The sequence below is a fragment of the Notolabrus celidotus genome, chromosome 11 (assembly GCF_009762535.1).
Source record: "Notolabrus celidotus isolate fNotCel1 chromosome 11, fNotCel1.pri, whole genome shotgun sequence".
NCBI classification, from domain to species: domain Eukaryota; kingdom Metazoa; phylum Chordata; class Actinopteri; order Labriformes; family Labridae; genus Notolabrus; species Notolabrus celidotus.
In genome coordinates this window covers 17208583-17333341 of record NC_048282.1, presented here as the reverse complement: position 1 = coordinate 17333341, position 124759 = coordinate 17208583, and the positions used below count along the sequence as shown (strand labels likewise).

Sequence of the window (124759 nt, the reverse complement as noted above, 5' to 3'; positions counted from 1 at the left end):
TGTCTCATTACTGCACAGATGTCTCAGTTTAAGCTACATCCAGTATTTGAAGGCCTTGAAAAGCAAAGAGACCAACTACTTCTCAAATTCTTGACCTGTGGTTATTAAGCTTTGGTAATTCAGAGAAGTATTGACATTAGAGATAGTTCTGTGGATAACAGTGATGACTGTGAACACCTTTCCCACAATGGTTCCCTTCCATTTTCCCTTCCTGTACAGACTTTGTCTATGAATTTGATTAGGTCTGTTTATGAGTACCGACCGAGCGGGGAAAACCTTGTCATTTTTTACTCAACTGAATCCTCCCACATGCTGCGTTTTGAGATTTTTTTTCGGGTTTTCCTCAATTCACAGATCTACTGCAGTGAGCTCGGCTTTGGCAGCACTGCTGTGAGAGGCTTCATTGCCAATAAGCTGCTAAACCAGTGTAGCCTCCTACTCAAAATGCCTCCAGACATCATTTAATAAACAGAGATTATAGCAACAGGGGAAGCAGGATCATTGAAATGTCACACAAATTATCACCTCATTATAGAATAATGTATGAATGGGTTCAAGCCTTTACAGAGAAATAACATATAAGGTTATCAGTCAAAATATAAACTTGGAGTAATTTTTAATTGAAACTCTTTCATTTGGTTGATCTGATATATTTAAACTTATTTGACAAAAGTGGAATTATGCATGGGCACAAAATGAAGACTCCACAGGATACTTATGCCCTTTGCCGCTTACAATAATTGTCACCTCCGATTGAATTTAGCAGACATTAGGGTCAAGATTTTCTCTGTCTTGGTGTAGGATTTTGTCCTACCTATGACAGACAGCATGGCAAAATAAGTTTGATTTCAGAGACTCTGTTGGAGATGGCTTTGCCTTAAAAAGATGTGCCTTGGCAGGTTAAACACACAGATTGGAGGCAGGCTGAGCTTCAGGCAGGCATCCCGCATGATTTGCTTCAAATAAATTCAGCGCCAAATAAATTCCACATATCCAAGATAAATCACCTGAAACTGGTGAAACAAGATCAAAAAGAGTGCTTGGACTGTAAACTGCCTCAAAAAGCTGGACAAAAATGACCTTCTATGATGTTAACTCATGTATTCCACTAGATATACCTACGAGGACTGTCTCGTTCTCACATGTATGCAGTTACGTATAGGTGAGAAATACAGGCAGCAAGCAGAGTGAGTGAACGCAGTGTGAAAACCTCTGTCTGACTGCAGCACTGTAGCACTGTGACTCCTGTGAGATGGAGCTGAAAGTGATTAATGTGCTGTTCAACTCCACTTCCTGCTGCGATAGGGATAGTGTTGCCTGGCAACTGCCTGCGGCCTTTGGTTGACTGTTTTGGCTCAGTGGCAAATCTGAGGTGGCCTTGCCTCCTCGTGTTTGTCTCTGTGTACCTGTTCAGATGGGATTCCTGGCACACAACCAAGTCTGCATCTCTGCAGAATAAAAAAAGAAATTCAAAGTCTTCTCATGAACACAGACAGACTTCAGTCACCAAATGTACTCCATTATTCAGCAGTTTATATTAAAATATTTAAAATTGTGCAAGTCTGTGTTTCTCTGCAGAGCTATCATTGGAGGCAGACTGAACCTCTGACTCCACCACTTATTAATCATTAAGTGGAGGCAGCATTGTTAGGTGACTACAGCTCTTGTAACCAGCACTTTAGCATACAGGCAGCCATGTCTTTGCCTGAGATGACCTGATCATATGTTACAAAAGATAACACATACTCAGTCTGCGAAACAACATTGAACTCATTCTGTGGAGGATTATCAGTCAATTGCTCTAGTTTTTGAAGCATAATCACATGTGCTATAAATTATGTTTACATACAGCTGCCTCACTCTGTGCTCCATCTGCTCCTCTGCTGACACAGTAAACACACATTAGTGTTTCCCAGCTTACTGGTTTACACAACATACACATTGAATGTAACTAGACTCTACAGTATGTTGGCTGCTCATGTGAGACCTGCAGCTGGGTCTACAACATGGAACACAATTCAAAGGTTTATTATTATTATTATTATTATTATTATTTTTCTTTTTGCCTTTATTTGATAGGACAACTGAAGAGAGACAGGAAATGTGGGGAGTAGAGAATGGGGGAAGTCATGCAGGAAATGGTTGACCGGCCAGGAATGGAACCGGCGACCCCTGCAACGGAGACTGTTGCCTCTGTATATGGGGTGCTTAAACCGCTAGGCTACCAGCGCCCCAAAGGTTTATTTTTGACCATAGTAACTACTATGGTAATACTTCATGGCTACTTGCTAGCAAAAAGATGCTTTATTACACATCAAGCAGTCATTTGTTAGGAGCAATGAGTGAGGCAAGATGGGGGCTGTGCTGTAAAATCCAGAGTATATGATTTAAAGTAACTTCTATCTAAAAGGTAGGCTGCATGTCATTTACCAGTGCAACCAATATACCAGTATAACACACAAAGAGAGGTGTTGTATGGTTTTCCAGTAATTTACTCTAGGAACTATCTAAAGCTTCCTGACAGACTTGCCACGTCAAGACCACCTGAGTAGCCGCCATTCTCACAAGTATCAACGTTTCTGAATGCTGAGCTCAACAGGATTGTAAACTCAACATTGCAAAAACAGATGGAACAAAAACAAAGATGCACGGAAAATACACATAGTGGACTTTGCTGACAGTGGAAAGATACATTATTTAACATATTCAATACAGCAGCTCCAAAGGTGTCTAATAGTAAAATATGAATGGTTCTTAATTACACACAGTCATGAATCTGTAACTGTCTGTTACATTAAAAACTGCTTTGAGACTTCATGGTTCATTTTCTCACATAAAGGTGTTAATGAACTGAAGTGTAATTTCTTCTAATATTTGTTGTTGATCAGGCAGGTAAACAGCTTGTATGAAGACATTGTTAATCGTGTATCAATTCAAACTAAATGAGTCAAACCGCAGCGTGTCTGACGCAGGTAAATGAGGTGGCTGCTCATCTTGTAGGATCACCTTCCTCTGGCAGTCGAAACAGAGACACACAGCAGGGACGGTCTCCTGGGGAAAGAGCAAAAGAAATATCACTGTAATCTTTGTTTAACCTGTGTCTGGACTGCTCCTGGTTTCCATAGCAACACTCTTGGTTTAATACTTGATCAGAAGTATACCGGTGGAGAAAACAAGGTCACCCAACTATCATATCTCAGAGAGGAAGCCCACATGGACAGCACATGCTCCGATAAAAGCGAAGCTGTTTGTAATCTTGGCACATCTTCTTCTCCAATCGCTTAGCAACAGGCCGTGCTTTTAGCCATGTGAGACCACTACTCTCAATGACGGAGGAAGTGGCTGCAGGTGTCAGCCCACACTGAGGAACTGGGGGCTTTAACAATGGATGTAATCAGGAGGCTGGGCACTCATTGTTTTCACTCAACAATTAAAGCTGCCTCTAATACAATTACAAGCTGTGCTGTGATAACAGAGCACAATTATGCCTGTCAGGTGAAGCTGTCAGGCCGAGGACCCTGCTGCGGATCTATTTAAAAGTTGTATCCGAAGAATATAGAAGCTGCAATGAAGTGTATAAAGGCAGACAAAACAAAGAATGTTAATTGATGCTATGAAAAGAGATAATATGTCATGACTGACAGTAGGGACACGATACACCCAGCTCAGCTATGATATGATTCACGATGTTTGGTCCACAACAGGATTTTTTCACTTTCTTCAAGCGTGCAAGTAATCCATTCTATGTTCAAGATTTAAAGAAAAGATAGGCTCATGAATGTATTTTTTGTGATGCTTGACTGCTGCCTTTACTTTGTTCCTGTTTTGATTAGGGATGCACCGATCTGATCCTGGTATCGGATATCGGCTAGATCGGATTCAAAAAGCTAGATCGGATATAGGTGACAAAGGGCCGATATATAGTGCCGATCAATATGGCAGATCTATTCATCTCAGTTCTATTCTTTTCTGTGTTTAAAACAGCCATGTGCGTCTCCTACATAACCAGTGCCGGCCGGTCTGTGCATTTTTGCCCGGTGGAGCAGTTTGGTGTATGTCACGCTTCTTTTGCCAACAACTCCGCCGGAACCTTGCAACATGTCCAGCGGTAATGTTTCGATGGAAAAATAGTTGCGCTGAACAATATAATGGGAGCCCAAAGGAAGAGGTTTACATCAGCTGTAGCCTACTGCAAAGAATAATGCAAACAATAAACCTTCTATTAATGGATTCAAAGAGTGAAAAAAACGGATAGGTTATTGGATTACATTCTTCCGGATCCTTGAAATTAAGGGATTCCAGCCTCTGGTTTAGTACTTGGAACCCAGGTACAGTTCACCATCAAGTCAGAAAAGCCTAAAGTTGTCAAAACATGATTCTATCCTCACATTAAGGAATAGAGATTATTAAATCAATACCAGGAACGAAACGGCTAGTATTGGCAGATACCAAAGCCCAGGTATCGATATCGGTATCGAGACCTAAAAAGTAGGATCGGTGCATCCCTAGTTTTGATAAGAAATGTGTAGCTTTATTGTATGGAGAGGTTCCTTCAGCTTGCATATTTACAGTAGTAAATGCAAACAGCTTAAAGGATCAGCTAAAAAAGCACTCCTGGAAAAAGGCATGAGTTCTTATGTTGTTCTAAACTTGTCTGTTCAGTCTCTCTATCTCTCTGTTACCCTCTCTCACCACATATGTGGAGTATAAGAGCAACACATGGCCCACTATATGGCAATCTTACATGAATAAAATATGACGCTAAATTGGTCAGTGAATATACTTCTGGCTGGTAAGAGACAGAGAGGCTACATCTCTGAGTGGGAAGCACTGACAGCCCAATCTCAACTGCAAAATCTTCACCTAGTGTCACCATGTCGCCTCAAATCAGCAACACATAAGAAACTTAAAGATGTCAAAAAAGAGAAGCCAAATTCAAATAGCAACCTCTGCTGGAAACAAAAAGGTTTTCATTCCATCAAATTTGAATCATCTCGATATTTATGTGTCTCACAAGGTACTGTTACATCCGTGGTTGACAGCTCTACTGATCCGGCGCGTTATGCACCAGATTGGCAGAGTACAGGAGATAGCAGAAGCCAATGTTATTTATATTTTCATAAGAGTCTGGTTATTTTACATAACCAGAGTGTCATCTCAGACCTGATATAGAAAGCTGAGGGATCTTTGCTGTTGTATTGATAAGTTAAATGGTTAGTGGAAAGCTCTTGATGCCAATGCTGCAACTTCACAAGCCAGATCAATACAGCATAGACTCTGGTTCTAAGATGTCAGTGTGATATGACAGGAATTTTGCATACTGGGCTTCCCTTCTCCCCTTCTGTTTGCATTCTGGGCTATAAGCCCCAGACTAAAACTAGCCCTGCTGTCACACGCCTGTGGGCCCTTGGGTGCCTTTCGGTTAAAAGGTTGATTCTTCTTAACTGGAAGGAGCGAAAGCCAGCATGCTTCATGAAGGACTCTTGGCTGGAAGATTACCTTGACCTGCTAAATATGGAGAGAGCTGCTGGTCTCTTAAAAGACTTTGACCGAGGTCTGAGTGGGCTCAGGACATTGTCAGGAGAGGTCTGGGTTAAGAGCTCTGTACTGTATTTATCTGTGTCCATGGTCCTCTGCAAGGAAACTCTTCCGTGTTGTCGTCTACCTGCTGCTGTTATATCGGCTATTCAGCCTGCTAGATGTTTCGTTGTGTACCTGAACTCGCCCATCATGAATTGGTTATGAATTATCATGTACCCCCACCCCCCCAAGTGTCATGTCCAGTGTTGTAGTGTCTCCTATTATATTGTATCTTTTCTTTCCTATGTATGTTATTATTTTGTCTTATGTCTCTGTGTACTTGCATTTTTGAAAAATCTAAAAAAAAAAAAAAAAAAAAAAAAAAAGAGATGTCAGTGTGGGTATTTTGACTTTACTTTTGTTCAAGCTGGAGCCGGACAACTATCTTTCTATTCAATGGTCTTGATCTTTAATACCTTTTAATTCCACCCTTAGGACAAAAATAAAGGAGTCAATGCAAGCTTGATTTCACCCAAAGAAACTGAAGATTATACTCAGCCATGAGGGAAAATGACTGTAAATCTTGGTCTTTCAATCAGCTGATAAGATGACGTTGTTTGGCGACAGAAATAAGACCTCAGATGTGGCTGCTGAAAAAGATGTTTATGCCGCTGGTTAGAGATGACCGCAGTGCTTTTATCTTACAGGACACCCTGTATCCAGCACTTAGCCTCATGTGCTTTGGTGTTTTCCTCCTCATGTTCAGTTTTTCACACAGGGTCCTTTATAACACCATGCTCTGGGGCCATTTTGGGAGCGTGTCAGAGAAGTCACAGCAGCAGCAGTCAACACTAAACCCATTACCCAGCAGCAAGGACTAACTGTCCCTCACAAGTGACTGTGTGCTGTGCTCATCCTGCAGTCTCTCTCGTTATCTTTGCTAAGAACCCATCAGGCCGGAGTGGATGGGTTAAAACGCTGACCTGCAGGGCTTGTTTTCTGAGCACTTGGCTTTTTTCTTAAATTCTTTCAGTTTCCAACCCTGTATCTGTGGCCACTGGCGGCACATTGAGCCGGGATGAAGAGGTCTCCTACACAGTTCTCCAGTCAAATGGCAATAATTGTGCTTGGGGGAAGAAAGATAATTGCATCTGCGTTTTAGAAGAGAGTGCTGTAATGAGGCTGAGAAAAAAAGAATGCATGGGAGTAGCAGGGGGAGATTCAGCCCTGAACATCTTATTATTCTGTGTTGAAACACACTTTGTTGGTGTCAATACAAAAAGGAAAGCAAGTATGAAAGCAAAAATGAAAGCAGTGATACAGTTTGATTGTTAATACACTGGAGTATGGATGTTTTTTACTACTGTGTGTGTAGAGATTCAGACTTAATGGCTGATGCTTTTCCAAAACCTCCTCCGGCTAAATATGGAAATATTACATTATAATAGGCTGAGTGCTATGTGATACAGGAAGAATGTGTAATAGAGAGGCTGAGAGGCTCTTACTCTGGAGTCATCATAACCCAGCAGAGATTAAGGAGCCTGGACACAAATGAGCCACACCTTTAAGATGAAATGCTGATAAAATGTCCTCCACACCATATAGCAGAAGACCGGATCAAGAGCCGGATGTGGGCAGGCCGTGATAGAGCAGGGCTGGATAGATGGAGAGAATAGACAGAGGAGATCTTTGATAGGAGCTGAGGGAGGCCTGGCAGAGTGATGACGTGCTGGCTTAATATTTGTTGGCTTAATTAAAGTGTCCTGTTGCATTATCAGATAAGAGGTGTTTATTTACTGTGTGCCTTTATTTATTCATCTCTGGGCTGTGAATAATGGAGGACACAGTAAGGAGACACAGCCAGCTGAGGGGAACCGATCCTACACTGTGTGGTGAGGAAGAGATATTTCCCTCAAAGCTCCTGTGAGGAATTTTTGGATGGTTGTGAGACAGATAAATTAATACTGATTTCTCAGTATGACCTACAAAGGCTTCCTCACAGAGGCTTTAAGTTACCTTTTCAACCTGCATCAAGGACTTGGCTACATGTCTATCATTTTTTTGTTAACCTTTTTATTTTCACAGTGTGTACAAGAGCCAGCACCATTAGATTAACATAGTGGGACTTTATTTCTCCAGGAGAATATTTTCATCTCTGACATAGTGACCGATACCTAATACTGGAAAGAAACAAAAAAGTAAAAGAAAACAAACATTAACAATACACTAACCCTCCAAAGTTGGGGCTTAAAGCTGGGGTTGGTAATCAGATTTAGATACACTTTTTGTTATACTGGTTAAAATGATCTTTATGTCTTGATGGCATTCAATACATAATGTGTTCTTAAAAAAGAGCAAAAAAAGCTGCTATCTACAGCCGTAGTAAACCTGGGAAAACACCAACCAATCCCCGCCTTTAGGGTCCAATTTATTAAACCAATCAAATCCCGTCCTGCCGTTCTGCCCGCCTCATGTGCTTACATTTCCCCGGCGATGTGACTGCCCCTCTCGCTCCACCTCGGGCCTGTCCCCTCTGACCCGATGAGGTGCTTTGATCAGGACTGTAGTCCAGATCAGAGTCTAAAAAGCTCTCACCACGGGGGCTCTGACAAACAAAAAATTAATAACATCTAGTAAGTCCTACAGAAATTTATATACTGTAGCATCCGTCCGGACGCTGTAGGGATGACGAGCCGATTCGTGAACACGTTGAGCTTTAATAACCGGTCACTGTCGGCCGTGATCACGCCAATCAACAAAGCAACAATCAATGTTTGAATGAATGAAGAACTTCTCTCCTCTTGTCTCTCCTTTCTCCAGCTCACACACTCTACACCTCTCCTGATGCCTTCACTGACTGTCAACACTGTAGGAATTAAGAACATCGCCACTGAACACGTTTAACAAACAGTAGAGCTGTTACAGTTTTATATGTGTTATAACTTTTCTCCTGATATCGTGTCACCAGTACAACTGGATAATGCTAGCATGACAGTTGTGAGTACTAACAGCAGCCATGTTTGTTTGTGTTTTTAACTTTCATTATGATAATGTTTTGGTGAGGACCGGTTTTGATTCAGTCACGATCATATGGTCGCGAGGACGTTGTTTTTGAGGAGCTCCGAGGGGAGGGGGGAGGGGTTATACGGAGTCCTGAGGAAATGCTACATTCAAACTAATGCTAGTTTTCTGTGACTACCAACCCTAGCTTTAATGAGCAGCACCTTACTTATTCATAAGAGGCCAGTGAAAAGCCCCAACGGAGTAAAAGATAGAAATTGAATTTGTCTTGTAGCCCTGACAACTCAGAGCTTCTAACCCTAGTGCTCCAGATTAATAGACAAACATATTCATAGTTTTTCTTTCCCCCCAATAAAGACCTTATCTAGTTGTAAACTAAGGCCTTGTCCATAATGTTGTATCCAGTAAGTAATCAGAGGATCATACCACAGTTTTCACACACACAAAAGCTTACCATTACCCTGCCTATGAAATAACACACCCCTTAACCCTCCATCAATATCTAGTTCACTGCACTTTGGGAGGGGAAGTCACTTCAACTTAATCTAAAAGAGAGAAAAAAATCCCAGCTTCTCATGAGTCTTTACTGACATGTCAATCAGACATTCTGTGAAAAAACAGCTGTTTATTCAACAAAATAGCAAAAGCAGCGGGTTGTTAGCGCTAGCAATATTAAATGCTGATGTTTGGACACATTTGGATTTAGATGTAAACCAGGAACAGAGTAAGTTGATAGATGTTTTGTCTTGTGTCAGCTCAACTCAACTCCTCATGTATTCTTTTCCATGATTTCATCACCTGTTCTGATTTTTATGTGGTTTATTTTTTTCTAGTCAAAGGAACTCCACCTGATGGATGACAGAAGTTGACATTGTAATAGTACTAAAACCTCAAAATTGTGCACCAATATAAAAAAGAGTGTTTGTACCATCACAGCAGCTCTGATTTTTCTCTTATGTATGTGTGTGTGTGTGTGTGTGTGTGTGTGTCTGCATGCCAGACACTTCCCTTGTTTGCTTCTGTAATAGAGTCCACACCTCTTCGATTAACAAACACGTCAATGCTCCCTGCTACTTCTAAATTTAGAAATCCTTCTCAGTTCCTAAAACGCACCTTCTCAGTTGTCATCATTAGCTGGTTGGCTATCGAATACTAGGATGAGGTAATTTCCCAATGCGTTCATGCTTCTTATTCCTGCTGACCTCTAGCCTTTCACAGCCCCAGCCAAAACAAAACTGTCTTGATTGTATAAGGCTCACATATGAGCCGCACAGCACTGCAAGATGAGTAAGAGGCTTTTGTCCAGAGGTTTGCCCTAAAATTGACCTTTATTTTTAAGTCTTTATCCGGTCAGTGAGTCATTTGATAATAATCACATAATGCACAAGTTGGAGGACAGTCCAAAGAATCAAATACAGCAGCTCAGACAGAGGCAGCAGATGGAAAGACGGAAGGACTGACCCACAGACAGATGGACAGGTGTTCGTCTCGAAATGGTCTTTGCGGCTCTTATGTAACAGCTGCTGATGCACAGGACAGTGTATGATGAGGGAGTGAATGAGTCAGTGATTTAGGTGCTCAGGGATGTAATCTATTATTCAGGTGCAGGTTTGCCTGTGTGCATATCATCAAGCCAAGACAGAACACTTTCTTCTTAGCAGAGGTGAAAGGACTCAGAGCTGCGGTGAATCAATCCTGCATGTGAAGAAGTCTGTTTCAAGAGGCAGAAATTTGATCTTTAACAGAAAAAAAATAATAAAATTAAAGATTTTAAGCATCAAAATGTTGTAGAAAATATATTGATGAAAGCCTTTTTCCACAGCCAACATAGTAGTGTTAATGAGGGCTACATTGAATTGAAGTGACTTTTACTGAGCTCCAGTATTCCTTTTATCAGGACCCTGAAACTAAATGATAGAACTCTACCATCATAAGTCTTTTTATTTAAACATGTTTTATATGTTATATAGCTTTTCCAACAATGATGCAACAAAATGTTTCTCACCTAGATATTCATTTAAACAACTTTAGAGGCTCTACATAAAGTTCAGCAGTTATAGTATAAGAAATTAAAATGAAAGACTTTCATATCCAAAGACCCATTTTAACAAATTTACTATTTCTCCAGTTGAAATTAAAATACTTTTATGCATCCATTAGTTTTTTTCTTCCTGGTTATGGAAGTGTGAACGGTGAAAACCAATCTTCCCAAACAATTAGCATCAATGACTAACAGCAGAAACAAGCTATAGACACTTTAGTGACATTTTTACCTATTTTTATGATGTTCTAGCGAACACAGTTACCTTCATATCTTGTAATTATGGTGAAATTTTGTCATCCGACTAAAATCATATTTGAAAGCCAGACTGATTAAAATTTGACGCTTCTTTCGGCTGTTTTGGTCTCAACCCACCTCCTGACAGAAATAACCTGCTTGAGGCATTAAATGCTCTGATTTACAAAAGCTTGTTAGCTTTGTGTATGTGTCGTAGTGCTTTAGATACAGTGTACTTGGTTTCTTTTAGTCTCATTGAGTAAACATGTGAGCAAGTGCAGTCAGTTTATTTTGGCGAAAATAATTTTCCTTCCGAGTCATCAGGAGACTAATTTGGGAACCTTCAATGCCACTCCAACTCCTGTATCATCAGATTTCTTTGTCCTGTCATCAGTGTTATGGTAATGCATTTCCAGGGTTCAGGGGCAACCAACACACGGACACCAAAACACCCACAATGAAGAGAAAAGACTCAGGGATCACAAGAGGGAAAAGCAACTGTGAATAAAACAGATTATTTTCTACTCAGATAATCTCCTTCTTTGAAAATAGCCTTGTGGTGAGCTTTAAAGGATTTAAAAGGCACTGCTGCTGATGCCTCCAGTACTGTCAGTATAGTGTGGGACATTTTCTTGGAAACAGGGCTCAAACGCAGAGTCATGATTACAACTCTATCCCGTTTCCCCCTTCATCATCACTGAGCTCTTCCTCTCACACACACAAACTAGAAAATACGATTCTTAGAAGACACACTTAATTTCTCTTGAGCGCTCATTTCTCCTATCATATTATATTTATTTTTACATGTATCATATTTGATTTATCTAAGACCATTTAGATTACTTATGTGTTCAGAAATAGAGATCCTGTAGTTTTCAACTTGTTCTCTTTTGTACCACCTAACATCCTCTTATGAACACAAAAATCTGAATAAAGATAATGTTTATTTTCCAGTTCCTGAATGTGACAGCCTCTTGCATTGCCTGTGTTTGTAATCTTTGCCCTTCATTTACATTTTTCTGGGTTACATTCATACTGAGTTTAATACAGATGGTGTCACCTATGGACAATATTGGCTCACTACATTGATTTATAAAGCATTTTTCAACAACAATTCACAGAAGTAAAAAATAAGTATTTAGCAAGATACTGCTGCAGTTTCAACCAGTTTACACTATATTGGATAGAGAAGAGATAATGTCATTTTAAATTACAGAGCCAAAATCTAACGCTTTTTCATGAGTGATTCACATAACCACAAAATACAGCATATGGAAAGCTATCATAAATATTTTTATCAATGTCTACTACCTGAGAGTTCAACTTTTTGGGGAAAATGGCAGCTTGCAGTCGACTTCTGACTAATCTAATGTCTATCTATACAAATATGTCAATCTCAGAAGCTAGCTTAGCTTAGCTTTGTTTAGCTTAGCGTTGGGATATAATTAGCTTCTCTCTATCCATTGGCAACAACACTACAGTAAAAGTTATCTGTTTCTTATGTCTTTCATTCCAGCAAAAAAAAAAACTTTTCTCAGAGTCACAAGCTGTGTCCAAACCATAGACTGTATAAAATATGGACGTAGTATCCGTGACGTCACCCATCTGTTTCTGAAGCGCTGTTTTGAGGCCAATCATTGGCGGCAGCCATATTGCTGCTATCGAGCTAGTGTGAGGTAAAGAGGTGGGCTTTGAGCCTCCTAGCCAACAGCTACAGTGTTCCCACCTAGGGATGACCCCAAATAGTCGAATATTCGACGATTCGTTCTAACGAGCCTTAGTCGACTGCGAATCTCATAGTCGAATATTTGCATATGAAACGTGGATCATTCCATTCAAACCATGGGGGTGCTCAGTGTCTAATTTTACATTATTTTCCAGTTTCCCTTAAAAATAGTGTCTCATTTAGCCTATTTTTATATGAATATAAACTTATTTAATGTAATTCTGAGAACAGCTCTTGAAGTGTTAAATCTCCTTAAAGTGGTAATTAAATCTCCCCTGGTAATTAAAGGTGGACTCTCCCATTTAGCGGGGACCTGGAGCAGACGTACCTCAGCTGGCCTTTAAATCTTTCTAAGTTCATGGTAGCTCAAAATGTCAGGAAATAAAACTTCAGTTGATTCTAAAAAATAGTGATGAAGATGAGGAGCAGCTTCATGAAGAGGGCTGTGAGATCATGGATTAATGGACCACACAAAAACTGTACAGGGCCAAAAGAACGAGGAGGGATACCCAAAGCTGCGCAAAGCCTCAAAAACAATCCACAGCATCCCATCCACCTCCACACCATCAGAGAGGATATTCTCAAAGACAGGATTTACAGTCAACAAAGCAAGGAGCGCACTTCTGCCCGTAAACACGATGGTTTTCCTCACGTACAATTTGAAAAGACTCAAGCGGACAAAGACGCGATGAAAGACTGTTTTAAAAGGTACTGTTAAGGTATTTAAAAACCCTTTAGCTGGTTCAGGTTTGATTTTGAACATTATACAAATGTTTGGCCTTAAGTTGGACAAACTACCCTCCGCAGTGCTGCTCTCAGCTGTGTGAACACTGTTTAAATATCTCCTGATTCCTTATTCTATAGTGGCGCGTTGTTCCATGTTTAATGGATGGTGGTCTTATTTGAGTTTTCTCTCCTTCATCACCTCGTTGTTTTTGCAATATAGATTTAAAAAATCTAAGTTTTATAATTATAATATTCTGTTGTCCCTTTTACTTTAAGCTACGAGTCTCTTAATTGTAAAGGGTTATGCGTAATATTGTCATGCGGTCACCATCATGCAGACTTTGGGTCAGTAAGGAAAAACAACAAACACTCGACTATTCGTCGACTATGGGCAAAATCTGATGAATCAGATTCGACTAAGCAAATCCTTAGTCGGGCTCACCCCTATTCCCACCTGCCAATCAAGTCAGCTGTGCCTCTCATTGGAAGACTTAATATCTTAATATCTTCGAAATTGCCGTGTTAGAAAAAAATTCACCCCACTACAGTGTGTGCTGATCGAGAAATGAGCTATCCAGACTACACTCGTCTTTTGTACCCGGCTGTAAACATGTTTATTTCTGCTGTAAAGATCGGCTTTTTTGAATGTGTGTATGTGGTTTCCAGTACTTCCTGAGCCAGCCTCAAGTGGATCCTTGATGAACTGCAGTTTTTAGCACTTCTGCATTGGACTCGTATTTTTAGACCGGAGGTTACCGCTTGGTCCAAACTCAGGGGCTGCACCCTCCGAATGGAGCATTTGAAGGCTGTGCCATTTTGAAGGCTCCTTCAAATGCAGTACACAATTGCATCCTGTGCCGTGAAGGATGCAAAACACAGCCAAGTATATTTTGTGATTCTTTGTGAGCCAATTTAAATGAGATTGCAGACTCAGAAACTGCTGAGTATGTTAAATGAATGTTACATTTTAGAATTAGGTTTCAACTTCATGGAATAGAGAGCGATACAAATGTTGTAAAAAGGCAGATGCCTTTAAGTTTAAACTGTCTTTAAAATGATGGTGATGGTGGTTAGGCTACCCGATACTCACTTTTTGTTGGCTAGCTATTCAACTACTTGTTGCGAGGGACGGCACTATGTGATGCAGGTCTAAGGGCCGGCACAGCTGGTGATGTCGACGGGAAACTGCCAGTGACCAAACACAATTCAGCCTGGGTGGTCTACAGAGGGATACGGCTGGATCCTACTTTTGAATTGGGACACAAATACTTTTTTTTTTTACAAGGGTTAGCTGACAAGTTGAACTAACAAACTGAGTTAACAAACTGAGTTAACAAGCTGAGCTAACAAGCTGAGCTAACAAGCTGAGCTAATAAGTGAAGCAGAGCTTACATGGTGCTTGCTGTAGCCTTTTAGGTAATGCACGGATATAGAGCGTTATGTTTTCTAATATTCTGATCTGATTTGACACACAAAAGTAAATAAATATCTTTCCCTCTTGAAGTTATTTTGTTTTTCATGTTTTAGTATTTATTTTAAGTCAGCAGCTTGAAACAAGTTCTCCCCTGTCTGTGTGTCTGAGTCAATATCAGATACTATAAACACTTTCATTATCTACTTTGACAGACTAAGCTAAAATTTGTTCTGGGTGACTGAACCAGTATGTCTGAGTGCCACACAAGCTGGACGACTGCCTGGCTGATTTCTTGTTTCTCACCCTTCTGAAAGCTGACAGCTGGTCTGCGTTCTTAACTGTACAGCATCTGTCTAGATTTTACAATATCAACACTCCCCTCCTCCTCCTTTTCCCCCTTGACCCTCCTGCAGTCATTTGCTCTTTATGGCTCTAATGAGGTCAGAAGACATAAACAAGACTAATTTTCAAAACTGTAAGGGCTTAGGGAGAAACAAAGCTGTTCTTCTGTACATACTGCACCGTTTTCTGTCTACATTCTTTACTTTTCTGGGATGTTTTTCAAGTCACATGTATCTCAGTAAGTGCATTAAATAGACAAAAAAGACCACAAATGTGATGTCCTCACCGGAGATAAAACTGCATTGGAATTATTTTGACTGAAAAGCTCACTAACTCTACCAAAGGAATGCCAAGTTGCTGTGTCAATGTTTCACTTATGCAGACCTCTGGCGTTCGTAATGTTCTCATAAATATGTATGTCATGACCATTTCTGTCACCTAATGTTCGTTCGGACATTTCGAGTGAGTAATACTTTTTCATCAGCTGTCAAACCAGAGAGAAAAAGTACCATGCAGTGTTAGCCAGTCTTCATCAGCACACAATTACATTTATTTTACTGTGTGGCCTGTGCAAAAAAATACTTATATCATTGAACAGCCTTGCACGGATTCCTCCCTTTGAAGTAAAATTGTGGTAATTCCACTTCATGAAGGGGTGATCATTGTAAAAGTAACATTTTGTATTGTTTAATTTAAGAAATTACTTTTTCATTACAATCTAAGGAACAACCACTTATAACAAATGACTTACAGACAAATATAGAAGTACTATAATGTGTGACCTTTGACCTTAAGTTTGAGCCCTGTTAGATGCCTTACTTTACTTATCTTTGTTGTTTTCTTTTGGCCACATTATCTAACATTTTGCACATTACTGTATTATTTTTAGTGTCTGGAATGATTGCTCTTAAAGTATGTGTGTCCCTCATCTGACAAAACCCTACTCTGTTGATTTGTTAGTACACTGCTTGTGTTTTTTGCGTTAGCAGCATTTGTTGTTGCTGCACTCACAGTGCCCTAAGATGAAAATAGTTCAACTTAGGTGGGGAGGGGTGAGTGGTTTTGAGTTTTCTTTTTCCTCTATGTTGTTTTTTTTGTTCTTTTAGTGTTACTCACTACATCTGTTGACTTGTATGTTTGTTTGTAATTTCCGTTTTTCTTAGTTTAATCGAAAAGGATGAAAATATCTGTAACATTGAATGTTTTATGATTGCTTCCTCAATAAAAAACATTTAAACAAAGAAAATAGTTCAAATTTTAGAACACACATCAATATGAATTCCAAAGAACCAACCAACCAACAGCAAGACAGACCCCTGATATAAACTTTGTCATCAACAATAGCGGAGGTCTGTATGGCAGAAAAACTAACCAGACTTGTTTTTCAAGGGTAAAATTTCCAGTTGTAAAGCTACTGCTAATGGTACGACACAGTTTTATTGCCAATTCTTATTTTGAGTCATTTGTAAAAAAAAAAAAAAAAAATCCTTGATGAAAAGCAAATATAAAGCAGACAGAGTATTTTAAAATAAACTACCAAGAGATGGAAGTGATCTGAAATTCAGCTTTTGGCCGCTTCCAGAAGAAAGAATGCCATTAGTGGACACAGGTCCTTAAATCTATCTCTACCACAAGCTTCAAATTTGTCGCTTGTTGTAGGAATCTCAACAGAGATTGTTGGGTAATTTTGTATAAACAATTGTGATTCCCCCAGGGTGAACTGCTTTAACTTTTCTGATCACACTGATGTCAAACATTTGAGCTGCACTCAAATAACAGACATAAGAGACAAACGCTGCAGTAATGCAACAGCATCTGCTAGTCTACCAAGCATTTCGTAATTCCTACCTCCACCTCTGCATCCACCTGTGTGAACCCCCATATTCATCACCTTCTGATCTCTGTGGGCTGAGCCTTGATGTTTGCCTGCAGGGAGAGAAACAAGATAAGAGACCCGCAAACATCAACTCTCTGCATATTCTGTTTTCACATGGGTAGTACTTCTGTGAGTTGGCAAACTGAAAGGGATTAGATCATTTGTTGGATAAAGATGTTTTAAAATAATACTGGATTTCACATGTTTACACAACAGGAAATGATTAAATAGTCAAATAAAGGAAAAAGAATGCGACTTTTTTTTATATAACTGCACTTTTTCTCTTAAGAGGTTGAGAGAAATAATCCTCTTTTGTCAAATAAAATGTACAGATTACACCCACTCCAACATCAAAATGGATAGAACAAAAGTGAAAGAACTGCTTCAAAACATCCGGACTCAACAGTGCTGCCATTTAGAGCAGATGCTCGCTAAAAGGAAATGCACTTCCGTCAAGAGGCTCAGATTTATGGAGGATATTGATGTCCCAGCTAATACTGCTGAGTTCAAGCTTCCTGATGTGAGTGATGCAGGGTTAGATGGTCCAGAATAAAGATGCAAAGTTAACATCCATCAGCAGTGGCTTGCAATTTATGAAGGGTGACCTACAGAGAAGAGCGGTGTGATGGACACAGCTTTGGGTTTAATTGATGGCTCAGTCATTAATCAGCTGACTGTCTGCGCTAATTTAAAATTACACTGCAGTTGGGAGACATCATTAAGCTTGCTGTTTGTGTTTTGTGCAAAACAACAGGTCATCAGTTTTAATACCAAAATCAGATTACAGGATGTTAGTCACTCAGAAAATGTAGAGTAGGGTTGAATGTGTCTCTAACTTAAACTGTAAAATGTCTGTAAAAATATTGAGTTTGAAAATAATATTAATAATATTAATAATCTCTAATGAGCTGCTTAGGCATGACAGAAAGAAGGCTGTGATCAACTATGTTTTGGCTCAAAAACATTGAACATGGCTCAAGGGTAGAATTGTGCACCCCATGTATAGAGGCAAACCAGGCGGCCCATGTTTGGTTCTAACCCACGGCTCTATCCACTGTCCTATCCTCTCAACAAAGGAAACTTTAATGAGGATCCTTTAAAATAAAGTTCAACATTTTTGCTTTTATTTGACAACTAAGTGTTAAGGACAGATGGCTTCACCTACGTGGATACAGTGATAACACAGCTAGCCTCTCACCCTTCAAAAATAAAGAATTAGACAACCTGCTAAGCTTACTTAACGCAACTGCTGGTTGCAGATCCATTTTTTTCTGCACAGAAAATAGATTAGCATTTTCCCCAAATGTCAAACTTTGTTAACCCCACTGAAGCCAAAATTTTGGAGCTCCTCATGGTGACTGGCTGCAGTACGGGTCTTAAAGCCTGCCTTATAAATAAAGAGATTGGTCAAACTAGAAGATCAAAATACATGTCAAAAAAGTTTTCTAAGCATGCAGAGGACTTAGTTAAGTCACACTGGTTCATTTTTCAGAGAAGTTTGGTTTTAGTTAGCTACTTAAGCTGAAATGAGGGGGAGTGACATCATGATTGACAGCTCTGTGAACAAATGTGGGCTTCTGTAGAGTTCTTTAAAGCATTTGCAGAGTAGAGTAGATGAGAAACCATGAGAGAAAAGCTAGGGAATATTGAATTTGCAATTGAACTTTGCAAGGCCATGAATGTCTGCTTCAAACCAACACAAGAATTAGTTCTGCTGTAGTCTGTACTGACCTGAGGGATGTTTGACATTTTATTGGTAAGTTAAATGTATAATTTGGTTATCAGAAGGGGTAAGACGTCAATCCCGTGGCTCCACTAGCCAAATGTTTCTGCACATGTCTTGACCCCATCAGCGCAATATGTCAGTACCCATCAAGGAGGAATTTGAGCTTCAAATCACACAAAAGAAGGATTGGACACAGTGTCTACAATTATATACAATTATATACTGCACAGTCAATGGTTAACCCCTTTAAAATCATACATAGTGATATCTATATCTTGCCTAAGGGAACTGTGCAATGAATGTCCAATGTAGATTTTATGTGTGGGTTTGTCTGTCTTGTGGGTTTCTGTGTTTTTAGCACTTTTTAAAAAAAAATATTATCTATTTGCACTGAAATAAGATTGCACTTAATTTTGTTGGACTTGTGACAATGACATTAAAGTTATTCTATTCTATTCTATTCTATTCTAGTAGTTTCTGTGCAGATGTGTAGCTCTTTCTAGTACCATCCATCATCACCACTCTGCCAGCTACTTACATGGTAGTTGAGCTCAACCTGCAGTAGCATATAGATAATTGTGAGGTACTGAGGGATCTAATACCTTTGACCAATTCACAGAAACTCCTGAGACCCCCTTCTGCTGGTCTTAAATTGAAGGTTATTTTCACTCAAACCAGCACTTAACGCGATAATTTACTTGCCAGTATAACTCCCATTTCTTTACCTGTATGTTTATGACCTAAAAAGGGAAAAAATTATTAAAAGTGGCTCTGCAAGACTAGTCCGGCTATATCCTGCATACTTTGCACAGTTAAGTGGTCGTCTGCTTCTTTGAGCACCACCTTCTGGGTAAAATACTGTAACACAATAACACCTCTCTCTGCATTTAAAACTGGTATATTGGTTGCATCAGTAGATAGGAAGCAGCTTGCCTTAGAGATGACAAAGAAGCAGTCAAAAGTACGTCTTACACACCAAATTCTACGATATTGTGTCACTTCTGGTCAATGGGTTTGTGTTGTGATGTGGAAGTTTAAATGTCATTGTGTTTCTGGTCCAGCAGATACTTGTATGTTTCTGAACACTGTGTCCTTACACAGGAAGGTTGTGTCCTGCTGCAGTGGTTCACAGCAAAGCCTCTGTCGTCCATTCGTCACTCAAGCAACGACATCTCACCTCGCTGCACCAGCAGCCACATCCTGACTGAATGTTTTTATTCATGGATGCTGTCGTTCTCTGGAAAAAGGACAAAGGTAGTAGTTTTGATTTCTGTTTTAGATCAAATCAGGAAGCCATACTGCTTTTATGTAGACCAAAAAGTCATTGAAGTTTTCTGGAAAGACACACTTAAACGTTAATCAGAAATAAACAAATTGGTCTTACGACATAAAATTACTCATCGTGGGTAAGTAAATAAAAATCAGTGAGTTGGAGGGGAATCATGATGTTCTCACAATGAAAGTGTGACTCTGAAAAGAGTCACTGAGCATGTGCGGCGGTGCTTTGTATTTTTATAGGCTGTAAATAAGTAAGGAAATCAGACTCAAAATTAGGTGAAATAACTAAAATCTAAAACACCTGAAGGAGAAAAGGTGGAATTCAAACTGAATGTAGATTTAAAACAATTGAAACAGTAGATTCAGTGGGAGGAACCATATCATCTTCAGTTTTTGTTTACATCACAATCTTGGCTCCTGTCATGGTTCAGTGTTTTAATTTGTCCCCAGACAGACAGCAGCCCAGCTCAGCGGCACTCACCAGTGACTCAGTGTGTGCAGAGGATGACAGTGCCAACCTGGAGCCAACAGAGAGAGCTCATTGTGTCTGCTTGGACTCAAGTGAAGGAGTCTGGGACATCAAGCTGCATAAACCAGTTACCTTCACTGGTTAGTGTATTCTCAGGCTGCCAAGTGTCCCAAGGCTCCCAATGAGCTGTCAAAAACTTTGCAAATGCTCTTTATTTTTGATGTCAGATTGTGGTGAATCATCACGGCTGTTCCCTCAGTGCAGCTGAATAAATGTTTCAAACCAGACAGGATTATGATCTTATAAGTCTGTGAATTTAACAGAAGGTGAGAGTCTTGACACATCCTGAGTAGGGTTTTATTTTTGGCTCTGCAATCCTAGCATCTGCACTTATTTGATTAAAGTAGCATAATCTGTGATGAGCAACATAGCTGAACTATCTGAGGCTACACAGTCTTGCTTGGAGCTCAGAAAGGTGTGTGCATCCTCCTCCGTCTGGTGAGGTGCATGATGGGTTGTTTGTAATCAGTTTGATGATGTGACCTTTTTGCTGGATGTAGTTCTCGAGGGGATTGTGGGAGGATAAAACTGGAGCAAAGCTAATTTAACTCTAATGAGATACAGGGTACCTACATGTATTATAAATGTTGTGGCTACAAGGCATCACAGGGGAGGATGTCTAAAAACTGCTGTGTTTAAATATGAAAAACTAAACTAAATGTTAAAAAATGTGGCATTATGCAATTATGTCATCCATTTGCCTTGTAATAACTTGCACACTTTATTGCAGGTTTGATGACACTGAGAAGTCAATCGTGGGGGTAAAAAATGTGAAACAGCTAACACTGAAATACTGCAGAAGGAGAAATGCAGTTTAAGTTATTCCTGAGGATTGACGTCAGACCAAAAATGATGTTTTCTTCAACACTGACTTTGTGTGCCTGCATGAGTGTGTGCACTGCTTCACTGCATCCTACGTCAAACTGCTGAACTGAAATGTGCTGACAAGTTAATCCAAATGCAGTTTCCCTCTGTCCTCCATATTGCTCTTCTTCTACCTTTTTCCTCCAACATATTCCACCAGAAGAAAAAAAAAACAATCTACATGTACTTCAGTTTAACTCTACTTGTGTTTCAGATCATATGGCCTACAGTGTGTGCACCTGATTTAGAGGATATATCTGAATGGGGAATGAAAGTTCTGTGGCAAATGTTCCGACATAGCTGAGCAACTCTTTGAAATATTCATGAATGTCAATAAAAGTCCTACCCTGTGCGCATGAATCAGTGCTGAGAATAAGAAGGATATTTTCAGGGATGAGCTGCAGCTCTTTCTCAAATGTGAGAGCTCCCCCTGCTGGTAAGACCTGAGATGACAATGAAACAAACAGATCAGCAGCTGTGATTAAGCATCAATCAGCCCACTTATGCAGTTAAATATGGAAAAAAGGAAACTAAGAATTATCACTGATCCAACATGGTTGTAAAACACAATGATCACAATGTCTCCCAGTGTCTGTTCATATGAGCAGTGTGTGCGTGTGTGTGTGTGCTTGTGTACACGCACGTGTGTGTGTATTTCTGTCCTCATTCACATTTTCTTATCTGCTGTGGGAGGATAGGAGGAGTGGAGGATAGGAGGAGTGGAGGTGGTGGTGGAGATGTTTGGGGGGGCAGGTTGGTGGAGGGATGGGTTGGGGAAGGAGGGGGGGCAGGTTGGTGGAGGGATGGGTTGGGGAAGGAGGGGGGGCAAAGCAAGTCAGGAGGCTGAAGTCAGGGTTGCCTTGGAAACCATTGTATTTTCCTCCCTTGTGATTGGTGCTGCAGGCGTGAGCAAGTAACTGCTATTTCTGTCATTATTCAACACCTCAGACTCGAGCGCAGTCACAGGACAGAAATACACACACACACACCAACGCACACACACCAGACACACACATACGTACACACACACACACACACACACACACACACACACACACACACACACACACACACACACACACAGACAGACACACACACACACACACACAAACACACACACACACACACACACACACACACACACTGCTTAAATAATGGCGCATTAACAAGCACTCCCCTCTGTGGCTATTATCAAAAGTAAAATCCCTATTATCACATTTTGGGGTTTTTTAAACAGAGACTCCCAAAGGTTTTATATCTGGAGGCAATAAAAAAAGATTGTTTTTTGTTTTCACAGATCACATGAGCAGCAACACAAACTGCTTCTTCTCTATAACATCCCTCTGAAAACAACAGGACAAAGTCATTGTCTATCAAGAAGCCATTATTGGTATGGACAGCAACACAGTACCTGGATCAATAACTCAACATGTTTTCAATTTACAAATTGATTTATGAGAACAAAAAAAGGCAAAGACCAAACTAATTCGTTTTTTTTTTTTATCACCGCCACACTGTTGATTGAATTCCTGAAGAAACACAGTGCATGACAGCGAGCTGTCACGTTAAACAGATGTGGGGCCGTCAATTTGTCTAAACCTGGAGGGAAGAATAAACAGTTTTTAAAGCATCTGTTGAGATCCAAAGTGTGCAATGAAAGATGAAACACAAGGTAAATAGATTAAAAGAAAAAAATAGAAATACACTGATTGTGAAATTTGGGACTGACATCAATTCCAATAATAAAAATAACCACTTCTCCAATAGCCAATTGAAATGCTGATATGTTTTAAGTGCAGCAGATACAGTAGGGCAGCCTCTTTAAAGTAGTTTTATCCCAATATAAACAATTCTACCTAATATGATAACCACAAGTAATGGGAAAGAAAAGCTTCTCTATTCTTCCAGAAAGTTTTACTTTAAAAGCTCCAAATGAGTACTTTTCTCTTCTCTTAATTTAATGGTGGAGCTGTGCTCAGTGTCTCCAATTGATCATTGTTTAAAACCAGATATTTTTGTAGTAAATGTATCACTTGTTTTGCCTTGGATGTGAAGCAGTGGGTGTTACAGGCTGTTAAGCCTCAAGATTCACCTTTTCAGTCTGTAGCAAACGTTGTGTTATTAAGCTGTTTCAATTAAAATGCATCTTATTTAGCAGACCCCTCCTTAAAATGTAACCGTATTTTCCTGACTCTCCTTATTTTAGTGACTCACACTGTTATTTTTATTAATCCTAAAGCTGACATTCAGCAAATCTACATCAATATAAGGTCTTGTAAAGTCCAACAAACTCAAGCTCAAATTAATATAAAACACAAGCATTAACTACTTTGATTGAACCCACAACAATCAATCATTTAGTTGACTGATCGTTTTACTCCGGTTGTCTGTTAATAGTTTACCCAAAAGGCATGAAATGCACCCTCCAGTGGATTCTGCTTCCCACACAACTGAGGTAAACAAACTCATTCCTCAAGTGGGAACAGTTGAGTAAGTGTAGTATGTATGTTGTGTGGGTCTGTTTTAGTAAATGCTAATCTCAGCTCTTTAACATAAACCTCTAAGATTCTTTCCCTCTCTGCAAATCAATAATCCCTCCTCGTGAGACGGCTTTCATCGGATTTTGTTTGGAGGGGAGATATTGGCGAAGCTGGGCAGAGAGAGAGAGAGAGAGAGAGAGAGAGAGAGAGAGAGAGAGAGAGAGAGAGAGAGAGAGAGAGAGAGAGAGAGAGAGAGAGAGAGAGAGAGAGAGAGAGAGAGACAGAGAATTACAGAAATGTTGATCCAAGGAATAACAGTGATTTTCTCTCCTAATTATTAGCCACTTCTGCACCTGTTAGTAGGACCCAACGTGACCCTGGATTGGATTACATGGAGGGTGAAAAGCAGAAGAGCCTAAAGGTGACAAGGCACTAAGACCCAGTGGAGAGCAAGGAGGCTTGGTGCTGCCTTCTGCCTGCCTGTGTCTGCTCTGCACAGCTCTGCAGTCACAGAGCGTGTGCAGGAGTCAGTACATCAGTGTGTGTAAGTGTGTGAGGTGGTGGAGTGTGCGTGCTTGAAGACAGGAGACCTAGTCCTTATTTTTTCTCCTGCTTCACCCAAAGAAGAGCTGAGAAGAGGAGGCGGAGGAGAGGGAGGAGTGTGTGTGTGTGTGTGTGTGTGTGTGTGTGTGTGTGTGTGTGTGTGTGTGTGTGTGTGTGTGTGTGTGGAGGGATGGGGAGGTGGGCAGTCAGCTGGTTGGGTGGGAGGTGATGACAAGATGAAAGGGGCCAGGTGAGGAGGAGACACAGGAGCACCCCTCTCTCTCTCCTCTCTCTCTCTCTATCTGTGACGTGGTGTGTTTGTGTGTGTGTGTGTGTGTGTGTGTGTGTGTGTGTGTGTGTGTGTGTGAATGTGTGTGCTGTTTGCTGTGTGTGTGGGAGAGAGAGGGAAACAGGTTCTTCAGTAGACGGAGAACCTGCGCAGGAGGAAGGAGCCCTCTCCAGACTGAGGTATGTCACCCATTTATCACCACACACATCTTCACACACACCTTATCTGTTTGCAAAGTGTGTGTGTGTGTGTGTGTTTGTGTTGTGTGTTTTGGGGTTAATGTGGGATGATGATGATGGAGCCTGTGTTTTCTTTTATCACATTGTCTCCGTGTAGGGGTCTTTTGCCTCACATTTGCACATTTAAATTAGTTGCTTGCATGCTGCTGCAGAGGAGTCAGAATGTTTTGTAACAAAAGGAACAAGAGGGTAGTTTTTCTCTGGCAGTAAACACTGTGTCATGTGCATATTATAGAGTCATATGGTTTCAAGTCTGCAGCTGGAGAGAGTCTGTCACAATCTCATATTCTAGCCGTGAGTGAATTTCTTTGGAGCTTCTGTGCTAGAATCCTGAAAATTTCCCTTGATTTTATTTAATAAGAAGCTGTACTAAAGTCCCAGGTTACCCCACTTATAATTTAAATTGATCTATTAGTGTGTGCTCTTTACATAAAATACAACTACTTTAAAACATTTCAGTTTAGATGCTTTTTAATATGATTGTCGTTCAACACAAGGCTCTTAGAGGGAGTAAACATTTCACTCAAGGCACTTGTTACGCTAACGTGTTTCCTTTGCAGAAACAATTTAAATTTTCCTGGTCTGTAGAGCACCAAAGTGACCCAGCACCCAGGAGAGCTGTAAGACAATCAATGTTGATTTGACTAAGAGTCTCCAGAGGGCTGCTCTGCAGTTGTTGCTACATCATAGCAGAGAGGCTGTTTCTATTCTTTTTTTTAATTGGGCTGAAGGTGACTGTCACCCTTTGACCTATTCGGAAGAGGCCGCCTACTTGCGTGTTTGTGTGTCAGGTGATTGTCGTGCTCTATGATGTGTGTACGTGGGCAGGAAAAGAACAGGCGCCTTGCAGGGATGAAGCCTGTCACACTTGTGAAATGGAAAACTTGGATATGCAGGTGTGCAGCATGTGGAAATGTACCAACGTCTCAGTGCTCAGGGCTTTTTACAGTGTGGGGTTGTGTCCAGGTGAGGTTGCGACAGTAAACACAGTGTGGGGCCTCCTGGCTACTCCGCTGCTGAGGCTGCTCAGCCACCGTTAGCATGAATTTTACACTACGATTTAATGGAGCAACGTAGGTGCATAAATTCATAAGAAGCTCAGTCTTACTTATTGCTTGTAATAAAATACAGAGTTTAGCCTGAAGCGCTGTGTAACACAGAGTTTCACAGTTTCTTCAAGCATCCACTATGTTAACGGGGACATATGGTCCGTGCTGCACTCTGAGCTGCTCCCTCAGGGCACCATCTGCCCTGAAAACACACATCTGAGGATGCAGATGTCAAATATGTTGTAAATTATAACCCTAGATATAAATTAGTGCAGAAAGCATCACATTTGACAGATCCGTAGCTTTAGCAAAAGAGTCATGTGACTTGATGTATCCATGTCAGAGGAAGATCACAGACACAGACGTGGACTTTGAGATGTGAGATTGCATCCAGATTTACAGTTTAGGACTCATCTGAGTCAACTCTCTCTTAATTTAATCAGTGGAAAGACGAACAAGGACAATCATAGCAGCTCTATATGCAATTAAGGTAGATAGGACATTCTTTAAGTTGTTTGGTTGGTGTTTGGTGTTCAATAATTATATATCGTATACAACATATGATTATATTTCATGAAAAGCATCCTTTCATGTTGCAAGAAACCTGGTTCAAACCTTTCACTTTGCCTCCTTTTAACTGGTACACTCTCTTCTCTTTCAGACCATAAGTCATATTGGAGAAAAAAGGACGTCTTCATTGGAGTTACAAAGAATTCACTTCTGTCTATCTTCAGCTAAGCTACAGGCTGCAGTCCACCAGAGTCCCAGCCTGTTGGGCTGCCATGACACAAACCTCCGCCTGAGCTTCTCAGTGACACCCTATGACAGGGGAGGATGGGTGATGGGCCTGTGAACTTCAGCGGACTCTCTCCTCTTCATCCCATCCTCTCATGGAGCATCCTGTCACACCGAGCCCCTCCTGGAACAGTTCTCTCTCCGGCCCCCAAACAACACCCAAATATCTGCACCCGAATATCTCAAACATCTCCGGGCCTGTTGCTGGCATCGGAGGTGGGATAGACGTGAACCAGTCGTTGGCATTGTGTGCTATGATCCTCATGGACGTGCTGGCTGTGGTTGGGAACTTGGCGGTGATAATCGTCATCACCAAAACACCACAGCTGAGGAAGTTTGCCTTCGTGTTCCACTTGTGCCTGGTAGACCTGCTGGCTGCGCTGGTACTGATGCCTCTGGGGATGCTATCAGACCGGGTACTGGTGGACGAGGCCCTATGCCGGAGCTACCTCTGCCTGAGTGTGTGTCTCGTGAGTGCTGCCATCCTCACCATATGTGCCATCAATGTGGAGCGCTACTACTACATCATCCACCCCATGCGTCATGAGGTGAAGATGACAGTGGGGGTGGTTGTGATGGTGCTGGTGGGAATCTGGATTAAAGCTGTTGTGATGTCAGTTCTGCCTCTTTTAGGGTGGCTGCTGCAGGGTAGCCAGGGTCTGGGGACTCCTTCAGTCCTTGTTCAGGGTCAGAGACGCTGCTCCTTGCACTGGATGGGAGGCAGGACCACCCGGCTTCTCTTCATGGTCTTCTTTACATTCATCTACTTTCTGTGCCCCATGCTGATCATCCTGGTGGTCTACTGCAACATGTTCAAAGTAGCACGGGTGGCAGCCATGCAGCATGGTCCTCTTCCTACCTGGATGGACACGCCAAGACAAAGGTCTGAGTCCATCAGCAGCCACTCCACCATGGCAGCCAGCCTTGGGGGGACTGGAGCACGAAGCACCCCTCAAAGGAGCTTCAGCGGTGGGAAGGCAGCTGTGGTCCTGGTGGCTGTTGGAGGCCAGTTCCTCTGCTGCTGGCTGCCATATTTCTCCTTCCATCTCTACTCTGCAGCATCGTCTACCTCTCCTGTCACGCTGGCCCAGCTGGAGGATGTGGTCACATGGATTGGCTATTTCTGCTTCACCTCCAACCCCTTCTTCTATGGCTTTCTGAACCGGCAGATTCGGGAGGAGCTGGGCCGCCACCTGGCCTGCTTCTTCAAGCGGGCTGGGCCCGGTGAGGGGGAGCAGCTGGCCAGCCGCGAGGCCTCCATTGAAGAGAACTTTTTGCAGTTTCTTCAGGGCACTGGATGCAATCTGGAGCCCTGCAACTCTCACAGCAGAGGAAGCCTGCTGGAGCCAGAGACTGAGGGGCTTCAGGAATCAGCTGTTCAGCAGAACACGCCAGCTGACTTTAACATCCCAGGGCAGATCCTGGAGGAAACCTCAGAGTTCATACAGCGGCAACAGCTGAACAATGAGCTGCATGTCTCAGAGAACTGCTGCAAAACTGCACCCTAGCTGTAGCTGCCTCTCATGTACTATCCTATTTTTTGCCATTTTTAATCTAATAAATACACCTAGTTTTATTTGTATTTTCTTAAATTTGTTGTATTGCTAAGTCTCTTGTCATACTACAACACAATTCAAAACATGGAAACTTCTTGGATTAAAATCATCAACTTTATATGTGCCTAAATGGCCATGATGCTATAGCATTACATGTGGGCAAGCCATACAAGGTTTCTAAAAGAAGTGTACAGTGTTTTCACACACACTAAGAAGCAATGAAGCTCAGAGGGAACAAAACTTCAAGGGGAACACAGTTTTCACAGTTTCAGGATGACAATAAGCGCCATCAAAGGATAGTTTGGAATGATTCAGAAAAGTGTAGGGGAAAATATTTGTGGATATTTTGTCTCAACAAGCAATCTTTTCCATAAAACTAGAATATAACTAGAATATAATTTGCAGTATATGTCATTGGTTATCATTTAAAAAAATTAAAATCTGAACTGAAATCCACCATATATCTCCACTGGATTTTTAAAAAAATATCTAGTTACACCAGAGCGCAAATGTTCCCTAATTTTTGTCCGTCAGGACTTGAATAGGCCATTTAACAATCAGTTTAAACTGTTGCAGTGGTACTGCAGATCCCCTCTTTGACTAAACAGATGACCTATTTCTGATTTAAACATAAGAATAAAAAACCTCTTTCCCCTCTATTTGGACACCAGCTCATCTCTAATAGAGTGTTATTTTGTTGAACTATGGAAAGAAATGAGGAGGACAAAGTAAGATCTGTCTATTGCTGCAGATACTTTTTTTTTTTGCACACATCACATACCAGTGAGGAAGTAATGCCAACTTTTAGTTGAATTCCATGTGAATATTCAGAGCCATTCAAAGACACATAAAAAGCTCTCAGTGTTAACAGAATCATCTCGTAGCTGGTGCTGCTGCTGGAACTAATAATAGTCAGGCCAGCACATGGGTGTATTTTTAATCATTTTCCGGGAATATTATCACACTTATCTGTTCTTGGTCTTGTGATTATTACCTTTTCACCAAAAAGATCTCACATTTTACACTCATGATTTCAACCATGCAAAAAAACTGCTGACTGTTGTATATAATACTTTGTGTAGATGGTGTTAAAGATTTAAGCTTTGCAAACAAGCCAGCTTCAGCTGACAGTTTATTAAAATACCACTGGATGCAAACATGGCAGCCAGTCCCCCACGCAGCCGTCTGTGTTGTTTACAGGTAAACACAGGCACAGAGCGAGTGCACATGTTTGTGCCACAAACACAGAGGCTTGTTGTGGCTACACAACACACAGGTGAGGCCATGCTTACACATGGCAGCTTTTGCCTTTGGCCTAATTTAGCAACAGGAGGACGACGATACCTTCTCTGATCTCAGGTGGATACAAACAGTTTGCACAAGTCACACCAGCCGTGACACATGTTCCAAAGAAAATCATGAGGCACAAATCTCTTACATAACATTTTTGGGTCCCTTTTATACTTACTCTTGCCTTCATCTGCCTCATAACAAACGGATGGTGTGATCACAAGATGCTCAACACACGGCGAGGAGGAGAGGGTCAGCACTCGCTCCAAGTCAGAACAAAAAACTGTTCCTTTGTCCTACATGAGGCAAAAGTAATCTAAGGTTTCCTGAAATAGATATAGTTGCTGGCTGTTTTTCTGGTGAGGTGTTGTCTTGTTTTAAAATGTTTCTTTTGTGTCAAGAGGTGGTGTGAGGATAAAATTGAGATAAAACAGCAACTGGGAGCATAATACGAAACCACTGCCATAATCCTGAATGCTCTGCAATAGTGACATTTATTTTACATGCCGTACTAAACCCAAAAATATTTTTAGAAATTAACTTAAAACTTAATTAACAAACTATACCAGCGCACAAACACAAGGGATAAATCCCTTTAGTTAATCAGAAATCTTCCTCTCCCACAATTATTGATCTCCTCTATTTTTTTATAGGATGTTGTAATAAATTCTGTTATATATATATATCACTCATGCTGACTGCACATCAATCCAACATCAATCAGCTGGATTTCTGCAACAAAATTGCCCCGACCAATCTGATTACACATTGTAAGCTCTATATTCTGCCACCATCCACTGATGATAAGGACAGAGAAATAATTTGTTGAGTTGTGAGTGGCAGAAAACATTCCCACTTTGAGGAATAATCATGGAAGTTATTCTTCTGTCATCAATCCACAAAAATATAATAATTTCCTCTCTGTATCTTTGTACTTTTTTCTACCTGAGCTGAAAAGCCTGTTTGGACTCATCATTATTCTGGTTTGTTTTCCTCTTGTTAAGAGTCTATTGTGTATTGGTTAGCCGTCAGTTGAAATGATTAAAGACAAGGAAAGAAGATTAACTTGAGTGCCGTGCTTGTTGACATACTTGCATGACATTTTCTCATCAATAACCACATTCATCACACGATCAATCCTGTCAGTCATTTTTAGCCCCCCTGTCCTCCAGCTACCTCCTTCTCACTGCCTCAGTGTGTGTTTGTGTGTGTGTGTGTGTGTGTGTGTGTGCGTGCATGCGTGCGTGCGTGTGTGCGTGCATGTGTGTGTGTGTGGGGGGTGCCAGCAGGGGGTGCGGCATCACTGAGGTGAAATGAAGCCCTAAGAAGAGGATGAAAGAGGGATGACATTTAGAGGATGCTAAGGCTCATCTGAAGGGGATGTTCTGAATGAAACTGTACAGATAATAACAAACCTCTGCAAAATAACACCGTTAAAAATGTCAGTACATGAAAAACTAATGAGGACTAGAAAATTATTTAGACACAGGATCTGCCAGTTAAAACCAATGATAAGAAAAAGCACATCTAAGCAGAATGTTTTGTTGTTAATATTTGAGCTATGGCATTTAATTTCTGTAATCTTTCACTGGAAGAGTCTGTCATCAACCCAGCAGCACCAGGGGCTCATCCTCTTTATTTCTGATTATCCTAATTTACCCTCTCCTGTGCTGCTCCCCATTGGACGCACTGGCACACAGCTTTTACGTGGAGCGGAGGAGGGCGCCTCCCTGAGCGCCAGTCCAAACAGCCTGACCTTTATGACAGGCGACGACACGCTCGGTGGAGGTGCTCGAGGACAGATGCCGGCATTGTGTCGCTCCGGGAGGGTTGGGCGTGTTTCTAATAAACCAAACTCCTAAACAGATCCATAAGGATTTTAGGTGAGTGAGTCTGTGAATGTGGGAACTATATGCAGGGAAAAGTCTTCCTCACCAATTCAGAGAGTAAAATTGCTCATTTATTTTTTTCCCCTTACCTCCAAATCTTGACTTCTCTGGAATCAGTTGTTGCCTCGGTAACCTGCGTTGATGACAGAGAGGATTGCTGTGTTTGGCAGGGGGAGCGGGAAGGAGATGATGGGCTGGAGATGATCAGGAGGAAGATTACTGTATACACATAAAAACATATTGTACAGTACACTGGTCTATTGACATTAATATGTCTGTCATTATTAACAATGCAATCCTTCTCTTTGAATTAAACTTTATGTACAAAAATACAGAATGGATATACAGTGGGGCAAAAAAGTATTTAGTCAGCCACTGATTTTGCAAGTTCTCCCACTTAGAAAGATGAGAGAGGTTTGTAATTTTCATCAGAGGTACACTTCAACTATGAGAGACAAAATGAGAAAAAAACACATTGTAGGATTTTTAAAGAGTTTATTTGTAAATTATGGTGGATAAGTATTTGGTAAATAACAAAAGTTCAACTCAATACTTTGTAACATAACCTTTGTTGGCAATGGCAGAGGTCAGACGTTTCCTGTAAGTCTTCACCAGGTTTGCACACACTGTAGCTGGAATTTTGGCCCATTCCTCCATGCAGATCTCCTCTAGAGCAGTGATGTTTTGGGGCTGTCGCTGGGCAACACGGACTTTGAACTCCCTCCACAAATTTTCTATGGGGTTGAGGTCTGGAGACTGGCTAGGCCACTCCGGGACCTTGAAATGGTTTTCACGGAGCCACTCCTTCGTTGCCCGAGCAGTGTGTTTGGGATCATTGTCATGCTGGAAGACCCAGCCACGTTCCATCTTCAATGCTCTCACTGATGGAAGGAGGTTTTGGCTTAAAATCTCACGATACATGGCCCCGTTCATTCTTCCCTGAACACGGATCAGTCGTCCTGTCCCCTTTGCAGAAAAACAGCCCCAAAGCATGAGGTTTCCACCCCCATGCTTCACAGTAGGTATAGTGTTCTTGGGATTCAACTCAGCATTCTTCTTCCTCCAAAAACGACAAGTTGAGTTTTTACCAAAAAGTTGTATTTTGGTTTCATCTGACCACATGATATTCTCCCAATCCTCTTCAGGATCATCCATATGCTCTCTGGCAAACTTCAGACGGGCCTGGACATGTACTGGCTTAAGCAGGGGGGACACGCCTGGCGCTGCAGGATTTGAGTCCCTCTCGGCGTAGTGTGTTACTGATGGTAGCCTTTGTTACTTTGGTCCCAGCTCTCTGCAGGTCATTCATCAGGTCCCTCCGTGTAGTTCTGGGATTTTTGCTCACCGTTCTCATGATCATTTTGACCCCACGGGATGAGATCTTGCATGGGGCCCCAGATCGAGGGAGATTATCAATGGTCTTGTATGTCTTCCATTTTCTTACAATTGCTCCCACAGTTGATTTATTCACACCAACCTGCTTGCCTATTGTAGATTCACTCTTCCCAGCCTGGTGCAGGTCCACAGTTTTCTTCCTGGTGTCCTTGGACAGCTCTTTGGTCTTGGCCATGGTTGAGTTTGGAGTCTGACTGTTTGAGGCTGTGGACAGGTGTCTTTTATACAGATAACGAGTTCAAACAGGTGCCATTAATACAGGTAACGAGTGGAGGACAGAAGAGCTTCTTAAAGAAGAAGTTACAGGTCTGTGAGAGCCAGAAATCTTGCTTGTTTGTGGGTGACCAAATACTTTTTTTCCACCATAATTTACAAATAAATTCTTTAAAGATCCTACAATGTGATTTCCTGGATTTTATTTCTCATTTTGTCTCTCATAGTTGAAGTGTACCTCTGATGACATTTAAAGACCTCTCTCATCTTTCTAGGTGGGAGAAGTTGCAACTTCAGTGGCTGACTAAATACTTTTTTGCCCCACTGTAATTCAAAACGTCAGGAACAAACTTTTTGGTCATTGATGTCTACAATCTATTTACTGAGACATAATTTAGATTTTTAATTTAGACATAAATTGTCCAAATCTATTTAAAAGAAATGTACAATAAGTCTTAGACACATAGATTTTGGTTCAGAGAATATAATCAATCTAAGGCCGTCTTGACGATCTTGCACCCCAAAATGAGTTACTCTTAAAGGCCTGTACCTTCTATATCAGAGGTGTCAAACATGCGTCCCACGGGCAAAAAATGGCCGGCCAGAGGTTCCAATCCGGGCTGCGGAACGACTTTGCAAAGTTAAAAAATTACACAGAAGATACTAATTGCAACGGCCTGAACGGTACTTTTTTTCTCAAAGTGAGAAAATAGATGACTTGTTGTTTGCATAATCCGGTTGAGATTCTGTCGTATATTGACAGCCCGTGATGTGTAGATGCAGAAGGAACTTCTTGACACTGGCTTGCTTTTAGAGTAATAGGTTTATTACAGGAAAACAACACCAGTATCGAACAAGCATTCCGGACTGCTTGGGAAGATGACTCGGCCAGGTTGTGTCTCTCCTCCCAAGGCCACTAAACACGTCCTTTATATATGTTTAAGTGATGTCCACGACACACGCACATTTCTCTTAACATCTGGTTTACATCCAGTAGTGGACTTCTACTCTGTTGACCTATGCATGCTAACTGTCACCGTGACTTACGCTAATGCTGGGCTCCAACCCTTGATGTAAGCGTGCTAATTGTCACCGTAATTTACAGAACAGTAAAGGTGTCTCTATCTGAACCTTCTTTGACCACTCCAAGCAGTAAAGCTGTATGTATTGTATAACTTCATGTGAGATACCTCAATTCATAACACTAGCACTACACCCCTGCATACAACACTGTCCAGCAAGCAAACTGTTCCTGCTGGAGATGATGGGTCCAGAATAGGCAACTTTACCTTCTTCATTATTATAATCTATCTGTTCTTTTGATGTAAACATTAAAGTCTGTGTCAGGTGTGTGGGTAACCTGTGTGTTTGGGGTGTTCGCAGCAGGTTTCAGGGCTTAAAGAGTAAAATATTCAGCCCACTATGAGACTCATCATGGCAAAAAAAATACAACATGTTTTTGTTCAAATATAGTTCATTAAATGTGAACATTTCCAGAATGTACTTGTACTTTTTTGCACTAAAACAAAGGTGGAAATGTAGAGTTGTTGTTATTTATAGGTTATGATGTTATGATTTTACTGGTCCGGTCCACTTCAGATAAACTTGGGCTGTATGTGGCCCCTTAACTGAAATGAGTTTGACGCTCCTGTTCTATATGACAAACTAGCAAGCTTTGTTAGTAAGTAGCTGCATGTATGTCAAATAGTCATATTCTAGTGATGGGAAGTTAGGCTCTTTTCAGAGAGCTTTTTTGACTCGGCTCCCAAAGAAGAGTTGGCTCTTTCGACTCCCGATCGGCTCTTAATTTAGGATCTTTTGTAGCCGTATATATTACCTTAACTTTGCAAAAACTAATGGTTTGTGTGTTGAAAACCCTTTTACGTACGCTGTTTTTATGAGAAGCCTTATAATTGCCCAATTTTTTTGCATTTATTCTGTTACAAAACCATTCTTACTTTTGTTTAGTATTTTAATCAGACTTTTTTATTGCATAATTCAACAAAAAACTGTGAACATATCAACAGAACAGAACCAGGGGTTGTGATTAAGGTTAGGGTTAGGGTTAGGGTTATAATTTGGGTTAGGGTTAGGATTAGGATAAGGGTTAGGGTTAGGGTTTAGGGTTAGGGTTATTATTAGGGTTAGGGTTAGGGTTAGGGTTAGGATTAGGATTAGGGTCAGAACCAAACTCAAACAAACAGAACCAGAACAGAACCAAAACAGAACCCAAACAAACAGAACCAAACTCAAGCAAACAGAACCACAACCGAACCAGAACCAAACTCACGCAAAAAGAACCAGAACCGAACCAGAACCAAACTCAAGCAAACAGAACCAGAACCGAACCAGAACCAAACTCACGCAAAAAGAACCAGAACAGAACCAGAACCAAAGTCAAGCAAACTGAACCAGAACCGATCCAGAACCAAAGTCAAGCAAACAGAACCAGAACCAAACTCAAGCAAACAGAACCAGAACCGAACCAGAATCAAACTCAAGCAAACAGAACCAGAACCGAATCAGAACCAAACTCAAACAAACAGAAACAGAACAGAACCAGAACCAAACACACACAGAACCAGAACCAAACTCAAGCAAACAGAACCAGAACCAAACTCATGCAAAAAGAACCAGAACTGAACCAGAACCAAACTCAAGCAAACAGAACCAGAACCAAGTCAAACAAACAGAACCAGAACCAAACTCGAGCAAACAGAATCAGAGCCAATCTCAAGCAAACTGAAACAGAACCAAACTCGAGAAAACAGAACCAGAACCGAATCAGAACCAAACTCAAGCAAACTGAACCAGAACCAAACTCAAACAAACAGAACCAGAACCAACCTCAAGCTAACAGAACCAGAACCGAACCAGAACCAAACTCACGCAAAAAGAACCAGAACCGAACCAGAACCAAGTCAAGCAAACAGAACCAGAACCAAACTCGAGAAAACAGAACCAGAACCAAACTCAAGCAAACACAACCAGAACCGAACCAGAACCAAACTCAAGCAAACACAACCAGAACCAAACTCAAGCAAACAGAGCCAGAACCAAGTCAAGCAAACAGAACCAGAAGCAACTCAATCTAACAGAACCAGAACCAGAACCAAACTCAACTAAACAGAAACAGAAACAGAAACAAACTCAAGCAAACAGAACCAGAACCAAACTCAAGCAAACAGAACCAGAACCAAACTCAAGCAAACAGAAACAGAAACAAACTCAAGCAAACAGAACCAGAACCAAACTCAAGCAAACAGAAACAGAACCAAACTCAAGCAAACAGAACCAGAACCAAACTGGTCCGATTTCTCCTCTCAACAAGTATTTGCCCAGTCTTCGATAAGAACCCTAACCTTAACCTTAACCTTAACCCTAACCCTCTCAGAAGGAACAGATGAAGCCAGGATACACAGCCTCCCCTCCATCACCTGTATCCTATATCCTCACATGTGATTGGCCGCATGGCCAACATGCTGACCAATCAAAACAAAGTTCTGCTGTGAGCAGAGCTGGGGCTGAGCACTGTGAGAGCTAAGCAGTGAAGGAAAAAACTGGTAGCCGGCTCTCTCTCGATGTGAGTCGGCTCTTCTGAATCACTATAAAGCATCGGCTCTCAGAGCCGCAGCTTTTGATCATGACACATCACTATCATATTCGCGTTGGCTGCAGATGTGGTGCCAGTACCTTGCTGTCTCAACCGTGGGGCTATACTGAAAGTCTGCTGTAGGCTGTGTGCACATGGTTTTCGAATGAAGGTCTAAGGCAATTTTAATAAAACATGTCGAAAAATACACCAAGTTTAAACTAAATGTCCACAGATAAATCCACAAATCGCTATAAGTGGGTTCTTCAAAACGGCAAGATGACGCCAAGTGTCATGGCCTCTGAAAGTTGTGTTCACCCACCTTCAAGCTGCAGTCTTTGTTGAATTAATACCACCAGGAATCAAAGAAGTTACACTTAACATGACTCCTTTACAGAAGAAATGTGTCACTTATGTCTTCTCTCTGGGGTTTTGGCACTAAATTGCATGTCAAGCAGCCTTCAAATGTAACTAATGCACGCCTGCAGTTCCAATGTTTGTCCGAAGAGGGCTCTCCACCTCCACGCAAACTTCCTGCTTCACAGCTGCCTTCATAGTGAGAAAAAACAGTCAACAAAACGTGCACTAAAGTCCTCAGCTTTGTTTTAAACTTAATTATAAATTAGTTTATCCTTTGAACTTTTGAGAAGAACAGGCCTGGTTTTGCCAATATGCCCCAAACACAGATCGAATTCAATTATCTGTTATTTCTGTAGATGACTACATTTCCCGTCAGTCCTTAGGGGCGCATCAATTTTCCCTTTTCATTACAGTTTTCTTGGTTCGCAGCTGGATCTACTGCACGAACGCGCAACTGCACAGCAACTGATCTGATTCTGAATAAGTATTATGATTTTACTCAGTGGGACGTCTTCCTTTCAGAACGCGTGTTTGTGCCTCCGATCTTTAAAACAATTTATAACATTAAGTTATTAAGTATTTTTCTTTTTTTTTCTTTTTTATGTTCTTCTTTGGGACCAAGCAAAATATAAATTGGATGGAAAGACTTTAAAAACACATTTCCTCGTTTTAGTTTTATTGAGCAGGCATACAGTTTGTGGACTGGCGCTGTATCAGCTCAGCATCAGACTGTGGGCTCACTTTGGACAGTCGAGCCTCCGGTGCCAACGCCTTTCCCCCCTCTCTCCGCTTCTCCTCCTCGGCTAGGGAAGTTCAGCTCACACCGCCCCTGAGGGCTGTTTGACGGCGTTTCTCTGCTACTCATGAGCTGCTGAAGCCACAGTCTTCACACTGAAGAAGTAGTTTGAGAGTGAAAATGGGCTGCACGATCAGTGCCGAGGACAAGGCTGCGGTGGAGAGGAGTAAGATGATTGATAAAAATCTGCGAGAGGACAGAGAGAAATCCTCCAGAGAAGTCAAACTCCTCCTGCTAGGTACGTACTCACTCTTTTTAAAGCATGTTATCAACCTAGTCTTTACTAGTCTTTGGGTTCTTTACATTTCGACTTTTTAAAAGCAGTTTCTCCTGACTCCAAACACTCCTCTTTCTCATGTTGGTTTAAAACAGCTGTGGCTCATCATGTCCTCACTGTCAGAACTCATAGAAGTAAACCAGATGTTGGTGGTGAGGGGCAAATACTCCTCCTCTGCCTCTTCACTGTTTTTTAGTTAGTAAAAATGTTGGGAGTAGATTCATTTTCAGAGGGGCTACTTCTTTTCAAGTGCTGACACTTGTCACAAAGCACTGCAACTCCTGCAGGCCTGATTTATATCTATCACAAACTGAACTTTACAGCACAGTTTCAAAACTTAGATCATTTAAAATACGATTAAGGACCAAAAACAGGTATCAATGGTCCATTGAGGCCTCCAGGTTAGGTATCATGACCTCTCCCACACAACTGCACTGACCATTTGCTGTTGCTGTGCCTGTTGGTCTATGTTACTGGCACACTGTCAATGGTCCTGACACTGTGGGTGTGGATGCATAGACGTGCCAGATGGATTAAATGCCTCTAGACCAGCAGTAAGCAACATTTTTTTAATGCTCCATGCCATCTAGCAAGAATGTCTCTCTGTTAACGGTCCATGCCAGCCTCAAATAATCATTTCACACCATTTCCATGTACAAAAAAAAAACAGGTTTGTTGCCTGTGTTTTTAGTTTGTGACCAGTTAGAGTTAAGCAATATCCAAATGCCTCATACTGAGTTTTTTTCTGAACAGAGATTGCCACATATCTGAATGGTATCATTGTAATAACATTAAGCTTGGAGAAGTGAAAGTATTGAGCTAAAATAACATGCATTTGTAATGTGATATCTCTGGTAGTATGTCACATCTCTGCAGAAAGCTTTATTCTTTATGCACAAGACAGTTCATGTCATCACATTATTGTATTAAATAATAAGAAACTGCCAGATCACACATCACACAAACCCCTCAGTTTTTAAAAGATAAACTATGTTTATATTTACTTTTCATTTTTTTGACTCTGTAAATTCATAAACACAAAATAGCTGTTCTGGTCTTAAAACTGAAGAACAGGTTTACAACTGGTATCCTGTTTACATTTTCAGCAGATGTAGAGAAAGATCACCCTGTTCTTAAAGTGTTGTTTTTGGCAATTGATGAATTTAATACAAATAAAAAAGTCACAGCAAGTATTAAATGGTTGAACTAGTTGTACAAATTGTCAAACAGCATGTGTTGTGCAGCTCTGGCTCTGTGTGGCCTCCAAAACCTTTTGAGTTGAAAGAAGTATAGAATACACAATCTAATTGTACTGATGCAATGTTGTAATTTTGCAGTGCCCTTGACTTTTAATTGAGATGTAACTTTTTTTGCCATTCATTCCAGTACAATGATGTGAGAAGACAGACACCTTGCTATAATTTTTGGTAATATGTTTCTAACCCCTTTCAAGAAGCTGATCAAATGAGGTTGCAACACAATACTAGCGTGTCTTTCCACTGGCTGAGATCACTGGCAACAAAGAGTTCAGAGACAGGGTCAGGACTGTGACAGGCAACAGGACATCGGGTTGTTTTCTTTTTCTTTCACGTTTTTTTTTGTTGCTGTTACTTAGTTCCCAAACAGGTGGATCACTCGTTTCTTGCAGATATCAGTTTTGGGGAAATAACTTACATACGCATGGTTTTGTGTTTTCTCCTTGAAACATCTTATCTGTGTGTATAGATTAGAGACCAGACAGACTTTTCAAACATTTGTCCTACTGACCCCCTATTGCTGATCATTTGTATAATGTTATCAACTGCACATGCTCAGCCCTGCTACAAATGGTAGAGGAATGGCATTATGGATTTTCTTTTATTGCATTAAAATGGATGGATAGCTGCCGAAGAAACAGAAGGCAGACAGTCTTCTTTTCACCTATGTTATAAGTCTGTGCACATTTTTCACTGCGTCACTGGTTTTGTAAATATTTGTAAATTTACTTATTTAGCTGTGTATACATTCGTAAAATATTCTTATTTTACTTCTTAAATTTAATTGCTAATACATTTTAATAATTCATATTTTATAGGCTTTTGTTTACTTTATACTGTCTTGCACTATCTACTTGTGACACTTTAAATTTCCCCGTTGTGGGATGAATAAAGGAATATCGTATCGTATCTCATCTTATCTTATCTTATCTTAGTATTAGTGCATTAATAATGAAATGAATCAGATAGATAGATAGATAGATAGATAGATAGATAGATAGATAGATAGATAGATAGATAGATAGATAGATAGATAGATAGATAGATAGATAGATAGATAGATACAAGTCAGATTCCAGCAGCAGGTAACACCAAAGGACAGAAAAAACAGCACGCAGATACTAAAGATAAAAAATCACAGGTTATACACACAGTACAGTACACAGTAGCAGCAATATACAAGTCTAAATAAGGAATACCGGTGCAGGTTTATAATAAAATAGCAGCAGCAATAATAAATAGATAATTAAGTATAATTAATTAATGAGTAGTGCAAGCTTGTTTGAATGTGTTATGGTCAGTTCAGTTAAGGCCTATTTCTCCCCCCATCCTCTCTCCTCCTCCCTCCAAGTGAGGAGTTATACAGTTTAATTGCATGTGGGGTACCTCAGGGTAGCTGCCTAGGACCACTATTTTCTGTTTTTATTAATGATCTACCATTTGTCTTAGAAAAAGCACACATTGTTATGTATGCAGATGACTCACCAATATATGCTGCTGCCTGGTCAATAGGTGAACTGAACAATATTTGACAGGAGGAGATGAAGTTAGTGGTAGAATGGATAGAAAGCAATAAATTGATTCTTAATGTTGATAAAACAAAGTCAATTTGCATAACACTGAAATTAAATTTACTCAATATGCGTGTTGAACAAGTACAGGAGAAGAGGTGTGTCAGCTGTGAGAAGGGCTTGTACATTTCTGCCTCCGGATGTCATGAGACAAGTTCTGAATGCTCTGGTTCTGTAGCAGCTTCATTACTGTTTTGTAATTTGGTTCAGTGTTTCCATGAAAGATTTTCAAAAATTGCAGTCTTCAAACTCTTGGATGGCCAACGATGAGTCAGAGATCTACAAATGCTATGCTTTTGTCACATTTTCTCAGAGGTATACTTGTAACACACTCAACAAAGTTATTATATGAAAGATTATTCTCTCAGTTTGCTCAACATAAGTATCAAACAAGATGTGCAACAGAAAAAAGGTTAATTCTACCAGAGGTGAGAACATGTATAATACAGAGAACAGTCCTGTACAGAGCCATGGTCAGGTGTTATTCTGAGCCAGTGCATATTTCTCTAGACGGTAATAAAGATTGTTTCAAAGTTAAAACAGTATCTTCCATTCCCTTATCAAACATAATGAAAAATCATCTGAGTTAGTGAACTAGGAAACTGAGAATGATATAAAGAGTAAATTTAGATGACCGCAAATTAAGCTTCTCTGTATTTGACCCTTTTCTTGTAATTCATGTGACTAAACACATTGTTTTGTAATGTTGTATTGTGTGTAAGTGTGTATAATTGTATGTGTGTTGGACCCCAGGAAGAATAGCCTCTTTTTTTTTTACTTGTGCTAAAGGGGATCCTAATAAAGAAAGAAAGAGAAAGAGAAAAAGAAAGAGAAAAAGAGAGATAAATAAAGAAAGAAAGATACCCTAGTATTAGACAGTCTTTTATAGTGACAGGTGCAGCATCTGATGGTGTGCATGCTTGTATATTGCCTGTAACATTATGTAGTCTGTTAAGGCATGGAGAGAATCGTGTTACTAGAATACATGAGAGAGCCAAGTGTTTCATCAAAAGTAGAACATAAGTAGCTTTTAAATGAATCACTTTATTTGTAAACATCTTACATCCTACATTAATTCATGCAGGAGGACTTCCGGAAGACATTCAGACATAATGCACTGATGGTTTATGATGCACAGGCAGCTGTGTCTCAAGATGCAAATGCTTCATCCTTATTGATCCCAAAATTAATATACACATGAAAGAATCCCTTTCTCAAAGTGGACACCTTGGCTTAAGTTTTTAAAACATTTTTGGTTACCTGGATTTGTTGGTTGTGATCACGACTGAGCGAACACAGTATCTGAGATCTGTTATAATGTCACCTCAAAGTGCAAGGACCCTGAATTTCTGTAATGTGAGGCATTGTAGTGCCTTGCTGTAAATCTAACTTTTAGTTTGAGAATCAGTACCATATCAGCTGTTGAAAATTAAGACCATTTCACCTTGCATAATTCGATATTACTATTACATTTGTTCTTTAAAGTTTTTCCTGCTTGTCTCTTTGTTTTTTGTGTTCTTCATCACATTCATGTGAATCTCTACATAATCTGTACCAGATGTCTGGATTATATCATGTGGACTGCTCTTGTTTCCTCTTGTCTTACATTAATATCAGTTATAGAAATCAGATAACATATCAGAAGGCTTTAGTGAGTAAAGGACAAACAGTCAATATGGAGAGCAAAAGCAGGGAGAACACAATGCGCTGAATCAACATTCCCAATCCCATCGCCAGTAATATGACAATTTATATAAGATTCAGCTGCAAGTGCAGCAAATAATCCAGTATAAATCCAAAAATTTAATTTGAGTGAGAAATCTGATTGTAAAAAGCCAATCAGCCTTAAGATTTCCTGACTTTCCATTAGGCAAGAAATGGTCTATCCAACCTCCATTCAACAAACAGGCATTTACATATTTTATCCCCCTCTTGAGGAAAAAACTGAAAATGCTTTTTACTTTTCACATATATGCATCATGATGCTGTAATTTATCAAACTTCAGACCTGCAAGAACTACAAGTAAATCACAAGAAAATTGGATTCCTTTTTAGGGCCAATACTGACAAACTAAGCCATGGTGAAGCCTTTGTGTAACATATCATTTACTGTGAAACGGAGACTAACCAATAACAGATGAACAGACGCCCCTCTAATGGATGTAATGATGAAGAAAGGGCAGCGTCTATTTTGCAGACATATCTGCATTGGCACTTTTCTTTTAACCTGAACACATGGATGCTTCTCAAATTCCTAAAAAAGGAATATTTAAAAAAGTCACAAAGTCAGCCATTATTACCAGAGGCAAATATTGTTGTCAGATTATAGCTAATGTGTTCCAAGTTTGCATTTCTGTTGGTGGCATTATCATCACAGTTAGAGGAAGCTTTTAGCAGGGATTGTTGCATATTTCTCTAGAATCTATGACAGGCAACCAGGCTAAGAACTGTACTTCTCATATCACCATCAGAGAGGGCATTTCTACCAAACAGCTTCCACTCTTTGGAAGATAGATTACAGCCCACTTGCAGTGTGTTGTTGTGTGGAAAGCAAGCTATTTTAGGTAGCTGTGCTCTGTGTGTAATGACAGAAGTAAAACCTGAAATAGATTTCAAATGATGTCATATAGATGCTGTTTTGGGATTAGTTTGACAATGTTATTAAAGAATCCCAGGCAGCAGCTGACTGATCTTTGAGGATAACTTTCAGACTGATGATATATTTGGTGGCAAAATGTTACAATGCAGGCTGAAATCTCACTGTAGAATATTCATCTAAGTTCTGAAAAAAAGAGAGGGTCGAGAGGGGAGCAATTTTTCCAGGCAGTGCCCTCCTCCCTCGCCTGTGCTGGAATGAGAGAGTTGTGGAGGAAAAACAAAGGAGTTCAGCTGCTGTTTAACCACAAAGCTGGAGAGCCAGCACACCCTTCCAATGAAAATGTTCCCCTGTTGTACCATGAACAGTTATTCATATGATGTCTACATTTGAGATTCTTGTAAATGAGGCTTGGTTTGGAATCCAGACTGCTGCATGTCTCAGTGAACGTCTGTGTGAAGTTGGTTTGTGAGCTAGTGGGAAGCCATGCTTGATAATCAGCCAAAAAATACCATGAATGAGATAATTGGTGACTGACAGAACTGAGTACAGGAAATAAGGCAATTTGTCCTCTCCTGCCTGTCTGATGAGCTGGTGTAAATCTGTTTTCTGGTGACAGCTTAACCGAAGAATTCATAGACTTCATACTTGTTGGCCGGCCATCTGAATATTTTACTCCAGTGAAAATCATTTTGACAAAATTTTAATGCTGTACCAAAAATGTGGTTGAAAATGTTTTACAGTAAGATCAATATTAAGAAATATATCGCCATCTTTTAAACGCCCTGGACATCCAGACTTGTTATCTGTTGCTTTAAAATAAATCAGGAGTTCATATTTCACATTCCACTGCCTGAATACATCTTCATTTTGCAGTTTCTGTTAATTGTTGTGGCTTTATTAAGCTAAGCAAAAAGAGTCTTGTACCAGTCTAAACTTAGCCTACACTTTTTTGGAACTCATTTCCGAATGGCATGGTGAGTTTTCCATGAGACATTTCATGTTCACACAAGTTTTAATGTCTCTTTTATGAAACTGCACCCAATATTTCCTATTCCAGATTGCGTCAACAGATGATAGAGAGGTGAAGAACAGACTTGCAGAGACCTAGCTTCAACAAGACTGTAAGAAGTGGAAGTAGCAACAGTGATGTCACTGCTATGATGTGTATTAAACCGGAAGTTCTTGTTAGTGCCATAGTTTTCAGGTTTTTGGAGGCAGATATGACCGTATTTGTAGTAGATTCACAAGAGGTCAAATTCAGTGATTTTAATGAACTGATGTGTTTCCTTACTAACTGTAATAGCTGTTACTCAAAGCTGCCATGCCTTTCATAATGCTAACTTTGACACATGGTTTAATTTAAAAATCCCAGCTAGAGCTAAAGAGACAAGAAAACATTTTTGTACCAGGATGTGAATATTAATTCCCTCTCTGTAAAGTCAGTATCTTATTGCTGTGGTTTCGGAGATTGTCTCTATTTGGAGAAAGGTTCAAATAGCAATCAGAGGAGCTCCATGGCCAGCATTTGTCTGTAAAACTATTGACAGGGAAACAAGGTAATGCGTTTTAAGCCACAAAATTGCAAAGATTTGAATGAAATTTGGAAAATTAGCTTGCTCACTGAAAGTTACTTGACACTATATAATGGAGCGCCGCCTGCAAGCTAGTTCAGGCAGAAAACTCGAGCTGCGCTCATTCATACTGACACGCCATCATCCTCCCTATCAGCTGATCTCAACATCCTCATTTGGCAGTCTATTTAAGCTGCAAGTCTCCCTGTCTCTGCCTCTGCTTTGCCAGTGCTCCTGCTGTCCTGCTCAGCGCTGTGTGCAAACTTCATACCCACCTCCTCCCCCGCATCCACCTGCAGGCTCCGAGGGGGTTTAGTCCTATCTCATTACTCCTCAATGTCTGCATTTAAATAATCTACGAGGAGTAATGAGGTTTAGAGCCCACACACCAAACACAATACTGTATGCTGTAATAAACTTTATCTTAAGTAAACATAAGTTGTCTGACTGAAATATATTTAGGGTAAAAATAGCTTATCTTAGCTTATCTCAGCACAAACAGCAGTCTAGATTTGTAAGGAACAAAAGTTTTGACTACCAGCAAATCTTAAAGTATTTAATAATCTGCATATGTCTCTTCTGTTAGATCTGTACCAAATGAAAAGTAAAACCATAAACACATCAGGGTGTTAAAAGGTGTACTACGTTCGACTTAATCATTGCCAGGTGCAGTGACGGCCTAGTTTCACCTTGTTACAAGGCTGATGCTAAGCTAAGCTAAGCTAAACAGTGATATTATTCTGTGATTTTATTATTGGACAATTCAATTAGAGTATTTCCTTTAATGTTCAACTATTCCTCTGATATTTTACTGTACCAGAGCCAAGGAGAATGTGTGTGTACTCTGTTCTGTGGAGGAGTTTTCAATTCTATCACACGACAAACTGAAACAATGAATTGATGAGTCATTCAACCGTCTGTGGGTCATCAGTTATTATGCTGATTGTTGTTGTTATTTGTGACAGAAATGACTAACACTCATTGGTCTGGCAGCTTTTTACTTGGAAAGATGTTCTTTTCTGTGGTAAAGAGGCACTTTTACAATTTGATATTTCATGGACCAAAAAATTAGTAATGATTATGAAATTCGTGTAATAATGTGAAACATAATAGATAAGATATAAAAAGACTAGAAGGCTAAAAAGGCTACAAAGGAAATACATTTAATAGGAGTAAAATATCATGCCTTGGATTGGTTCATCAAGGTCGGGATTAGCTGGCTGTTAGTGGTACTGTGGAACTGAAGTTTGAAGGAAAGATAGCTGAGAATATTTATTTATACACCTACAGGTTCTGTAATGTCTGCCTGTCATTAAAGACATCACAACCATTTGTTTCTGTCAAAGACAATTTGGAGATCCTTAACCTTTAATACCAGTTGAGTCATTGCAGATTATCTGTCATTTTGGGTTGACAAATACTGCAATGATCCTGAGGACACTATCAAATTTAAGGAAGGAGGGTTTAGAAATAGAAGAGGAGCAGGCTCCCTTGAACGATACTGCAGTACTCTGGATGGAGGAGAATTCTGTGTTTATTTCAGGGCTTTAGATTGCTGACAGACTCTTAAAATAATCTGTGGGGTTTTTATGGCCCCTCTGCTCTCTGCTCTCTGCAGTCAGAGCAGCATGGTATCTGGTATTGTCTCTCCAGTGGAAAAACACTGGCTCAGCCAGAAGCGTGACAACTGTTTCCTGTTTGGATGATAGTTGTAGAAATACTGTGGAGGTTCCTCGTGTGAAATTATTTCCCCTCTAAACATAATTACAGCAGCCTTTATTGTATCAAAGACTCTGATATCAACCGTACCATCTTTTGTCACAGATTTTAAATGCCTTGGTTCCCTAAAGAAGCAACCCTGCTCATAACAGTTCTGTTTCCCATAATCCTCTCTGTGCTGCTGCACCTCTGTGGTTTACTGTACACATTTTAGAGTAAGCTGATTCCTTAATATGACATTGGTGTCCATGTCTTTCTGTGGCCAATGACAACCTGCTTATCTAAGGGAAGAATGTATCTACTGATAAACAAAAACATCAAGCCCATGTGTAAGGTATCATAATAAGTACTCCCTCAGCCTCACTCAGATGCTCACTATTGAGTTTCATTACAAGGCTACTTTTTGTAATCATTGTGAAACGATGGGATCTGATTAAGTTTAGTTTTAGTGAAAAAGGTGTCGTGTTCCATGTGATCTCAGCGATCTCATATCTTGTGTTGATGTTATTGTGGCTGCTCATTCCTATTGTAGCTGCCTAACTTCTGTCCCTGTTTTTCAGGTGCTGGGGAGTCTGGGAAAAGCACAATAGTAAAGCAAATGAAGTGAGTAACACAGTCATGATAACACAGCACACAACATTATATCAAACTGCTACCTCCCGTAAAAGGCTTCAACCCTATTTTTGTATTTCATTGACAAAAGACAGTCACACTCCCTCCCTCCCTCCCTCCCTCCCTCCCTCCATCTTTCAGCTGCAGCCTTGTTGTCAGAGGTTAATGGTGTGCGGAGAGCTGTGATTGCAAACAGGGTTCATCCCTCATTGGAAGCAAAGCAGGAGCCTTGTTTCACTGGGCTCAGGCAGAGGAGGAAGCACCCTTTTGCATAACGTGTCAAACAAAGGAGGCCAGTGGTAGCCTGGCAGGACCTGAATAGATTCCCCTGGTTCCCACATTAGACATGCTGCATGCACACTGAAGCTCAAATTCCAGCACTAATGACAGTGTGGCATGAAATTATTGTCCGAACTGTAATTTGTCCCACATTTGTTTTAGCCATTGTTCAAATTGTCTATTGTTTATCACGACTCTAAGAGTGTATTTGGGTTTTGTTTCTGCATCAGGATTATTCATGAAGATGGATATTCGGAAGAAGAGTGCAAGCAGTACAAAGTGGTTGTGTACAGCAACACCATACAGTCCATCATGGCCATCATCCGGGCCATGGGACGCTTGAAGATAGATTTTGGAGATGCTGCACGGGCAGTAAGTCATCCACTTTAAAACCTCTTTCAACATTTTAAAGGGTCAAATGTTTTACAGAAATGTATGGCCTCTGTTTTAAGGATGATGCCCGCCAGCTGTTTGCCCTGGCGAGCTCGGCGGAGGAAGGTGTGATGTCAGCAGAGCTGACCAGCGTGATTAGACGGCTGTGGAGCGATGTGGGAGTTCAAGCGTGTTGTGATCGATCACGAGAGTATCAGCTCAACGACTCTGCTGCATAGTAAGGAAACACTTATTTACATACAGATCCATAAAGACTTAACAAATTCAACTACTACATGTAAGTGAGTTGATATGCAGATGGCTGCAGTCCTTATCTCTGGAAACAAAGTCCCTCAGAAAGAACAAGTTGTTTAATTTGTTTTTTGGCCTTTTTATAATGTTGCCTGAGAAGACTTTTTTTTAATTTAAAGATGTATTTTTGGGCTTTTTTGCCTTTATTGGATAGGACAGCTGAAGAGAAACAGGAAACGCGGCGAGTAGAGAGTGGGGGAAGACATGCAGTGAATGGTCTACTGGCCGGGAGTTGAACCGGAGAACTCTGTGACGAGGAGTTTAACCTCTATATGTGGGACACTTAGTCCACTAGGCCACCAGCGCCCCAACCTGGGAAGATTTTAAACAATCATCAATCTCATTTCTTAATTTAAAGTCATGCTAGAGATATAAAAGATTACTTTATTGATCCGGCCACATCAACAAAATAATTGATAACTGCATTCATAGTCAGTCTGTCACAGGAATATCAACTTAACAACTCTGTTGTTAAAGAGGACTTATTCTTTACACACAGATCCTCAAGGCTTAATATGTTCTAACAACTACTATTTAATCAGCCAGTATGCAGATGACTGCAATCTTTATCTCAGTGATTAAAGGAGAAAGTCCACTAAGAAAATGTCTTTACAGGGAATTTAATCTGGTATGAAGGCCTTGTTAAATATGTTGCAAAAGAGTGTAAACAATCACCAGTGTCATGACATGATTTCAATTCATTCTAAAGCTCTTAGAGATCACTCGATCTATCTGTCCACAGAAATAAATAATCCTTTTCATCTGCAGCCTCTCTGTTGGGGGGCTGGCTTTTTTCTTTATTTTATGCAATTAAAAATAATGTCCGGTGTTGGAAATGTTGGAAATTTGATTATTTTTTTAAATGTAGTGTGAATATTTTTTGGACAGAAAATGACAGAAAAAAGAACACTTGAGACAATCATTTGTTGATTACTTAATAATCCATTTCTTGTTTTAGCCTAACCTCAATTCCAACCTCTTAACAAACTTCCCATGAATCAATGCCTTTTACTGTTAACACAACTCATTTAGCATTTCTGTATTTTCCCATGGAAATGAAACTGCTGTGATGATTAAGGGTGAAGTTTCAAATTGCATCACTCATTTTCAACATCCTCTTTTAAGTTCACTGGAAGCATTTTTTCTGTTTTGTTTCACTCATTACATAGAAGTGATTCAGTGTTGACTAAGTTTCCTCCTTCATGTGTGTAACAACAAAGACGGATGCAAGATGTGTCTTGTTCCTCACAGTCTTGTGTGAGCTTGTACAGATTGATTGCATTCCTGAGAAAGGAGAAACATGAAGGAGAAACTGACTCCCAGAAATTGTCTCTGTTAGTTCGCATGTGCTTAGATGTGACTTCACTCAACAAAATGGTGAAAGCTTTAACTAAACTATGATGTTTTACCACTGAATACAACTTTGTAATGTAGTTTATTGAAACATAGAAGCTAAATAGGATTCAGTTTTACTAATGAGACATGTCCCACAATGTTCTGTTTCTGCAGCATTCATGTCACACACACTCCCCCTGAGAGAGAGTAGCTCAGTGTGAAGGACACATACTTTGTTTTGAAAACAGTCGAGCCGTCATAACTCTCAGTGCACTTTGTCAACACTACAAGACAAGGGGAACCAGTGGAGTTAGTCTGTTTTTACTCAACCCACAAGGAGCCTGTGTTTATAATGCACCAAAATATGAGCCCATATTTAGTATCATTCTCTGGAGTCCTGGGACGTCTGTCTGTAGAGCAAGCTTCACCAGACATAAAGTTTTAAAAAAAAGGGCTTTTTCATTAAGGATCAGTCTGGAAATCCCCAGGATGCCTTTATCTTACCATGCAGAATCAGAATCAGAATCAGAATCAGAATCAGAATCAGAATCAGAATCAGCTTTATTCGCCAAGTATGCTTGAACAAACAAGGAATTTGACTTTAGTAAACTGTGCTCTCTTTGTACAAGGCATAAGAATAATAATAAGAATAAGACCTACAATTAAAAAGAAAATAAAAAATATAATAACAATAACCTTAGCTATAAATACAAAGAAACAACAAATAGGCTTGACTAATATGTACAGGTTAAAATAATATGATAAAGTGCAGTGGTGAGTTGCAGAGGTAGTTTTTACATTATAAAATAGTAGTTAAATAATACAAAAAATAGAAATATGGAATTCTGCTTGGAGAATTGTTGCATTGTGTATTTACATGTATATTTACAGAGAGTATTTATCTGACAGGTATGACACTGTTATGGTTTAGTGTTCATCAGAGTGACAGCCTGGGGGAAGAAACAGTGATAAAAAAAAAGGTAAACATAGACATTTTATGGCACACCTGCTTTTTTGTAGTTCCTGCTACAGTGAAGTTCATAAGTAGTCTTCATATAAGAGCCAATATATCAATATACTGTCTATGTTTCTTTCAATCCTAAATGGATGCATATCAAATCAAAAACAGTTTCTGGCTATTGTTTAATAGAGATTATGTTATGATGAATAAAACAATGCAGTTTGATATTGCTTCTGAAATAAATATCAGTCATATTCTGAAATTCACCCAATTACCCAATGTATTTTTCTGTTTCTGTATCTAAAACAATTTACTGCTGAAATAACCATGGTTATTAGATTGTAATGTAAATGGAATAATGGATGTTATTATTCATTTGTTGTTTTCTATCAAATGCAAATGAAGAAAAAATCAAATAAAAAATATATATCATATCATATATCATATCATATCATATATCATATCATATATATCTGCCATCAACCAACCTGCAATCTAATTATAGGCATCAGCAGTTAACAAAGTGATATAGGTTGACCGCTATCTGACATTTTCAACCAATTCTAGTGCAGACTGTGGTCTCTCCACCCTGTGATGTTGTTATACATATGCCGGGGACAGTGCCAGAGTATTCAAAACTGTAACGTAGGTGCAGTGCTTGTTCAATGAACTAGGTGATGACACTGTTTTTAAATATCCCTCAACACTGTTTACTTCTGACTGCTGTGAAGACTTCCATTGCATTCAGTCAAGTCCAGCCGGAGCAGTCTCTGTGTCACTGTGTTGCTCTTTCAAATACCATCTGTTATCGCCATGTCAGGTTTGCAATCCTACTATCCAATGGTAACTTTGATTGTTGTGAGGTATGGACCCTCACAGAGACTCGCACCACCTACCTGTACTGATCAAGTGTTGTCTTAATCTGATGAGTCTTCTCAATCACAGGCACTGCACATGGTTAATTTATTTAGTACTATACCACCATTATCTTTGTGATTTAGACCTAATGATGAAAAAAGGGTGGACCACTAGACTGGTCCGCCTTGCTATGAAGACAGTATTCTTTATGCAGCAAGGTGATGGCTTGCTTCATTGAGCGCCATCTTCTGAATAAATTACTGCATCAGAATGAAATACCTCTCTCTGAATTTTATACTGGTGTATTGGTCATAGTGTAAAGGATACAGATCACTTTTCAGGTGAAAAGAAAATCATAAAGTGTGTCTTATGCACAGAGTCTTAGGGTACATATTCATGATAGGCCCATATTGGCCCGATATTAGTGGCTGAACAGTATATTGGTCACACTTTACTTCATAAGGGTTTTCTGTTTTTTGTCTCTCAGCTATCTGAATGATTTAGAGAGGATCTGCGAGCCGAACTACGTCCCGACTCAGCAGGACGTGCTGCGTACACGAGTGAAGACGACCGGCATCGTGGAGACTCACTTCACCTTCAAAGATCTATACTTCAAGTTAGTATGAACCTGAATTTGGGCCCTCCAAATAGATGGGACATTAAGATGTTCTTATCTTTTGATTTAAAACACTGTCTGATTTAATCAATTTTCTGATGATAACTTCAGTTCAGCAAAATGTTAAATGCAAACAGAGCAGACATTAAATGACCAAATCTTGATACAAAGGCAGGATTGATTGTGTTGTTTCTCATATTTCTTCCAACTGTGCATTATATCTACATATTGGTTATTTTACAGCTTGTGAGCAGTTTTTAAGTCAATATTATGTCACAGTGATCCCCTAATTAGGCTGAACGATTTTCTGGTATTCCTCGACTGATGCACCTGTATTTTTCTCAAAAATGGCTTGGCATATTTGGAGCTCTTTTTTCTTCTTTTTTTTTTCAAAATTGTTTTTATTGTTTTCTTTTTGAGTGCAAAACGCCCACAAAAAGCCCCATTTTACTTCCCTTTAACCCCCCACCCCCTACATCTCTTCGCACATAAATAAAGTAAAATAATAAAATAAAATAAGAAACAGGCAAAAGAATGGAGGAACAAAAACAAAAAGAAGAATAAAACATTGGCCAAAAGAGATAATGTGTTCATACAACTACAAATTTCATATTTCATGTGTATCTTTTTTAAAATACATAGAGCATAACATTTTATAACGGAATAAGCAGCCCGTAAACTTCATGATATAGTTAAAAAGAAGACTTGATAAAATAAAAAATAAAAAATAAAAACAACCAAGTAAGAAAAGTCTATCTACATATACACATATATACACGTACATACATATCTATGTACACATATACACATATTTATACGTACATTGTGGTAGGGTGACCCAGTTGTTAGGCGATCGTCGAGCAGTGACCAGAAATGAGGCTTCGAACTCAGTATCAAAGTTTACACACAAAGTTTATTCATGCAGCATGAGAGAGAAGTTACAGCATACTCAAGAGCATCTGAAGTTCTCCGCTGAATGACAGAGATGCTCAATACTTTATAGTTCTTCAAACATAAGGGAGGAAAAAGGGAGGGGGGAAACATGTGTAAATGTGACCTTAATACAGTTGTTCATAAAGAAAAACAAAGGGAGGGGGAGAAAGGAGGGGGGGTAACAGGTGTGGGTGAGTTGCAATCAAGGGTGAGCAAAGGGTCTTGTCAGGTGAACATCGTACCCTGGAAACAACAGAGACATTACCTCAGTCTAGTGGTTTACAAAAAGCACGCGTCTGCACATATCGTATTCATCTTACGACATTTGTGGTTATCAAAAGCACATATCAACAATTCTTAAAAGCGTACATCGGCTCTTTTATCTAACACAAAGCGTTTGGCATAGTTACCAAAAATCCCCTTCGCTTACATTCAACTGCAATATGAGGCTAGGGTTGGTTCTCAGTCTTTGCAAAACAACTTATAAATAGATGAATTAACCACATCCGGGCTGAACCTGCATTGAACTTGCAGAAGCTGGGGCTCTGACCTCAGTCTCACCTTTATTCAGAGATCTGCACAGATCTCTGGCCTTATGCCTTACTATTTGCTGGTTTCTTCAATAAAACATATAAAATGGAAAACATGTGAATATAATTGTTAAAAGAAGAATACATGAGCATAATAAGAAAAACATGATTATATTTAAAGAAAATGCATGATTATAATAGAGGATATTAATCAAGATTCCACAACATACACCCGCATGCATGCATATATAAACACATATCTAAAAAGAGAAGAGGTATTTCATATATTTAGACAAAGTCCAAGTTCAATTTTAAGGTAATCATCAAGCACATTGCACAAATCACTGCATTCCAAAAAATGCACAAAGGGTTCCCACAACTTTTCATATAGTATCAGTTTTCCTCTGAGTATGTATGTTATTTTTTCCATAGACATGCATGTAGCCATATTTTTAACCCATGCCCCAATTTGGAGCTCTTTTAATGCCTCATTATAAACCCCTTCATAACTCAAAAGTGACGACCTGGTATGATCTGCTGCAGTCGCAGTAAATGTTATCATATGGCTCCAGTACCTTTATTCTTGTGTTTATCAATGGACGCTGTTTTGTCATTTATTTTCTGTGTCAGCCAAAAACACATCACATTGACTCTAAAGCTTTAAATTGAGACAAATGTGTTTGTGGATTTTAGCTTTTGGTTTCTGAGGGCACCCACTAAAACAATAGATTATAATTATGTTTGAATTAACTGAACACATTCCCTGTACATCAGTTTAAGAAGTTGCTATGTCTCTGTGTGTTCACTTCTGCAGGATGTTTGATGTTGGGGGTCAGCGCTCAGAGAGGAAGAAGTGGATCCACTGTTTTGAAGGAGTCACAAGTATAATTTTCTGCGTGGCGCTCAGTGACTACGACCTTGTCTTGGCTGAGGATGAGGAGATGGTAATTGGTGGGAACACTGTGGTTTAGGATCACTGAATCTTAACATGAAGGTGATACCACATTTTGGGTTTTGAGCACAGCCTTTTTCACAGCACACAATTAGATTTCTCTGAAGAGGAAAAGCACAGGTGTTACTAATAAGATTAAGGATGGCTTCTATTCAAGTGTCCCAGTAAGCCATGACAGTGAGCCAGCTCTTATTCTGCAGCTAATACACGCTGGCAAAAACACAACAGAGCCCTTTCATTTGGATTCAGACATCACAAATCTTGGTAATTGTGTGAAATTAGCTGTTATATTTACATTGCTTATGATATGCATGGTATTTAATTTACTGGCCATAAAGAGCAATATGCCATCACTGTCATGATTATAAACACTTCTGCTGTCCTGCCATGACATGGCAAAATGTCATCCAAGGTAAACGCCCAAAAGGTACACATTCATATCTGCTCTTTCCTCAGAACCGGATGCATGAAAGCATGAAGCTTTTTGACTCCATCTGCAACAACAAGTGGTTCACACTCACCTCCATCATCCTCTTCCTCAACAAGAAGGACTTGTTTGAAGAGAAGATCCTCAGGAGCCCGCTCACTATCTGCTACCCTGAATACTCTGGTGAGACAAACCTGTGGATTAAAAATGTTTTTAAGAAAATGTGGTTTAGTGTGTGCACACTTCCTCAAGAGGAAATATTCATCTCTTTGCTGCGTTTGAGTGTTGAATTCAATTTAAGCTCTGAGTAATATACTGTGGGACCTTTTTGTCCTTGATGATCAACATTAACTATTTGCATCCCTTGTTACGTTTCAAATGTTTTGTTTTGCTGAAAATATTTTCTACTTTTACTCTGAAAGTTACCTCAAAGCATCATTTTTCTCACAGTAAAAAAAGGAAAACATTAATTAAATAAATATAAAATTGTGTTTAGTAATCAACATCTGAAAAATGGGATGCTATACTTTGTCACAGTGACACCTTAGTTCATTTTAGTGTGTTTTGTTAACTTTAGATTGGTTGACATTAAAATAAAATATTTTTATAATTGACCTTTTTTCTGCTGTAGGTGGGAGCGCATATGAAGAGGCTGCAGCTTATATCCAGTGCCAGTTTGAGGACTTAAATAAACGAAAAGACACAAAGGAGATCTACACCCACTTCACTTGTGCCACCGACACCAAGAATGTGCAGTTTGTGTTCGATGCTGTCACCGATGTCATCATCAAGATCAACCTGAGGGAGATAGGGCTCTTCTAGAGATTCACTGCCTGCAGGTCAGCAGAAAAACATTGGCCTAAACTACTGTTCATGTTATTGGACAGATGTGGCAATACGGTTATTGTCAAAGCAAACAAATGATTTTTTGCAGCGTAAAAGGGGGATTTTACTCATGTGATATCAGAGTTGGCTTTATGACTAGTGGATGAATTGCAATAAAACTTTGCTGCCTACTAACTTGGAGGACCAGTCACATTTACCCTAGTTATCAACAGAGTCATATTGTACATACATTGTATAAATATGTAAATCCTTCTTACACATGGCAAGGCAAGGCAAGTATAAAGCACCATTCATACAAGAGCAATTCAAAGTGCTTTACAGAGTTAATAAAAAAAACAAAAACCAGAACAGTAACAATCAACAAAACCATACAGCAAACACTTCAAACATTTACAATTGTATATGCATCCAGTTATGCTTGATCTTCTTTCTCTCAATTCAATTCAATTTGCTTTATTGGCTGTCAGGCTGTGACAGGCAGACACATATTTAGCAGCCAGAGGAGCTGCTGACCCTCCCCCCAGGAGAACTGACAGTTTTTCTTCTGGGGTTAATGTTGGGAAGTTTGTCACTATTTTAGTAATTTCCCTGTAGTGGGAATCTCTTAGTAAAGAGAATTTGCTGCAGTGGAGGAGGAAGTGCATCTCTGTCTCTATGTCCCCTGTAGAGCAGTGAGCACATGGACGCTCCTCTCTGGGCAGCCATGTCTGCCTCTGCCTCTGTCTCTGCCTCTGCCTCTGTCTTTGTCTTTGTCTCTGTCTTTGTCTCTCTCTCTCTCTCTCTCTCTCTCTCTCTCTCTCTCTCTCTCTCTCTCTCTCTCTCTCTCTCTCTCTCTCTCTCTCTCTCTCTCTCTCACTCACTCACTCACTCACTCACTCACTCTCTCTCTCTGTACTTATGCAACTTAACGTATATAGTAAATAGTGTTGGGTCTTATTATTTATTTAAATTAGGAGTTATTTAAAAAAGCATTTGCCAAAGTGTCAAAAGTGATGAAAAAACAAAGGTTTACCATAAAGATGGCATTTGGCTTTTCAAGGTGGATTACTTGTTACGTGACAATAAACAAAAAAGACTAGAGCTAGCTAAAATCCCACGTGTTACTGCTAAAACAGCAACGTGCTAATTCGTTTTGCCAACAAGCTAACAAGACAATGAATGTATGAAGAATGCTTCAGTTTAAATGCTATAAGATTATAATATGTTTAACTTTATATGGTAAGGCTATCATGCTATCATGCAATGTTACAGTAAATTACATCAACATGGTGTACCACGTGTCAATTTAACCATGCTAACACAAGCTTAAATTGATAAGATGAAGGCTCCTTCAAGTATACAAATATAGTTTGTAGTATGTTGGAATTGCCATTGAGCTTATGAACACATTTTGATTAAGACATTGGGGAGTAAAATACCCTTAAAAATACCAGATGTGAGTTCAAAATCTCTTTTAAGTCTTCAGAGTTTAATGATTATTTTCCTCTTCCTTGCAGGTGTCAGTAGGAAGATAAGGACTTTTGGGCTGGTACGTCGGGTCTGCAGAAAGCACATTGCAAAGTAGGTCTAACTAAGGACTAAGCTGGTGACCATGCTGAATGCTGGACATTAATTCCGCTATTTTGGGACTTGATACTATGATCACTTTTGTCTTAATAGATTCATGATGCAGAGAATACTGAAAGCAAGTGGTGAGAAGGGGAGGCTTGTGATATGATCATTGTGAGCTATGTGGAGTCCTGTCATATTTAAGACCTTTGCATCAGTGTTGGGCTGGCAGGTAAAGCCCCTCTGATGTGTGGGACACATTAAGAGTTTGTCTGTCATATGTACAAGGACCAAAAGAGCCTTTTTATATGAAACACATGACTACATTTCACAGTTTCACAAGTCAAATGAAAATTCTGTCTCCTTTTTGTTTGTTGCATCCTCTCTTAGCTTACGTTTTTATCATATGGCTTTGATTGAATATTTGAAATTGTTATATATTATTTTAATTTTTAGTTGCAGTTATTTGGTATTTCTACTTTAGGATGTTTGATTGCCATAACTTATGTATTCAGAATTGTTGTGTGTTTGGGCAACTTTTTGGGGTCTGGGATTAGTTGAAGTCTGATGAACTTGGTAGTAATACCACTAATTTAATCATTTACCAGGGACATTTTTTTATATACAGTATATACACAAATGAGACCCACCACTGCAAATCCAATAGTCGAGTTAAATCTTGCTTTTCCCCACTTGAGTTTGGATATGACTAATATTATTCACTTAGTCAATGCCCATTTTCAGGTACAAATTAAACCTTGGGTTATCAGTGAAACACATTAAATATAGAAGGGGCAAAAGTTTGATATGTTTGTGCTGTTTGGCGGTAGACATTGCAGTATATTAAGAAAGTTGACTATGCACTGTAGTGGAGATGTAAACGGTACACAGATTAGTATATTGCCACACAGACAAATTTGGATATTTTATAAAAGGTCAGTGTTTTCATGAATCAAACTCATTCTCAGTAGAATATTTCTTCAGATGTATTTGTTCCTTTAACCTTATTAAATCATGACACAAAATTGTTCTCCCTTTATTTTAGTTCTGAAGACTAACTTGTAACATAATCTTGGAAATTTCAGTCAGATGACATCAACTGTGAAGATTTATTGAGGACAGAGTCTCACCTAAACCTGATTGGTTTAGGACAGGCAAAATTGAAAAAACACTCTGGACTCCAGAGACATTTCTGCTAGTGTCTCTATGCTTGTGTTGGGAACTTTATTATCGCATTATAACTGTATTATAAAGAAATATAAGGCTAGTGACATATTTTCTGCAATTTCTTATTGAAGGGTTTAATCTTTTGATCAGATTTGTGTGTCATAAAAACAGTATCACACTATTTATCTATTTGGTTTTGTAGACTCAGATTTCAGAAAGTACTTTGTGGCTTGAAAGCCTCAGTAGCCTCTGTAAGGATGACACTGCATCTTTTCACAGTTGAAATCTTGATGGACAAATTAACGAACCACACTGAGAACAGGATTGGTGTTACAAAACTGGGTTCTAACAAGATGACAGATCTTTGCTGTATGATCAAGTCTGAATGCAATGCAAAGTACCAAAACAGAGAACATGTACTGAAGACACTCCTCTGCTGACTGAAATCTTGTGATGTGGCTTCTCTCTCTGCTCCAAACACTGACTGCACACTCAGTAATGTCCTTGCTAGCTGTCACAACTCGAAGAATCTGTCCCTGCACAATCTTACAGTAAATCTTCTCGCACAGATTACCGCTTTAATTTGTTTTCGCTCTCTCAATTGGTTTATTGTTAATGAATTTCCATACGCTGCAGTTTCTTTACTGACTAGAAATGGGAACTTACATAACATCATCATTGTTCTACAAAAGTGACAGCCATAGGCCCTCCTTCAGTATTGACAGTCGTTTCTCTAATTTGATATACATTAGTCAGCGATTTTCAGTGCAGCTCTGCAGCAAAAAGACACACAGTGACACAAGTGAAGTTAATGCATCTTTATTTCATGCCTCTACATTTCATAAGAAAGGACAAAGTCGGTAGATTTTCATTCCCTTTTCATAATAAAGCAACATCCCGCTAGTTATACCCTTCTCTCGTATATTTCCATACACATTTATCTTTCAAAATATATTGAATTATCTACTCTTATGTACAAAGTTTCTCTACCATGTTTGACCTTTTGAAATATATTCATCACATTAAAATGTTAAGTGAGTTGAATACATTACAACTATATAGATTAGATACATTTACAATTTGGTTTGTAATCTGGATATACTGCAAGCACTGGGAATATCTTTGATATTTGCTCAGCAACTTTTTACAGTTTAAATATCAAGACCACAGAGACTAATGTACTCAAAAACGTAAGCAAGGTTGCAATGTTGCTATTCAAAATATTATTTTCCCCAGGATTTATGGTTTTAATTAATTTACAGAGCTTGGTTTTAATAGTAAATATAACTCACAACACAGCAGTCAATAGGTAGCAATGAGGATTGCTCGAGCAACTATTTCATCTTCAAACCTTCAAACCAGCAACAATCTGTACTTTAGAAAAAAACTGAAGAATCTTGTAGATCTGAGCTGAACATCCACAACAACAGCATGGTGACCTGATGGTTGTTTGAACCCAGCTGGGCGAGAGCTGTGTTGCAGAGATCTACTGTTGGAGATGGTGGTGTGCTAGGAGCAGTCGAGGACTGGGACTTGGCATGGACGTGATGGCAAGAACACAACAAACTGAGGATCCTCTGAGCTCCATCAGTACTCTCTCAGTTGATGCCAAAATGTGAGGGGTTAAGGTAGGAAAGGAAGGTCTGCAAAGTGGAGAAGAGTGGGAAAATGTCAGACTATGAATTGTGGTTTTTCTCTATTCTTTTAAAGTTAAACACACTTCTAACATTTTCACTATTTTCCTAAGAGGGAAGAGTTCATCTGGAATTTCAGGAGAGCTGATTCTAATCAAGATAAGACACAAAATGTTGTATTTTTCTTCTTATCATCTTACTGCCCCCCAATTCTCCCTGAGTTTCTTCATTCTCTGTTTGGTTTGAGTTTGTGTGAGCTCATGTTTTGGTCAGAAGCCGTTTCTTAGCAACACAGGATGGTCTAAATTAAATTGCGAGGGGTCTGCCTCATCTGGACCCTATTACCCTGCACCAACAAAGTCCCCGAGAGTTGTGTGTCATGTGGTCACCACCGCGTACCTCTTTTTCACTCTGGAGCTGCTTAGAAAAGACCGCAATCTTTAAGGTTTTCTTTGATGATGATGTCTGTCACGGCGTTGAACACAATCTCGACGTTCTTTGTGTCTGTGGCACAGGTCAAGTGGGAGTAGATTTCTTTCACACCCTTCTTCATGTTCAGCTCCAAGAACTGCGACTTGATGTAGTTGCTGGCGTCATCGTACGTGTTGGGGCCTGAAATAATTAGGGAGGAGAAGATAGGAGTCAATGCCACATAGCTGTTTATTTTATTGTTAAAAAAAAGAGTGCTCTGGTTGTAACATTAAGCCCTGTGCATCACTGCAGATGAGCTGGCATGATGAAAATTGAATTGAATCTCTTAATTTCATTGAGGGATACTGAGGCTCCCACTGGCTGCTGTTTAGGTACCAAAGACCTCTGCGGCATGGTTCTGTTTTTGCTACAAGAAAACCATAGTCCTGTCATAGTGCAGTTTGCTTCAGGTAGCCACTAAGAATTGTATCACTTGGTCCTATACCATCATAGTCAGGGAAGCAGATGCTCAGGTGGACTTTCTTGATCTTCTCCTCGAACAGATCCTTCTTGTTGAGGAAAAGCACGATGGAGGTCAGTGCGAAGAACCTGTGGTTGCAGATACTGTTGAATAGATGGAGGGACTCGTGCATGCGGTTCTGGAAAAGGCCACAGAGCAACAGGGTGAGATTATGGTCGGTATGTGTGTCATCTGGTGCTTTTTGGATGAGGTAGTGAAAGGTCCACTCACCACTTCATCGTCCTCTACCAGCACCATGTCATATGCACTGAGAGCTCCGCAGAAGATGATGCAGGTCACACCCTCGAAACAATGGATCCACTTCTTTCTCTCTGACCTCTGGCCACCCACGTCAAACATCCTGTTCATCAAACAGAGTCAGTCTCTTGTTTATCACAGCTCTTTAAGGTCTGTTTGCTGGTGTTAGACCTTGGTTCAGTTCCACCGCTCTGACTTACCTGAAGTGCAACTCCTTGCAGGAGAACTGTTCTTCGATGATACCAGTTGTTTTGACTCGAGATCGCAGCACATCCTGCTCGGTGGGGAGGTAGTCTGACTTGCAGATTCTGTCCATTTCATTAAGGTAGCTGAAGATGGGAGAAGCAGAACATCAAAAATCAGACCGGTCTGAAACACTGAGCTAGCTGAATCTTTAGTTTTACATATATTCCCTGTGTTGTTTCAGTCCCAGTTGTAGATGTGGACTTACTAGCCAGCAGAGTCGTTCAGTTGGTACTCAGCAGCTCTGTCGAAGCCGACCTGCACACCACTGTCTTTCCACAGCTTCAGGATGACATCAGACAGCTCAGCGGGCATTGTGCCTTCTTCAATGGAGTCTGACAAGTTCTGCAGCTTCTGTGCATCCTCCTGTGGTTTTATGCACACAAAACACCCATCAGCATCAAAACAGTGCTTGGAGTATGTATAGCATGATTTAATAACAGGGAGAATCAACTCCACAAGTCGGCTATGTCTGGTGAATTATTTTTCGAGAGTGATATGAGACCTGTGCAGAGGGTGCGCCAAAATCAATGCCCAGCATCTCCATGCCTCTGATGATGGCCAGAGCAGACTGCAGGATGTTGCCATAAATGATCGCTCGAAACTCCAATTGTTCCTCTTTTGTGTAACCACCTTGATGGAGAATCCTGCAGTGAAAAAAGGTGAGGGATGTCAGACAGTGCAATGTTATTCTCTGCTTCTGCTGGGTAATTTATATGTCACCGTTATAGTTGTGTACATTCTGTCAATTCAGGTAGAACAGGAATCCTAGGATCTTAGAACTACGCAACTACTGTTGTGGGTTTCCACAAATGTACTAAAATTTATTTGCTTGAACTAGTGGCCACAGCACCCTCCTGTGGTGGGTTTCTGAACTTGCTCAGCTCTCAATATCAGACTAACTGCACAAAACAAGTGCTGACAAATCAAAGTTAAGCGGATGTTTGCCCTGTTGACCTTTTGTAACAGGCTTCAGTGTAAGCGAAACAGACAGAGCTTTGGCCTGCTGGATCTACGCCTGACCGAAGAGATTAAAAGAAAAACCTCTGAGCTGCTCTCTGTTTGCTTTCCACTGCCATACAAGCTGTATGGATGGCACTATGGACTAACTCTAATGGTTATTTTGATACTTACTTCATCTGTTTTACAATGGTGCTTTTCCCTGATTCACCAGCACCTGGAAGAGAAGATAAAAGGTTACAACAACACCACAACCGATCATTCTCCTTGACATGCCACTGAGCAGAGAAACACTTCAAGGCATAACCAGACAAGTTGTGTCTTTATAATACATTAATTCAAAGGAATTGACTCAGAGTGAGGATCATTTGTTTGCGTAGTTTCAGGAGAATTTTGTAGTTTTGCAGCAGAAACAATAAAATCTCAATACAATTTCATGTGTACCAATTACACAACCAGAACAAAAAGTAGTACTTAACAAATGTCACTCAAACCTCTTGATGTAAATCATGACGAGGCTCTGTAATAAATCCATAGAGTATTACAATTATTTCTACATTTAATTGTATGCAAAGCAGAATATGTCTGCACCTGCTTGCAATATTTTCACTTAGCAATTGCAAAAATATTTGCATAATGCCATTACTTGAATACTTGTCATTTTAACACAAGTGCACATAGAGCTATGGCCCAGAAATAAGCACTGTTGCACAGGCAAATATATCAGCTAGATATATTCAACAAACATCAGCTAGAGTCATGAAAAATGTAGTTGAAGATGCACTTTTGGGATAAACAAGACAAGACAGTGTCTTGAAATTTTAATGTGTGCATTCATTTGTTAGTTTCAGCTGCTTTGTATGTAACATTATGTTCAATTTCTCTGAAGTCCTCTGGCTCTCAGTTTCACAGGAATACTTTTTCAGCTGTAATTAAGAACACTTAACCAGCCAATACCTCACTATAAAACTACAACACTTTAAATCGTCTCGCCATGCTCCTATCTTTCATCTTCCATGATCGATTCGTGTTCAGTTATCACTATTTGTTGCAAAGAAGGCCCTGTGTATTATAACGCCTGAGCTCCAGTGTGTTTACCGACATCTCCAATCTTTAGAAAATCAAGGTCTTACTCCATGTATGGAGGGTCATTTTAGTCTATCTGATTGAACATACTTTGTGCATTTCAAATGTCACTGTTGCATTCATTGGGCTGAAGAAAAGCCCACAGTCTTTGCAGCTCTATAAGCTAGCTCAGGTTAGAAAGCATTTATCCCATCATAGAGGAGACCAAGCTGGCCGTCCTGCGGTCACTGGAGCCACATTAAGCTCCATCTCAGACTTACTGCTGAGCATTTAAAGACATTACCAGATGTCATCCAGCCCTCTCAGGAGGAAACCACTAAATTTCCCCTGCTAGCGATCATTAGCAGGACAATAGCAGGTTTGTTTTTGCTAATTGGTGATGGGGTAGCAAAGGTGGCATTGTGACAGTATCAAAATTGCTTTTGGTAAGGAATGCCTTTATCCTCTGTGAATTCTGTTCCTCCTCGTGCTCATCAGTGACTTTGCCTCTATGTTTATAGGGACACTAAACATAGTCCTTAAAGGAGAGCTCAGTGTCCATGTTTATCCTGGACAGGATACCATGGATGCAGGATTTTAGAGAGGGTGAAACAGATATTTTCATGACTTAGCATGAGAGACTTTAAAATCAATGGCAGATACAGAATTGATCTGATTTCAGATGGTGTGAAGATTTCCTGCATGAGAAGTATGCAAAGCATCACAGTTAATGCAGTTTGAGTGTGCTGTCTTCTTTTTCCTGAGAGCTATTTGCTTGGATCGTATAGAGACTTTCAGAGGTAATCATTTTAACAGTTCCCTGTTAACTACCTTCAGATTCTTTTGCAATCTTTTTGGGTTAAACCTTGCCAATACTTATTTTTCTCTATCAGCTGAACACTGAGGTCAGGTGTAAACATGCTGAGCTCAAATAAAGCCTGCAAGCTCAGAGCTTTGTCAGCTTTGTCAATGTCCATCTGAGCCCACAAGATGGCACTCTCATTAATGTTTCAGTTCCCCAAAAACAGAAGTGACTCCTCTTCCTATCTAAGTACAGTACATGCGTATTTGAGTACATGTAAAGTGAATTCACAGACTGCTACTGAGGACTGGTGCAGTTTTAACAGATTTAGATTAGACTACAGCATGCATTGTAAAAAGGAAGGTCAAATCATTGTTACAATAGATGCTGGATGATTTTCATCAATCATTACTAGGGAAACACACAAATTACCGTGTTGTTAATTTTATTATTTTTTATATTACATGATTCCAAGTTTACTTTTTATTTAACATTTTCTGCTAGATTTTTGTCCAAAAGTAACTCCTATATTAGTCACTGTGAATATTTCTGTTCAAACATTGGCTGCAATAAAACACTTTTTATACTTTCTGTCAGGGTTGAGGGATCAACAAAGTCCTCACCAAGTGGATCTGCACTAAACCAGTTAGCTAATCGGATTGTCGTTTCACTGCTGTGCTGTGATTCATTTAGACCAAAGGCTACGAATATTTTAAGCACCAACGTCCTTCCACTGAAATTCAAAAGTCATTCTTAACTTTAAGACACAGCCAAAAAATATAAATACATTTTTTTCATCAGGTTTTCTAACATTGTATTTTTGTTCACTTACAAAGATTGACTACTAATCTTTTCAATGAGAAATTTTAAACTATGTAAATGTGTCACCAGTCTGGGAAACACTTTAAGTCAAACACTTAAGTATTTGTGCTACATGGTGTGCATAGGCAGAAAACACAAAAAACTTTTACTCATATTTCATTTGTGATATAGTTTCCAATATGTTGCATTATAAGTTCACTGTTTGAAATCTGTTTTCTCAACCTTTACAAACTTGTCTTTTATTATTTAGTGTCTAAACAGATCCCCGGACTGCAGATTTATCTCTCCTCTCTACCTCTGCAGCCTTTGCTTTACTCTTTAATTCCCTCTCAGCTTTAACAGTCGTCCATCTGTCTAATAAACTAATGCAAGGTCTTAACTTGAAACAAATCACCTGCACAGCCTGTAGATCCTTTGATTATGCCGTATCTTACATCTCACTCAGCAGACAAACTGGTGTGTCAGAGCCGTGTTAAAATCAAATCCTAGATCTAAACAAAGTGTTGCAAATAAAGTGGAATATCCACAATAACATGTTTTATTACATGATTTTAACTTAATATTCTGTTACATAACAGATATATTGAAACTTGGAGTCAGTTGTTTCTACTTTGGGGATAGATGAGAGTTAATTTTCCCAAATGACTGTTTTGTTTTTGTTTATCTTTTGATTAGAACTCCTCTATTTTGTCTGTGACACCTGTTGATTGTTGGCATACTACCAGACTTCTGCTCTACTCTGCAGACCTGAACCTGCACAGTAGGGCCTTGTACAATCAGGCAAAGAAAGTTCAAGTTTTTAAATTACTGCATCATTAAAAGTTAAAACCTGTCAATCAGCATTTTGCATTATCTGCAAGACTGGTCAAAAAAAAGAGAGGCACATTTGGTGCAACAAGACAATCCACAAGTCCACTTACCAAGCAGTAATAGCTTGACTGTTTTAGAGTCCTTATCAGCATCTTCTTGGAGTTGTTTTTCCAACTCCTTGGACTTTTTGTCCTCGGCGCTTGCTCCCGCACCCATGCTTTCTTCCTCCGCAAACTCAAGATCCTCAAGGATGGAAATTTTGACGGTTTCTCTGTGAGTAGCTGCAGAGAACTGGGTGCAACACTAATCGTGTTGGAAGGCGATTTCCTGGCGGAAGGGGATTGAGAGGGAGGTGCTTGAGCTTTGCTGGCTTCGTTGGCCTCTTTTCGATTAGATGATCAGATGCGACCCTCTCAAGGATCAAATCAATTCAGCAGCTCTGTTCAGCAGTGATCCACTCTTTAATTCCCTCTGCTTAAACCCCTGACTTAGGTGCCTCTTCCTGATTGGCCAGTCAATCCAATTAGCCTAATAAGGGCAATAGTGAATGATGTAAAGAAAGGGAGAAAATAAACACTCCCATACTTGGACTCCGGTAGAGTCATTGATATCATGAAAGGGGTTGAACCAATGAGATATATATTCTCGCACACAGACACAACATGTTTAAACTTTTAACTTGAGTTGAGAATGTTTGGAAATTTAAAATGATAGGGAGATTATACACCTTAAATGTAATACAAAACTTGGTACATAATACACATACCATTTTTGTAACCATTTAAACACTCTGTATTGTCAAACATCTGACTAGTGTCTAAGAGTTGTTCCATTTAAATAAAAGTGTGTTTTGGAGTCAGAGTATTCATCCACCCTGAATACTGTTGGACTCTTGACTTCAGTGTCAGTCACATGGACAGAGCAGGGAGGCAGGCATTAAGTTCTCATAAACTTCTTATAGTTAAGACGGCTAAATCCCAGGTGGTGTGGTGCCTGCTAAATAAAGCAACTGTCGCTGCGCTTTGCTGTTTGGTGGGCTCTCAGAGATAACATGACACAAATGTCTTTCCTTACTTACATAATCTACAGCAGCAGGTGCATGGGGTGGCAATGTAGTTGAAAAGATTCCAGAAACATTAATGTGTGTAAATAAGTATAAAGACAGTCAGCCCAGTGTTACTGACAGTAAGCAGGTTTTGTTTAGTAATGGATCAGATGATCTGTGAACGGGTCAGCCTGCAGGGTTGAAGGGTGGAGGTCAGTGGGCCTTGTCTTAAGGACTGTTTAGGTCCACTCCCTTGCGTGTTAAAGAACTTATAGTGGGATACTGTATCTGAGGTTACTAATTCAGTGAGAAGACAGAGAACCTCTGTTTATTTTGGCCCACAATGTGCGTCAGGGACATCCTGCGTCTTTGGTTTAGTTTAGTAACACCAGTATCCCAAAAAAGGATAAAGATGGATTTGCAAATTCTACATTTGGAGTTACTGTTGTCAAACAGAAGTTAAAACTGTCTACACCTTCTGTTAGATCATACTCACTAACAACATTGCATTTTTGATACTTGGTAAAAGCAGTTAACATTTTTTTGGTAGCTAAATGTATGAACCTTTATATTTAGGATCACAGTATCAAACTATCTATTTTCACCTCTGAATTAAATGAGAACACAATTCAGAGCCAGAAAATTGTAATTCTGGAAAATGGCATCTTGGTGGAACGGCAAAATGTTCCATGAAAACCATCTAAATCTTAGTATTTCAGTTTTAGTCAAAGTTCATGTAAAGCTGTGTATGTTCTATAAAGTTAGGCATAAGTAAATATTATTTGTAATCAATAAATGTGCTGACACAGGGAGAAAAAACTTCTTGAAGGTCAAGAGACACGTTTGTATTTTCAAAGTACTTACACGCCCATTCATACTGCACTGTTATACTGAACTCAAAGAGAACCCAGAAGTCCACAGCCCTCAATCTGTGGGATTATGGAATGTAAAGTTAAGCTGATGATAATAAGGCTCCAGCCTAAATAAGACAGATCAAGTTCTTTAAGGACTCACAAACCTGAAGTTTGATTCTACACAAAGCAAAACCCACTTCAATTTACTGTTATGGTCTTGTCTCCTGTCTTTAATCTGATTTAATTCATCTGGTGTTTTGGGGAATAACTCATCTATTTTTTGTTGTTTCAAGTAGATATTTCTGGCTTTTTCCTGTCTTTATTGAAAGCAGAGGATATTGGATATAGTAGGTAACTAGAAAGGGAGAGTGGGGATTGACATGTTGTAATAGGTCACAGGTCAGATTGGAGCCGGAAGCTGGGGCCACCGTACTTGCCCCCACGGTAACTCATCTGAAGCTTTGTCAACAATTAAAGCTGTCAGGTTCCTACACTATATATTTGGGTCTGAATGTGGTGTTGTTGATATTTTTTATCTCTGTCCATCTCTGTTTATACACCTCCATATATCCCCTTTCCAACCTAACACAGTTGAGGCAGGTGTCTGTGTAGTTCTTTCTAATTATATCAGAAATTAAATATGAGTTTGGTTCTGCTCCAGGTCTCTGCCTATTAAAAGGGAGTTTTCCTTGCTACTGTAACTAGCTAAATGCTGCAAAGTGCACTGCTAATTGTGAATTAAGACAAGATAACATTGAGTCTTGCCTGTAAATGGGACTGGATTTTATCCTATCATGACATTGTGTCTTTGTAAATAATATAACCTAGAGTACAGTCTAGACATTCTCTGTTTGTAGAGCGTCTTGATATAACATATGTTGTGAATTGGCGCTATATGAATAAAGACTGACTTAATAAAAGATCTGACTATCAAAAGTTTCTCCCTGACTCTGTTATGCTATCTCTCATTGATGGATTAATGTTGGGTCTGGGGAAATAAACAAAGAGTGCAGTGTTCACCTGCTCTAATTATACAGAGTCATGGCATCACTTTTGTCGTGATTTGGCATAATCATGATATGAATTCAGAGTGAGGACAGGAACAGAAAATTATAGGATAGTTTTAAAACCAGTTTCTGATCCTTTAGACTCTTTAGAATAACCTGATCATGACTGATAAGATCATCTCTTATTTGAGTTGACAGCAAGAGTTGATCCTGGTCAGTGTTCTGCAACAACATGCTGCAAAAACTGCTCTACTGGTATTTATCAGGAAAAGAGGAATTTATCAGGCTACTTTATGATTCATGCAGTTAGTAAAAAAAAATCTACTGATAATTACATTAGTCAGGGTTATATTTCTGTAATGTTTCATTGTATATTATGTCTAAATGCAGCAAATCAGCAGTAGGACAGCAGTAGTGTCTGTTGTGACTTCAGTTCTGGAGCCATATCCAGCAGCTACAATTTCACATAAGCAAGCAGAGACTGTTCATCTTTGCAACATGAGAGTTATAGATTTTTTGTAATTGCTTCTTGCACTCTTTGCATCGAATGTTCCCTATATATGTCTGACTTTCTCTGTAGGTTTATTGTGAGAGAAGCAGGTTTAGCAGAGCTTGGTCTGTCCTTCAGTCAGACAGTCCAAACACTGTCCACTGACGTCAGGGTCAAATAGGCTCAGCGAGCCGCTAAAGGATTGACAGACTGGGACCTCTGAGGCAGAAAAAATGTGACACGTGAATGAAGGTGATTAAATTATTTGAAAAGTTTTCACAGTGGCTTCAAATATGTCAAAACCCTCATTATAAAACATTTGTTTCCCTTTGGAAAAATGTACTCCATAGAATATTCAAGCTCAAAAAACCCTCACTTTTGCAAGATTAACTCCAGTCACAACTTCCGTATACACACTATATAATACCAGTGCATCAAAAAAGCACTTTCTCTTTTATATACAGCCTCTCACGGTGTCAGAGTTTAGCTCTGTCCTGTATGGAGCATTACACCCACGTCACTTTGCCTAAGCATGTAGTGCTAATTGCCTGGGGCAGGGTCCTTGAGGCCTAAATCCCTGAACGCTTCCAAGGAGGCTAATCGCGGTAGCACATCTAGTGATGGCGGCCAATCCCATTAGGGCGTTGGATGGCGTAGCCCTGCTTTGTGCTCAGTCCCTGCCTCTCTGATCTGTTGACGAGATTACCCGCAGAGCCTCAGATCAACCTGAGAGGCAGGGGCTTATCATGTCCACTTTTTGGGGTGGTGGGAGCAATTATGAAGAGTAGGAAGTTTGAATATGAAGAGCTTTTTTTTTATTAACTACCTACTACACATCTTTGTGCAGAGAGATATATAAAAACAAATGCATATTTCCTTTCCCACATTGTTTATCCAAATGGGTCAAGCTTGAGGCTCAGAAAATGTGCATCAGTAGAACAAAAAAGCTTGGTTTTCTTCATCACAGTGGGCTTCTACTCATTCATGACAATTGAAACAATACATAACAGTCATAAATACACAAGAATAAGTTGACTCCAGCTTTAACGTAGCATTTCAGTGAGAATGCATCTCTCTAAACAAACACAAATAATCAAAGTAGGCAGATAAATGAGACGGATAGTCAATATCTCTGTTGAATCAATCATATTCCACTCATAGCTCTGGTGAAATCCAAAGTGTATCCTCACATAGAGGTAATGTGTGTTTGACAGATAAATCCTCTTTACTTTCCTGAGTGTTATGTGTGCCGATGTTACTCCCTAAATCCTCTGCAGGCTCCATTACAGAAGGTTCCCAACCCCTGATGAGCTCATGTGGTTTAGTCTCCGAGCTTTTCTACAAGCCTGCAAAAATAAAAACGTGAACTCCCACTGATTAACCAGGAGGGAATCTGGGTAGCACCATACACACGGGGTGTTGTAATTCATTAACTCTTTCACAGAACATTATGATACTCTGAGTTAAACAAAGTTGATCATGAAGCATGTTCATCTGTGTATAATCATCCAATGTAAGTTGACCCATATTGTATATGAAAAAGACCCACACAGATTAATTTACAGACAAACTTGAGTCAATAACCTATACAGTATATGTAAAACTTTGTAACATATCAAAACACAGGGGTGGTATATGGGGCAGAATAGTTATGATGATTCTTTGGACCTTTGACTGACAGGAGCCCAAAAAAACATTTTTGCCTCACTTGGAAATGATAGGACAATGGGAAGAGCAGAAAACTGAGAAGGAGAGTGGGGAACGACATGCCTATAAGGGAATGCAGGTTTTAATCAACCCCAGGAGGCCAACTTAGGAGCTATAGCCTCTGTATATGATGCATGCAACTTATCCATTAGGCCAAGCTGGCACTCCATATATCAGCATTTGCAATAGTGAAGTGGTGGGGTACAATATATGTTTCAATTGGCCCAAAGTTTCCAGGTGGTTCCCCTGCAATAACAAAAATTGAAATATGCATTATATGTTTAACATTTTAACATGCATTGTAAGTGAAATAAAACATTGTTTTTTTATTTATATTTGCAGTTTCATTTTGGTGAAATTTGTGGGTAGAAATAAAACAGACTTCTCAAGACTCAGTTTACACATCTTACATTTAAATCCTGGGTCTAAATGTCTCTCCCCTTTCAGTTCTCAGTCCTCCTCCAGGTTCCTCCCACAATGTCTCAGTGAAGTCATTGCCTGTGTTTACGTCCCTTATGCGGAGTACACTCTTTTTGCACACTGCAGCCACGCAGCTTTTACAGTAACAACAAATGAACTCGATCCAAATTCTGTCCTTGAAACTGGCTCTATGTAGAAATGCGTCTCTGCCATTGGATGACACTGTGTGTCCAAGGTCAACATTTTCCTGCAGCTGAAGAGGGATTAACTACACACAGATTAACTTGAGAGGAAACAAGTGAAAAGAAGTCAGGCTGCAGGAGAGTGGACTTAAGGTGATTTTATTAATGGATACAGTACATCAGACTTTTAATCCTCATTCATCTGCTCACTGCTCTGTTGCTGTGTGAAACAGATACACTGACTGTCGTAAACTGAAATCATTTCACACACACAACCATCTCCACCAGCACTGCAGGGGAGAAGTTATCACATTACAAATCACTCTTCATCTTATGAGCCCATCCTGCAGAACATCAACATCTCTGGAGTCATCAACACAGTTCAATTTTGACCTACTAATTGTACTTTTTAAGATTTTGTATAAAAAATGTCTTGTCATTGTATCTGACAATCTCCAAGAAAAGATTATCCAACACCCTGCAGTTTCATAATGAGTCTCTGGTTGGAACATCTCAAGACACACCAATGTTTGTCTAATGTTGCCCATGGTATAGAAAGGTTTATTTATGTATTTCAGGCTTTAGAAACTGTGATGAGTGATCTATGTTTTTTTGAGATGAAGAATTGGTTACAGTATGCTTTTGGCTGGTTTAACATTTTCCCATTTCTTTTAGCAGGTGCAATGTAGGTCTTCTCTATAAAGACCATGTCTTATTTCTATGGACACAATTTACATTACTAATTACTCTTTAATTATTAATAGAACTTGAGGAAAAGTGTTAAAACTCACCCTTAAACTTTCATTTAGCAAATAAAATAACATTATTGTATTTTGTCTTCAATCTGCATAATATTCCAAACAAACACTTTTCTTAGGGTAAGATCAAAAACCTGCTTGTTTGTTGTATTCTGAACTTGTGCTACATTCATAATTTTGAGGCCCAAGGGTATGCTTTGCTTGACATTCATAATATATGAGTTGTATACTACAATGACAGTGATGACTGTAAGGTTAACATACTGCAGTTAAACCACAAGAGGGCACTGGCTGCTCAGTAAACACACCTCTCCTGCAGTGCTATTATTTGAAGCCTGTATTTTACTTTGTTATAGCTTAACTCAGTTGTCTTTTACCAAACGTAAAATCTGAAGACCTAGGGTTAAAAAAACGTGATATTCGAAAATGTAGATGTTAACCAATTTTTGAATAAAATATCAAACAATTTGAAGTAATGCAAGCCCAAAATATATGCTGTAAAATAGTAATTGGACTGTAAACATAGACAAGTTTTGCAAGTCATTTTTTGGCTTTCATTTTGTACATTGTTTTATTTTATGCATATTGCTTCTTTTCTGTTTTTATTATTTTTGCATTTGTAAGGTGACCTTGGGTGTCCTGAAAGACACCATAGATAAAATGTTTGCCTATTACAAGTCATCTTTGCAGTAACCTTTATATTGAACATGTAATGACACAATTTTCAACATTTTGTTTTAATGCTAGGTTTACATGCATTTCACTTAAGCCTGCTCCAGTTCTGTGAGGTTGCGTGTTCTTGTTTGCTCGCAATTCTGTTAGATACAGAAGTGCTAGCTTATTTTTTGTAAATTAACAACACTAGAGTATTTAGCAAAGCGAGAATGCTAACATTAGCATGCTTGCTATTTTAAAATGACAATTTGATATTGATGTTTGTCACGTTTTAATGTTAACAATGGTGCTCATGGGTTTGTTAGCATACTAGCATGTGCCCATACAGATCAAGTTGCAACCTCCAGTTTCTAAAAAATAACACCATATTTTTATTCAGCTCCACAATAATCATATCTTTCATACTCTTCTTTCTGTCCAGTGTAACTCAGTAAACAGGTAACAGGTCTAGATTCTTTCATTGCATGTATTACAGGGAAATGGTATCAACATATTCACACATTTCCAACTCGCTATAAGTTCCTCTGCTGCTTCATCACCCTGTCTGGTGTCTCCTTTGTCCACGCTGTCACTTCTGTGTAATGTTTATGCAGCTGAGAAAAATGTAGCAACCAAAAAATAAGCACAAGATGACGACACTAATCCTCTGGTGGAAATGGTGTTCAGATTTGTTAAAATGTATCATGTTTTTTGACTGTCTGGGTTGAAGTGTAGGTCTACAGTGCATAAAGAAGTTCTGCTAGCATTTTCTGTGTAGTAGCCTTACTCTAATACAGTGGTTCCCAAAGTGTGGGTTGGGACCCCCTGGTGGGTTGAGACACAAATGGGGGGTCGTGAGAAGTTATCTAAAATACATTTTACCCATTATAGTAAAAATATTAAAAAAAATAGTGGCTAAACTTGAAATAAGACATTGAAAATAGAAAATGTAATGAGTTTTCTGCCTTTCTTTGTTGCCAGATAACTCCTTTTAGTGAACAGTTAATGATCAAAAGCATCAGTAGCAGCAGGTTAATTCATAACGGTGCAGGAAACACAGCCACATGCTCATATAGGTAGGCTAATTTTCTGCAGACCAGCTAAATAAGACCACCCTTCGAGGGACAGTGGGGGTCGCGAGTCTTAGGCACCTATGGGCTATTTTAGTAGTCACGGGCTGAAAAGTTTGGGAACCCCTGCTGTAATAGACGCTTAAACTCTGTCATGAAAAGGTTATTTTAATACTCATTTTCTGTACCTCATACAAGTTTTAAACTTAAACTTGAGTGTTTGTTAATAAATAGAAAACCTACTTTGAACTTTGATTTTGATTTAATGGCAAGACGCGTCGCAAGCACAACCCCATTTAGTCTCTGCGGCACCTTACAAGCTGAGCCGCTTCAGTGTGTGTGTCAGTATGTTTGTGTGTGTTCATGCGTCGCAGGGGGCAGGCTTTGCCTCTCCATCACGCTTCCCAACCCCTCACCCTCTTTGCCCGAGTCCCCAGCTTCTTCTCCCAGCGCTGCAGCTCATGCACACGGGGTTCTTCCGGAGGTGGGCGGGACCTGTTTCGCTGCAGAGGGATGCTCCGCAGCTCCACGCTGGACCAACCGCTGTGGAAATCCCTGCAGTCAGGCACGTAGCAGTAGCTTACACACTGACAATCACAAGCGTGCGCAGACTGCAATCAAGCACCCTCAAGCTCCCAGCATCTGTGCTACATTTCTGCTCTCTTTCCTCTGCTCCTCCTCCTCCTCGTGTGGCTCTCCGTCCTCCGCAGCTCTGACTCACTCAGTGCTTATTTTTCCATCCACACTAAGCCGAACCACACAACCTGGAATCATGTCCTCCAACCTGCCCCCCGGGACTGCAGCTGGGGCCAAAAGCAAGCCGTTGTCCCCATTCAGGAAGCGGGGCAGCCTGCAGTACACGGCCAGCACAGGTGAGTGGACTCGATGTGAATAAGTATTTGGATTTTTGCATCAAAACAGGGACTGATGACTCTGAGCCTGAGGTCCTGTGGCAATAGGTCTGTGCATTTTTATGTGAATTCAGACTTATTTAACAATACAATTTTGAATTGGAATATTTTACAGGTATTTGTGAAAAATAAATATGGTGACTTACTTTGACTTTTTGCTTGTAGTTTGTTGAAAAGCAAACCTGTTGATTAAAGAGGATGCTCTCCGCATGTGGAACATTTTTACAATCAGACCCTGAAGTATGCTGGCATGTAGCTTTTCCTATCAGCTTTAATTTTCAGTCATTTTAAATATGACACATTTTGCATTGATACAATCTCTAGATTTAGAAAGATCCATGGATCCTTGAGGGAAAATTGCAGTTAACGGCCAACTCTGTGTGTGAAAACTTTGATGTTGCTGAAATGTTGATTGTTTTTCTGCGGTGAAAGCTCATTTCATGAGTTGCTAACCCCTGGCTTGTACTGCCCTGTCATAAGATATCATATTAGGTGGAAAAATATGCAAGCTAAGACCTTTCTCATTCTTGTCCCTCGAGAACAGCGATGTGATGCTTGTTTGCTGTTTTCATTCAGCCTGATGGCTGTGTTTGGCATGGAGTGAATATGTAGTGGGTTGGTACCTCACAACATGATCCCCAGTTGAATGAGAGGATTAGTCTCCACTATGATGTATGCACACCCCAATCAGCCTTTCATCCAAACTACAAAGAGTAAAGAATGACCACATGGACGAAGTACCAGCCTTTTAAATACCCCCACCCCCACTTCACCTGTACCCGCTTTCTCTGAAATGTTAAACATATTTATGCACTTTGTAGAGATACCATGCTAATAGTGATGTTCTTATGTATTGGAATATGACCTTTACTTTCTACATATTATGTCATCTATGAGAAAAAAAAAGATGTGCAAAGGTGTGAAAATGTCTCTCCTTTTCACAGGACAAAAAATAAAACATCCTGGCATGAATTATTGATATTATGATACAAGACAAACTGAGAAACACACCTGCGGTAAGAACCTGAATCATGGTATTTTAAAGGGTTTTTTTAATATAAGAAGTAAATTGTTTTAACTGTTCTTACTAAGAGTTTTATTTTAGATATTTGAATTTCAAAATACAAAGAAACAGCTCAAATATCTGCTGTATCTTTAAAAGCTGAAGCACACCCAGGTCATGCTGCCACAGGGGACCAAGCATGCTGTGACCGTACTATGACTGTCACAGATTCATTTGAACCCTGACAACAAGTGATTCACCATCCCACCCCTCCCATCAGGATGCTCCCTGTGATTTCCCTCATTTACAGCTTGTGTAGCTGTTAGAAAAACTGAGGGAAGAGGAAGGCTGCTAGAACACTGTTCGACACAGACATTTCTGTTTTTTCAGACAGAGGCAGAGTCTGTACAGAAACAAATGATATTAACGTCCATATTTTATGCTGTTGAGGCATCCAAAGGAACCATCTGAGTAAGCAAACATGACATTTAGTTGACTCATCTTTGTCTTTTTTTATTCTGAAAGGCACTGATCTATCTTTTGGCTCGTTGTACAGTACAGTCCATGTAAACAGCAATATGTGATGTGGAGACAGCAGCAGATACATGATCATTTGAGGGAAGGAGATTAGGGGGCTGATTGAACGCTTGTGTCATTGTGACATCGCTCTTCCCAAATCTAATGAATCCATCTACAAAATAATCGTAAATGATTTGTCCAACATTTAGATTTCACTTGTCTGGGTAATGATTAGCTTAATGGACGCTGAGCATACTGGAGAAGGCTTAGCTTGTTAGATTGTTTTAATAAGAAACCTAACCTTTAAATTCAATCTAATGAGCTTTCTGCAGACCCATCAGCACAGCAGTGAGGAATAAATGTGGAATGATGGTGCAGTATCTAATCAGCTCTAACTAGGTTTGAATCACTAACAGCTTAGCCCTCTCTTTGCGTTATTAACCTCCTTACACACATTATGCACTCCTCCATGTCGATCAGACAGACTTTTGCTCTTTTGTGTGTTTACGGTGTGAAGAGCTGAGGCAGAGCATTGTCCAGATTTAGCACATTATTGCAGGGTTTGTAGAGTGAACTCAGCAGTGCATGAATCACTTCTCTGGCTGTGAAAAAGGTAGTTCTGAGATTAGAGCACTACCCACTCACCATTCAGCCTGCTCTGCACTAGTACTGTTCTGCACTTACTGAACAATAGAATTCAGAGTAAATAAAAGGGACTTTATAGAGCAGCAGGTATGTGCTTCCTGATAGAAGCTTTTTGCTATAAGTGGCATAAAACAGCTTTTTGAACAAGAAGACCTCAGACACCAACTTTTCAAGATGATGTGATAATGATGATGATGATGATGATGATGATGATGATGATGATGATGATGGTGATGATGATGACGATGACGATGATGATGATGGTATTGTTCATTGGAGCATTTGATTAATTGGTTGTATATACATACTTGATATTCACAAAAAAATGGATGACCCATGTCCAAGAGAGCAGTGATAAAATATTCAAATCCTAAAAGCATAATTAGCATTAATATCATGTATCTTTGTGACAACCATCAATAATAATAACACCATGGTGTTAATCTGACACCTAAAATATATCTAAAATACCAATATAGCCATAGTGAATCTAGGACATTATGGCCCTGTACATTTTTGTTAGTCATAAAGGGGCCCTTACTGTTAATGTTAGTCTGTCTGATAACCACAAGCAGTAACCTCTGGTGTTGAAAAATGAAGCTGATGTGGAAGAGCAAACAACTACAGTGCCCACTTGAGGCTGGCTTCAAAAGCCAAGGAAAACCAATTAAAGCTCAAATTAAAATCAAGCAGTGGGGTGCCAGTTTATAGCTCAGTTGGTAGGGCAGGCAAGAAATAAATAGAGGCTACAATTCTCGTCATATTGGTTTTAAGATTCTGATATGATTTGGAGCATGTCATTCCCTCTCTCCCTCCCCACATTCTCAATCCCTCTCAAGTTGTCCTTTCAAAATAAAGGCAACAAACCCTCAAAATAATCTTTAAAAAATAGTAATAAAGTGGCAACCCTATTAAAAAGTCCTGGAAGTGCTAAAAGCTGCAGTTCTTTGCATGTCCACTTGAAGCTGGCTCAAAAAGCCATTATACCCACTATCATATATCTTAATATTTCAATTTTTGTAGCAAAAATGAACATGTTTATTGCCAGGTTCAAAAAATTGATTTGGTTTGAATATCCAATTTCTCTATTCATGTACACAGGGGAGGTATTACTTTTGTTTGAAAATATTAAGGCTCCATGTTTTGCATTTTAACATAATTAGGGCTGTGGCTGATTTGACTGACAGGCAGATACATGTAGCTGTATGCAAGGAGGCTAAAGAACCACCTCAATTTGATCTCTTTGTCTCTTGTCAGCTTGTTAAATTAAGTCAGTACCAATACGGAGACCATCACTGAGGTTCATAACCTCACTTCAGGGACCAATGGGTGGCATCACTTTGTCCATGTTTTATACAGTCTGTGATTAAGATGCCTTTTTTTCCCAGCAGTTTTAAACTTGTTGACAACATTGAACAAAAACTGTTTTTTTGCTTCTATACATATGTATTTTTTGGTTTGTAAAACTATAAAGGGGACACATTTTCTTAACTCATCCATCTTTTAATTTATAAAAGGCCAAGAGCATCTCTCCAGAAACCAATGGGTGACATCACCTAGACTTTGTTTATGTTTTACACAGTGAATGGAGCTTACTGTAAGTTAAGGAAATGAGCTAATTTAATGGCTATATTCATTATCAAATAGTCAAAATCCTTTCAACTCATCATCTTTTGGTAGCCAGTTATATATTTTATTTGTTTTGTGTGTAAAATTGTTGTCCACAAAGTCACAAGTAACTATGGCTCACATGTATATGTGGGGAAGTATAGAGTGCAATATCTGGCTTGGTAATGTAGTATTGTTGAAATATAGCATTACTTTCAACCTCTGGAGGAAATAAATAGTGCTATAATATAAATCATGAAATAGCTGTGAATCACTTCTATCAGGCCACTTTTATAAATGACCATTTAAGCAGACTAGTAGGCTGATAATTGGCCTTTGAACACACTGTACTTCGCCCACATCTTGTTAGCACCTCCTGTAGTTGTGTCACACCTTGTCATCACTGCATACTCAACACATGTCATCGTCCGTTCCACCCACTGATTCACAGTAATTACATGGGAGAGCCCCTCAAAATGTAACTAATGATTTACAATGTCCCAGGAGTCTTGACCCAGCACACCTACATGTGATAACCTTCAGCCTGTGTGTGTTTCTTCACTCTGAGGAGTCAGTTCTTCTGTTACTCATATTGACCAACATGTGGTCTGTCAGAGGTCTGGTGGACTTTTGCCCGGTGGGTGGGATCCCCTCTCTGTTGTAATATTGCTTATACTTTAAGTGAGGGGATGCAGTAGATAGACAGAATATCTGATGCTGAACTGTGTTGGCAACATTACCACCTGTGAAGAGCCAGAGTCTTGTTTTAAAGGTACAGTGCAAGCTATTGTAGAAGTTATTCTAAACTAGACAGTCACTTCAAACTACAACTTAAATGCTGTTCTTTAGTATTATGTTTAGATATTGTACTTTCAATTTAATGCTACTTTTAACTCTCACTCAACTACATCTCAGAGGTATATGCACAAGTTTTTTCCACACCACGTGTCTTACAGATAGTCAACAGCTACATCACTGAATGATTGATCTAAAAGCCTCGATTTCAGTCAAAATGTAATCTTTTATATATCTTGAAAGCAAAAACGCTAAGTTTTAGCCGTCCATCCTTTTAACTGTGAGGTTTGGCTTCAAATCTTTGTCATATTGGACACTTAAAATGTTACGTTTTTTAGAGTGTTGGCCAGAAAAGGCTAATTGTTTGCTCTGAGATTTAATTTGGTGTTTCACATTTTACTCACACTGTAGAATTAACAACCAATCAGCTGAAAAAGTTATACAGTATCCTTTGAACCCCTAAGATATTCATACAGAACTTGCCATCATATTGTAAAATGATGCTCTGCTTCCTCAAAACTGCCAAAAAATATTTCCAGCAGAGTCCAGCTGCAAGATCTGAATTTAACATTTACATTATTTCATCAGTTCTAATAATTAAAAAATGTAAATGATAATATTAATACTTTAAAGTGACATTGATGTGTAATAAGAGTCACTTTCTTTGATACCTCATTATTAGAGGCTTAATCTAGAGTTCTTAATTTTTACAATGCTTTTTGAATTATGATATTTTTAAGTAGGTATGTTGTGCTCATAAGTTTACATACCCTGGCAGAATTGGTGATTTTTTTTGGGCCATTTTTCAGAGACTATGAATGATGAGAGAAACACTTTTTTTTCACTCATGGTTAGTGGTTGGGGGAAGCAGAATTATTATCAAACAACTGTGTTTACTCTTTTTATATCATAAAGACAACAGAAACTACCCAAGAAACCATAAATTCTGCCAGGGTATGTAAACTTATGAGCACAACTGTATGTATGTTCTGTGCTTCCTCCAGTTTCAGCTGTCATAATCGATTAGGTTGGAGCTTTCAGCTGTTGTCAGTATTTCTAGTTTTCTTATTTGACTGAAGGTATATCACCATAATAAGCTTGCACTGGTTTGTGTGTGACACATTTGACCATTAGAGGGCGCCTGTTCTAAATAAATACAACAAACCAGTCAAATCTATTAACAGCAATCTTGTTTGCTGTGCTCCTCTTGGGGCCACAACAATTTGATTAGCCCTCTTGAAAGCAATTTTGCCTTTGAGTGGATTGAAAAAATACAGACACAATGGTTTAACCTTGGAAGGGCGAGTGGTAATTTGCTCGTCGTCGGATTGCATTTGACACCGCAGAGGCTGAGGTTTTCTGTCTAGTTTGTCAGCAGCTCTCTTTGAACTGGATCACTCTGGTTGAGAGAGCAGCTCTGCTATAAGCTTGTTTTATAGCCGGTAGATATGATGTATTTGCAGTACATGATGTACTGATTGTTGGGATGGTTAAGCTACCTTTTCATCAAATCTTAACACTGCTGGAGGAGAACAAGTTGTACATATTTGCATATTGTATGTTTTATGTAAATTCAGATGTGATGCTCGGGGGCCTAAAATAGACATATGCAAATTATTTATGCAATAATCGCAGATAATGGCAACAGATCAAAGACATGCACATATCCCATCAGAAGAACAAAACTAACCACTGGATGAGTTAGTGTTTCCAGTTCCTATTTTTAGCTTATAGGATCCTATTGTTGCACAGCTACACATTTAAATTCCTGCATAATAGAGAGCCACACTATGTTTATTGATGACATACTCCTTCATGATGATGTACATTGTATATGTTGTTGATTTTCACTCAATTACACAAGCACCTTTCTGCTTCTACCAATTTGCATCAATATCTAAGCTTCAGGGCTACAAAAGTATTTTCTAAACTCTTATTTTGTAATATCTGATATATTGTCCAAAACTCAGCTGATGTAGGATAAACTTTATTTGCAATGTTATGTAACATACTTTTTGAAGATTACCATTGTCAATATTAACCATTGACTGCAACAGAGAGGCAGGCAGGGACATGTCCAGAGGAGTGGTCAGAATTGGCATAGGCCCCCTCGAAATCTGATTGACCACCCCAAAGTCCTGAACCATGATTGGCTTTGTGTCTTGTCAGAGGCAGAACGTCTGTAAAATTCAAGCATTTGGGCTATCTCATAACAAGCTGCAAATGGTTTACTTTTGTCAGTATTTAAATGTATTAAATAATCTTTTGTTGGTCCTTACATTGGTAGAAAAAACTTTGCACATCTGTTTCATAAGACAAGTACATAAAATTGTGCCTTTTGAAAAACATCTTTATTTTAAGTCCTTAAAGAATTATGATTAGAAGACTTATATGATGCCACACTGTTGTTATTTTTTTTTAGTTATGAAAATTATGCAAGGAAAAATAACATCTATGTGAAACTTAAATGTCAGGAGTTGAAGTAGAAATATTTAGTAGAGACAGAAAGGTTAATAAGTACTATTCATTAATGGGTGTTTGCCCTTACTCAATGGCACTCGTGTATGAGTCAGTGCCCCAGTTGTGCCACCACAGTAAAAGGTCTGGACACACCTCTGCAAACAGGATGGGAAAGCCAAGAAGTAGAGAGATCAATTAATCAATTAATCAATTTCCTGTTTGATATTTTCATGACATTTGTGAAAACTGGAAGTGAGAGTAAAATATTTTTCAATCTTCCTTGAGTTCCAAGTTATAGTAAGACAACTTGAGTTGAACTATTGACAGTGTTGAGCAAGAGAAGATAAGATATGTAGCACCAACACTTAATGCACACTGATGTTTACCGTCTTTGAAAGCCTCTTTTGCGCATTGGTTGCAAATTCACGTGATTACCAAGTCTTGGCTAACCACAAATTCTGTCGACATGGCTTATAAAGCTTTCTGAGAGGCTCAATAGGCCACACAGTATTTTTTTTGCAAGCCAAGCATGCAGCAATTGTTGTTATCCAGAGTAAATTGACATTCAGTGCAAAAGTACAATAAGAAAGGAGATATGACTTGGACACTGCAGAATGCAAAGAAAGATTTCACCATCATTTATCATTCTTTGGCATCAAATTGCATCAGTTCACTGAATTATTAATGTGCTGTTTCATCATTTTTTGCACACACAGTTCTGTGTGTTTAGCCTGGGAAAGCATGTTCCAGAAATCACTGCTGCAACCTTAATGGGGACAGCATGCTGGCCCTTTAATTTTATTCATGTGAGAGGAGATGGAAGCAAGGGCTCATTTATTAGACAGTCAGACTGCTGCTATTCAGCAAGCAAAAAAACAGACTTTTCATACAGCTGAGACAGCACCGTTTTATTCTCACGCATATGCACAGACGACACAAACATCCCGGACACATGGTCTCTTCAGCAAAACACAGTACGAAGGATGAAAAATAGGAGAGGGGGGTGCTGTGAGAGGGACTCACTGCGGGAGAACACACATCAGCTGGTGATGTACGTTGTCTCCCCCCGCCTCCCGCCCCTCCTGTGGTACATCCCAGATAGATGTCAGAGGCATTTAAATGAGGAGGATCAGCTCCAGAGGCAGCTAGTGCAGCGACAGCTGGCCTGAAAAGAGCAGAGGGGGGTCACACACACTGGGATGTGAGGGGGAGTTCATGGATCTGCTGGACCTGCTCTTTGTATGTATGACAGGGAAAGATTATAGAGAGTGGAGGAGATGACTCTTTGACTCTAAGTTTGTTTATGTCTGAGTGTGCGTGTGTGTTTTAGCCTGTTGTGTCATTAGATTGTGAGTGTTTGTTTCTTGTTTCTCTCCATCCCTTGCTCCTCTCATGTTAAACCTGTTTTCAAAGGACAGCAGACGCCATCCTGGGCATGCTCCATCACCCTGCCAGGACAGTCTCTCTCTCTCCCTCCTCTCTCTCTCCTCTCTCTACCCTGCTAGCTGCTGTTTAACGCAGGCTCTGAGGAGACAGGTACGCTCCACTACCCCCATCTTGTGCAAAAGCACAAATAATGCCTTCCTCTCCTCCCCTCCCCTCTAACCCTCCCCCTTATTTTTCCCTCTCCCTCTTTCACACTCACTGCCACTCTCCTCTGCCTGTCCCTTGACAGCTTTGTGCAATAGCCCTGAGCTGTGCTGTCTTGAGTGCAGAGGAGAATGTGTGCCGATTGATTGTCCCACAAACTAGCTTTCTTGTGTGTTTTGAAAATGGTGTGAAGGTGCAACTGTGCACAAAGAATCAGAACAGATCAATATGTTGTACTGACTGCAGCTGCAGCTGTGGGATCGGATCAAAGGGCTGTTTACAAAGCTAGTGGGCACCTTTTCTTGGTATTTCTGGCATTTCTATTCTGTATGGTTCAAGTGAGAGGGCTGACAGCTGCAAAAGGAAACACAGGAAGGCAGTTTCAAGAATACATACATGGTCCTGCAGACATATAGTTCATGCAGCTGCAGAGACTAAAACATCTCTGACAGTCGGGAGAATTCAGCTGCACATCCGCAGAGACTTCAGCTGTTCGATGCAGAGCCAGAGAGAGATGCTGAGAGAGGAAGCATCCCTTGGAGAAGCAGAAGAGTTGTTAAATCCTGCTGCATGTGTCTGTGTGTGTGTGTGTGTAAGTTTGACCCTTGGATATGAGACTCACTATGTGATATCAAAAAAAATTTTAACACTGATCTGTGTAAAAAACAGATGAGTTTAAGATGCTGCTCAGTTCTGTGATGTTGACTTTACGTATGTGTTAGTTGTGCACATTTAACTGCTTGATCAATAAGTGCTGGTAAAAAAAAAGTATAAGATGTTGAACCTTGATAGTTTATATCAAATAATTTGGAGCTAAAGCAGAGAGTGTTGAATACACATTAATTCAATTATACACAATTTAATTTATGTGTGTCTGAAGAAGTAATTGCAGGAATGAAAATATGGTCTTTTGGTAGTGTACTGAAAACAGTATGATTTGCTATCACAGAAAAAAGTGATGCATCAACAATCTGAGTTTAACGATCTCCAACCTTAGGAAAGATCTGCTTTCTCAGCAGTACTGACGCGTATGAGCTGTTCATAAGTTTGTCTCTCACTATGAGTCACTGGCATTCCCTGCGGGCTGAATACCAAATTTGCATAGTCAATGGAAGCAGGTAGACTGTGGCTGATGATTCTCTGATGGTAGAAAAAGATAGAGATAGAGATAGAGAGAGGAGAGGAGAAGAGGGGAGGGGTAAAATGCAAGGGATTCTCTTGATAGTTAAGAGTATTCATGCAGAGTTATGTTTATTTATGCAAACTTTTTGAAACTCAAACAGGGATTCTTTTCTGTTGACAGCGGCGAGAAGATCACAACAAGCAGAACTGGAAATTAGGTTTCACAGGATGTCTCTTGACCTCTGACCTCTGACCTCTAGCTCCCCTCTGGCTTGTAGGCTTCGGATGACTTCTCACTTGTGATCTGATCTCATCCCTGAGGACCAGTATTCTTTTTCGCACCATCCGGTTCAGGTTAGACTTGAGTTATGCTCAATTGAAACATGTATGCAGTGGAGGTCCCTCAGCTAACTGATACTCTTTGTCCTCGTTCTGAAGCTTGTCTCTGATCCAACTTGTTGTTGTGTTAGGCACCTTGTAGTTTATGGTGTATAAGCGCTCCTGCTGCTCTCCTGCTGCTCCTATTAAGATCAATAAGAGCTTAAGCCAACTAGGTTATGTTCAAGTGAAACGTGGCCGACTTTATTTTCTGAGTGGTTTGTTCTCCAACAGTGGGGAGATGAGTTGTTGCGTAACCGTAGATGCTACTGATCCAAATATAGCAGCCATTAGGGGATTAGCTCCGGGCCCGGCAGGCTTGGCTAGGCTCGGCTTTACTGCGGCCCAGTGTGGATGTTTGTGCTGCTGGTTGTCTCCTGCTGCCCTCCACACCAGTGTCTGCTGTTATTACCGTGAAATGATATGCCTCAAACGGACAGCAGAGATTATATCTTTGCCAGCCGTTACATTACACAGACGGGCTCCTTCCTCTCGGCGTCTAACTGTGGCTTGACTTTGTGGCAGAGACCAGAGGACAGTTAGGTTACATAGCATGTGTTTGCATTTCTATAGGTTAAGACCATAGACTGTATGGTTAAGACTTACTGCTGTAGTAAATTTCCTGTTGTTTTTTTCTCATTTGTTTACACATGTAATATTAAAATGACTAAAGTTGCAGGTACTACATCACTACATAAATAGATCTCCTCAGTAGTTAAAACCAGCTTTTTTGCAGCTCATACTTTTAGCTAAGATAAAACCTTATCTGTGTCCAAATAACTGTAACAGTAGTCCATGCCTTCATCATATCTAGGCTGGATTGCTGTAAATCTCTGTATTTTGGTCTGGATAAGTTGTTTATGCAGCGTCTTGAGCTTGTGCTCTCAGCAAAACAACTGGGTTAACTGGGAGAAGTAAGTATGACAACAATAACCCAAGTTTAGCCACTTTTCATTGGCTTCCTGTCCATTTTAAAATTGATTTCGAAATATAATTGATTGTTTATAAGGCTTGAAATTGATTGTTTCTTTCTTATCTAGCTGATCTCTTGCACTACCACACTCTAGTTAGGCCATGAGGTCAACTAACCAGCTGCTCTTAGAAATCACGACATTGACACTTTAAAACAAAGGGGATCAAGCCTTTTTGCATTGGCTGCCCCTTAGCTATGGACCAATCACCTGCTCATATAAAATCTAATCAGACTCTTGATATTTTAAGTTGCTGAAGACTAGGGATGCACCGATTCTACTTTTTAGGTCCCGATACCGATATCGATACCTGGGCTTTGGTATCTGCCGATACCGATACTAGCAGATCCGATCCGGGTATTGATTTAACAGTCTCTATTCCTTAATGTGAGGATAGAATCATGTTTTGGCAACTTCAGGCTTTTCTGACTTGATGATGAACTGTACCTGGGTTCCAAGTGCTAAACCAGAGGCTGGAATCCCTTAATTTCAAGGATCCGGAACAAATAAATCCAATAACCTGTCCGTTTTTTCACACTTTGAATCCATTAATAGAAGGTTTCTTCCTTATTTGCAGTAAGCTACAGCTGACGTAAACTTCCTCCTTTGGGCTTCCATCATATTTTTCAGCGCCATCCGTCGAAACATTACCGCTGCACATGTTGCAAATTTCCAGCGGAGTTGTTAGCAAAAGAAGCGTGACATACACCTAAACTGCAGAAACTCTGTAGTTATCTTCCATCATGCTCCACCGGGCAAAAATGCACAGACCGACTGGCACTGATGACATAGGAGACACACATGGCTGTTGTAAACACAGAAAAGCATAGAACTGAGATGTATAGATCTGCCATACGGATCGGCACTATATATCGGCCCTTTGTCATCGATATCCGATCTCACTTTTTGAGTCTGATCTAGCCAATATCCGATACCAGGATTGGATCGGTGCATCCCTACCGAAGACCTGTCTCTTCTCGATGGCCTCCTACCTAAGTTGACCCTGTCTCTTACATTTTATATTGTCTAGCAGGTCTTTTATTATAACGTTTTTGGTTTTATCTTGGCCCTTAATTGTTTTCTCCTTGTTGTCTCCTTGGTTGCACAACACTTGGGTGAATGTGAGTTGTTTTATTTATTTTTTGGGAGGGGGCATTTTTGCTTTCATTGACAGGACAGCTGTAGATTAGACAGGAAAAGTGGGAAGTAGATAGTGGGGGAAGACATGCAGCAAAAAGAGGTCGCCTGGAGTTGAACCGGCGACCTCTGCGACGAGGACTGTAGCCTCGATACATGGGGCACTTAGACAGAGTCGTTTTAAATGCGCTTTATGAATAAATATGTCTTGACTTGACTTTACATAATACTGAATTAGATGGGTACCATTACTCTTAGTCATACATTTAAATCTACTGTATTTATTGAGGACAAATCTGTAATCAAAAATTCAACATTACAGATTTGTCCTCATTTAAAATTATGAATACAATAAACAAACCAAAAGAGAAACAAAGGTACAACAAATAGGCACACAACTATCCCTTTATCCCTCCCTGTTCCCAGTACTTGACTTAATGCTACTCCAGAAGGGAGTTGTACAGTTAACAGTTACTTTGTATCATCAATGTATTAAAGATGGGGATGCCAAATCTTGTTTCCAAATAAGAGAGTTTTATTATTTTTTCCAGTCATACTTTATCAGGTAGTGTGATTAAATGACCTGCTCACATTATTGTAGTTCCTTTTGACTCTGATGAACGTCTTCCTTGAGGTCTTTGCATAGACCAGAGCTCGACTACCCAGCCTTTTAAAGGTCAAAATCAATCTTCCCTCAAGTGTTTCAGTCCAAGATACATGTACATAAATGTGTATATTCTGATATCGCTTCTTGTGGTGCAGGCAAACTTTAAAGTGCTGAGTGGGATGTGTTGATTGGACAGTGTTAAACAGAAGGCGATAAACACGTGGTCACAAACCACCTCGTCTCTCTTCATAGAAACTGTTTTTGCCACCTCACAAAATGTTTTCTATTTTTGATGAAGCTCTTTGTCCAGTCCCTCTCAGCCCAGTTAATTGGCCTCTCTTGTCTTGTCTGCTGTTCCTGTAGAGCAGACAGACTCAGACATGCTCCTTTGAATAAACCAGACTTCCTTTAGATTTGGCACAACACTTCAAAGACAACACAGACTGCATGTAACACACAGATTGCCCTCTTTGACCGTCCTGTGCGTATGGTCTATAAATACTGACATACCCCTGTCCTGCTGACACTCTGGCGTTCACAGGATGAAATATTCAGCAGGATGATGAATATTTCAGTGGCAGGTGTGTAGTTTCGAGGGAAAGATTAATATCATTGCAGGTAGGCTGCTAAATTTACACCCAGGGGAACACAGCACTGAAGACAGTGTCTCTGCTTGCTGTTCACTACCCACTATCGCTGTTAAAATCCTGCTCTACAAGCCTCCACTTACAGCAGTCTTTATCCCAAGTCTTATTTCCAGTCACCATCCCCCTTAATTTTCCCTCCTCTTCTTTCCATGACAACTGGGTTGGTATAAAAGTTGAGTCTTGTGTTGGCAACAATGGAGGGTATTAGCCGGTGTGTGTGCTGATGGGCTCTCAACCTGAATGCTCTATTGTGTCTCGAGGCACAAACAGCCGCTGAGCTTAGACCCACTGATGGAGGAACAAGCTTCTGCAGACTGTGCTGGTTACTGTGAATTAATGATAGGCTACAGGATTGAAGGATTGTGAAAAACAGAGTGCTTTAAACAAGCTGATTTGGCTCAATTATATTGATCTCTTGCCTACTTTTTCCATGCTGGGTAAAATGAGAAGACACATGCTATTTTTACCAAGGTTGATAAGTTCATTGACAGTTAATGGGATGCAGCTGTTGCTAAACCCATTTATCCATTCCTTGAACAGAAATTAGTTGCTGCATGCACTGATGCATTAGTATGCTCTCCTTTTAAAGTCAATTCATGTTAGCAGTTATATTTTCTAGTTTTGCAAGTTGCATACTTTTTCTCTTGATTTTGAAATTTCTTCCCCGGTCACTCACTCTCTCTCTCTTTTTCTCCCTCTTTTTTATCTCCAGTTGATCTCCGCGGTGCACGCCACCTCCTCACTACCCAGCATTCCTTGCCTGGGATCCCTGTGGCCTTGAAACAATCCATTGACCTACGTACATCCATGGATGGGAAGTACAAGGAGATTGCTGAAGTAAGAACTCAGTGACTCACCTACTGCACTTAGATTGATTTTAATCTTGCTTGCTGTTAGATGAGTAGACTTTAATGCTGTTGACTTTTTTTGAAGGAGCTGTTCTCTCGCACGCTGGCGGAGAGTGAGATGCGCAGCGCCCCATATGAATTTCCTGAGGACAGCCCAATCGAACAACTGGAGGAGAGGCGTCAACGCCTCGAGCGACAGATCAGCCAGGATGTCAAGTAAGTGCCAAGACAGAAAAACTGGTTTGTTAGTTAAAATCCTGAAGCTAACCATATTGATCCATAAGTGAGCTCAGTCTCTCTGTGCTCAGGTTTGAACCCGACATCCTCCTCCGAGCCAAACAGGAGTTCATGAAGACTGACAGTGCTACAGATCTGGAGTGAGTGATTCCCCCCCCCCCCCCCCCCCTAGCTTTAGGAAACATAGACCTCATTATGCTTTTAATGTGTACGCTACAAGAGTAGAAAATGATTTAATGCCTTTGTTGGTTCAACTGTTTGTTAGATACATGAAGGAACAGAGCGAAGCTCCGGACTTTCAGGAGAGAGAGCTGGTTCCAGAGAGAGAGTACCAGAGGGTCTCAATATCTGGAGAGGAGAAATGTGGGGTAAGTCAGAGGCACTAAAAATGAAGAGAGAGCATTTCTTGGTAGACTCATTGGCACATCATTTCCTTTGTCAACTCTCCCCATTAAATAACACCTCCTCGCCTTATTTTTCCTTTGCTTCTGTCTCCATTTGTTTGATTCTATTGTTCCTCTGTCCAGGTTCCCTTCACAGATCTGTTGGATGCTGCTAAATGTGTGGTGAAGGCTCTATTCATCAGACAGAAGTATATGGGTCTGTCACTGCAGAGTTTCTGCAGAACTACCGCTCGATATCTGCAAGATCTGAGTGAGAGACCTCTGGACCTGGAAGTCTATGAAGAGGAGGACGAGATCCCAGAGACCACAGCTGCTGGTACTTACACATGTACACTACAATGATATCATGTCATTCTCTTTTACCACACTCAATCTTTCATGTAAAAAACTCAAACAAAGAACTAAAAGAATGAACCCATTGCAAAAATGCTTCCAGATTCTTTCAGTTTCCTATATTGTATTGATTACCTCTCTTTCTGGAACCATGTGATTAACCTTTTTTCTAATATTTTGGATATTTATAACAAAAAACTTTAAATCAACCTATACTTGTTAGTGATAAACTATTAGTATCACTGACTTATACTAAACAAAGAGTTATTTCCTGGTATATTCCTGATTGCTTATTTAAAATCATCTTGTGTTAGTATTGGAATGGAAGTCATATCAAGTAGGGGAGACGAGGTATGGCTGTAACACTTCTTACTTCGGCACCTGCTACTCTCTGAAATTTTGAGCTAGAGTTCTCAAAGTACCAACATGTGTAAACATGATGTATTCAAATAATTACATCACTATGTATTTAACAAATGTATGAGTATTGATGTTGAATTCCATATACAGCCTGAAAGGTGTGCTAGCTAAGCTATCACAGCTCTGACAAGTAATATGTCTTTGAAATCATGTGACCCAGAGAGGACATGCAGTAGTATGTTGTTAACGGCACACTAACAGCTGAGTTAGGAGGTAGTTTGTAGTACTGATTGGTGGAAAGTGGTGTTTCAATTCTCCCCATGTTACAACCGTACCCGGTCTCCCCTATCATGTGTGTTACTCTCACACTAAGACATTTGCAGGCACTTCTACACATTTCACATTCCATCTGTCACACAGCCCTGAACCTGCTGTCACAAAGTGCAGCCTGTTCCAATCAGACCTTGGCTGCATGCACGTTTCCACTGCGTTCTAAAGCCGTGGCGTTCACAGTGCCACATTCTGTCTCCTCTCAGATGCCACAGAGCACCCACCTGTTTCTGAAACGCACCCATATGAGAACCAGGACCCTTCCAGCATGCCCCCCGACATGGGTTACGGCTGCAAGATGGTAGATGGTGTCATGCATGTGTACACGACAAGGAACATTATGGAGAAGTGAGACATATGTGATGAACCACGATGTGCATGCATGCATTTTATTTAACTATGCTGGTCTGTTTTTAGACTCACACGTTACAGTTTCCTGCTCAAGTTTTGAATTTTCAAACAGGAGCACAGAGTTGGAGCTGCCGTATCCAGATCTGCAGGAGTATATTGCTGATATGAACGTCATGATGGCTCTCATTATCAATGGACCAGTGTAAGATTGCTTTATTTTTTAATACAGCCCATGTTTTTTTTATTTAACTATGAATCATTATGACCATCAAAATGCTTTAGCACCAGGCTTTATTGTCTCTTTCTTTTTTCAGCCATTTTCAAAATAGAGAAATAATGCCAGCAGAGCGTAGAACTACATTTTAATACTGTCATAAAATACCAAATACCTGTTTGTGTTTCTCTTCACCACAGAAAGTCCTTCTGCTACCGACGTTTGCAGTATCTTAGCTCAAAGTTCCAGATGCACATCCTGCTGAATGAGATGAAAGAGCTGGCGGCACAGAAAAAAGTCCCACATCGCGACTTTTACAATATCCGTAAGGTGAACTAGACAGCTGCTTCTTCTGAGCCTATCACAGGTACTTTTTTTAATCCAGAGTCAGACTTCAGTATTTTAACTTTTTATCCCCCTTTACTGAATTAATCTACAGGTTGACACACACATACATGCCTCTTCCTGTATGAACCAGAAGCACCTGCTGCGATTTATAAAGAGGGCCATGAAGAAGTATCCTAAAGAGATAGTTCATGTGGAAAGAGGAAAGGGTCAGACGCTCATGGAAGTGTTCGAGAGCATGAATCTGACAGCCTTTGACCTGAGTGTGGACACTCTGGACATGCATGCAGTAAGTAACAAGTATGATGGATAGATCATATGTGATCCGTTCATAACTGCTGCCTGTTTAGACAAAGTTTAAATTTTGAATAATGATTCAACAGGCAATGACGCAGTGTGTAAATCAGAGCTTTCGTGTCTTTTTGTAGGACCGAAACACTTTTCATCGCTTTGACAAGTTCAATGCCAAATACAATCCCATCGGAGAGTCCATCCTGAGAGAGATCTTCATCAAAACAGACAACCACATCGAGGGAAAATACTTTGGTCACATTATTAAGGTCATCCCTCACACCTGAAACACTGTTTTTGCCATGAGGATACCTGCATCAGCATGACTGTATGAGTATGTGGCGCCCCCTGCTGACTGTCTGTGTCCCTGTTTCTCAGGAAGTGATGGCTGACCTGGAGGAGAGTAAGTACCAGAACGTTGAGCTCAGACTGTCCATCTACGGCCGCTCCAGAGATGAGTGGGACAAACTGGCCAAGTGGGCTGTCAAACATCACGTCTACTCCACTAATGTGCGCTGGCTGGTGCAAGTGCCTCGACTATTGTGAGTAAGACCACTGATGGGCAATATGAAAAAGATTTACTTTACTTTACTGTACTTTACTTTAGGAAAGGCAAGGCAAGGCAAGGCAACTTTATTTGTATAGTGCATTTCAGACAAACATAAAAGAGCACAATTCAAATGACAAATATAATAAAACAGAAAAGAAAAGGATACTTAGAAATATATTAAAAGTAAATTTAAAATGTGCATTTAAAGTGAGTTAAAAAAGCTAAAATTGGAAGGCAGTGGCAGATAAGAAAGTCTTAATCTTTAATTTAAAAGAGGTGAGAGTTAGAGCAGACCTGCAGCTTTCAGGGAGTTTGTTCCAGATATGTGGGGCATAATGACTACAAGCTGCTTCACCATGTTTCGTTCTGACTGTCAGTACTGACAGCAGACCAGTACCTGATGACCTCAGAGGTTGAGATGGTTCATACAGTAGCAGCAGATCAGCAATGTAGTACTGTAGTACTATTTTAGTACAACGCTGTGATACAACACTGAAGTATTTGACCTGCTAGTGTTACTTCTACTCTTCAATGAATGTTATATACAATATGTAATGATATATTGTACAGAAAGTTACCCAAGAGATTATAATATTGTTTGTAACAGCTCTTCTTCCTCTCATAATATTACAATGCTATAATATTGTATGTGTGTAGTAAGCTGGACTAAGAATTAAGTGTCTGCATGTAATTTGACAATGCAAGCATAAGAAACTAAAGCAACATTTCATACATTATAACAATCTAAATAATAGAGACATAGAATTACAAGAAAACAATATTTTAATTTTGTATTACAGTTAAATAAACCAAAAGTCAAATGTTAATTTGTAGTTATTATTATTATTATTATTATAACCTTTAATTAACCAGGAAATGCTCATTGAGATTAAAAATCTCTTTTCCAAGAGAGTCCTGGCCAAGAAAGGCATCAGCACAGTTACAGAGTTACAATTTTACAATAGACATAAATACAAGTAGCAGACGCATACAACAGCTACACAACAGGTACCTCCAGAAAAACAGCATGTCACATTTAAACAAAACATCTACAGACAGATGCTTCAGCCTCCAAGCCATTTAAGGACCGCTTAAAAGCATTCAAAGATATCATATCAGACAGTTTTAGATCCTTTTGTAAGGCGTTCCAGGTCGAGGGAGCAGCAAACCTGAAGGCCGTTTTCCCAAGTTCAGTCCTGACCCTCGGAACAGATAGTATTAAAAGATCCTGAGATTGAAGATTATGAGATCCTGAGTTCTTTTGTGCAATATATGCGAGGAAGTAAGAGGGAAGTAGTCCTAGGATGCATTTATAAATAAGAAGATGCCAATGTTTTTTCCTGCGTGACGACAGGGGGGACCATCCTACTCTCGAGTACAGCACACAGTGATGAGTCATCGTTTTAAAATTGGTGATAAACCTCAAAGCTCCATGATATACAGTATCAAGTATGTGCAAGCTTTGAGCAGAGGCGTGCATATATAAAACCTCACCGTAGTCCAGCGCAGACAGAAAAGTAGCAGCAACCAGGTTTTTTTTGGCTTCAAAAGAAAGGCGAGATCTAACTAAAATAAAATTTCATCCTTTTAGCAAGCTGCTGGATGTGAGGGGTGAAGGTTAAAGTATCATCAATTAAATGCCAAGGTATCTATAGTGGGAAACAAGTAGTATTAAACTTTTCCAAAATTATTTAATTGACACTTTTTTTTAGTTACGCGAAAGATGTGTCTGCTGGTACACCACTTAGAAGCCCTTTCTGAGATATTAAAACAGCCAAATGACTCACATAATTAAAATAAGCAACAAAAACTTAACTTTAAAGGTGTATTTCCCTCCCACAGTGACGTCTACCACACAAAGAAACAGCTGTCCAACTTCCAAGAGATGCTGGAGAATGTTTTCATGCCTCTGTTCGAGGTCACAGTCGACCCCAGCAGCCACCCAGAGCTTCACCTCTTCCTCCAGCATGTATGAAGACTGTATGGACTCATGCCTTTGTGTGTTTTCCATTTGTAACAAGACTTCAGAGTGTAACGTGTCTCTTGTGTCCTCTTATAGGTTGTGGGTTTCGACAGTGTGGATGACGAGTCAAAACCAGAGCAACATATCTTTAATTTGGACAGTCCGCTGCCGGTGAACTGGACAGAGGAGGACAACCCGCCCTATTCATACTACCTCTACTACATGTATGCAAACATGACGGTGCTGAATCACCTGCGTAGGTATGTCACTGCACCACATTCTTTACTGCTGCTGCAGTCACAGATCATATATTTTAGATGTTCACCGTAATTACAGTTTGCACTTATTAAGGAAGCAATGATTATTAAATGATACCTACACATGATGTTTGTACTATTTCTTAAATTGAAGAAATATTAATCGTTTAGTGGTACAAATGTGTCGCCTTCATGCTTACACAATTATTCTAAAGCAACTACTTGGCTTGTGTAAGGATATCTCTTTCTCTCTATCTTAAATATCTCTTTATTCTGTGATATGACAAAGCAAAAGTAAGTGTTACCTCCCTTTGCTCTGTTGATCATTCTCCCCATATCCGTGTCCTTTTAATCCAGGCAGCGAGGGTTTCCCACGCTCGTCCTGCGTCCTCACTGTGGGGAGGCGGGTCCAATCCATCACCTGGTGTCTGGTTTCATGCTGTCAGAGAACATCTCTCATGGCCTGCTGCTCAGAAAGGTGCGACCTCAATATCCTGTCAGCTTTATTTGACACATAGAAGAGAGTTCATCACTGAAAGAGCTCATGAGGAAATTAATCTAATAGAAAAGCAACAGTGCCAGACCTTGGCTCATTTATTCTCTCTTTGTTCAGACTTTCATATAGTTCAGTGCTTGGTTAATAAAGACAAAGTGTAATGCTTTGTGTCCCTCCAGGCTCCTGTGTTGCAGTATTTGTACTACCTGGCTCAGATCGGTATCGCCATGTCACCTCTCAGCAATAACAGCCTGTTCCTCAGCTACCACCGTAACCCTCTGCCAGAGTACCTGTCCAGAGGCCTCATGGTCTCTCTGTCCACAGATGACCCTTTGCAGTTTCACTTCACTAAGGTCAGTGTGCACAGTGTGGCACGCTCAGATGACTCAAAATGCTATATAATTCTTGTGTGATTAACGTGAGGCTGTATATGACTTGAGCACTTGTGACGGTTCTCTCTGTAGGAGCCGTTGATGGAGGAGTACAGCATTGCTGCTCAGGTGTGGAAACTCAGCTCCTGTGACATGTGTGAGCTGGCCAGAAACAGTGTGCTGATGAGCGGATTCTCTCATAAGGTTTAAACATGTCTTTATAGCACATTACAGTAGGGGAGAACGGGGTTGGTTGTCACATGGGTTGGTTGGCACACTCGTTATATCTCGCCACCAGAGGGCGCTGTCTCTCAAATTGGGGTATGGACATTTCCAGAATTGGGATCAGAGCTCACCTACATAGTCTTCTCTGGAGTAAGACAGCTGAACTTGAGGTGAGAGGACTTTTTGTGTTTTTCATGTCAAATTGTAAATATTCAGCTCCTCAGTATTTTTCTTCTAGGCTTTTAAAGGATGGGTTTATAACAAAACAAGTGTTACCCTTACAAAGTGTGAGGGGAAAGCTATAGTTTAGATTTTTATTAGCTAGCTAACTAGTTGTTAGATGGTTGTTAGCCTTGATGCTAGCAAAAAGTTCCAGTTGGGGTTGGTCGTCACATTCTCTTTGGGGTTGGTTGTCACATGTAACAATCAACCCCTATGTTGGCAAAATCATGCATGGTGAAATGAGTTGGAGTGTGCAGACCCTACATTTGCCATCACTGTAACTCAGACAGTGACTGCATGTAGCCTAGTTGAGTAGGTCATTATTGTTCGGCCTATTTGTTTTGTTCTTTATGTTGTTATATAGGCTGGCCTAAAGATGTGTTTCCTCTTCATGTTCCTCATTTTATGTTAAAATGTATTAAGTTATGTAGGCCTATCACTTGTCAGTGTAATATAGCATTCAAATTTAGTTCTGTCTTCTTGCCTTTTTTAAAAGATTTTTCCCATTGAAATACCATTGTGACAACCAACCCCATAGTGTGTGACAACCAACCCCGTGATGGGCTTGGTTGTCACAATGTGTCAGAGTGTCTTTGATAGTTATTTGCCTCTTTGTTACAATGAGTTGGAAAGTGAGATGGATACACATTTCAAGCCAACACCTTAAGCTTCGATTTAATGTAGGAATGACTATTGAACGATGTTTTGATGATGAGCAATCATTAAAACAGTAAAAAGTGTGACAACCAACCCTGTTCTCCCCTACATACCTTGTTGTCCAATCTGAATTTGTAACTATGGCTCTCCCTCCACAGTCTATAACTTTTACTCTGACTTCTCCTCTGAATCAGGTTAAGAGCTCCTGGCTTGGCTCATTTTACGTCGAGGAGGGTCAAGAGAGTAACGACATCAGACGCACAAACGTTCCTGACATCCGTGTGGCGTACCGTTATGAGACCATGTGTGAGGAGTTGAATTTGATCACACAGGCCATCCGCACAGATGAGTTGGAGACCACTGAGGAGGAGGGGAGTCTGTGTATGGGAACTGTGCAGGGAGAGAAGTGAAAATGCTCTGACACACTACAGTACATTCTCTGTTTGCACATTGGACTTTGTACAGATTTTCAAATCAACATATCACAGCTGTGAGGAGAGGGAAGCTTTGTTACGAGATGATTATGAGAGTTGGTAATGTGGCGGTATGAGAGAGGACCTACAATCTGTGTACCTAAAGTGTTTACTTCCTCTAGTCACGCTTAGTCATTCTGTGTTTCATTTGTCATGGTGATTTCACAATGTGTCTTGGTCTATTTATTTTAAAGTATTATATTTTTATGCCTCATGACTACATTTTGTCAGAGTTTCTGTCCAAAAACTGCATATCCTGTACCAAGCTCTAACCAGCACAGAGATCCAAGATTAGACACATCAATAAAACGTATCAATGGATCAAACACTTACCGATGACAGGAAGAAAAATGATCTGGAACTATTTCAAAATAAATAACCTTGAAGTACCTACAGGGCTGTAGCTATTATTCATGAAACTGGGGTCATGCTTTTGTTAGCTTTACTAGCAAGTGGCGTTTTAGTGACCTACAGGGAATTAACATTTTGAAATGAAATACAGACACATGGTGAGTATTTTCTCAAGCTGTCTCTAGTACTTAAAGACTCCAGATTTATTCTAGTATCAGCTTCCAAACACAAATAAATGGAGATCAGGGGATGGTTTTAAACAATATGTAGATGTTGATTGTTTTTGGAAATGTCTCGAAACAGTTATTAAGTTTAAGTGAAGTCAGATGATGGTTTTCAGGAGCTGCTTGCACCAGCTGTAACTGAGCAAAAATGTAATTGGACATTTATGAAATGAAAACAGATTAAAAGACAAAACAGCTCTTGAGAGATGAGTTGTTACTCAGTATTCGACGACTAGCAAAGCTTACATCCACTCATAAGTAATGTTAGATAAGTCACCTTAAAGAGAAGTCTTCCGCTCTATACAGAACTGCCTGAAATAAAGCTGACACGATACTACATGTATGAAATGTATATAAAGCACAGTCATTGTAGCAAGGACTGACAGTTAAGCCCTTATTGTGAACCAAACCAAAGCTTTCTTAAAGCTTGTTATATAACAGACATGCCCTGTTTGCATAGTGTATTTTGATTAAACAACAACAGATGTTACCTGGCAACCAACACTGGGATAGCAATGAGTAAGTAGACAAAGACTTCAAATTAAACTTGATTGATATCACAAATTTAAGTCTGTCAAGTAGCAAAGTTTAAAGTTGAACTTCACACAATTAAGGTGAATGAACATCCGGTGAATCCAACTCAAGAGAGAGAAAAAATAGTATGCAAAGTTAATTTACATTTTGAGGTGATCGGTGGAAATGTTGAGCAACTTCAGTATTTCAAAAAAATTCTTACTACAGTTCAACTACTTCAACAGCTTTTGCTGCAAAGTTTGTTTTATAAATGAATCAAAATGTTTTATCCTGTTTGGCTAACAGTTTTTAGATATTCGTATCCACAGGACAAACTATCATGCTTTAACCTAGGGGACACTTCACTGTTCCTGCTGCTGTGTATGAAATGAACTCTATCATATATCCCCCTCAGCTGCTCTGTGTCATATTGTTGTTGTTTTGTAGTCTTTTTGCATGAAGGCATGTATTTTTCTCTGGTGTGCAGTGAAGCTACTCAGATGTAGCATTTTATTTTAATTCTTATTTTGTGCTGTTGTCTCTACTTACAGTCTGAAGCCTAACTCTGATCTGATCCCTTTTTGTCTGGATATGTAATACAAAAAACTTTTCTGAGCCACGTGACAGTGAATCATGCATGATCTGTTCTTCAGTTCTCACCCGTTGCAAAAGTTCAATCATTGCCAAATTCATGAATAATCTCAGAGCTAGTCAACCTTTCACACCCTTCTGTTGGGTCCTGATGTTATCTGTTGAGCTGTTTGTTGCTCTTTAAAAGCATGATGTGTCTCTCCCAGGGAATTATATGTGCTGTTTGTGAAATATTATTTAATTATAATTGTGTCAAAGAAAAAAGTGTTTACATTGTAGTTCTTGACTTTCTGTATTCTGTAACTGAAAACTGCAGATTATAAAAATAAAGGAATAGAAAAATAATCCTCAGACAAATACTGTCTGTTTGAATTGTAGCTATAGAGATCAGACAGTGGGGTCTGTAAATATGTAATCAATAAATCAAGTTTTATTTATAAAATGCAACCCAAAGTGCTTTACAGGGATTGAAAAACAAGAAAGAAGCAGAAGTAAAACAATGGCAAGAGAATATTAAGGGAAAAATAATAATGATAATAATAAAAATAGTACTAATAAAAATAGAATAAAATAGAGACCAATGCACACCAACAATAAAATATATGTTATTAAAATAAGTTAAAGCATCAAAATTAACTAAGAATGCAAATAGTTAAAATAGTTTTTAACAGGGTAAGGATACAAGTTGAAAATAAAACTAAGGCTAAAAATATAAATAAAAACTGAATAGATGTGTAGCTCCCTCTCTAGAAACACCACTGTACGGAGACAGACACTGATTTCAAAGAACATTCAAAGAAAACTCAAGAGGAAAAAAATAACTCATTTTTATTAGGACCTCATCCAGAGAAATCAAAAGACGTGCTCGTTTTCTTTCCTCGCGTGGAAATAAAAGATCTCACAGAAAGCAGAACACTTGAGGAGGACGGCAGCTTGAAGCTGAAGATCCTGCTCACCACGTACAAATCCCTCAATAACCTGGCCCCCCATACCTCACTGACCTTCTCCGGTACTACCACCCCTCCCGCCGTCTCCGATCCTCTGACTCCAACCTCCTCACTCCCATAACTAAATCCAAGCACCGTACCTTGGGGGACCGGGCCTTTGCCATAGCCGCCCCCACCCTCTGGAACTCTCTCCCCCCACACATCCGTGCTTCTGACTCACTTCTTTCATTTAAGAAACAGTTGAAAAAATTACCTTTTCAAACAGGCATTCCCCTCACATTAATTTTTCCACCTCTTCCCTTGTCGTCTGCTTGTCTTGTATGTCTTTATTTGTATTTATTTATTTATTTGTAAAGCGTCTTTGAGTTATTTAAAAGCGCTATATAAAACTTAGGTATTATTATTATTATTAGATAAATACAATTAAAAAATGAATGAATAGATAAATAAAAATAGAATAAGATAACAGTTAAAACTGCTAAAACAATAAAGCAGCATTTAAATCAAGTAAGTGAGTGAGAAGAAGCAAAACAAAGAGTGCATTCATCATTTGCTCATACTTCAATGTGGGTCAGTCAGCAGGGTGTTCAACACAAAATTCAATTACAATATTCCAACTTTTAAGTTGATCTATTTTAATTGTAAAACCTGCTCAGTTATTTAGAAGTAAAACAAAAAAAACGAGTTTCCACCCTGTCACATGATAGAGCTCATTGTAGTCTCTCGTGGTAATGGAACATGTCTTGGACTTGACTACAAAACTGGACACTCCCATGCACACAATATTTACTTAGTCACATTCATCTTTCGTATAAGATATGTCTGTGTACTGCCCATGAGATTAGCGTGTTTACATTCTCACCATGTTCATTTTTCTTTGTTCCACACTGTAACCGGTTTGAAGTAACAGTGTGTGACTGCCCGGTTCACCCCGCCCACTCCACCGTCTGCAAGAAAGCAGCTGCCTCTCTCTCTTTCCCTTTCTCCTCCTCTGAACACCGTGTAACAGCAGTTCGTAGCAGTCAGCCACCTCAAGGGTAGAAAAGTGACTCAAAATGACGATGAAACTGGCTTACTGGGACATCCGTGGGGTAAGTAAGACCGTCATCTTTGTTTGGAAAGTAACGACAGCGCCTGTTTATGCAGCGCTGTCGATGTTCACGGCTAGACATCCTCCAGGTTTCACGTTAGCACAGACCTGTTAGCTGTGGTGCAAACTCTTTCTATCTACTTATACTTTGGTTTTGCTTTAAAGGGTGCATGCAAAGCGTTAATATGAAAACGTGTTTGAAAGCCTCGCTCGGTAAATGTTATGTAACATGACGCCGCTTGCACGTGCAACATAACTTGTATTAATATGAACTCTAACAATAGACTGATTTAAAATAGCAGCGTTATCTAATGTTCATGGGATTACAGCTGCTCCTAATAGGTAACTAGTATTTACACTTGAGGTACTCACCACTGTGAAATTAGTTACATAAGTATTGTTAATCTTAATTTGACTAGTTATTGTGCTTTAGCTGCTTAAACAGCTGCAGTGATCACAAAACAGCCCGGAATGACCAGCTCATAGTGCATCTACTTGTGCAACTCGATCACATTATTACCCTGTTTGCAGGAAAAGGTAAAAGGTCAAATGTCCCAATGGTTGACCTACAGGTAGAACTGCAACATATAACTACCTCCAGGTACACACACACTCTCTCTCTCTCTCTCTCTCTCTCGCCCTGTCTGTGTCTCACTCACTCTCTCACACACTCTCTCTCTCTCTCTCTCTCTCTCTCTCTCTCTCTCTCTCTCTCTCTCACCCACTCACTCTCTCCCTCACTCCCTCCGACACAAAGCTACATCTGCTTCTACAGGAGGCTTTGGGGGACATTCATGCGTAAAGAAAGAGATTTAGAGGGATGATGGGCCCATTGAAATATGATTGGCCAACCTCAGGTGCCGCCCCAAATTTTTAAACTATGATTGGCTGTTTGCCCTGTGAATGGCAAGATTTGAGTCAAAGTCAACCATTTAATTGTGTTGCGAATTGTTTCTTTTTTTTTGTTGGATTTTTTTTATTCAGACATGCATCCTCATTTGAGTCCTTAAAGCTAGGGTTGGTAGTCATAGAAAACTAGCATGAATTTGAATGAAGCATTTCAGGACTCCGACTAACCCACAAATTTGGAAACTCTCCATGGGAATTAACAGGAGTGTATGGGTATAAACAGGAACTGACTAAAATAACCAGATTTCATGCAAGTACAGATGAATATCTATGCTATTCCTCAATCACATGCACAAAGCATGCTGCTTACTGCAGGGCTATTGAGACAACACTCCCTACATGCACTGTGCATTCCTCCATCACATGCACAGATGATTTCTAGAATCCTGCAGAGGCTGGGCTTGAGAAGCTTGAAAGAAGATTTTTTTTTTAATCTGCATGTTGAATGGACTTTTGGAGGGAGAGGGGCTCTTTTCATTTAACATTTTGACATGGGACATCACTTGTTGGGATTGCATTTTTGTTAATTTTTGAATGGGTTGGGTTGGGGGGGATGAGTAATATTTAACTCATCATTCATGTTTTTGTTCTTCAATGAAAGAATTGATTGTTCAATAAAATATTTAACACTTGATAAAGTTCCACTTACAAATAAATCTGTTTTAATTGTATTATTTTGGATGGATGTCTGTTTATAACAAAACAAATATTAATGCTTACATATGACACCTTTCCATTAAATTACCCTTAATTCCCAGTTAATTCCCATGTAAAGTTTCCAATTTGGAATATTTCCAAAATTCCCCAGTTTAACTTTCCATGGAAATTTACCAGAAACTCTCCACCCCTTTTCCAACCCTACTCCAGCTGTAGATAGCAGCTTTTTTTCACTCTTCTCTAAGAACACATTATGTATTGATTGCCCTCGGGACAGAAAGATCATTTTAACCAGTATAATAAAAGGTGTATCTAAATCTGACTACCAACCCCAGCTTTAAAGAATGAAGTCTATACATTTTGAATGTTGTCACGTTGGTGTGTTAAAATATTTAGGACTAGAACATATTTTAGACACTTCAATGTAAGTTGTCAAAGTAGATGTGATTAATGGAGCTGGAAAGGGTAAATAAACACTGTTAATTTGTGTATGTATGTGCCTTCATTATACTGTCTATGGTTTGTGCACACACTCATATTTCATGCCACCAGTGCCCCAGTTGAGCCGCCCAGTTGAAAAGTCTGGATCCACTCCATTTATTTCATTTTTCATTACAAGAAAACACATGAATAGATGTGCTGCTTTAAGTACAAGGTGTTTGCAATTTCAAGAATAAAAACATGTTACAAAACTGGCGCATTTATTATATGAACATTAGAGACAGGGAAAATGACGTGTAGATATTCATGTGTATGTATTGCTTCATGTGAACTCAAATGTGTTAGAAAAGTTAAAATATCACCAACCCCTGTCCCCTGCTAAATTCCTGATTTTCTTTTTTACCCTTGTGCAGCTCGCCCAGCCTGTCCGCCTGCTGCTCGAGTACACCGGCACCAAATATGAAAACAAGTTCTATTCCTGTGGTGAAGGTGAAGAGTTTACTTTTCTGCATTTAACAGATAGACGGCTCTGATCATTAAATCAAATCATAGACCAAATGTTTTCACAATGCACCCACTTAATATTCTGTTTTATCCCACAGCTCCTAACTACGACAAGAGCTGCTGGTTTGATGAAAAAAAGTCACTGGAAATGGATTTTCCTAATGTGAGTGAGTTTAAGCTCAGAGTTCTATTGCTCAGTGTGTCAGTGTAAAGCAAGTTTGTTTAATTGTCAACTGTGATGGTTTTGTGATTGTAGCTGCCCTACCTTGAGGATGGAGACAAGAAGATCGTGCAGAGCAATGCCATCATGCGATACATCGCTCGCAAGAACAACATGTGTAAGTAGAATGTTTGTAGCCTGATGTTTTGTTTGAAGGAAGTATCCATCATGCACATATTTCTATATTTGTTTACTGTTTTAAATGACATTATTTTCATGTGAACATCAGAGGCTATGTTTCATTTCCCATTTTGAGCAGAGAACTAAAGTGACACACTGATAGTGTCAGGGACAATATCTCACTATTACTGTGTTCATATCCTGGTCTAATTAATCTGATCACAGGTGGAGAGACAGAAGACGAGAAGATCCGTGTGGACATTACAGAGAACCAGGCCATGGACTTCAGGAATGGCTTTGTGATGATGTGCTACACTGACTTTGTGAGCATCTCATTTTGAAATCCAAACACTGGATGTGTCCTTTTATTCCATTGAATCTACACTAATGCCAACTTTATCTCTGTGTCATCAGGACAAGATTAAGCCAGGGTACATTGAGAAGCTGACAGGTACACTGAAGCAGTTCTCAAAGTTCCTGGGGAAGAAGAAGTGGTTTGCTGGTGATAAGGTGCGATACTCTTTAAACATAAGACTTTAATTTGTAGAGCTGCATTACCCCTGTTTTCCGTCACAGCCATAGACTGTATATATAATGGACAGCGTCGCTCCGCCTTTTCCCATTGTATGGTTTTGAAGCCAAAATATCCCATTCAAGAACGCTGCCATCTTGTACATTTTCTGCAGCCAGATTCTGCGTAGTAGGGATTTTGTGCTTCCGCTGTAACAAGCTCCGCCCTACAACTTAGCGCCCCAAGGTCCTATGGAGTTTACCTCCACGGCAGCTGTCAATCAAAGTAAAACCAGATGTAAAACCCAGTTTTTTAACCTTGGCCTTGAACACAAAACAGTCAAATACTAACTATAGGGTTCCCACGCGTCCTGGAAAAACTGGAAAACGTGGAAAACAGTTGACCAGTTTTCCAGTACTGGAAAACACCTGGAAAATGGGAGAAAAAGTATAATGTCCTGGAAAATCACATATAGTCCTGGAAAATGATTCCAACATGACTGCGTGCAATCTAACAAGGTTAAAAAAAAAACACATCCCCATTCAACATTTGTGGCCATTTTTGTCATTCAGATCTATTTAGGTCAATTAATGCACTGATCCTCTAAATTTTTGTTATTATTTATTTATTTCAGTAAGGCAGCTTCCAGAGTCCTTTTGTTAATTTTATATTTTTTGAGAAAAGAGAAAGCTGAGATGAGAGTTGCCCATTATCGTTGCTTGGTTGCACTAATAAAGTGAAGTGCTGTACATCTGCAGTTGCATTATTCTATAATCAATTTGCCATAATTTTTAAGCATGTAAGAGATGATTTCATCAATAGCCATAGACTGCATGTCTTCAATGTAGACTTCCACTGAGAAGAACATATTTGACTATTTAGGAACTAAATTAGGAACTAAATTTAGACTGTCATACCAGCTTGATCATCACTGAAATGTCCTTGAAATTTCCTGGAAAATGATCTCTGGAAAAGAGTGGGAACCCTGTAACCACATATTACCACAGCATATGGATGTGAGAAACATTCGTACGACGTGTATTTATTTTTTAAAGTTTGACTTCAGCCCCATTCAAATGAATGGGGGAGACAGAGATTTTGACCTATACTTCGGCCAGCCACTAGGGGGAGCAGCTTTTGTGGCAGCCTCACTTCGAGATATTGTTTTTTTAAAGATTATCAAGTGAACTTATTGGCAGAAGTTGCATTGTTAGAGTACAACTGTGTCTTCAATTAGCCACTAACTTGATCCATCTTCATGGTCCAGCAAATACTGTACAGTACATTAACTTAGAGCATTTCAGCGTATAAAAAACACTAGCTGGAGCTTAAAAGGTTTACCCCTTTTAATGAATTTACATTCAATTCATTTGACTGGTGGCTTATATAAAACTGTCACCCAGTGCAGCTTTTCAAGGTCTAGTTTGAGCCTTTTCCTTTCCACATGTTAATGTGTCTGTAAACCTTTTTGTTTTATAATAGATCACTTTTGTGGACTTCATCATGTATGAGCTGCTAGATCAACACAGGATGTTTCACCCTACATGCCTTGATGACTTCCAGAACCTCAAGGATCTTTTGGACCGTTTTGAGGTGAGGACATTCCTGCGTTTTGTTTTTGTTGAATACAAACTCCAATCACCACTGAGGAAATTACACTCGACCATTTTGGTCTTCCTCTGTTTCTGTGACAGTCTCATTGAGATATCTATAAGTACATAATATGTGGAGTTGCCTCTGCTGGTATTTCTATGTTATTATTTTCAATATCATTCTGCAATGAAAAAATTAAAAAAAATTTTTTTTGAATGACGTCATCATCACAGGCTCTGGAGAAGATCGCTGCCTACATGAAGTCGGACAGGTTCATGAAGACTCCTGTGAACAACAAGATGGCCAAGTGGGGAAACAAGAAAGAGTAAAAGAGAATGCACTTCTTGCCTTAAATTAGTATGAAAGAAGACAACTTTCTCAAGTACCATGATCTCCATTTCCCATAAATTCAAGACTAGAAAAAAGATGTTGTGTTGTTTTTTATGAGCTGATAACTAGTTGGTCGTGTAGGTTTCAAGTCCTTTAAAAACATGTTAAAACTAGATGAGTCCAACCAGTTTAGAGAGAACTCCAACTTTGTACTTTTGTTATAGAAAAATGTTGAAACTGGAAATTTGAATTAAAGCACTTAATTTCTTTGATGCATCTTGAACAGAGTTTTATTGATGAATTAAAGTCGTTCTGAATAGATTCTTTCAGTTTGATAGTCAATTTCAACATCCCTGTTTATGTACAAAGCACATCTACAAATCAATCTGAGAAAAATACAACAGGGTGTACAGTTGTACATGTTGAGAAACACATGGTTTTTATTTCAGTCTAACATTAGTGTCAGATTGATTTTCTGTTTGGTTTGATCAAATTTAGGATAACTACACATGAAATATGAAGAAGTACATCATAATTACAATGTTACAATAATTAAAATAATATGCTGTATTTTTTTTATGTTAAGCCATCAATAGTAGAGGTTTTATTCACAAAGTTGTTTCTCTTAAATAAAGGCTGAGAAGGCAGCCACCTACACAAAATTGTACAAATCATGACAAGATCAGACACCAATAGTTCCAGATGTTGAGTAGATGAAGTTTCATGAGAAAAGATGAAGAAGCACTCATGTTTTCTTAGTAGCGACCATTGTATAGGTCTGATGGCTCACTTGCGAGCTGTAAGTGTAAGAAACAGGATCAAGTGTTATCAGAGTGAAACAGTTTGCTTTAAGTGTTTGTACTGTGTGATGTTCTACTTACTGCAATGGCTGACCTAACAGCCTGAAGCTGGAAGAAGACCTTTCCTCCCTCCTCTGGACACACAGTCCTGATCTCACCCTTTGACATTCCAAGAAGCAGCTTACCACTGAGCACTCCGAGTGTGCTCACCGTGCTGCACATGAAGAGACAGAATATCAGAAAAAAAAACATGCAATACACGTTCAATTAAGTGTACCAACATCCTGAAGTGTCCAGTCCCTCTGTGGGTAATGCCACTCACAGCTTAGAGAAACCTTTAAAGTTCAGCCAGGCTCTGACATCTGCAGGTGAAGAAGTCGCGTCCAGTGTCACTGCACCTCTGCCCCGCTGTGAGGAGAAGAATGGAGACTCAAATGTTGGTATTTTTTGAGTGGTTGCTCAGCACAGCTACTCGTGAAAATCTAAAATCTTTTCTCACTTGTTGTTCTTCCATGGGCCTGCCGCTCTCCATTGGCTCCAGAACATTTTGAGGAACGTTCCCTTCCTCATCACCGGAGTTGCGAACAAGCCACCATTGCTTTGATTTCTGAATTACCTAAAAACAGAATCATAAATGTTAACAATAACACGTTAATAGCAACAGTAATTACAACCATTACCACTAGTTTACAGCTTTACTAAGATCCAAATTGAAACAAGGCTGCATTCAAAGTAAAAAAAACAAACAGACAATTATGCTTTCTGCGAAGGCTGTTGTTTATTAACACTTTTGGTGACGATATAGTCTACTTCCTTTTTTCTCTGAAGCTGTATTGCAATTTGGTAATGTGCCTTTTTCAATTTAAACTGCCTAGAGCAGCGGTGTCCAAACTTTTTTCAAAGAGGGCCACATATAATGTTGTCAGAATACCTCAGGGCCAGTGGCTCCTACTGTGACTTGGGAATAATACAAATTTGACATGAAATCTCTATTTAATAACTTTTTTTTTTCTCAATGATACAGTAACTAGGTAGTCCTCAGTTCTCCACAAGCAACGTAAACATTAGCAAACATTATCTTCTTCTGGAAGAAAATGTTTTTCATTAGGGTCGGGCAATGTTGGAAAAAATATTGTATCATTATTTTCCTATGGCAGGGTCACGATCTGGATTTCATCACACTTCTTTTTCATGTTGTTTTTGAGACTTTTCTGACCAGCAGACAACATTTTAAATACAAAATAATTATTTTCCTGAGTTCTGAACATTTTTTATGCACCAATTTTTTCCCTTTTCTGTACAATTTCATAATTTTGATCTTGCCTTGTGTCCTCTTTTGTGTCTTCTGAACGTCCTCTCCTGTCAACTTTAAGAGTTCACGTTTTTCTTCTTTATTGCCATCTTGCAGTATTCCCAGTGTTTTGGCTTTATACAGGTAGTCCATATGAAGCTTTTTGAGACGTTTCTGGACGGAGTTTAGTTTTGTTTGTGCGCTTGAAAGAAACTGCAAATGTACAGATGATTCAGAAGGTGATTAATTTCTGTGCTTTAAATAACACGTTTTAAGATGGAAGGTTGGGGCCATAAATAAATGGACCTTGGGCCGTGATTGGCCCCGGGCCGTACTTTGAACATGCCTGGCCAGCAACTTTAGGACCTGCGGACACTGAATATCTTTACATCTCGCTTAATATATGAATTTGGAATTCAAATATGTCTGTGCACGTCTGTGTTGGAGGGGTACTGAGGTGTGAAGTATCTGATGGGAAATAAGTAACTGACGTAAAACAAGTCAAGGAGAAACCTATGTTGCCCCAGACATTCAAGGAAATTAGATTGAGACCCCCTTCCAATTTAGTGACATGCATGGACAAGTTTTGTGACCCTTAGGCTAGCAGAGCAAAGGGGAGAATAATAAATAACTAGAGGTTAAGATAAGTTTGGACTCACTAGTAGGCTATGTCATTGGCTCAAAGACTTATAAAAGGTCTTGGTCAACAGCACTCTGAGAGTCAGCAGATTTGCAGAGCTGTTCTCCCAAGCATTCCAGGTGCTTGTTCGATACTGGTATTGTTTTCTTGTAATAAACACATTACTATGCAAGCAAGCCAGTGTCACGAAGATTCCTTCTGCATCTACACATCACGGGCGGTCAAGATACGACAGGTGTACAAAAGTCGAAGAAATACACACATCCAAACCTAAGAGAGCAGGTGCTGAGTTGAGTACAAGTGTCACTGAACAAAACAAAGAATTAGACAGCTCGCACACTGCAGGGCTCCAATGTTCCAGACAATTGCCTGGTGATATAAATTGTCTTTAACATTGGAGCCCTGCAGTGTGCGAGCTGTCTTATTCTTTGTTTCGTTCGGGGATACTGAGGTGAACACTGGATAAGTCCGTTCTTTTATGGGTAACATGCCTGGAACAGTGATTATTCAAGTTTGTCATCTCACCAGAACCACATCACCCTTCATCACGCTCAGCTCTCGGTTGTTTCTGGCCATGAAGTTGTAAATGACCCGCATGTAAAGAGGAGGCTCACTGGGTCTGAAAAAACAGCATACAAACACTTACTGACAGAGGAGTAGTTTATGACCATTATAAAGACTTGTGTGAGAGGGTTAGAAGCAGTGTACGCAACACATGGTCATACAGTCATTTTTATAATAGTGCAATAATGCCTACTGTGGTGGTGGTGGTGGTGAGCTCCATGGACCGTTGGACATGGGCTGTAAAAGACAACATGGTGAAAGTGAATGAAATGAAGGCTGAAAATAAAAAGGAAGAAGTATGTCTATGCATCAAAGTGAGAGGTGACACGCTTTCATAGCCACTTATAAACTAGGTCACCCTTATCAGTGAGTAGTTATTTTACACACTTTAAACATACTGAGACAGTCATCCAATAATAGGCCTCAGAAGTAAAGGTTTTAACTTAAACACTATCAGTCAACAGTTATCATGATCTGGTTTTGCAGGTGAAACAGGAACCAAATACCTCTTGGTAAGATCAAGGTATGAAAACAAAAACATTTACAGGTGGGTACACTTTTAAAGGTCTACCTCCTCCATTTGGCGAAAGTCCGAAGCAAAGTGCTGGCTGTTGCTTCTCGATGGACCATTCTGATAAGGGAGCTGGGCAGACATGCCTGAAGAAGGAGGCGGCTGCCACCCATCGTAGAAGTCTGGGATGTAAAGCGGGATGTCGTCATCCGGCCATCTGGACCTTTGAGGTAAAAAGAGGACAGAAAACTTTCACAAAGTAGAAGGAACTGATGATGCTGAGGGGACCTCCAATCTGAAATATATGTTTGTAGAATTTGTTTTTCTGACAATAAAACATAATGAGGTAAATAAACAAATATATGTGCGTCAATTTCTCTCATGCTTTTTCGGGATTGCATACGAGAGTGACATATGTTGCACTTTTGTTGCCCATAAATATTCTGCTGAACTACCAACTATTTACTTATGCTGCTGATTTACTGGCATATGGTAATATCATTGGCGACTTTTTGATTAAGGCACTGTTGATTGTTGAGAGTTGATCAATACAATACCCACTCAGTCTGTACAGGTAATAATAATAATAAAAAAATAAAAAAAAAATAATAATAATAATAATAATAATAATAATAATAATAATAATAATACATTTTATTTATTAAAGCGCTTTAACAGTTTCTCCAAGACACTTTACAAGAAAATAACTAATAATTATACAAATAGATAAGCAAAAGAAAACAGTGCAAAAAAAGCAAAGAAAAGCAAGGCAGCAAAACAAAATAAAACAAAAACAAAAATCAATGAATTATATGTTAAAAGCCTGTGTAAATAGTTGGGTTTTGAGTCTGGATTTGAATTTGGTGAGTGAGGGAGAGAATCTGAGGTGTTGGGGGAGATAGTTCCAGAGGGTTGGGGCAGTGACAGAGAAGGCCCTGTCCCCCCAGGTTCAGTGCTTGGGTCTGGTGAGAGGGGGGAGGAGGTTGGCATTGGTGGAACGGAGGTTGAGGGTGGGATTGTATGGCTGTAGAAGGTCGGTGATATAGTAGGGAGCTAGATTAAGGAGGGCTTTGTAGGTGATGAGGAGGATTTTGTACTGTATTCTGGATCTGATGGGAAGCCAATGGGATGACTGGGGTGATATGGTCTCTGGAGCGGGAGTGAGTGAGGAGGCATGCAGCTGAGTTTTGAATGTATTTTAATTTGTTGAGGAGGGTGTTGGGTGAACCGTAGAGGATGCTTTTGCAATAATCTAGTCTTGAGGTGATGAAGGCGTGGATGAGAGTTTCAGCAGCAGTGAAGGAAAGGGAGGTGCGGAGACGGGCGATGTTAACTATGAAGCTAGAGCCAGCCCAGGTTAACTAAGCTTGGCATCAGGTGGATACGGTCAGTGTACACCTGATGGCAGACAGATTTTTATTTTGTCACTGACACCTTCAGGCAAGCTGGCTTCTTTTGTCTCCAGTTTTTATGCTAGGAATGCCTGAACCTGCACTCAAATCCAAAGAACAGCACAAGAGTGGGACAATCTCATCATTTCATTTTGAAGAAGGCGAAAATTCATATTCACAGAAATTACAAACCTTTCCTTACCCTTCAGAAACATTGAGTTCATAGGTTTCATTTATTTCTGGTAGTAAAAACTTTAAAATGATAATGATAAAACACATTTGGGCCTTTTTTCTTTATTCATTGTGATTTACAAAGCATTAGAAGGTTAATGATGAATCACTTAATAATACATCATGCAGTGATTTCTTGTTGTCCATGACTGAACACCATGCTATTGTCCTTATTAAAACTCAAACTCAGCAGTAGTGTCAAGTCACACTCTACTTTCTCTCTAGTGTATCTTGTTTTTATCCAGTGGACATAAATACAACATGAACATGGACCCTGACCCACATTTACATATCAGCAAGAACACACACCCAAGATAGGGCTTTCCGGAGCAGGTATATGTGAGCTAACAACCACGGGACTGTATATGGGACGCTTACAAGCTTTATAAAAAAGCTTGTGTAACTGGTTGAGGGTAATAAAGGCCGCCCTACCTAGGGATGTTCCAGGAATCTCCCAGAGACCTCCACAGGTCGTCCTCCTCTGGGCTGACCACCTGACTGAGCAGTCGCAAGGCCGACACCGTCAGCAGAGGGGACACCACAGAAGCCGTCAGGTCTGGAGGATACTGAGATAATATCTGAAGAGAAGAAAAGGGAGGAAATATTCAGTCACAATTAAGATTGTGGGCAGAACCAATGCCTTAAAGATGACTGATCAAGTCATGACTAAGTTGAGAGGAGCTCACCATCTCTAAACAAGTGAAGAAGATGTGGACAAAATCAGGAGCAGTGGGGCTAGTCAGTGTCCCGTCCAGCTGGCCCTGAAATATAAAGCTCTTTTCAGTCAAGTTTCACTGCTTTTTGTCGCACTAAACCCCTCCACGTTCAAGTTTGTGAATCAGAGCATGATTTAAATTCTTCCCTAAACCACCGTGGTCACTTTCAACTGTGTGAACAAATGATAAGGATTATTCACCAGCAGATTGAAGCCATATTTGAATTTCTGAAGACAAGAGGTATACTCCGGCCAGGATGGCAGACTGGCAGCTGAAGGGGAAGAACAAATAGCTGAACAGTCAGTACAATACCTCTATGATATCAGACCTTCTGTTTTTAATGTCTTAGTTACAAAATGCAATGAAAAGATAAAGTGGAAAAACAGTCTTACCTTTTTTCTTTGATTTTTTCATCATAAGCCCCATTTTCTTCTTGTTCTTGTTCTCCTGCTGTGCTGGTGGGTTTGCTGCAGCAGCAACTTTTTGCATAAAGATCTCCATATCAATTATGATGTGATTTAAAATTTCCTGTAAGAAGAAAAAAAAGGCAAAATTAATACGTCCTAAACTGTCTGATATGAAGACATTTCCCTCATATAACATATATCTCATATAACAATGATGATTCCTCAACAAATGAATAACAGTTTAATAGCAGGACTGACCGTGTTCCTCTCTGAGTCTGTAAGCTCAGGTAAAAAAGGGACCTCTTGACTCATCTGTGAATCGTAGAAATCAGGTGGGTCTAGAGGTTCGTGTGGGTTGTAGCCTCGTGGAGGCGGCATATTTTCTACAAGGAAACAACACGAAAACAAAACTGCACTTCAGGAGACACAGCATCAAACACACTGGACAGTTCATAGTCAGGCTTGTAAGGCTTTTTAACATCTGTATTTTGCGTTAAGCTGTACCTGGCTCTCTGCTGATCCACCGAGGGGGTGGGTGGTCAAGTGGAGGTGGTGGGCTTCTCTCTCTCTGAATGGGACGCTGGCCAGCCTGTCGGAAACTTCCTGGACCATGTTGCCCAATCAAATTCTCCAGATCACTCCTGACAACATCAACACCAGAGAGGAGTAAAAGCACTTCACTGTATGTGTCTTTATTTGCCTGCCCTTGTTTCTGTTCTGTCAACATGATGAGGCTCAGTACCTGATGTCAGGCTGCTCCCTGCGTGGCTCCACATCCACATCTCCTCCTCTTTGAACAGCCTTCTCAAGGTCAGTCTTGATGAGCTTCGCCTGTTAACACAGACATGGCTTTCAGTAAAACATCCAGGTGATATCAGCAAAAGGAGAACCCAGCATGTTGTGAAATAAAGATAATGAATACAGAGATTGTACGCCTCAACATGACTAGCACATCATTCTTTCTCTGTGAGGCTTCAGGAGGTTCAGGAGATTGGGGTTAGGAGTCCACTGAGTGAGGGATGTGGTTGAAATGTGACTCACCCCAGTCTCCTCACACTGGAACATGTAGACCTGGGAGAGGCTTTTATTTCTCTCCGCCACAGTGATCGTCAGCAGAGAGTTGTAGGCGCAGCTGTCCAGCACAGCTTTGATTTGCAGGATTGAGGCCAGAGGCAGCACCTCCAGCTCGGCCTGTAGAGTCAGATTGAACAAAATGGACGTTATGAGAGCAGGTTAATACAAAACGAATGATCGATAATGAAAGTATTCACAAATGCTACCATCTTTTCATGCCTGTATTGAGAGGACAGGATGGAGTTGAAAGCACGGAAGAGAGAATGAAGATGACATGAGGCAAAGATCTGAGAGTGATAGTAAAACCCAGGATCACCAGACTGTAGCCTCTGTAAGTGGGGTGTGCTATCTAACTGCTGAGCTTTACCGGCACCCACTCATTATACTATCTACATGTTAGACACTTAATATCTGACTCCAACTGGGATGACTGTGAAAGTCACAAGAAAACAATGGGGTGTATTCAAGGGCGTTGTAGTGGGGGGGAAAGTGGGTCTGACTACCTAGGGCCCAAATGGGGAGGGGGGGGCCTTAATGGACCTGAAATAAAATGTGTTTATTACGCTTTTCTTTTGTTTTGTTATACCTGCAATAAGATAACTAAAATTGTCTGAATAAATAAACGTACATTAAGAATTCCTTTCTGGGAAAAAAAAAAAGGGGAGTCTCAGCTCCGTGAGATGAGTGTCTCATGCCTGAAGTGGGGAATTGTCATATTTTCATCAAGTGTGGCTGAATCTGATTGAAAGTAAACTGTGGGTTTTCAGAGTTTTATTTTACTTCATGAGGTTATATTATACCAAACAATGCCCCCTTGTTATGGACAGTCAGAAGGTCAATATAGTGCAGCTACGTTTGGAGAAATTGCAAAAAAATAAAAATATTGATATGTAGCTTATATTTGAGTCTGTTAACCAGGATAGTTTAAAGCATACATGTTTGTTTAATGCAAATAAACCAGTATTATAGCAGCAATGTTATATTTTGTAGAGCTGGCTGTGGTGATGGGGACCACTGAGATATCTTTTTAGGGGGCACAGAATTCCTGGCAACGCCCCTGGATGTATTCCCAAAAAAAGGCTGGTTTGTTTTTTCTATAGTCTTACTCAAATGTAGAATATACTCAAAGAATCAAAGAGGGGCAAGCTTTACTTAATATTGAAATTAAAAATCAACGAAAAAAACTTAAATGAATAAAATTATTATCTTTCATAACCTGATTTGATCAACTGCAGATCTAACTTAAATCATTAAGGATCTTGCACATTTTTCTTTCTGTTAAATGTTCCTCAATTATAGAATTCACTTCTTGGGGCATTTCACCTTTTTAAGGAACAGAACTCTCTTGTAATAATTGCAGATGTACAGCCTTTTTTAAAATCTTGTTTTAAATTACAGAGAAACAACTGGAGGGATGTTTCTGTTTTTAGCTCAGATATTATCTTATCTTTAAAAATAATCCTGAATTTTGCCCAGGAAAACAAGAAAGGATCATTTTATCTTCATTTCTGCGTATTGTGGTGGAGAGCTGTCTATCCTGATTGGGCTTTGAAGGGAAAACTAAATATGTATGTGATACACATTTTTAAAAGGAGCATGCTTCCAATTCATCAGTGTTTCCTGTCTCAAAAAGAGAAATGTCTCTGCACAAAGCCACAGTCTGCAGGCTGCACCTATTCTAACTAATGACTCTGCTTCACAGATTATCATGGTTGTAAACTGTCAGTACTTAAATTTGAAAAGCGTAGCCACCCACCTTTGTCTCAATGTCGCTGAGCAGCAGATATCCCCTCTGAACCTCCATGATCATCTCCTGAGACCACACGCGGCCTTTAGCATCCAGCCTTTTGAGCTTTGCAACGCAGCCTTCCACTGTCTTCACCTCCTGGCCGTCCAGCTCACAGGTGAACAGGTGCTGTGGATTCAGTGAGGAGGGTCATTGATGAAGAGTAGGTCCCACTGTGAGATATGTGTGTGCCCATGGTGGGAAAAGTTTCATATTAATTTACCTCCACTCTGACATGAAGGTTGTCAGGTTTTCTGTTCAGCTCATCTGAGTACTCCTTTCTCTGCACTGATGTAAAAAAAAAAAACCTGAAGTAAATATCTCAGAAATAAAGATATATCAAAACGTTAGTGTGGTAACATACTATATATTGATCTTCCACTGGGTCTGGACATGTTGTTTCTCTGCAGAGGAGAACTTTTATAGTCATCTTGCAGGATAGCTCGTCTCATCTGAGGGATGTCATCTGGTGTGAATCCCCTGGAGTACAATAAAAGCTAACTTATCAAACATGAAAGCAAATTAAAATGCTTTCAAGATAAGTACCAGCGCCACCTGTGGGCTGAGTTTAAGATAATAAAGAGTCCACAACACACTCATCAATTCTCATGAACCTGAAAGTGAAATTAAGCACTAACCTCGGGGCATAAGAGAAAGGTCCAGTGTTTCCAAACATTTTCAAAACAGTGCCTGCCTTCTCTAGTTAGAACAAATCACTCTTCTTCAACCTGTAATAAAAAAGAGACAGAAGGAAGGCGCTTAATTACAGCAGTTTTTATATTAAACCAGGTCAGATGGTTGCATGGATACTGCTTACATAAGGACAAAGGGTGGATTTATTCAGGTGGGATATTAACAGATTCTGACAGCTCAGAGCGAGAGGTCGTAGCTCTTGAAGAAGAGTCTACTTCCTTGAACAGATTAATAGTTAAATCCCAAAAGTACAATAAATATTCAACAATTGACTCTGGTGTTTACTGCTTCTATTCACTCTGCTCTGACCAATAATTTGCAGTGCCTGATCATAGCTAGTGATAAAAACATTTAGTTATTGATACAAATTCCATCATTATTTTCTACTTTAATGATCAGAACGTTACATTTTAGTATCAACTAATATTTCCTGAATGTAATTCCCAGCTTCACTCGCTTTCATTCAGCCGAGGTAACGGCAGTCTGAACTCAAATGAAATGCTAACAGAAGCCAACAACAGAACACTTAGAGGCAAATAGCCGTAAGTAGTCAAACTGTAATAGATTCAGTGAAAATTAACAAGAGTTCAGTCATCATTAATCCATTGCTGCCTTAATGCCCTACTTCTCGGTTTAATCTAAATCAATCAATCTAACCCAGAAGTCCATTGGCTTTAATTTATCAAAGTTTGAACTCATAACCAAAGTGAAGCGTAAGTACTCGTCACTGATAAATTCAAATTCAGTGCTGACTTTACCCTGTCACACACTTCCGAAATGAATGCTGGATCTAAAAGAAGCTAATCCACTTGCTGCATTAGCAATGACATTTCCATTTCCAAACAACATGTAATGCTGCAGTTATTGTTTATTTAATCTTGCTTAAACAAAACCTCTAATCTTATAACCTTCACATGATTTATTCATCCTGTCTTTACCTGTCAGTGTCAGCTCTGCTCCGCTGTCATCCTCTCCTCCTTTGGAATAGATTTTTCTACCTTGATCTGTTGGAGCAGTAAGCATCTAATTCCTCTCACGGCTTAGTGTGAAAATTTTCTCGACTTCCTGCATGAAGTGATCAGGATCAAAGTGCAACGTTGTGACGGGTGTAACGGATCCGGAGGGGTGGGCCGATTAGTCACCGAAGGATCAGTGTTTGAGGTTTGGTGGAGAGAAGAATGATGTGTGGCTCATTATGAGTCCAAAGGTTTGGAAATGCTTAGAGTATATCTTTCTGGGGGATCAAAGGTCTGAGGTGCTAGAGAAATCACTGTTATGCAACAATAAAACTCAAGTAAGAATGTTCCACGAACATTTTCACCAGTATAGATTAAAATGGTCTTAAAAAGAAAACAACATTACTAGTAGTGGAAAAAACAAAGTAGCCAGTCATGGTTGAACTAAAGAACTATTTATTTTACCATCAGCTGACGTGTAAATACTGTACACACCCATATTATTGACAGAGACAACCTTTAAAGGAGGAAATAGTTTATTCTGTAAAGAAAAAAAGTGAACGTCTCGTCTTGGGGCAAAGATTCAGGGACAAGAGCAGCCTTCTCTGAGGGCTCGACAGTTTAGGCCATGGCCGTGGCCTTGGTGGACTTAGCCAGAGCGTTCAGGTCTGAGATGCACTTAGCGATGCTCTCCTTTTCCTGTAACACACATGTACATAAATATGAAGCAGGGGAGTTTCAACATGTTTACATACGAAGAACACACAAAGAACAACAACACCTGCAGTTTAAGAACATGTTTAGGATCACTTAAAAAATAAAGTGGGTTGTTTTGATAATGGATCTCTGCTTCTGGGAGTAAATCAGCTTTATGAAACAAGTTTATAGTCCTTTATTTTCTTAACGTAATATCTTTTCCCCCTATGACAAAAGACAAAGTTCTCAAGATAAAGAACATAAAAAAAACACTTAAATTATGGACTCAAATCAGGAACTGTCTAATCAGAGAAAAGTGTATTTGCCATGCTAAGAAGACAGAATGTTTGTCAGGGTAAGGGGTGATGTATTTGCATGTTCACAACCAATATGTGATTGCTTTTTAAATTGAAAGAGTACTGATTGAAGAACAGCTCCTGCAGAGTGTGTTGCTACATGATGTTTGTAGTCCTAATGTTGCGAGTCTAGAAAGCAAATGGACAGTACTACTTACTACAGACAAGACATTCATTGCTTACTTTCAATGAACAACCAAATTGACAAACAACTGACTCGAGTCCTCTGACGCTGACAGACAAATACTGACCTGCTGTGGGGTGATGCTGCCGACGACACTCTTCTCCACCCAGTTGACCATGTGCTCCTGCTCCATCCGGCGGTGGAGGTCCTGCAGGGCGATCTGGTAGTCCAAGCGCCTCTTCACCTCATTGGTCACCATGTGTAGTCTCTCTCTGTAGTTTGTCTCAAGCAGCATGGCCACGTTGTTCTGTGAGGTGAAGAGACACGTACAGTTTTAGAAATAAGTGGTTTTACAAGTTTAATTCTGTCTTTGTACTCACTCAACATAGCGTTGCCGTTTAAGTGCAACAAAAAAAATGTGTTTCAAATTTAATCTAGGGTAATTTTTTTTACTATATGTGAAAAATGATCACGTATGCAGTGAGAATCCAGCCATATACTGTTCATATTTTAAATTACGGACATGCTATTTCATGTGACTGTAATTCCTGAGACGTCTGGCTTGCATGTAGCATAAATCAGCATTAGCTCTGAGGACATGTATTAATTGAAACTCTTTTCAAGAGATTCAATTATTTTCTTCCTGGTACTGTTGCTTGCCATGTTCAGAATGCCAACTGAAGATGATTTAGGTCATAATATTGTTGCAGTAACTACTTGTTGCCAGCAGAGGTCAATATCATCAATAATACATGGGGGCCTCTTTTGCTCCTGCAGCTCAAAGGTACGGAGTGGTGAACAGTTACAGACAGTATGGATTGTTGATTGTTTGATTGACAGTATTCGGGAGGAAAACAGCTGTTTACCCTCTTAGCATCAAAGAGCAATGATCTTCCCTCTGCTCTCCATTGTTCCTTCTTCTCATTCTCAATAGCCTGAGTGAGACTGGACACAGAAAGGTCCTTCACCTCCTGAGCCTTGGCCACTTTGTCCTACAAACATACACACAAAAAGGACAATCACAAAGCTGCTTCAACAGGAGACAAATGAACTTAGACACAACCCCATTATGTTCAAAAAGTGATCCCTTGGCAACAAATAAAACATGAATCAATGTTCGTAGATGCCAGCCTACCTCGTTCAGTTTGTCAGCAAAAGCTGCAACACTTGGACCAAATTTCTTCACACCATAGACGATGACTGTGCCGATGGAGAGGGCAGCAAACGTCTCGTGGTTGATGACGTAGATTTCCTTTGACAGCATGTAGAGCATGAGTCCAGTACCCAGCATGTAGGGTCCTGAAGGGAGAGGAAAAATGTTTGGTCATTTTGAATAAAATCACTTAACTGCACCAAAGTTAGATGGAATAAATTACAGCATTACAACCATTGTATATTGGTTGACTGTTATTGACCCACCCTTATCTGAAACTACTCACTACACCCTTTTATATTAGTATCTTAAGTTTGTAAGACTAATGTTTGGTTGGTCTTTGTTCATCATTTTTGCTGCTTTAGAACAGATTTCCACAATATTCAGGAACACATGTCTGTCTCTTGTTCAGATCTAGATGCAAAATTCCAACAACTCAAAGAGAAGTTGCCCTGCAGGGCTGATAACTGCACTCTTGGCACAAAGCATCAAACACAGTTAACATCTCCACATCTGATCAAACTAAATATCTGGTTAAAAGTTTTTTGACTGGCCTGACTGAAAGCTAAGTATTAAAGAGAAGATGAAAGTGTCACTGCTCTGTCTATCTCTGTTTGCAGCCCAGCTTTCTGTTACATTGTTCTGTGTTCCACGCATAGACTGTATAAAACATGGACGTAGTATCCGTGACATCACCCATCTGTTTGTGAATTGCTGTTTTGAGGCCAATCGTCATTGTCTGCCATATTACTACTGTCGAGCGATTGTGACGTGAAGAGGTGAGCTTTGAGCCTCCTAGCCAACAGCTACAGTGTTCCCGCCTGTCAATCAAGTCAGCTGTGCCTCTGATTGGAAGACTTGTAATCTCAATATCTTCGAATTTGCCGCGTTAGAAAAAAATTCACCCACCTCACAGTGTGTGCCGATCGAGAAATTAGCTATCCAGACTACACTCATCTTTTGTACCAGGCTGTAAACATGTTTATTTCTGCTGCAAAGATCGGCTTTTTTGAATTGGTGTGTATGTGGTTTCCGGTACTTCTGGAACCAGCCTCAAGCGGCTCCTCGATGAACTGCAGTTTTTAGCACTTGCGCATTGGACTCATATTTTTAGACCGGAGGTTGCCGCTTGGTTCCACAGCATGGGTAAAAAGGCAAAAGTGTAAGTGCTCTGGCTCTGAGATTACTTTTTTCAAAAAGCCAACTGAACAGAAGAGTAACTAATCTAAGCTGTTCTTGTTTATTATTATTATTATGATCAAAGAAACAATTTCTGTGCTGCATTCTGTTTTGCAGTTTATTTTTTGCCTCATGTCATGAGTTGAATCCAACCCTTTCCTCTGCAGCAATACACCTGTTTCCCTCCCTGAAAGTCCAAGCACATGTTGCACTGTATGTATGTATGACTGCATTCAGGCACATGGCAGACTAGACCATACCCCTAGAAGAAACGCTATAACAAACAGTCCAGAACATGGCAGGGTTGTCGTTGCCAGTGTTTTCTCCATGTGTACAGAAGCTATGTAACATCATATTTTACATACAGAATGTTGAAGTAACTTTGGAAAACACTGCTGTCTGCCATTAACACTATTCTTGTGTCTAATTTGGTTGCCCTGATCTATCTAAACAATCTAAATAAAAATGAGGGTTAAAGACTTGATCTATGTTAAATGTTGTCTATTTCTATCTTAAAAAAGGTACAATCTGTTGATCTGTATTCTTTATTAAGATTGATTTTATCTGTTCAAGACTACTGACCTGTTACTCCAGTTTTGGGGTACAGAAGTTGGAAAAGCTCCTCTGGGAAGATGCCATGACGGACTTTGCCTCCCTTCTCTGGCAGAGCGGGGACTGGGGCCAGACTCTGGGACGATGTGTGCAGGGAGCGAGAGGCCTGGACCAAACTGTGGGACAGCATTGTTAAATGAAATGAGAGAGAAAGACACAGTAGGATTTGTATTGGTGTTACTAAGGTGTATAGTAATTTTAGTAACAAGATATTATAAGACAAAAGGCACATACCCAGCTCCAAGGGGGCCGCTGCCTTTCAAGGCATTAGCTGCAAAAAGAAAAACAGTAATACTTCAGTGTACAGCTAATGATTTTTTCCCCATTGTTTTATCAAATCAACTTTATTTATATAGCACTTTACACACAACACAGTTGATCCAAAGTGCTATACAACAGAAAATGAAGAAAACAAAGAGAAAATGAAATAAAAACATACAAACAGAGGAAGAGAGAGGGAAGGAAGAGTGGTAAGAGAGCAATATAATTAAAAAATGAAATTAACAGTTATAATAACAACAGTGATGACAAGAAATACAATTAACAGTGCAGTGAGTATCTGAGCCAGTGTTTAGGGGCAGTTAAAAGCTAATGAATAAAAGTGCGTTTTGAGACGACTTTTAAAAGTCTCAACAGAGGGGGAGAATCAGACGCTGGGGGGAGAGAATTCCACAGTTTTGGGGCACAGATGAAGAAGGCCCTGTCCTCTTATCTCTTTGTCCTTGATGTTTGGACAGACAGGAAGTTTTGGTGTGATGATCTGAGACAGGAGTTCTGAGATGTAAGTGGGGGGCAAACCATGAAGTGCTTTATAAACAAACAGAAGGATTTTTAAATTAATTCTGTAGCTGACCGAAAGCCAGTGTAGGGAGGCAAGAATTGGGGTTATGTGGTCTCTCTTTTTTTGACCTTGTCAGGATCCTGGCTGCTGCATTTTGAACTATTTGAAGTTGGAATAATGAGGATTGAGTGATGCCGAAGTACAAGGAGTTACACTAATCGATGCATGATGATAACTTTTTCCAGGTCTGAGGTGCTTAAGATTGATTTGAGTTTGGAGATGGTGCGGAGCTGCATGAAACTTATTTTTACCACCTGATTTATCCGTTTGTCAAATTTTAGTCCTGAATTGAGTAGGACTTCAAGGTTTTTAGTGTGAGGTTTTATGGAGGGGGCCAGTCAGTCAAGATGGGGAGAAATACTACTGATCAGATGTTGAGGTCCTAATAAAATCACTTGTTTTATTGTCATTGAGTTGTAAGAAATTAGCAGCCATCCATGATTTAACTTCTACAAGACAGTTTCTACCCCTTCACGTCCTCAAATGTTGACCATTTAACCTTCATGAAGGTAGGATTAGTTGCAGGACTGTTGTTGGAGCCACAATGATACGATAAAACAAGTGTGTGTAACTATACTACACAATGAAACAAACAAAAACTCAATTAAAGGATAGGACCATTGCGGTTTATGCAGCTAAATATCAACTTGATGTCTACTTGCAATGGATCATCAATCGAACTATGCATGTATTACCATAAAAACACTCTACGGGTTTACCTGCATTATAATGTCTGTTAGTTTTACATTCATTAGAGGTAAGAGTCCAGTAACAGAAATACTGACTGTCAAAAGGTGACATTTACAGGCATGCAGAGCTGCCAGCTTAAGCTAGCCTGTGTAGCTTTGGTTGTGTTAGCTGTGACAACATGGTATAGACGTGTGCTTAATATACAGAAATACAGCACCATCTATAGTAGCACAACTTATTATGACACAAGTATTTAAGCATTAACTAACTAGAGCTTCAGAGTCTGTAGTTCCACTTGCACGTACAGCTAACATTAGCATGTCACTCATTCAATGTGCGGCCTTCACTTTACCCTTCAGATTTACTTTAAACTTTCATTTCTAATGCTTCACAGTTCACTAACACGAGACCTGGCTGCGCTCACTAACAATCTCAAAAGCAAGATAAATACATACCCGAGACAATGACGAGCCTGGACAACATGCTTGTAGAGTGAAGTGCCAAGTTCTTGTTACACTGGGCACCCTTGTTACGGCCTCTTCGTGCCCTTCTGCAAAGAGCCACAAAGATGGCGGATATACGAAATATCCTGCTGAAATATCGCGAGATTACAGAAGGACCGTCACGTGCAGCTGTTAGGGGGAACAACCGGGAACAACCACTCGACGGCGCTGTTTGCAAAGACACAGTTTGTACTCGCTTGTACTGTTCTGCAGTTACATTTAGATTTATGACGATAATCAAGACGTAAATTGAGATTATATTATTTGATACGTTTTGTTAATATTTTGGGTCAATTATTAATATTTTGGCTCAATAATTAAATCTGACAAAACAAGAACAAATTCAGACAGTCGTGCAAAAATGTATACACACTCTGGCACAGGCTACAAACCAGCCGGGCCTTCCTATAGACTGTACATAAACACCGGAACTTCTCCCTTGGGCCTAACCATAGACTGTAAAAAATAACCTAACCGACTTTGTACGGCGGCCCTGAAGGACAAAACAAATTTACAAAAGATGAAACACTTTTACAAAGTTGGAGACAAATTTACAAATTGGAAAACATTTTTACATGTTATAAAACTAAATTACATCAGCAAAACACTTTTACCAAGGCCAAAACAAATTTTCATTTAAGAAAACAAATTTACCAAATAAAAAAAAAAACACATTTACAAGCAGGGAGACAATTTTACAAACGACGGAACATTTTTACCATTCCTGAAACAAATTTACATTTATTTTTAACAGAAAGGGAATGTTACAAACACCGGAAGTGATCCGGTACCAAACGGAGTACCATTACCAAACTTTGCTCCGTTTGGTTTCTCTCCATCCAAACAAACTAAATGACCCCTCACTCCCGGATCACTTCCGGTATTTGGTCCATTCCCTTTCTGTTAAAAATGTAATGTATTAAGTAATGACTGAAAAGGCAGAAGCAAAATGCTTATTTAAGCCTAGCCTACATTTTCTTTCTAA

General features: G+C 39.7%; 7 protein-coding genes across 10 annotated transcripts; 4 read left to right on the top strand and 3 right to left on the bottom strand.

Moving 5' to 3' along the window:
- The first annotated feature begins 26590 nt into the window (after window positions 1-26590).
- On the top strand, window positions 26591-28633 carry gpr61 (G protein-coupled receptor 61). The gene has a single exon (XM_034695957.1). The coding sequence runs from the start codon at window positions 26791-26793 to the stop codon at window positions 28201-28203; it is 1413 nt and encodes a 470-aa protein (XP_034551848.1). The 5' UTR covers window positions 26591-26790; the 3' UTR covers window positions 28204-28633.
- Window positions 28634-37420: 8787 nt separating this feature from the next.
- On the top strand, window positions 37421-58955 carry gnai3 (guanine nucleotide binding protein (G protein), alpha inhibiting activity polypeptide 3). Of its 2 annotated transcripts, XR_004632998.1 has the most exons (10): window positions 37421-38024; window positions 47340-47382; window positions 47901-48042; window positions 48123-48280; window positions 51996-52124; window positions 54402-54531; window positions 54996-55149; window positions 55598-55805; window positions 57309-57372; window positions 57472-58955. XR_004632998.1 is itself a non-coding variant. In XM_034695958.1 (9 exons), the coding sequence occupies exons 1-8, from the start codon at window positions 37907-37909 to the stop codon at window positions 55786-55788; spliced, it is 1065 nt and encodes a 354-aa protein (XP_034551849.1). In that variant the 5' UTR covers window positions 37421-37906; the 3' UTR covers window positions 55789-55805; window positions 57309-58955. The 2 variants fall into 2 exon arrangements, 1 of the variants encoding a protein (XP_034551849.1); XM_034695958.1 differs by having other exon boundaries at window positions 57309-58955.
- A 395-nt stretch (window positions 58956-59350) lies between these two features.
- Window positions 59351-66459, bottom strand: gnat2 (guanine nucleotide binding protein (G protein), alpha transducing activity polypeptide 2). The gene is made up of 9 exons (XM_034695959.1): window positions 66163-66459; window positions 62728-62770; window positions 62099-62240; window positions 61802-61959; window positions 61551-61679; window positions 61324-61453; window positions 61078-61231; window positions 60561-60773; window positions 59351-60170 (listed from the first exon to the last, which is right to left on the bottom strand). The coding sequence occupies exons 1-8, from the start codon at window positions 66266-66268 to the stop codon at window positions 60583-60585; spliced, it is 1053 nt and encodes a 350-aa protein (XP_034551850.1). The 5' UTR covers window positions 66269-66459; the 3' UTR covers window positions 59351-60170; window positions 60561-60582.
- An 8075-nt stretch (window positions 66460-74534) lies between these two features.
- ampd2b (adenosine monophosphate deaminase 2b) lies at window positions 74535-97954 on the top strand. Of its 3 annotated transcripts, none has more exons than XM_034695912.1 (18): window positions 74535-75111; window positions 89345-89469; window positions 89566-89696; window positions 89774-89857; window positions 89983-90085; window positions 90245-90437; window positions 91351-91492; window positions 91608-91697; window positions 91910-92039; window positions 92149-92343; window positions 92483-92614; window positions 92724-92887; window positions 94738-94864; window positions 94955-95118; window positions 95473-95593; window positions 95791-95964; window positions 96076-96186; window positions 97281-97954. In XM_034695912.1, exons 1-18 carry the CDS (start codon window positions 75012-75014, stop codon window positions 97494-97496), a joined length of 2502 nt encoding a protein of 833 aa, XP_034551803.1. In that variant the 5' UTR covers window positions 74535-75011; the 3' UTR covers window positions 97497-97954. The 3 variants fall into 3 exon arrangements, with proteins under 3 accessions (XP_034551803.1, XP_034551804.1, XP_034551805.1); XM_034695913.1 differs by having other exon boundaries at window positions 74537-75111; window positions 89789-89857; XM_034695914.1 differs by lacking the exon at window positions 74535-75111 and adding an exon at window positions 83594-83716 and having other exon boundaries at window positions 89789-89857.
- Window positions 97955-101052: 3098 nt separating this feature from the next.
- On the top strand, window positions 101053-106836 carry LOC117821546 (glutathione S-transferase Mu 3-like). Its single transcript, XM_034695916.1, has 8 exons — window positions 101053-101276; window positions 103696-103771; window positions 103885-103949; window positions 104043-104124; window positions 104352-104449; window positions 104541-104636; window positions 106120-106230; window positions 106464-106836. Exons 1-8 carry the CDS (start codon window positions 101241-101243, stop codon window positions 106557-106559), a joined length of 660 nt encoding a protein of 219 aa, XP_034551807.1. The 5' UTR covers window positions 101053-101240; the 3' UTR covers window positions 106560-106836.
- eps8l3b (EPS8-like 3b) lies at window positions 106833-117713 on the bottom strand. Its single transcript, XM_034695915.1, has 20 exons — window positions 117603-117713; window positions 116610-116699; window positions 116336-116451; window positions 116195-116259; window positions 115942-116100; window positions 114153-114302; window positions 113854-113942; window positions 113616-113752; window positions 113370-113494; window positions 113097-113232; window positions 112905-112975; window positions 112675-112749; window positions 112421-112566; window positions 110427-110589; window positions 110049-110092; window positions 109817-109910; window positions 107860-107976; window positions 107683-107768; window positions 107442-107574; window positions 106833-107357 (listed from the first exon to the last, which is right to left on the bottom strand). Exons 2-20 carry the CDS (start codon window positions 116645-116647, stop codon window positions 107316-107318), a joined length of 1986 nt encoding a protein of 661 aa, XP_034551806.1. The 5' UTR covers window positions 116648-116699; window positions 117603-117713; the 3' UTR covers window positions 106833-107315.
- Window positions 117714-118059: 346 nt separating this feature from the next.
- atp5pb (ATP synthase peripheral stalk-membrane subunit b) lies at window positions 118060-123857 on the bottom strand. The gene is made up of 7 exons (XM_034696018.1): window positions 123727-123857; window positions 121975-122011; window positions 121711-121856; window positions 119932-120095; window positions 119663-119788; window positions 118924-119103; window positions 118060-118319 (listed from the first exon to the last, which is right to left on the bottom strand). Exons 1-7 carry the CDS (start codon window positions 123752-123754, stop codon window positions 118242-118244), a joined length of 759 nt encoding a protein of 252 aa, XP_034551909.1. The 5' UTR covers window positions 123755-123857; the 3' UTR covers window positions 118060-118241.
- Between the last annotated feature and the right edge of the window lie 902 nt (window positions 123858-124759).

What these genes read in the sequence shown, in the direction of transcription:
- gpr61 (XM_034695957.1), top strand. Translation starts at nt 26,791, where the DNA reads ATGGAGCATCCTGTCACACCGAGCCCCTCCTGGAACAGTTCTCTCTCC.
- gnai3 (XM_034695958.1), top strand. Translation starts at nt 37,907, where the DNA reads ATGGGCTGCACGATCAGTGCCGAGGACAAGGCTGCGGTGGAGAGGAGT. An exon ending in AGTCAAACTCCTCCTGCTAG is followed by an intron (nt 38,025 to 47,339) that starts GTACGTACTCAC and finishes CCTGTTTTTCAG; the next exon opens with GTGCTGGGGAGTCTGGGAAA. An exon ending in TTCAAAGATCTATACTTCAA is followed by an intron (nt 52,125 to 54,401) that starts GTTAGTATGAAC and finishes TCACTTCTGCAG; the next exon opens with GATGTTTGATGTTGGGGGTC.
- gnat2 (XM_034695959.1), bottom strand. Translation starts at nt 66,268, where the DNA reads ATGGGTGCGGGAGCAAGCGCCGAGGACAAAAAGTCCAAGGAGTTGGAA. An exon ending in AGTCAAGCTATTACTGCTTG is followed by an intron (nt 62,771 to 66,162) that starts GTAAGTGGACTT and finishes CTTCTCTTCCAG; the next exon opens with GTGCTGGTGAATCAGGGAAA. An exon ending in CTGAACGACTCTGCTGGCTA is followed by an intron (nt 61,680 to 61,801) that starts GTAAGTCCACAT and finishes TCCCATCTTCAG; the next exon opens with CTACCTTAATGAAATGGACA.
- ampd2b (XM_034695912.1), top strand. Translation starts at nt 75,012, where the DNA reads ATGTCCTCCAACCTGCCCCCCGGGACTGCAGCTGGGGCCAAAAGCAAG. An exon ending in GCAGTACACGGCCAGCACAG is followed by an intron (nt 75,112 to 89,344) that starts GTGAGTGGACTC and finishes TTTTATCTCCAG; the next exon opens with TTGATCTCCGCGGTGCACGC. An exon ending in ACAAGGAACATTATGGAGAA is followed by an intron (nt 91,493 to 91,607) that starts GTGAGACATATG and finishes ATTTTCAAACAG; the next exon opens with GAGCACAGAGTTGGAGCTGC.
- LOC117821546 (XM_034695916.1), top strand. Translation starts at nt 101,241, where the DNA reads ATGACGATGAAACTGGCTTACTGGGACATCCGTGGG. An exon ending in TGATGTGCTACACTGACTTT is followed by an intron (nt 104,450 to 104,540) that starts GTGAGCATCTCA and finishes CTGTGTCATCAG; the next exon opens with GACAAGATTAAGCCAGGGTA. An exon ending in ATCTTTTGGACCGTTTTGAG is followed by an intron (nt 106,231 to 106,463) that starts GTGAGGACATTC and finishes TCATCATCACAG; the next exon opens with GCTCTGGAGAAGATCGCTGC.
- eps8l3b (XM_034695915.1), bottom strand. Translation starts at nt 116,647, where the DNA reads ATGTTTGGAAACACTGGACCTTTCTCTTATGCCCCGAG. An exon ending in TCCAGTGTGAGGAGACTGGG is followed by an intron (nt 113,943 to 114,152) that starts GTGAGTCACATT and finishes CTGTGTTAACAG; the next exon opens with GCGAAGCTCATCAAGACTGA. An exon ending in CAGACTCAGAGAGGAACACG is followed by an intron (nt 113,233 to 113,369) that starts GTCAGTCCTGCT and finishes TTCTTCTTACAG; the next exon opens with GAAATTTTAAATCACATCAT.
- atp5pb (XM_034696018.1), bottom strand. Translation starts at nt 123,754, where the DNA reads ATGTTGTCCAGGCTCGTCATTGTCTCGG. An exon ending in CCCCAAAACTGGAGTAACAG is followed by an intron (nt 120,096 to 121,710) that starts GTCAGTAGTCTT and finishes CTCTCCCTTCAG; the next exon opens with GACCCTACATGCTGGGTACT. An exon ending in TTGCTGACAAACTGAACGAG is followed by an intron (nt 119,789 to 119,931) that starts GTAGGCTGGCAT and finishes GTATGTTTGTAG; the next exon opens with GACAAAGTGGCCAAGGCTCA.